General features: G+C 39.0%; 1 protein-coding gene across 6 annotated transcripts; it reads left to right on the top strand.

Moving 5' to 3' along the window:
- The first annotated feature begins 34,298 nt into the window (after positions 1-34,298).
- Positions 34,299-140,580, top strand: gria4a (glutamate receptor, ionotropic, AMPA 4a). 6 transcript variants are annotated; one of them, XM_079353987.1, is made up of 19 exons: positions 34,299-34,718; positions 37,218-37,376; positions 79,822-80,061; positions 84,761-84,813; positions 85,148-85,279; positions 87,691-87,744; positions 88,700-88,858; positions 94,033-94,200; positions 94,637-94,741; positions 95,511-95,621; positions 102,680-102,886; positions 104,795-105,010; positions 105,821-105,981; positions 119,877-120,075; positions 124,339-124,586; positions 128,033-128,239; positions 129,964-130,078; positions 131,512-131,759; positions 136,377-136,468. In XM_079353987.1, the coding sequence occupies exons 1-18, from the start codon at positions 34,625-34,627 to the stop codon at positions 131,755-131,757; spliced, it is 2,874 nt and encodes a 957-aa protein (XP_079210113.1). In that variant the 5' UTR covers positions 34,299-34,624; the 3' UTR covers positions 131,758-131,759; positions 136,377-136,468. The 6 variants fall into 6 exon arrangements, with proteins under 6 accessions (XP_079210113.1, XP_079210109.1, XP_079210108.1 ...); XM_079353983.1 differs by lacking the exon at positions 128,033-128,239 and having other exon boundaries at positions 131,512-131,649; positions 136,377-140,580; XM_079353982.1 differs by lacking the exon at positions 129,964-130,078 and having other exon boundaries at positions 128,033-128,147; positions 131,512-131,649; positions 136,377-140,580.
- Positions 140,581-144,179: the final 3,599 nt, after the last annotated feature.

The raw sequence follows: 144,179 nt of genomic DNA, 5'->3' as shown, positions 1-144,179 counted from the left end.
AGGGACCATGTCTCAAAACCCCTGCGGATGTTTTTTTTTTTTATTCTTTTCCAAATTGGTTCTTTTTTATGTCCATGTCTCCAAGTAACATCTGTCACTCCAAACCATGTATTGCAGGCTGTAGTAATTTATTGTGCATTTCTGTTGCTTGAAGGCTACATGGTAAGGTGACCCAGTGGTTAGCAGACATACACAATAACCCCTCCTCTCAGTGGTCAAGATTGACACATACTGTTCTGTACGTTTATAAGTTTGTTTTTTTGTCTGTATTTTCAATAAACATGCATAATTGGCGTCTAATAGGTACCTCTATGGGTATGTTGTAAGACAGCTGCATGTGGTTTATGGATGAATTAAGGAAAAACAAGACGCCACTGAAGGTGCCTAAGAGGGCTACAGATTCTATGAATGCAGTGGTTATATCTACACTATAGTATGTGTGGGTGAGTTAGCTTGAAAATTGTTCATTTGTTCATATTAAATCTTCCTATTAGCACCATTTATCTTTAACATTATAGCCATGGAGAGATTACTGTTGCAAAACAGTTTTTAAATGTGTAAATGGATTACAAATGTGCAACAAGATCTATTTTATGAGTACATAGATCTACTAATGGCCAAATAGGTCACACATTTGTCAGCATACACATTTTAGGATCTTGCTCGGCAGAAGTGTAACAAAAGTCACTTGTAAATGAACAATTAGTGTGTTTTTTTCAGCTCTTTCAATATACATGTGTACGCATTTGTGGAGGTAAATGCAAATGCATTTACAAACAGTTTTGCAGCAGTAAGTATAGTAGATCTACAATAGAATATGAAAATGTTGTTTAGTTCACAGCAAGAGATGTCTAACCCCATAAGCTTTCAAGGGACTGGTGTTTTACTGGATGACTTTTCCATTTAGCTACAGGTAGATAATTCATTGTGGTTTTGTTTACTGTAGATGGGCAGCTTTTTCATTTGTAAACACAATCAGCAATAAACAACCTTTCTTTGCCTTGCTGTCTGTTCAACATCTCACAATGTGAAGGAGGACTCAGATTACTTGTAAAACAGTCTTGAAGTAACTTCATGGAAAGTAATGGAGAATCACTCAGTTTGAGAGCTACAAAAATAAACCAGTACCAGATGTATTTTCCTCCCTAATACTCAGCAAGAGAGCAAGGAGGAGTTATGGCATTAACTGTTCTGTGGAACACTCCCTGTTTGACACTTGCCTCCAATATGAATAGAGATGAAATGAAATGTTGGACCTGTCTTCAATTTATTACATAGCCACATACCCAGAGAATGACATGAACGTACAGTTTAGCAGGAGTCCCCTTTTTAAGAACTAGCATGCCTGCAAAAGATTGGGGACGGACTTAATGGTATTAATTTGAAACTTATTTTGTAGTGAGCCTTTACAGTTGTAAATCATAGCCTATTTGGCAATGACCATGCTTATTATTTGGAAATTATCTGACATGAGGAAAATAAGGGAGCTGTATCTGGCTCTTGATGTCTTCCAAGAAAGCCCTTGATTCTTTTACAGATGTCAGCAAGGTTACTAGTCTGTGGAAAAGGTGGGCGGGCTCTTTTATGGCCTTTGAGGCTGTGTTCTTTCAGAATGCAGAAAATAACATGGGTCTTCGGGAGCAAGAGCCCAATAATTGATTGCTTACGTCTGTATCCACTAGGGATTTGTGGGCCGTGGTCTTGTTCCCATACCAGACTTGTGAGAGCAGTAGCAATGCTGTGCAGTTAAGTAACCAGGAAGATCATCAGCAACACATGGTGCTTCTGACTTGTCTCACAATGGATTCAATGATAAGATTAGAGTACTGAGTAGAACTAGCCTTCCTGTCTGCACAATGCATCATATGATTACAGCCATATTTGGTAAAACAGTGAGCATTTAATTTAAGTGAACAGCAATGTCTTAGCACATGCACCTGGCACAACATTATGAGTGTGACACGTGTAGATAATCATAATACAAACTGCCTGGGGTCCCTTTTCAAGAAAGTCAGAATTGAGGTACAAATTAAGATGTTCAGGGGCAATTTAGCCAATTACTGCACCTGGACTTAATCATAACTAGCTAAACCAGTTAACAGCATTCTCATACCTACAAAGTTGTTCTAGGTATCCAGGTGTGAATGGGCTTGTGAAAAGCCAAAGGAAATAGCATCGCTCTAGAAATGGAGCTCGACATGCAAACAGAAGGGAAGTTTAAACAGGGTAGGTAATTTTGTCCAAAAACACTTTTTAAGATTTTGCTTGATACTGTCTTTAGGTCCTAACAGGAATTAATAATTCATGTACTCTGAAAAAGGGAGGAAGAAAACCTGTCAGATGTAGCAGTTGTAAGCCTGTAAATACTTCGACCAATGTCTGCACTCTGTTCCATTTTTATGAACAAATCATTCATCCCTGTCTACCTGCTCATTATGGCGCTTGTGCATGTAAGTGTGGGGGGGGGGGACTTTAAAGGGAGCACAGAGGGGAAGGGGTGGGTGCAGAAGGATCACTGAGTGAATTCTACTTTTACAATCACGCTAGTTTTTGAAAATGACCAAGCCTTCCTTTAAGTCAGTAAGGTACAAAATTGGAAGTGACCAATGACCACCTTCTCAGGCACTTCATTAGGATCACTGTATGGAGGATAATACTTTAGTTGCTGGATGCTCTGGTCCCTTTGTCACTCAGATGAAAATGGTGGTTTTAAGATCAAAATGATTTACTCTTGTCTTATAAAAATGTCTGTGAGTACATCTGCCAACTTGTCTGCATACTCTCTGAGCACAGCTCTAGGGATGTTAGGTCTAGAAACCTTGCACTTGGTAAATCCAGCTAAGGTTTGTCTGACATTGGCTGTGGACAGTAGAGTACCTGGTGGCCTTGAGAGTTGCTGTGCATGGAGTAAGGTAGGGAGGCTTCACGTGTATCCAAGTGGAAATCTTTGCTTCTGATGCAGATGGTGGTGTCTATCGGTGGGACGATATAATGTGCACTTACTGTTATAGCCAGTCACAAATTCTGCACGGTATACTCTCCTAGATGGTTACCATTTTAAAGATGGCAGATATTTTAACAGATAGTTTTAGGGCTGAAGTAGCTCCAGCTGACTACACCCTGATCTGCCTTAAAACCGATGCATTTGCAAAGTTGACACACTGAAACAATATGTGAGGAAGAGTTTTGAGATTATGCATTTCATCAGCCAGTCCATCGTCTCTGCTCTTTCCACATGTACATGAGCATTGATTGAACACAAGTTTCCCACTGACTACGCTGTTGTGCTAAAGACTGTGCTCCACAGTTTAATATCAGTGCATTTGATAATGTTTTAGAATAGTTTGTTTTATGTTTATTTAGACAGCGAGCTAAGAGATGTCATCCAACACCAAGCTATCCCCTATGCATGATTCATGCTCCAATTTACATGCTATGAATGCCACCAACAATCTAGCCCACATATAATAATAATAAGGACTGTCCAGTGTTCTTTATGCAGGCAATAGAGGAATTTAGCCAAGTAATCCAACAGAAAAAATTAGTAAATTAATATTTACAGCCTACCCCTCTGTGTTTTGGAGCACAAAGAAACAAGAGAAGTTGAATAAGCTAGACAGAGTTGAATCTTTCTAAGAATAAGACTATAATCAGTCATGTGATGTGCCAGCCTGCAGGTCCACCTGGTTGAATAACAGCTGACACTCTGATGGGTTTGATCATCATACTCCCTTATCACACCTATGTTACTTCACTTAGCTCCTAGATTTAGGACCATTTAGCAATTTGTAGTTGGATACACCCCAAATCACTTTGTGTTATGTGCTTTTGACATCCTGCTTTAAAAAAATATCTCTCTGGTCTTACAATTACTTATAACATAGGCAAAAATCAAAAGCACACTTTCAGGCACTTTCAAACGATGTATGATGTGTTTTGAAATCAAGTCTTTGTCAGCGATCTGGAACAATTTAAGTGTTGAAAAAGTAAGTGTTTCAGGGTTATTTTTGTGTGATTTAATGTCTTTTTTTTTACCCTTATCCCAAAAAGCTATAGCTCTATCCTTTCAGCCAAACAAGTGCAAAGGCAGCAGGGGAATCAGTGTCCTTCGGGAAGAAAAGACTTTAAAGTCTGGGACTCTGGAGAACTATAACACTAAAAGCTTCCCAGAGCATGTAACATGATTACATTCCTGATTGGAGGTTATTTATATATTCTGTATTTTAATTTCATGTTTTTGATTAATGTCATTTCTTTTTTTTCTTTACACATTTTGATATTCAATCTTCTTTGTGATAGTAAATGATTTGTTGGAATGATTTGTAAATGTCTTCTTTTGTCTCCTTTTTCCCCCCTTTTCATGATGCTTTTGATGTATTTGATTAAGCACTTAGAATTGCCATGTTGCTGAAATGTGCTTTATAACTTAACATTCCTTGCCTTATCACATATTGTGGAACTAGGATGTGCTGCTGTGTCCATGTGTACAGCCATTTTCTCTTGAGATGGCATACAGGCTGAGAACTAAGAGAATAGCTCAGACTAAGGGATATTCAGAATAGAGATCTATGATAAATGGATGAAAAGCAGCTTAAATATAGCATGGGAAATGCATTGATAGTACAAAAAAGGGTGCCAAGAAACTACTGCAGGGACGATTCATTTGAGAACCAAACCAGTGAGTGGGACTGGTATAGGAAATTAGATTTGATGTTGAAATAAGAAAAAAAAAACACCAGCAACCAGAGAAATATGTAATTTAGCAATGGCTGAATAGTGAATGCGAATGAATTCACTATGAAAGAGAGAAAGCGTGGGCAGACAGATGTGTGGATGGTCAAGTTGAAGATGGGAAAAATAGGAGTGAAGTGTGATCCACAAAAACGATGGGGAAAGGGTGGGGGTGCGCCGGACGGAGACAAGCTCAGAAAGGGGGCTCATCTTCCGCTCAGCTGTGTATCTTGGCTGACTGTGAAAAGCGGCTCCCTTCCTGTCAGTGCAGGAAGCCCACAGGGCGCCATTGTACCAGACTCAGGGTGAGAGGCAGGGACGGAGAGAGCGACGGACAGAGGTTTAAATAATTTGATGGAATTAGTTATGTATGTCAGTTTTTTCAGGTGATTAGTTAGCTAAAATACAAATTGAGCTGCTTTGTCTTACACTATTTTTTCCTTTGAATTTCCTTGTTTATTATTGGCATCTGCAATAGCAGCCAAGTCTTGCCAAGACTTTTAAAACACTGATTTGAGTTAATTGGATTAATTTACTGTCCACATCAGAATGAGGGCTTCTTACAAGCACAACAGTTGCTCTAGTCATCAAGGCCTTAACCCATAGCCCCTCTCTCTCTTCTCATGTTTAGCAAAGAAAATAATACCAGTGGAATTCTCTTTCACAAGCAGTATATTGTGCTTTTTTTCTGTCACTCTTGGCTCTAATGCTAGTCATTGATTAGTTGCCAAGTGTCTGCAGCGGTGATCTTCTCCATGGAGATGGTTCCTTTAAGACTCTTTCTTTGAGATGAGAAAATCTCTCATTTCATTCCACTTGTTTTATATGTAATCAAACAAGTCTAAGACTCAACAGAGCAGGCTCATACAGGAGAGAACATCTGTGCGCACACTGGAACATAAATGTGAATAATTTATCGTGAGTCATTCAAACATTTGGATTCGTTGATCAAAAATGCACATCTCAAGATTAATTGCAGACAATTGTCTATTTTATTAAATACAGTTTCAGTTGTACTTTTTCTTTACTAATTGCCTCTATGGGCCTGATTTACTAAGATCCCAATTAAAGAGTACTAAATTGCAATGAGTGTACTTAATTAACTTCTTTGCATTTTTTTCCTCACAGTATTTGCACACTGGGGCAGAAACGCCCCATATAGATAGATAGATAGATAGATAGATAGATAGATAGATAGATAGATAGATAGATAGATAGATAGATAGATAGATAGATAGATAGATAGATAGATACTTTATTGATCCCGAGGGAAATTCAGGGCATCCAGTAGCAGTATACAGACAGGCAGGACACAAGACACAAGACACAAGACATTGGTTACAGTACAAAACATCGTTACAATACACACCCGCTGTCCCCCCTCCCCCTCTCTATACTACTATATTACACATTCATTAAGGCAAATGTACTAGATGGACATTAAGTGTTGTTTTGAAAGACACAATCCTAACTGCACGCTGTTTGTAGATCAGATAGCACATTTTTTGTGGGTGGTATCAAGTTTGCACGTTTTAAGAAACAAACCTTTAGTAAATCAGGCCTTATGTGTACAATAATCATCTGATGGGGTCTGTTGGGAGGCTATAGGTCTGGATTACAAATTGTTCACAATAAGTCGATTAGGCTATCTTGTGAAAAGACACAAGTGTCACTTAATTCTCCTTTACATTATTTTCCCTAGAAAACAGTGACCCCATTCAACAAACTGTCACTGCACTCTGTTTACCATAGCTAAACACAAGTGCAGTTGTTTTGTTTATGTGAGAAAAGACATATAGTCAGAGAAGGAGAAATACACAGATAAGACATTTGACCCAAAACAGAAGATAATAGTTTTAAATCTGTTTATTTGTTGATGTGTTTCAGCACGTTTGCAAGTGTGTTTACATGACTGTACTTAGTATCCCATCTACAGCACAATAGCACATCTATCCTGCTCCATTTACTGAATGTAAGTATTGTACTCCATATTTGAGGTAGATTGATAAATTTCACAGCAATGGCATGACTCTATGAATTAAAGTCATTGGTTTTGATGCGCATGTGGGTAAATGGGGAGCAAAGGGAGAACAAAGGTGATGGATGGGGCAAAAAAGGTTCAAGATCAGGAAAAAAAAAAAAAAACAATATAAGAAAATCTTCTCACAATGGAAGAAACACGGACCTCTTGAGCAAGATGTTGGAGACAAAGTTCAACAGTGACTGAATAAAATATGTTTCTACAAAGAACCTTTGTGAGAACGAGACCGACAGGGAGATTTCACTTGCTCTGTCACTTTTTCCCATATCATTTATTTCCACATTTCATTGTGTTATTCCTGTCCATCAAAATGTTTTTGAAATTATAGCATTCACTTTAAAAGCAGAACCACCAGAACCTAATTTAGGAGGTTTCAATATCCACCAATATTAGTGTTTTGTGATGTTGGCTCTTCTTGAAGCGTTTCATGCTTTTAGTAATTGACTATTTTTTTTCCTCCTCCTTTTACCTTGTCCTTTTTATATTCCTCGTGACTGTGACTATCTCCTTGCCAACTCCCTGGTCTCCTTTCCTCTCTAGAATGCTTTGTCCGTCTTCGACTATGTTTGGTTGTCTATGTTCCCTTCTGTTCTCCTTCTTTATTCTCAATCCTTTGCTGACCCTATTAAGGCACTCCTTTCCATTCATCTTATCTTTCCTCATTCCCATTCTCATATCTCATACTTTATCCGCGCTGACCAATTCAGATTTCTTCGGCTGCACTTACTTTAAATGTGTGCTTCTCTATTCCTTCCTGTCTATGGATCAGTTTCTTCTTTTTTGTATTTATTCCAACCATTTTCATTCTCATTCTTGGCTTCTTCTTTTATTTCGTTGCATCTACTCCCCCATCATGGAGCACTACCTACTCCTCCCCCAACAAATGTCAGCATGGATCATATGTATGGTAGCCTTTCTCTGCCCATTCCCCAAATGCATTCTTACTGTGGTAATGCTTTGCCACAGTAACCATAGAGTCTATTTCAACCATGGATGCTAATGTTAGAACAAAACACCCAGGGAAAACTTGAACACTAATTCTAACTCGCTTCTGGCCTCTTGTTCTACCTCTCTCTCTCTCTCTCTTTCTCTGCCTCTCTCAGCATTAAGTTATGTTTTGTGTTGGTATGCTAATAAAGCAATGTTTTGAATTCCATCCGTCCATATACTTCTGCTTATCTGAGGTCGGTTTGGGGTGACAGCAGGCTAAGAAAGTCAACCCAGACTTCCCTTTACCCAGTAACATTTTCCAATTTCTCCTGTGGAATTCCTAGGCTGCTGTGAAATATTCGATTGCTCCCTCCCTCCGGGTATAAAGTGAGTCTTGGCTCTGAGTGAAGGGTTTTAAGTATCTTGGAGTCTTGTTCATGGGTGAGGGTGGACCATGAAATGGAAGGGCAGATTGGTGCAGTAATGCAGGCGTTATACCTGACCATCTTGGTGAAGAAGATGCTGAGCCTGAAGGCAAAGCCTTTGATTTACCGGTTGATCTCCTTTCATACCTTCGCCTAAGGTCATGAGCTTTGGGTAGTAACCAAAAGAATGACACTGGGGAGACAAGCTACCTCCTCCGGAGGTTGGCTGGGCTGAGTCTTTGAGATAGAGTGAGGAGCTCGGACATTTGGGCGGAGCTCTGAGTAGAGCTGCTTCTACTTTGCATCAAAAGGAGCCAGCTTGGGAGTTTTGAGTATCTGATTAGGACTGATTGCTTCCTTGAGGCCTCCTGTTGGAGGTTTTCTGGGCATACCCAACTGGGAGGATTGATGGAGGGATTATATATCCTGAATGGCCTCTTGAACATGGCTGTACTGAAAAACAGTAGCTCAATATCATTAAATACATCAATACAAAATAAACATGAACTAGATTTGGACCATGAATTTAGTTGAGAATTACTAATTGTTAAGTATGAAAGTGATAATATAAAATTTGTGTGAACTGCATAACACCAGAAAGGTAAAGATGCGTTTTGCATTATTTTATATATTTTTAACTATAACTGTCTGCAGACTTTAGCAAAAACCTATTTACTTACTCTTGCATGTCTTCAAAGATCTGAACGGACCTTCAAACCAAATACCCTTTTTTCTATAAATCACAAAGTGACTTTTCATGGTGTTTTCATCTAAAAACAATATTTTGATAGTGATTTATAACAGGTCTGGATGGGACAGAGACATTTGTGACTGTTGGAAGTCATGTTTATTTTCTTTCTTTTAATCATGAATGGGTACGTCTTTACGTTTGTTAATTTTCAGTATAAGCAAAGGAAGTCATGTTGTTGCAAGAAATCTGTAAATAAGTGAGTATGAGGCTGAGAGTTGTTCTTTTATTGTGTAGTGTTGTAAACCAAGACAGGGGACGGTAGTGGAAATTGGAATGCTTTTGTAGAAATAATCCTTCTAACAGTTCATGCTTTGTTAAATGTGAAGCTGGTGAGGAAGGTGAACCTCAAGTGAACTAAAAACAGAGCTCCTTCAGGGAACTTGACTGCTGTTATGTAAACAGCTTGCGGTCTTATTAAGAAAACCTTTTTTTTTTCAGTGTAATGAAAATATCAATTTCACTTTCAATAAATCCGATTGAGGTGTAAAATGCTTAACACAGTCCACATACAGTAGTTTGCTTTAGTTTTCTCCTGCAGAATAATAAAAGATTACACATTAGTGCTCTGCTAGTATTTGCAGCGTAGCACCAAGCGGTGCCAGAAGATGAATTAATAGATGATAAATAATGTTGCTGGTCCCATAAAGCACCAGGATGTATTTTAAAGTCCATGTTTTGCCTCTCTACTTTAACACAACTAATTCACTATGTCACTTGTAAAATCTAAATTCCACATGGGTTAGCGTAGTGTTGATGTTTACACATGCATGTACCCACACATACGATGCCTACTTATCTACACACACCACCCCTTGTCACCCCCCATAATCATCACGATCATTTATTAAATGTGGCTTCCGCCAGAACGAGTGAGACCAAGAGTGAGGGAGCTCAGGGGAAGGAGGGATTGCTTTCTTAATTAAACGAGAGGAAAAAAGAGAAAGAGCACGGCGCCACAGGCTTGGCTCCTTTGAATAAAAAAACATTTATCTCCTTCACTGCATTCCCCTGCTTCTCGTTTCTCCCTCTCTGAGTTGGCTTAGTTACTCTAAGGCTGTGAACAACCCATGCACACAATCACATACACGCACACACTGCAGTGTGCCACAGCTCATTTTCATTGTAAAGGTGCAAAATGAGTATTGTTTCTTTCCAGGTCACAAGAAACCACTCTAAATGATATCACATTAGACTTTGCTGTGCATATGCCAGTTTGGCTACTTGCACCGTTTCTCTCTCCCTCTCTTGTTCTCTCATGCTGATCAGGCAGGAGAAGGCCAGCACTCTGTAAAATTAGCACATACTGTTGCTGTTTTGTTAACTTTACTTTTATCATCTCATCTGCATGCCAACATGCTTACATGAACTCAAAAACCAACCTTTTACAAATGCGCGATCTAAAATATTCTCACTTGAGCATTCTTAGTTTTCTCCTATCTTTTGTGAAACATGTTGCAAAAACACCACAAATGATTTAACAGGACAATTGTGCCTCACATATATAAAAACTGTTTAATCAGTCTGAGGGTGTGAGATCATCAGAACAGAGTTATCCTGTTATACTTTAAACTTGAAGTACAATTTTGTCAGTGTTATACATATTCTCTTCAATATATACATATCAACATTTTCAAGTATGGATGCATACTGCACGCTAAATACCTGCAGATCCCCCTGCTCATGCAGTACTTCATACATAGAGCAACCATATGAATCATTGAACACATACAGTATACTCAATCCATCACTTTTGCCCTGATTTTTGCAATGTATGGTATAACATGCAATTAATTAATTATATGTTTATATTATTTATTTATTAGGCAAGGCAAGTTTATTTATAAAGCCATTCCACAAACAAGGACATTCAAAGTTCTTCCGACAATACATCAAAGCATCATGACAGAGGGAAAGGAAGACGTTTAAAAATGATTCAAACAGGGGGCGCCGATAGCTCAGCGGCAGCGACAGCGCGCGTACCATGTTGCGAGGCCTCGCTCCTCGCGCGGGCGGCCCGGGTTCGCGTCCGGCCTGTGGCCACTTTCCCGCATGTCTCTCCCCACTCTCTCCCCCTTTCCGACTCTATCCACTGTCCTCTATCAATAAAGGCAAAAGGCCAAAAACAAATCTTTAAAAAAAAAAAAAAAAAAAAATGATTCAAACAAACCAATTACAATCACAGAAGATTAAATGTAAAAATATGCTGAAAAATAAGATCCCAAAAAAATATGATATCAAGTCGAAATTAAAATGCAAGCCATATAAATAACTCGCATCAGAAATGAAATGACATCTGCTTTGTGTGCCTTTCAGTGTTACAGTGTTTGCAGGTTTCTAACCTCCAGTCTCACCTTCCTGACGCCTCAGATTTACTTGCTGGTCTTGCCTAATTTAAATGGATTCTGTACAGCAATTCACACTTGAATGTCTTGATAATGTAAGCTTACAGTTTGCTACATCTGTATCTGGCACAGCCCTTAAGGTGCCCTAGAAACCCCACCCAGGGGTGCTGTGATGGTGAAATCCACCCATAGTCATTACTACTTACCTCTGAGCCAATTTGTAAAAAAAACATTTTTTAATAAAAATGAATCATAACTATAAGGAATCAGCCTATGAATCCAGTGTACTTCTCTGAGACTTACTACTTACTCTAAGATCAACATTGCTTTGGACAAAAGCGCTTCAGATGGACACAGGTTCACAGGCTTGTCTCGCCTTGTTGAGATTGGTTTCAGTCCAGCTCTCACCGTTAAAAATTAAGATGCCTAAAAAATAATTTGTTAAAATAAATAAACTCTATAATTAATATTAAAATCAAAATTGATTGAAATTATCCATTAAAATAAGCAAAAAATGGATTGAACATAATAAGACATAAAGCAAAAGTTAAATTGTGATGTGACATTAAGCAAAATAAATAAATATTAACTATTGTTTATTTTTATATACCTTAATAATCCCATAGGGGGAAGTTCTGGCTCACACACAGGCCTGAATCACACACCTGTGGACATGCATTAATACAGAGATGTCAGAGTGATTATTGCCTTGTTCAATGCAGCACTCCTTAATATCACAGTACCTTAAAAGATAGAAAACTACTTCAAGGAAGGTACTACTGTGTTGCAACTTAAACCTCTTCCTTCTAATGTGAGGTTGAAGAACAAGGCCATGATCTTGCACTGAACCTCAGAAAAGGGCTGATGTATAAATCACAGTAACCATGTGACCGCACTTTGGTGTGACAAGATTTCTACCCTGTTCAATTTTCTATTGGACAATAAGACATAGGCACTGTCAAGACATTGTGTGTAGACAGAAAGACAGAGGTCCATTTTTCTAAACAATTGAATTTAACAGAGAAGTTAAATAGTGTTAGACCAGAACATATACGGTACTCAAGAGGTTTCAAAAGACAACATTTCCATCATGCTGTGTTTGGTAGCAGGAATATTTTCATATTATTAAGCCAGTTACGTTAATTTTTTGTCATCTTCCACTGAATTTTGATGGTCTCTTTAGGTGGTTTAATAACCCTTCATCCTGACCGAATCAAGCCAGGAGAGCAGCTGTCTCGACTGAGAGAACCTTCAATCGAATCTACTCCATTTTCTCAAAGAAGACTCCAGAGAGTTTGAATATCCACCGGAAACCCCCACTGTGGGGATTTAAACACAACCATGTGTCCTCTGCCTTGCTCCCTGTAGGAGACACATTAAGATAAAGTAACTCAACCCAGTCCTCATGCCAAACACAGGATGACGAGATAAATTAGATGACAGATACACCTGAGCGTTGAATGGTACAAGCCTCTGTCAGGTAGAGTTTGGAGTTCAACATTGCAAAACCCTTTGAACATTCAGCCAAGATATCATCTTTTTTTATTTAAAACATAAAAAAGTCCTCGTATTGGGATTCTCGGGCAGAAAAGTATTTTAGAACCAGAGCAACCCTAAAGGAACCAAACTGATTTACCCAGTGCCCAAAACACAAGTAGCTATACCGCCCACTGTCATTTGGCCTAATGCTCTTTTCATCTGAGAAAATGCCCCCAGCAATGGGATTGGCTATGGTGGCAACATCATTAGTTGAGTCACTCTTGTCATGCGGTTATGGGCGTTCTCAACGCCGCCTCAACTGCTCCTGCCTCATCCTTAACAACAGAGGAGATATGAGATGTGGCAGGACTAACGCATCCAACAGCTTTCAGAAAATACAGCCAGCCATGAGAATTAATTGTGACATTGGTTCAATGAAAACCACAGGGGTCTTCTGCCATTATGCAAACAGAGCTACCTCCATCTGCATGAGTCAAGTCTTGTGATTTGTGAGTGGCGACAGCAGAGCATTGGTCTTGTGATGGCTTATGACGTCAGTACTGACGGTGGAAACGCCTGTGAGAATGGTTGCTGTCAAGGAGCAAGTGTTCTATTTCCTTACCAACACAGCCATGTAGCAAAGCAATGGCAAGAAATTAAAGAGGACTTGCATCATCTCCCATCAATCATATCCATCTGTTGTTGGGAGATGAAGCAAGTCCTATCAGCATGACATACACAACAAACTGATTAAAGCATGCTGGTTCTGTTTCTGTCACCTTTTTGATGTGTCTTCAAAAATTGACACATAGGTCAAGGAATGAAGGACATTTCTGGTTGAAATAAAGCTGACTCCTTCATGCCAAAGCACAAATACATTGAGTTAGTCATATGAATACACTTATGGTGCACACGTAAACATCTGGAAAATAATAATTCTTTGATGGCCATTAAAATTATATACACGCTGGTCTTCTTTCAAAGTACACTTCTTGACATTTTTTTTCAGTTGACCAATTCTGATTAACTGATCACCTATAGCTATTTTGTGACTGTGTCCGCTCATCTTAAAATCCATCTGTCACATCAAACTTAACCCTGGATGTTGTGACAGAGACAGGTCTCTGTACAGTGTTGGGAAACAATTTTCTAATATTCAGCTTGGCAGCCCAATCCCATTTGGACCATTCAGATTTCATGCAACTGGTCACTCACCAGAAGAAGATTGAATAATGGAGCAGTCAGGTCTACTTGGTTGGCTTAACACTTATTCTTAAATTCTTCCCTCTTTTCCTCAGGAGGTGGGACTGACCGAAGCACTGCTTGGTTCAGCAAGTTTTGGCTTAGTGTCGGAGGATTGTGTAGGGTCTGTTGCCCTCGTTTCATTCCTACTGCTTTTCCACATGCAGGAATGCAAAGGGATACATGCTAATATAGAGGTAGGCAATGTGTGGTAGATTGAGACAGAGTTATTAAAGCTTAAGTAGTTACAATCCGATAAAGGTAACAAATCAAAATGTTCATAGTGAGGGGTTAACAACCTTTTGCCCCCATCTTTGGATTGAGGCTCTGTAGTCCAGCGATACAGATTCTACCCACAAGTTATGGTCTCATTTGCTGTTTTCATAATAGAGAGCATTTGTCTTTCTTGTCAGCCCCAATTCTCCAATACGGGTAATTTTATCGTGTCACCTACTACTTCTGTATTTAAATGTCACTATTTTGTTATTAATACAGTACAGTAAATGACAATGTAGGTAGGTTGGCTCTGCAGTTCTACTTACAATCATATTACAACAAATTACTATCCTGATTGAGTAGCTGTATACGTATATTGTTTTATTTTATTTTTACGACAGAATATTAACAATTTTTATTTATTTATAAGGATAAATACCAACAGAGGGATGGGAAAAGCTCATTGCACTGACGATAAAGGTCATGAAAGGTTAGAGACTCCTCCTACAGCTCACAGCCAGAGCACAGCAAGCGAGAGCGAGAGGAGGAGAGAACTGTCAAGAGATGTCGAAGGAGTGTAAGGGAAAGCTGGAGACAGAAGGATGGAGGTGGAGTTACTATAATGTAAAAAAATCGGTGCTGTGAGGACGTGAGAGAGGAGAAGGTAAATGAATGAGACAGCAGGATAAATTGTATAAAATGAAAAGGGGGAGGGGGAAGAGCTAATAAATGAAGAGCAGGAGAGGGGGAGAGTGAGGAATGTACAGCAAAAGAGAATAATATGAGAAGAGAGAAGAGAATGGATGGTTTTCAGAGAGAGAGAGAGAGAGAGAGAAAAAGAGAGAGAGAGGGTTCCACACAGTAAACCACTGACGGATGGTTGGCATTTAGCTCCCCACTACCTCCGGAAATAACTAATTAAGCATGGTCTGGTGTGTGTCTGTGTGCGTGTGTAGTCGTGTTTGTGCATGAAGACAGAGCAGGGAGCCATGACGGCAGAATAAGGAATTTTTATTTGAAGCGTGAATCAACAAGAAATGTTTCATGTTCGCAATTCTATTAAAACTCATTTTAATGATTTGGCACAAGCACCAATTTCACTGTGCGCTCTGGTCTTAGAGGAGTTTTCACCAATTCAAACAAATTTTGATTTTGATTACTTTTACATGTAATGCCCATAGCTCAAGGTTGTACAATGACTGTCAAAATTATATCACACAAGTAACAGCAGGCAGCTCAAAGGGCCTCATGTCCTATAGTTTTTTCTCCACAGCCTTCAAGCCTTCACTTTAAACCATCCAGACACAATAGACGATTAGCCAAATACTACCAGATCCTGACATGAAAGCTTTTGTTTTGATTTATTTTTCTTTTTTCCTTATTTCTTTGGTTTTGGGCTTTTTCTGCCTTTATTACAGAGATATGACAGCGGACAGAGACAAAAATCAGGGAGAGAGAGAGAAAGTGGGGATTGACATGCAGGAAAGGAGCCACACCACCCGCGTTAACAACTATAGCCTCCATACCTGGCCCCACCAGCGCCCCATTGATTACTTTTTCTGTCTCCTCTACCTACAGTATACCCTCCTGGAATGTTTTCCACGATATTTTACACTCTGTCTACATGCACATCACATATACCTTCTCCAAGGCCACTGATTCTGTTAGTTGCTGGATTGCTTTCATAGAAGTCATCTAACACAGTTATGATGGGCAAGGGGTATATGACCTCCTGGCAAGTTACAAGATGAGTTTGGAAAGCTATTTTCATATTTTCAACCCATCTCCCCTCTAAAATGCAGGCAAGAGTGTTACATTTCTTCACATTTGACAGTAGCTGCAGGGCTCATGGTTCAATAGATACTGTTAGTGCACTGTCACATGTACAAACATTAAAGTCTTGATTTTCTTTCAAATTCAATTTCTACATAGAAAAACAAAATTCAAGATATTTCAAATAAAAAGTGAGGAAAGGCATTTTAAGAAGTTATACTTTTATCATAAGTTTGTTTCTGCCTATCGGCCATAGGAAGAGACATGCAAAGCCACATTAACACTTAAAATTGGCATTGTCCAGTGTGATAAAATGATAACGATCACACATTCATCCCTAAGTAGTTTCAATTATGTATTTTTTTTTCAATTTATCAGTAATTTTCCTGTTCCTAGATACCATACAATCCTTATTTACTTTAAAGGTTGAGAAAACCTTTCTGCCAGTAAATACTTTGACTTAAAAAAAAGTTGAATACATCCATCCTGTTTTTTTTTTTGTTTGTTTTTTTTTACTCATATTCATGTGTTCATTTATGTGCAAGAGCCGAATTAAAACACATTTCAACATTGTTTGCTCAATCAATACAAAAGACCTCTGGCATAGAAGGCATAACCCAACAGCTTATTGTTGCCTATGTTTATGTTGTACATCATGTTTAATGTGATTTAATCACAGGCTTATACTAAGATCATTTTTCCTTCCATCCATCTGGTACTGTTTCTCTGCTGCTTGTTCCTCATGCTTAGTTTATGGACAAGTGCCAAACAACGGAAATCTGTCCTCAAACAGATTTTAAATTCATTGAACTAAGGATTTCTGTGGCAGTTTGGATTTATTAAAAGGAAGAAAAAGGAACGGTGTACGTTCAGTTTAAGCAGTGGTGTTCCAAAATGTTTAAAAACTTTAATCATTTTAAGAAAACATGCAACTTGGTGATTACTATTAGTCAATAATATTGTGTAATCTTTAGTTATATAAAAGTTAAGTGATTTTTCTGGTTGAAGCTCCTATGTGGAACTTTCGGTTTCGGAGCGAGGAGGTAAAAAGGCATTAGGCTCTTACAAATGGTAAATTGACCAAGCAGCCTTTTGAGGAGGACAATAAAAGAGGAAAAAAACAGCCAAACACACCATAGTAACTTGAGGAAGGTTGTAGTTTCCTTTAATGCCTCACAAAGAGACAAAGTGCTCCTGAAGTATCGCTAACTACTCTTTCATTCTTCCTCATGATCGCACACACAACCAAACCCAGCTGTGTACTGAGAACACTACCACACGCCTGAACAGCACTCACGCACGCACGCGCGCACACACACACACACACACACACACACACACACACACACACACACACACACACACACACACACACACACATGCACGCACAGACACACACATGCACGCACAGACACAAACATACATACACGCAACCACACCCTGCTGTGAAAAGAGCACACTCTTATGCACCTCAACTCAATAAAGATAATACACATCATGTTCTCACACTCACTATTTACTTCTGGGGATGGTAGATGGTGGTGTATGCACAGCTCTTGCAAGTGTTGGCTATCACTATCACTGTCTCATCACTTAAGGCCAGTGCATCATAGTGGCCTTGTGATAAAATATAAGAGATATACAACCTTATTACGACAAGACAATGGTAACTCATTAATAAAGCACACATTTGTCTCGGATTAAATCAACTCACTAAAGCTCATCTGCTGATACGCTCATACATCAGCACAGCGTCATAAATCACATACAAATCTGAAATTATATAATTCATGATTATTCTATTTGTGCGATTACTTTCATGCATAAAGTATGGCCAGGCAAGTCTTCGTACAAACACTCGCACAAGCTCTCCTTGTAACTTGCATATACAATACATGTGGATGCTTTTGTGTAAAGCGCAGACATGATTTTCTGCCGTTAACAAGAAAAACAAATGACTATTCAATTATTAATGACAATTAAGGAAACAGCTCTGTTTCTGTGAACCACTAACAAATCAAACCAGAGGATCGGAAGAAAGGGAAAACTGTGGTTAGCTTCACCCCTGTCAGCATATTCATAAATACAAACACACACTAACCACACAAACACATAGGTATATTGTGCAAACTGCTTACTGTACTTTGCAAATACAACAGGTATTTCAGGTTCTACAAGGCTCTGTCTTCTCAAAAGTTGGATTTTGCCATTTGAAGTTCTGCAAAACGCATATCCGTTCCATTTACTTCTGCGACTACGACATTACCCATTTGCTGCGCCATCCTAATTTAAGTGAGCCCTTTAGATTTATTTATTTTTATATCAATGATTTCAATCATTACGTATTCAATTGCATTCCCTTTTCTTTCAAACCAGCTCTTCATTATTCCAAGATTTATTCAATTTGGTGTCATGATCTAAAAAAAACCATATAATTTCAAAATATTGTCATTTGGTGTTGGGAAAACGAAAATAGTAAGTTTAAGAATGTATGAATATATGTATTAGGCCATAGGGGAGATACAGATTGTGTATGCTATATTAATCAACAGAGAAAAAGGGATCTCAAATTAAACTGGTTGAGCGATAACCACTATATGTTGCTGAAATTAGAGAGCCCCACCCGAAGCTGAACAGAGCATTACTGCACCATGTACAGTGATTCCAAATAAGCAATTGCAATTAAGTTATTTAAAACACGAATCACACTTGTTTACAGAACAAATGAAAACAAACTTGACATCTGTGTGTTTCTTGCACAAAAAACAACTTTTTTTTTTATTATAATGTGTTGCCTTGAATCAGGAATGTTCATTAAGGAAAACAAATTCTTACTCACATACACAGCAGCATTTAGACAATAGTATGTTTCGATGCCCACACATGCATGAACTCATGTTTATGAGCTTGAAATGCAGACTGGACCACTTCCTTCTTTTGAAAATGCATGAGCACCTGCTTTCTACCAAAAACTCGTGACAAAACCTTGCCACTGCCATGTACTATATATGTGTGAGGCATTGTACTTGTCTGAGTATGTGGCGGCGAGGGTAGGTTCTGTCTGCTGCAGTAAAATGTTGTTGCATTGAACCTGAAAAGATGGAACAACTGCCAAGATAAATTGTTGTATGACTAATGCAGCAAGAGATGAATTTTTTTTTAATTATATGCATGTTCAACCACTTTTCAGAAAACATGATGTGAAGTTTTATGATAGCTAACAGAAGTTTGAGTTGGACTGGGGCAAAAGTGTTGTGGAGGCTGGAATTATTGCATGCACACCTACTCATGTGCACATTTATATGCAAGTTTAATTAAGCAAAATATGCAAAGTTAAGCACCTTATATTAATGTATTTTTGTCATGTTGCCCACACAAGCTTTTTGATACATTCAAGCAGTATGTGAACAACAGCATTTCCCTTTTCAGATTCCAATGCTGTGAATGTTTCTTGATTTGAAGCAAGGATAAAAAAAGGTTTTCTAAGTGGATACTAGACATTGATAACCTTGCATTTACTCTTATATTATATCATGTAACATGGTTTGAAGTGGTTTGACATATTTATATTAAGATATAGACCACATAAAATAGGCAGCACAGTGGTGCAATGGTTAGTGCTGTTGCGTCAGGTGAGCAGGTTGCTGGTTTGAGTCCCTGTAGGATAGGAGCCTCTCTGTTTGGAGTTTGTGTGATCTCCCATGCAGTGCATGTGTGCTCTCTCCGTGTACTCTGGCTACCTCCTAATGTCCAAAGACATGCATGTTAGGTAAACGATTGGTGATTGCCTGTCGGTGTGAATGGGAGTGTGGCTGCGTGTGTCTCTATATGTCAGCCCTGTGATAGGCAAACAGCCCAGTGTATACCCTGCCTCTTGCCCAGTAACATCTTGGATAGACTTCTTGGAGAGAGCAAGGTTGTGAATTTGTTAGACAGCAACACAAACTAAATGTTTTTGAAAGCAGCTGATGAAAATGAGATTTTTGACATTGTTTTCAAAAGTTAAAAAAAACAAAAGGTCTACAGACTGGAATTACATTTATATGGCTTTAATTGAGGTATTCATTGATGTAATTGTAAAACCCTTAACTGATATTTGTAATTTATCTTTCACAACTGGTGTATTTCCATGAAAAATGAAAACTGCCAAAATCATCACACTACACCAAGCTGGAGATAAAAATCTATTTACTAATTACAGGCCTGTGTCTTTTCTCTCTCAGTTCTCTAAAATGTAAAAGAAAAACTGTATGTCAATAGATTTGATAATTTTATTCAGAAGCACAAATTGTTCATTGAGAGTCACTATGGATTCAGTTCGAACAGATCTACAGTACATCCATAGGATTAATGGAGTTAATTGAAGACATTGCCAGTTCCATAGAGAATAAGACATTTGCAGTGAGTGTATTTATAGATTTGAAGAAAAAAAAAAAATCACGTCTGTCAGGTGCGCTCCTTTTGCAAAGGCATTTTTGTCCGATCACACACAGCGCTGGTGCGCAATGGTCCTATTGGTGCGCCTGAGCGCCGTGCCACAGCTCTTACCTCCTGCACAATGTATAGCAATTCAGTAAAAAAATGAATGGAAGAAAAGAGAGGAACGTTTTAATTCCATGTTTTTCTGATAAGCCAAATGTGATTTTTTTGTTATATTCAGATGTATCTGCTATATCTCGAAAATACTGATCATTCATTTGTCTCTCCCACTAATACCCATTTTGCGCTTGCAGTCATCCTGCAATTTAGTACTCTTTAATTGAGATCTTAGTAAATTATGCCCTTTGTGTAAACCTTTATGTAAACATGAGTTTTTACATTCTCTTCTCTTCCTTTCACTTCAACACCAGAACACTATAAATGACATGATGGCTTCAGGTTTTTTATTGAACACAACTAAGGAGTTAAACCTAGAAATGCACAGTAAACAGCAACCAACCATGTGATGAAGATATGTCATATGTAGGACAAACACATAAATAACAAACACATACACAGGCACACACACACTCAATCCTTATAGGAATCACAATCAGACACAGATCATAAGACACTGTCAGCTGACAGAGCCTTTATGTGTACCCCCACCTTCCTCATCCAATCCAATAATTTCTCTGAGGCCAATTCTCTTAGGGCACGTTCACATCATACAGACGCCCACCCCCTCTCTCTCTTCCACACACACACAGGGCTGTTTGGCATGATTGGGGTTAAGCCTCAGGTTATTATTGAGGAGAGACAGGGGATTGGATGGAACATGGAGATGGAAGCATATATTGTTTGTGCATGTTTATGTGTGGCTGAGTGTTTGTGGGAAAGAGAGGTCGGAAACGTTTGACTTTAAAATATGTCTCGTGAAAAGAAGATCTCTTAAAATCGTTACTAAAAGGTAGCAATTTCAACAAAATGTAATACAACAACAAAAACAAGCAGGGAGGACCTACAGACATGACATTTAAAAAAAACAATTATTGTGCAGAGCAAGTACAACCAATGTCATTACGACAATTTAATTAGTAATTAGGAACAGGTACAACACCTTGCTACGCTAAAAAGAGCAGAAATAACACTCTCAAAGTTTGTTTTCTATCACCAAACAGAGCAGTTGTCTTTCTTTTGTCTTTTACACAAAATTAGACATTTTCCAATGTAAGACGTTGTAAGGAATCTAGGTCCAGTATGGTAAGGATAAGGATAATCTTTATTGATCCCCCAATGGGGGAAATTTGGGTGTCACAACAGCTCCAAAAAAACAGTAAAACAGGGAATATAAACAGCATCAAATGGCAAAAAAAGAAAAAGAACAGCTATGAGCCAGTTTAAGTCAGTGGCGTTTGGGCGCGAGAAAATTATTATTTCAGGAGGCCCTCCAACCACCGTCTGCCAGTTTTCCAATGCTCTTACTCTGTCTTTTTTTTAAATAAATTCTCATGTTTTCCTTTCATGAACTGACAAACTTTGGTTTTCACCGGAGTAATACATGAGATGCTAAGCATGGTAATGAGAGTAATTGCAGGTTAGGGGAGTAAGGGAGGTTTTCTACTGTCATTGCAAAATGTGCACATTTTGAGTTATTGCTGCAGTTTAAATTTTGTCAGACCTTGAGGGCCCCTTACTGGCCTGGGGCCCCAAGTAGTTGCTTGTCTTGCCTGTTGACAAGCAGCACCTCTGAGTATAAGCACTTGTCTCCTCAACAACATCATGTGACTTCTCCCCCCTTGATGTGAGCATTTCATCAATCAGTCTTTCTTTCATAACAAATGTTATCTCGAGACACTTTACAAAAGACAGGTAAAAGGGTTTACTCATTGTTGTGTTACAGTATCCACCATAATGGCAACACTTAGCAACATTTAGCAAAGTTACAGAGGCAAGAAAAACTTCCTGCAAGATGCCGAAATTTTGGGTAAAACCTGACTCATGATGAATCTGCCAAAACTGTGCTGGCTGTTAATTATTTGCATTTCAGTTTTTTTTATTGTTTTATTCACTGCTGGTTATAAAGCAAAACACCCCTCTGGGAAAATGAAGCTTTCCTTTAAACCTTGAAAAGTGAAACTGTACATTTTTAAAGTGTCACTATCCTGACATTTTGAACATCTGTAAATGCATTAATGAGTAATACAGCATTCTGAAACAAACACTATTGTCATATTAAATGTTGATGTGTCTTTTGAATTACCTACAAAGTTGTGTTATTTATTTTTATTTTTTTAGTAACAAATCATTGCAATCTAGCTTTCTGTGAATCTTGGTAGAACAATGCCTGGTGTTCTTACTACATACAGTAAGATAACTCTATAGTAGCTTTACTTATGAGTGATATACAGTATTTGTGTTTTATATTCTGCATTGAATGTTGCTCTAACACAGGATCTTTTTAGTCACATATCACAAAAATTTCCGACCAAAAAGCGAACTCTGCTTTAAGCTAGAAGCGGCAACATTGCTCATGTTGTTGTTGCCATCTGTGCAGACCTATAGTCGTAAAGTTTAGAATACAACAATGAGGATGATTTTCTACACTGTCTCACTTCATTGTTGTGTGTCACAGCTTTAATGTAAATGTCCTTGGCAAACTGCTGCTTTTGTGTGTGTTCTCTAGAACTGCTGAAGTGACTCATTGACTAAAATGGTTGGATTTACTAACATATTCAAATAGTTCACAGACATTTGCATTTAAATGTGATGATTCATAAATACAATGCACAATGCTCAGAAAAATGGTGCTTGATACCTTGAACAACAGTGACAGCAGCACAGAAATATTATTTTTGTAGCGTATGTGACACTGCAAGACCCTGTAAACACTGAATCCTGCTGATGTTTATGATGGTAGTGTTTAAAATATTTGAATGTTCTATTAGTTCAAATGGGCAAAAAAGAGTAGAATATGTGCACAAATTCAAGATCTTCATGAAAGTAGGAGGGCAGAGGGATGGAGGCAGAGGTTTATGACCGCTACATTAGCCTCTGTGCTTGTCTCCCTCCAGCACCATTAGCATATCATTAGAAAACATCTGAACTCACAGATGTTGGACTCTTAGCCTGGCAGGCTTGCTGAGAAGCCAACGCACACTAACACACACGCACTAACAGGCTTGCTGCAAATCCAGTGCGCTCTCGCAGTGAACACACAGTGTGAACTCCCAGATGTTTTCTGTTGGCCCATGGCATGATCAGGGAAGAGGAGATATATGCTGGCATAGATCTGACTAAGTGATGTGACTGAGATAAAGAGAGATATTCTTCATACATGCAATACAATAAGTTACAAACATGTAAAAAAAAAAAGATGGACCACACACCCATAAACACATCCCAAGGTCTATTCCTTGTTTTATTTGTACATGTTTAGATCTCTATTTCAATGCATGCTTGCATGGACATTGATGCACATTTGTGTGTATAGTTACTCATACACTCATATTATTATGGCTGTTTAGCCATCTGCCAGCCAGTGGGGACAGCGCTGTCTAAGAGCTGTCAAACTGTGTGTTTAGTATGTCCTGCCAGAACCCGGGCAGAGCATTTAGACAAGGTGTGTGAAGATCCAGGACCATAGCATGATTGGCTAATCTTTATCTGACTGGCACCCAAGGGTGATGTCTAATGGTTTTAGCAGGTAGTCAGGCGAGAGCATTTGCCTGTCGGCTCCATACTGTACCATCTCCATTAGCATGCATTTAAAAAGAGGCGATGATGAATCAAGACTTTTGCGGAGGAAAGCTAAGTTTAAAAAAATATATATGTTAAAAAGTACATTGATGCAAAAAGAGACTTCAAAATATTTTTTTGTGGAAGATATGAATTCTCTGTATGCAATGTTGAAGATTTAATGCATGTGTTATTCATTTAAAAATGTTGAAATGCCATTTCCTCTCCTTAATTTTGAGTGAGATATTATGATCAAAGCAGAAAATCTACATGCACATATGTGTATACTGTCCTGTGTCATCTTTTGAAAGGCTCGTCTCACACTATATCATTGTTTTAAGCAACGATAAATTGTGACCTGTCCAGAACACTTTGTGCACAACAGTGCTGGTTGCTAAATTACTAGCAACCTTGTGGTTCTATAGCTGCCTGTAATTTAACCTGACGTTAATTCTTGCCGGTAGTCATATTGATGCAGCACGCTGCCACTCTGTCACTAAATCCAACCATAATAGCATTTATTTACAAGTCACGCTTTATCTACAAAGAGGGCTTTTATTTAATAGGTCCAGGAGAGACTGAGAGGAGTGTGTAATCGTAATGAAGCATGCTTGTTCAGTCTATCATCATTGTATTCCCGCAAAGAGCTTCAAATCTCTTCAAAGGTTTGCTGATATATATATATAAAGAGTCTTTGATAATGAGATGGATATGAATACTTTACGACACTAATTGTGTCGAGAACATGGAGTCCGATGGTAGTGGTAGTGGTGGTTTTGGGCACGACACAGTCAGATGTTGGTGGTTGGGCATTAGTCTGTTGTTACTCGCCTCTCTTTGTCTCATGAGAGACAGGGGAGGATTCATTGATAGTTCAGCAGTTAAAGCCTACAGTAGTCTGTGGCTGGCGGATTTTTTTAAAACCCTAAAACTATACAAACAGTACAGTCTCACAGTAATCTCAGAACGTTTAGTTCTTATTTCCTCCACTAAAAGAAACTCAGTCAAAGCTGTGTTTAAGCAGTTTTTTTAAGTATGCTTAAGTAGTTAATTAGAAGGAGAGAGGCAAATGATAGGAGAAGCTACTGTAAGCAGGCAATAGCAGATGAAAGCCTGGTGTGGCAGCTGGTTATACCTAAAGGCTATAGACTCGTAGACTATATTATATTATTTACAGTCTATAAAAAGACTGTAAATTATATCATATAAATTGTACCTTGATTTGAATCCATTTAAGATGTAAAGACATCATATGTTTCTTTGAATTTCGACTAAAAGAGTTCATAAAACTTAAGCGTAAAATAAAAACAATGAGAGATAGACTAAATATTATTGAAAAAACCAGAATGAACATTACTTCTTTTAATCATATGTTCCTTTGTAATTTCACAAAGTTGTTTCTTATCCATTATAATAATTGATGCGAAAAGCTTTGAAAACCACACCCACTTTCGATTTTATATCCAAATACAGACAGAGAAAATCTTTTGCAAATATCTGCTTGGTTCTTAAAAGAGTTAAGGCGTGATCATTTCTTCTTCCTGAGTCTACTGACCAACGAGAGTCTCTGTCAAGCTTGGATGTAACTTCATTGTTACAGAATTTTTGCTTTGTGGTGGAAATTATTTTGCCTGTTGTAGTAAAATAACAAAAAAAAAACCAGCAAGTATTTAACCCTTTTCCAGAAAAGCTGTAAAGAAAATGCTTCTGAACAAGGAGGAGCATGGATTTGCATGACAATGACTTTAACAACAGCCTGGCTGTTGGCTATTGTTCATTACTCCTTGAAAATTCCACCCTTCCTTTGAATGAAGAAATCAGCTGTGAGTCACAGAGGCTTAACAATTGCTGCTGCATGTTATAAATGGACTGTTCAGTGGCTGCCATTGACTCGCATTGATCCACACTTTACTTAGAGTAATGCGAGGAGTCCCCAGCTGCAACATCACAGTGTAACACCATCAATTGATTTGTATCTGCTAATGGTCTTTTTGTCTGTTTCCAATAAGATACAAGACTTAGCTTCTGGGTGCAAAGGGAGGAATGAGTGAGAAAGAGTGTGACAAAAAGAGATATTCCTCAGCAGAAATAAGGAGAAAAGAAGCAATTTTGCTTGGCGCAGTTGGAGGAAAGAAAGGCTTTTGGCAAAATGGAGATGAAATGATACAGGTTAAGGGAAGGATATGTGAGGACTGGTGGATACTGATATTACCCAAATGGTGTGCTGAAGGAAATGCAGAAGGTAGAGCGGATGGATGGAAAGTTGGAGTAATTCAGTTAAGGAGATGAGTCATAGGGCACATGGCTAAGGTGGTGGCTATAGCTGAGGAGCATCAGAAAGAGGAGGGTGTGGAAGGGGGAGAAGAAATACATTTAGATTGATGGGTCATCATAAGGAGAGGATGTAGCAAGGATGGATGGATGAATGGGTGAAAAACCAAAGATGAAGGAAGGGGGAGTTATTCTTGTAACCTTTCAAGCTGGAGTGGTGACACATTGGCACATTGTCACAAATGACCTGTGACAATGGATGGATGGATTGCGGCACCATTTTTTGTTAACAAGTAAATAACTTTAGATAAGCTTCTGGCATAACATTTTTCAGTATGTTAAGTGCATGAAATGGAAGGTCCTTCCATACTGACTCTTTGCTCTGAATGATAACAGCAAGAATAGATGAGGTTAGGTCAAGGGAAAATGAGGGAGGGGAAGTAAATACACATAAACACAAAGGTTTTTTTTTTTTTTACTGCCTTTAATTAATTTCTCAAACAAAACTAAGAAATCTGAAATCCAAAGTCAAATCTTGTACTAACTGATAAAGGGGTTTGTTTGTGCTTCTGCCATTTAAAACATGCACCCATAGTGAATCTTCATCTTCACTCCAAGGTCTTAAGCTATTGTCTACAAGGACCACAAGGTCAAATGCAATGGAAAGATAAAGGTGACACATACAGACAGGCAATATTATTGATGTTTGAGGAATGTTTGAATAAGAAAGAAAGAAAACAAATCAATCCAAACTCCTAATAAACTATTTTTGGGGCAGTAGCAAAAAAGTAAGGATAAGGATACGATCAAAGAATCTATTCAATTTAATTTAATCCAGTCTAATGTCTTCACAGCAAGGGTATTAGAATTTGATTCCGGTAAAGTGTGTTACAGCAGAGTCCCATCATCATAATTGCAAAGAAAACATTTGAGCCAAAATCACATCAGATATCACATAACAGCTACAAACCATTTGATGAGAAGTTAATAGGGGAGCCAGGAAGCTGCAGAGCCATATTGCAGTGAGAGGATTCTTTTTTTTTTTTTTTTTTTTTTTTTTTTCATCTGTTTGTCCTTGGCGATGATTTGTAGCACCTCCTAGAAGGTAATGGCTGAAGGGAGAGAGCCTAGAATCAGTCAGATTGTTAAAACATAAACAATAAGAACCTACAGCTACACCAGCAGCTCTTTCAACTGTACTCAGCACATTGCTTTAAGGGAAAATTGCAATGTCAGCATTTTAGCATTCTCATAGAGACAATGAAAACATGTAGATGTTTAGCAGAGTTCATGTTTGTCATATTCAGCCTTAGAGTTTAACATGTTAACATGCTAAGTGCTAATTAGTATTGGCAGCTGTGGCTCAGCAGGCATCATTGTCCACTTATCACAAGGTTGGCGAGGTTGATGTCCTTGGCCAGGAAACGAAATTGCTTTTGAGGATTGGGCCAGGACCTAGTGTGGTAGTTCTCTGCGTGCTTTCCAGCATGTAAGCGTGTTTGCATGATTTAGAGAGAAGGCTTTAAATGAATGTGAACCCAAAAGCAATTCAACTAAAACATGAATCAGAGATTACCACTTAGGGTTTTTAAACATCATGCATGTTGCAGAAATGTTAAGTTTTTGACTGGTAAAATTTGAGTTGTATTCCTTAAATATAAAACTTAAGGGCTCACCAAAGCTGTTCATCATAAAGGAACCATCATTGTTTCATTGTAACAAGGTAAAAGGTTTGTCTTTCCAAGTCAATAGGTTTCATGCAGACCATTGATATTTGTATGCATTTCACTGGCAGTCAAACCAACATGCTGAAATATAATAGACGGTACCAGAGTGCTATATGTGTAGTCCGATACAAATGGCTCACATGTCAAATAATCTAACCAAGTTTGCTATTTCGGTTTGCATAATAAAGACTCAATAATTGTTGACTGATTGACATTAGGTTCAATAAGTATAAATATTTTTTTAATATCTTTCAATTACTTTTGAAACATGGCTATACTAGCCGTGATCCATCCGGGTTTGGAAGCTGACATGGCTGAGACATTGATATTTATCTAAATAGGCCATGTTATGTTTGTACCATAGTCTGTAGAAACTTTGAATTAGACGTGTTAATTGTTCCTGCACAATATGACAATAATATTTTCACTTTAGTATTAGTGTAATTAAACACATATGGCATAACAAAAGTGGAGAAGGAGTATATCCAATTGAGTTGATTTTGTGAAATGTTAAAAAGTATCCAAACCAGAGGTAAAGATTTGTTTTTGAACATTTCTATTAAAGTTCAATCAAAGTTTCAATCAATATGGTGAAAAGTACAAAGCTAACAGCAAAGTGTCAATAACCATACGTCGATCAACTCTCTGTTGATTAGTCCTTATTACCAATGTGGGATACTGAGTTATTGACTTTGGCCAATCCAAAGATATATGGCCAATATGGATATATAAATGAATGGATTTGATATATTGATTAGGCGTACTTTAGGATATGAAAGACCACTAAGTATTTTCTTAAGTCCTTCATAGTGACTGCAAATATTAGAATAGAAAGAGTTTAACTTTTTTTAAAAACTTGTAATTCTATGTATGCAGTTTGACAGTGCAGGTTATGCATTAGGAGAAGTATGTTCTGTTTTCACCAAACCTGTATTCATTGAATTACAAGAGAGCTTGTTTTAACCTAAATTTCCGTTGTTAACCAAGAATGCAGATGGTTTGACTGCCAAGAAGCAGCTTGTACAATAAATGTTAAAATAATAGCACATTTCTTCATTAATTTGTCCCAGGATCAGAATCAATTGTGCACATTTTTGAAAAGGTTAAAAATACCATCAGCACATATTATAGTAGAGATAGACTTTCTCCAGGAATAAATAAAATGCTTTTCTCTTTTTTTTTTTCAAGCGCATACATAGTATTGGGCATTGGAGTCTCTCACTTGAATCCGAACAATCTCAGTCTTTGACGAATAAAAATACTCTTAACGACAAAAACGTAATATGTCAACTGTTTCAGCAATCTGAGCCTGACCAACTCAGCCTACAAGCACCCATTAATACTGTCTCACTTACTTCCCTCTCCCCTCTGACTGAGGACAAAGTCTCTTTCGGCCCTTCACCTGTCCTCTGGACAGAATGCCATCTAACCTCTTCCAGACTATTATATACACCTCATGCTACAGTTATACACATCATCAACTCTTTGCATTTAAGCAACCACGGACCATCTCACTACTAAAAAAAAACACCAGTAACCTAATAGTTTTTGCAGTTGCTCCATGTATGGCGGCTAAAGAGCTTCAAGCCAGCAACCTGAGTTTCAGTCCGACCTTAAAGGTCCCATATTATGCTTTTTCTGTTTGATATACTCTTCAATGTATTTTCCAGTAGTCTTGTGCATGTTAAGGCACATCTATGTGCAAAAATTCAAAGTCCGCAGAAATGTGGCTTCTCCTCCATCTTCCTGTTAGCAGTAGCTGCATTAAACACTTAGTCCCTAGCCCCCCTTGTTTAAAATTTAAATGTAATATCACACTGCAATTATATCACCAATCCAAGCCCATTGGCTCATTGTAGCAAGCACAAGCTCATGCTGCTCTGCTCAGAGCAACAGTCTGCCTTCCCAATATGGTAAAAGGGGCATTACATGTCTGAGAACCATGCTGACTGACTGACCAATTACAACAGATCAGATCGGCCAACCAATCAGATCAGACTTGGCACATGTGGGGACCCTGAGCATGGGGGATTCTGATGCTTTGAAATACAGGCAGATGAGGCTGCATGGAAAGGCAGTCCATGAAAACGGACACTTTTTTTGAACATTAACAATTGTGAACATACATTAGTAGGCACATAAAGCAGATATTTGAACCCCAACAAGGGCATAATATGGGACCTTAAAGCTCCTTTTCTACACGTCATTTCCCACCATTGTTGACTTTTTCCACTGTCGTATCGCTAAATAAAAAGACCAAAAATAAACCTTTAAAAAAACTTTAGTCACAAAAAAAAACAACCTAAACCCAGCTCATGCAGGTTGAAAACAACAAACTGATTTCACTTCTGCCATTTCTGTTATGGTCTCTGATCTGAATCAGTCTGGCAATGAGCAAGAACAATATACTGAGGCTCGTTTCATTTTTGCTAGATGACAGCTTCGGCAAGAATTTCATCAGGCCATATTTTTAAATGGATGAATGAACGACACATTCAACTCAACCTATCAACGACTGAGCTCATTGTCATCCCAGTCTGTCCCTCAAAGCAAACACAGATCAATATCCAGCTTTGAAAAACCAAACTCATGCCCACAGACTCTGTCTGGAATCTGGGTGTCATAATTGATGACCAGTTAACATTTAAGATTCACTTGGCCTCAATTGTCCGGTCATGTTGATTTTCGATGTACAACATCGGGAAAATCAGGTCTTACTTGTCAGAGTATGCTGTGCAGCTCATGGTACAGGTTATTGTGATATGACACCTTGACTATTGCAACTCCTTACTGGCGGGTCCTCCTGAATACACAGTCAAACTTCTGAAGGAAATCCAAAATCCATCAGTGCTAATGGTCTTCAAAGAATCCGTCGGTTTTTTACTGACCTACTGGATATGTCTTAAGAATCTGGAAACTTCAGAAACTTGAAAAGCTTCCTGCACTTCCTGGTGAAGGAAATCTACAAAGGACCAGAGTTTCATTTCTAAATCATGTCCCCCTTCTGATAAGAAATACTTTCGTTCAAATGTTGCCTTTTAAAAATATTATTTCCTCAAATTCGGTCTCAAAGACTAGGCTGAAAACACTTCACCATTCAGGACTGTTGCTGCAGTGAAAGCATTAGAAAGCTAGAACATTGATTCATTCCTCATTCAAGTGTCTGATTGTGTCCTGTTGCTTTTCTTCAATTTGTTTTTGTAAAACAAAAAACTGTTCTTTATTATATCATTTTCATTTAATTACTGTTATGGATTACCAATGAAGAAAAATGCTGAATGACCACAATAAATGTGTTTTCCAATAGCACATAATGTCAGAGGTTGACCATTAATAGTGTCATGTGGAGTTCAGCAAGACATTTCCATTTAAAGATGCCTTTAAACAGCCACCAAGTCACCAGCCGATAATGTTCCCCAGAGGGGAGGCCTTACAAAGTGTCTCGGTGTGTGTAATATACTACTGCCATGATGCAAGCAAAAGTAAAAATTCATTATTCATGTTTTTATAACTGTGTAACTGTGTCAAACCTTCAGCAGCATTTACATACTTTATTTAGCCCACTCACAGTAAAACCTGAGGTCCCCAGTCAGTCTGAAGGAGCATGAAAACACACTGCTAAGAGACAGCAAGAGAAGTCATTATCACATTCAGTGAGTATTCATAAATAAGTAAGAGAGCCGAGAGTCAATGAAGTCCCTTCAAGAGACATTCTGTTCGGGATTTAACATCTGCGTTGATTGCAAGCTAAAAATAAACAGCAATGAATAACCTCCACCATGAAGCACAGTAATTAAAGTTAAGATGGCTTAACCTTTGTCTATCAAGAAAAGTTTGGGAAAATGACTTTGCACAAGTATCCCTTCACTGCATATTGTACACTGTAAGCTGTAAATTGTCTTTTTTATGAAAGCCAACACAAAGTTCAGTAGATCTATCATTGCTGCAGACTATCTAATTGTCCTGCAATGCCAAAAAGACTGTTAAAGTTATTATAGCCAAGTAAAAGTGCCCCTTTGTTGCTTGTTTCTACCTGGATCTTAAGTGGACTTATCAGACCAATACATCATTGGTTGCTTCAAAAATAATGCCATGATTAAGATTTTGAAGAAACTGAGGGGGGTTTGGTTGGTAATCTTCATCTACAAAATCAGATAGATAGATAGATAGATAGATACTTTATTGATCCCGAGGGAAATTCAAGGCATCCAGTAGCAGTATACAGACAGTATACAGACTTTTATAGTTTTTATAGTACACTTACAGTGTATATCTTTGTATATCCTATGGATATATAAATCAGGTAAAATCCGAAGGGATTAAACAGTCCAGGAGCCCTGGCCTAATTGTATTTATCAGAATAAATGCATGGCAATGACACTGCATTTTTTAGGTTTTTGGATTTTTTTCCCCACTTTTAATTTGATACAAACAGTTGAACGAAGTGGAGCAACTGCCTGTCTTTAGGTGGCTGTCGAGTACCACTGCAACAGTGTGAGCCCATTTGAAACGAAAATGTATATTGTACGTCAGAATGAGAGGTCAAAGACCAAAGTATCAGCATTGACAATGAGAATCAGCCCTAACTTTCAAAGCTGTTTCCGTTGTCAAATGTTGGCATCAATAATTAAATGTCAGTAGATTTTTCCACATGTCCGTAAATGTGACACGGTGGGCAGGTAAAAGCGTCCCAGCCTGCAACACTGTAGGTGAATTGCCTAATTAGCTCACCAGGCGCATCTCATCAATGTCAACTCCTCGTGAGCTGTTTGTTTTTAGATGCATTTATACTCTCAGAGGCACATGGTGTGAAAGCAGCGACGAGTCTGAATGCTGTTTGCGTGCGGCGCTGTTTGGTTTCAGCACCATGGACAGAGTCCGTCAGTCTGACCGGAGCCTTTCAAAATGACTATGGCAATACCGAATTTAACATCTATTTGAGCACATCAGTCACTTACAATGTTGTACATGCTTTACACACGTTTCTTAGCTGAGACAGATCTTTAAGAGAGATTCACAAGATTTGTTCCCGATTATTTCAGCTTAAAACCAACTTCAAATTCGAGTTGGAGGCCACCCCTTGCTGGCGGGGTCCAAGTCTCATTAAAGTGAAGCAGCATGCCAAATCGCGTAATGTTCAATATAAGATATGGGTTTTTTTGTTTGTTTCCAGGCTATTTCATTATACTTTTATGTTCCGCAACCGTGCGGGAAACCCCCTCAGAGATGGACAGAGCTCATCTTACACTGGGACGGCCCATAAACCGTTCGTTTCGTTTTACCTTCTGGAAAAATAAAACCGTGCTCTCCACCGTGCAGCTACGGGATCCCACACCGTCTGTCAGTTTTACCGACCTGCTACCGGTTAATGCTGATAAAACTGCTCTGGTTGGGAATGGGATACTGCTATAGCATGATGTACTTTTAAAGATTTGATCCCGGTTTAATTCTTCCTCAGCGTTTTATCTTCTTAATTTAAGCTACACTACTCTTTTTTTTAAATCATTCTATATGGCCATGTTGTCGCGCTCCACTGTGGTTTAGTCTTTTTTTTCTGCAGCCAGATGTTTGTGCTCACGAGATCGTGACGTTTAACATTCTCACAAAGATGATTTTAGCGGGTCCCGAGGGCGCCATCAGGGTCCTGCAGCTGCAGGCGGCCTGAGGTTTCCCTCTGTTAGCTGTCGTTAATGTTTCTGCATTGGTGGGGAGCACAGTGTGTGTTTTGGCCGCGGAGTTAACCAATGCGTCAGGATGGATTGTAATGAATTTAGTTTTGAGCCAAGCCGAACCCCTCTCTTAAGATTGCCTTTTTCCCATTGGACCTCTTGTCCCTTCTTTCTGGCGCGCGATCAGACGCTTTTTGTGTTCATGATCTTGGGAAGTGCTGACAGATAAAAATATAAGCCTTGTCAGGTTAAATGCTGTCAAGCTTACACAGAGGGGACCACCGAGTGGTGCGCGCAAACACGCACGCAAGCACACTAACGCGGATCATTCATTATTTTCCTTTTTTCTTTCGTTTTGCTTTTACCTGCATTAACCTAGACTAAACCTTATCAAAAGCCAACCGCAAGCGACTTCAGTGAATAAAAACGGCAAACAAGGAAGGTGAAAGTGAGAGGTGGAAAGGAGGAGAGGGGCAGAGAGAGAAACAACGAGGGTGTGTGGGTAATGGTGAGAGAGAGGTAAAGACGGGGTGCGCATGTCCAGTCCATCCATGCAGGCTGCTCTCTCAGCTCGCCAATCATTCTAGCGAGTTTCCCCACTCTTTTTTCTTCTCCCTCTCTCTTCGCGTCTTTCCATGTGCACCAAGCGCACGGCTCTCTCCTGATCGGACACTGCAGGGGGAAGAAACGGACGATCTCACCATGGAGTAGGAATACTGCTGGACAAAACTGGGGAAAAACCTCATATCTTTCTTCTTTTCCCCCTTTCTGACGCCTTTCCCCCTCTTTCTCTATCTCTCTTGCATCTCCCCACTTTCTCTCTTTCCCGATGTCTCTCAACAGTTTCTGAAAGGATTAAAGCAAAGAAAAATGAGGATTATTATTTTTTCCTGGCACTTTCTCGGGCTGTATTCCGCCCTGTGGGAACTGGCGACAGGGGCTTTCCCCAGCTCGGTGCAGATAGGTGAGTTGGAGGATTCTTACGCACGGACCATCATATCAGACACACCACATTGGATATCATGCGTTTTGGCGGACAGCAGTTTTGGTTTGGGGGGGTGCACGTTGAGCTTCGAAAACACTAATTACAGTGTAACTATGTAATGCAGTAATGATGAAAGAAGAGAAAACACGTTATGGTGCATCTTGTTTATATAAAAAAAATGGTGACTCGTTTTTTTTTTTTTTTTATGAAAGCAATAACTTTGCACTCCTGCTATTCTTTCCCTGTGTTTGTATGTATTTTGATCTGGACTCATGAATGTTTCAGTAAGCTTTGTTCCCTTGGAGTCTTCTTCAATGTTTAGACACTGCAGCATTTGCTCTCTCTCTCTCTCTCTCTCTCTCTCTCTCTCTCTCTCTCTTTCTCTCTCTCTCTCTCTCTCTCTCTCTCTCTCTCTGCCCTTTTCCAGTTACCAGTTAAAGATCAGAGACAAAGTTAACTAAATCGGGATTAACATCGGTAAACCTGAGCATACTGACCACACACAAGCTGGAACTTTCTCTCTCTCTTTATCTCTCTCGGTCCTACACACACGTACACACACATTTGTAAAGGCATGTGTGTGGTAATGAATGCACTGCATCACCCGATGTGGGGGGCATCTGGGAGGTCCTATAATGAGATTCGGCTCCTTGACTCTGTCTCCCTACAACTGCCAATAAACTTAATATGCTAAATATTTCTGCTTGGCACACACACACACACACACACACACACACACACGTGCACACATGCACACATGCAGGCACAGATATTTGCTCAGGTTTTCAAGCATACATAGTCCACATGGAGTCATACGAACTCATGTATTGTCGGCTGTGTGCACATTCTACACCATGCAGAGCTAAACTTCACTCTTACACTGGACTGCATACATGTGTACATACATAAACCATGCATTTGTATGTGGTCACTGCATGTACTTAAGCATAATGTGATCCTTCAGAAGCACACACATTGTTTCCCAATGTCCTCCTTAAACACTCAAATATACATACAGGATTACTTGCTAGGCTCTCCAGCAGTTCACTTCAGTACTCATTTGCATATCTCTGCATTGCACACAAGTGTAATGTCAGAGGAAGCACAGGCTTTTTCTCTCTGCATGTATCACACGCATGTGTGTCTGTGTGCATGTGCACGTGTGTGTGCATGTCTGTCTGTGCAACAGAGGCAGAGAAAGTCACAGATGAGAAGGTTTTTGGAATTTCTTAAAGAGACTGGTGCAATAACGTGTCATGACTGTAACATACTGTATCAAGACACCTCACCTATAGTTGAAATGTGTGTGTGTGCATTCTAATTTGGAAATGTGTCTGTGGAAACACAACTGTTGGACATTTAACCCATTGTTATACAAAAGATAAAATAAAGTTTATTGAAAACCATCAAATTATTGTGGTAATGCAAAATCTGTTTACACATTACTAACACATGCCCAATGGGTGTAATCTTTGTGTAGGGCTTTGGTTGTTAATCACATAAGTTGCAAAAACCAAAATGTTCTGGAGAAAAAAAAAACTAAGACACAAAAAAGGAAAGATCATTTAAAGTTCGCCTTTGCATGACACACAGTTGTACATATAAGTGGCTCTATGTAGTGAGACCGTTTTGCTCAATGTGCTCTGCCTCCACACTCCCTCCTTGTCATCTTTCCTCACTCCCTGTTGTTTCTCTCCTGATGTGAAGTCAAGCCATTACAGTCATTTTGATTTTGACTTTCATTATGATCCAAATCAGTTGAGTTGAGTTTGATTCAGCCAAACTTTAGTCACATCTGTTTATTTCAGTGAAGTTACAATTATTGTTTGAAGAAATACATAGAAAATGTATACAATTGGCACTACAAACACATTTATTGACTGTGATATTTACAGATATAGAACCAACCAACATCTTCCATTAAAAATGGGCATATGATGAAGTGTATCTGCCGTTTGCGTCTCTTTTTCCAAATCCTTTTAGTTTTGATATACGCAATAATAATCTCACTGATCCTTTTTTATCTTTAATTTATTTCAGTTAGCTAGACCTCATCTTCAAAGGCCAACAAACACTTACTTCACTCACCCTTTCTTTTTGTATCATCCTCTGTTGTCTTTTATGTCCTCTCTGACTCATTATCCCCTTGACTGCCTTGAATTCCTGTCAGCTTTGTTGTCTTCCTTCTCTTCTCCTCTGCCTTCTGTCATCCTCTTATCCGTCAATGAAATCCACAGTGTGGGTATCCTAAAGTGTGTTTGTACTCATGCTTGTACACGAGAATGTGCTGGAAGACAAATTACCTTTTTGTAACAACGCTAATGAAGATCTTGGCTTTCTTCTCCATCTCCCCTCTTCTGTTCTCTCTGCTCTCCCTCTCAATTTATTTATCGTCTCTCCCAATACTTCTCTCTTTCTCCCTGTCTCTTGTCCCTGTTTCCACCCAACAATAACCCCACCCTGTGTCCCTCTCTCTAGGTGGGCTGTTCATTAGGAATACTGATCAGGAGTATACAGCTTTTCGGCTAGCTATCTTCCTTCACAACACCAGTCCTAACGCTACAGAAGCGCCCTTTAACCTGGTCCCGCACGTCGACAATATAGAAACGGCCAACAGCTTCGCCGTCACCAATGCATGTAAGTACTAAAAATGCTGAAACAGATATGTATTAAAAAAAAAATTGTATGGCATCCAGCTTGTTTGTTTTATAGCCTCCATGTCCTCTATTCTTCCCATACGGTTGGAAGATGCATGGTCTAATTAGGAACTTAAGTTAATTAAAGGATCATACTGCAACTTCAATCATCAACTTTATAATGTTCACGCCAAAAACAGGGGCTGCGTTACTGTATTTTTCATTCATGTTGTGTAAAACTGGCTTTTCTGGAAAAGTGCCTCATGAAATGTCCATTTTGGAAGCTGGTTTTAGAATGTGTTGCTTACATTTTCGCTGTAAGCTATGCATTTTGAAGGTTGTGTGGGTTATTTTTGCCAACAGTTCTTGAAAAAATATTGATAAAATCATATTTTCCCCCTTGAAAATGTGTTCATCTATTACCCTTCTTCTTTAGAAAGGCACCAATAACAACCTGAACTCATTTTAAATACATTTAACTATGTATTCAATTAACTTCAGTTGCAGACACTGATGAAAACGGGCCCTTCATGTCCAGAACCGAGTGAAACTGTTGATTCTTGTGTCCACTCTGATCTTTTTGAGGGATGACATTCAATCTTTAACCACCCCTCTCTTTTCTCTGGGAGTTGAGATCTAATCCTTCACTCTCTCGCTCAGCCTAGGAAGACTGTGAGAGAGAGTTAGTGATGTTTGTACTGGCAAGGCAGTGTTAACAAGGCTATGTGGGAAGCCAACAGTTGCCAGCAGTGCAGTGATGTGTTCAGTGTGCTACAGGTGTCTGCGTTTGTCTTTCTTAGACAAAGAATGTACTGGCCCTGAAACAATACATGCAATTCGTCAATTACAATGATAATTCATGTCCTAAATCAAAACTTGTATAAAATAGCAAACAGGACTCTTTGACTCTGCTATTATTTTGCAAAGACAACCATCATATATTATGTAAGTTAACTTCTGCTTCATTAGGTGTGTTTTATATATCTCAATGTGCTTAATATTTGATTTGATTCAAGGAAATATCAAGAAGACATTATGAATATGATTTAAAGGTGTCATGTCATGGCACTAGCAGCAGCTCTGGACCTGGAATTGTATCCTCGATTGTTGTTGAAAGCCTATATCAGCTCATATCAGAAGTCGCACTACCTCTTGATTTGGAAGAGGTCGCTAAGGGAGATGTGACTTTGTTGAGCGTGGCGCTTTTCTAAAACTTGAACGTCTTTAAACTTAGAGTGCTCTGAGCACCATGACATAAAATGACTTAGGGTGAGGGAGTTTTAGCAATCAGGACGCTGAGTGCTGAAGAAGCTGCTGCATTGGTAAAAGGCTCTATCTTACAACTGTATTCTTTAATGTATTTGGTTATTTGCTTTCTGACATCTGCTGGGTGACACTGGTTTATTCCCGCCACTCATGCTGTTAGAACATCTCTCTGTTTGATTGTGACTTGTGACTGTTTGGTGCCTATGAGATAGGACCAAATAACTCAAGGATTCAGGATGAGGGGGTACACCAGACTCCCTTCTTTAAAATGTTTTTGTGTGTGTGTGTGTGTGTGTGTGTGTGTGTGTGTGTGTGTGCGTGTGCGTGTGCGTGTGTGCTGATCTTATCCCTCTGCCATGGAAAATGTAACCAAAAACTGCTTTAGCTCTGTGATGTTAATTGCCTTGTGTGGAACTGAATTGGATATAACTGAGGCAGAAATTGAAAACAACTGTGTAAAAATAATTAATCTTGTCACTGAGGATTCTATTCTCTTTTTTTATTTTGTTTAGAGGCATCAGCATTCATTTCAGCCTGTCTCATAACCCATTTGCTTTAAATATCTGAATATTTTAGGGTATTATTTTCACTTTGATTCAACACGTTTGAAAAATGATTTTGAGCAATGTGTTACTAATTTTAAAAACATTATTTTAAATAATACGTGTTTCCGTTGTGTTGAAAGGCGTTCAGAAAAAGCTATCAGGTCATATAATATCTTCTGTCTTACAACAGTTGTCTGTTAAATCCATCATATTTTAGGGATATTTTCAAAGCATTGTACTGTAATGTTTCACTTCTTGTTCTCATTAAACTTTAAAAAATGGACCACCAGGGCTGTTAATTACTGTAGGCAGAGCAAACAGGATCAATACGGTATTATACAAAACCTCTCCCTAGGTATTATATACTAGTGTTTAAAAAGTTTCTTTAAATACCTTCAGGTCATAAATCAAATCTGACATGAGTGGCTCCATTGTGAAACATACAGAAAACGACAAAGAAATAGTTCTATTTAGAGTGTGTCAATGTCAGTGAGATCTTAAATATCTTATAACGATTAATCTGTGCTCAGTTACACAGGAGTAAAATAAAGTTTGACATTTTATACCCCTGAAGGGTATTATTTCATAATTTAACTGCAGCCAAATGCAAGTCACATAGAGTAATAAATCAAAACTGTGTAATGCAATTTCCATGTTTTTTTTTTGTCTCCCGTTGCCTGTATTGTAGCTCCACATGAATGACTAGACAAGTTAACACAACCTACAGTGATTGGAAAATAAATAGTCCATCCACTACCTCCCACCCACAAATATCATTACATGCTGCGTCTGTTTCTGTTCACCATGAGTGGGGAGCTACACATTGCATACACATCAGGTGTTTTTCTTCTAATGAAAGGGGAGGAGGAGTAGAGATTTGATTGGTGATGTGTAAAGGGGGTGTGTCAAGGGAAAACCAGATAGGGCTGGACAGTATTGAATACAGAAATCAAGACATATAACAATGGGTGTTTTGCTCTCTCTTCGTACTCGCACTTCCTTTTTCTGCTCCACTAAACACTAGTGACCTGCCAACGGTTCAGTTGGAACAAATCCATATTGTGAAGGCGAATATCATTAAATATAAGAACTTAATTAAAATCCTAAAGATTTTATACAATTTAAATCTTGGTAGATATATAATTTGTTAGGCTACATTTTGTGGAATTGTTCATACAATTATGACAGTGTAGTATTTTTCTGTATGAACAGTTGCCACCATAGATCTATTAAATGGAAAATAATATGTGCATTTTTTCATTATTAATTAATTACATAGGATAAGGCCAGCCAATATATGTGTTATTGTAAAGGACGTTGAATTAAAAGGCAAAAGCCAACAATGAATGAATCCTATAAAGCACTTCTATATGTTGCAAAAGTATTAGGAAGGCTAACAAGATTTATTTTGGTCTCAAATCCCCAAAGTTAATTAAGCAATATGGAAGACCATGACTCAGTTGTAGGGGTTCTGCTATAATCTATAAGCAATTATAAAAATAGCATGTTGACAGGTCCTTTGGTGGCCTGTGTGATTCTAAGATACCAGCTTCATTAATTTAAAGTATATCTGCTGGAACTTCATTAACTGGCATCAGAACTCCTGAGGCAGAGTGATACTGAGAGTGCAAAATCCCAGTGATTTTGTGTTCTCTCTGAAATGTGTGAGAATTGCTCTAAACAAATAGTTTCTCATTTATATTAAGAGTGACATGAATGTATTTATCATATATAGAGATTATCCATCGAGAAATGTTAATGAGCATTCAACTCTCTGAATATAAATAGAGAAAGTTCATTTTAACCTTTAATATATTTCTAGCATTGTTTCTCGACCTAAACTCAAACAAATCATCCTGCAACACACATCAACAAGTTAGAGTAAATGTGTATTCATCCATGACTGAAAAAAAGTCCCTAACATATGCACAATTTTTTCTGGTTTGAATAAGGTTGGCTTAGAGCTAGAGCGCCCAGCTGTTTGTTGAAATTAAGCAGCCTATTTAGAAATTAAGCGTACATTTATTACCCAATTTCAAAGAGTTATGGCTTCAGTAGTAACAAATGAGCTAATGTCTCAGAGACAACAGTTGTACAGGTCTGAGGGATGGAGTAATGTATTGGTTTGGTTCTGCTCCTTAACAAAAATGGGTCTTTCAACAGAAAGTTGTTTTTATGCAGCTGCTAATTGTCAGAGCGGGTTAAGATTTTTCAAGAACATGATGGTAAGATGTTGCGTGGATGAAAAATTCCAAATAATTCTTGAGCAGTTTGGGGTCTGATAAGCACTGTTGTTTAAGGTCTGTGGTCTTCGAGTGCCTCTCTATTTGACAATAAGAAAAGTATAGACTAGTACAACACAGACTTTGAAAATATATATCTTTGATTGCTTCACTCTTCTGTGTTCTACTTCAGGATTACTTTATTTACTTTTCCAGCTCAGCAAACTCTTTCCCTTCCAGAGGTTGTCTCTGCCTACATATCATCTGTCTGTCTTTCTTTTAGAGGTGCACACACAGACATACTCATCCTCACATACACGCACACTCATCTGGGCAATGGGCCATGAGAGGAGGAGTGTTTGGAGAATGAAGCTCTTCTATGTGAGCCGTCTGCTGTCTCTCCGCAGGCTACACATAACATGCGTAACCACTTCTCCCTGTCTCTGTCTGTCCCCCTTTCTGTCTGCTTCTTGCCCACTTGCTGTCTCCCTCCTTCCATCCTCTCTTTCTCCTCTCCATCACTCTCCCCGTCTCCTTCTCAGAGTCTGTCTCTCTTTCTCTTCTCCTCAATTCTTCATCATGTTTTTCCGTCTCTCCTTTACGCACAGGCATGGTGAATTGATCTCTAAATTAATACCTGACTCTTGCTCCGGGTGTTGAGCAACGCCTGGCATTAGAATAGGGAGCTCTGCCTCTGACCTTGGCTCGGTCCTTTCTATTCTAGTATTCAGGAAGCGTGAATGGATCATAAAAATCCTTGGTCCTCATCGCTTCCCCCACTCACCAAGGAATACAACCCATTTTCCTGTCCCAGGGTCACACATCCATACAGCCTCTGCTGCTGTCAGTCTTTCCTTGTTGTTTTCTGCACCAACATACATTTTATCAGTCTCTGCCTCCGTTAAGATTCATATTTATATCAGAATTTCTCTTAGCTGTTTTTTTTTTTCTGTGTATATGTCCTTTGATGTGCCTCAGCCAGAACAGCAACACAATTCCACTGGGCTCACCACTCTTTTTGCACTAGCTTATAGCAAATAGTACACAACATGACCAGAAGCTGCAGTGGATCTGTGTAAGTGTGGTGACATTTCTCTCCATACTAAGCTAATGGGCGCTAACGTGTGACAATGAGGTGCACAGACATGGAAGTGTGTGTGTGTGTGTGTGTGTGTGTGTGTGTGGGTGTGTGTGTGTGTGTGTGTGTTTGGGGTTATGATGTGTGGTGTGGTGTGGTGTGTGCATGGGCCTTGAAAAGAACCCACTGAGACAGAGTGTGATGAAGATAGACAGAAAGTGATAAGGTGAATTAGGGACGGAGGAGAGAGAAATGAAGAGGAAAGGATTTTCGAACAAAGAGGTGTTCATGGCTGGTTTGTGGTGCCAGGGCCAAGAGACATGGTGACGTGTTGTCATGACTCGCAAGTTGAGTCTTTATGTAAGGGATAATTCTTCTCCTTCTATCTTCCATCTATTTCAAGTCAAAACCGGTGACAATGGATGAACTCAGAATGAGCACAGGCTGTATATGTATTCTGTTCCATTGGTTTCTTGTCTTTATGTTATATAATATTCTAATTCTTTTCTATTGAAATTCTGTTCTTGTCTCTTTTTATCTGTTCTTGTATCTGTTCTGTACTGAATACACCTTGGCTAAGTAACTTGGTTTTTTTTGCCTATCAACTTTTACGTTGTTGCACCTTAGAAGCTTCCAATGTAGGGATAATCATACATCATATAATCAGCCTTTACAAGGCCTTATTCTGGCTGTTTGCCGTCTGCATTCTCTGTGATTGATTTCATGTAATGATTTGACACATTTGTTTTCCGTGGAGGTAGAAGAGGTAACTTTTATTGAGCTTATGTTGTAACCTCTTGACATTAATGATACTCTTTTACAATAGCTGTATGGATGTATGCTTTAGTTATCAAGCATAAGACCGTTTCCACCAAGCGCTCCAGTTCAGTTTTGTTCGGTAACCGTTTATTGACGTTTCCACAGTGAAAAGGTTGGAAAAGTACCTCAATTAGAAATATGCTTTCTGTCTTACACCGACAAATCAATAGTTTTTAAAAGTTGTTACATTATCAAATACTTTTACATTCTTCTCTGTCTTTTAATGATCTTTTTTTTTGCACTCTTTTCTTAATTTCTGTTTCTGTTTCACTCTTTCTTTACGCTTCGTTTGAATGTATTTCTGTTTTTTTGTTATATAAATAAACTTGCCTTGCCTAAATAAGGGATCCATATCGTCCTACTTTTTTTGGGTACCTTCTATTGGAGGTGCCAAGGGTTCCGAACCCTTTTCTTTGCTGAGTCCCGTTCTTCTTTATTGTTGTTTAATAGCCGGCTACACTGTGTTGGGTTGTCTGGCTTACACACTGCTTACAAATACGGTTGGATGTGAAAACGCAAGCAAGATCAGAGTCTACAGTGTCAAATTCAACCACACCAGACCACTTAGTGGAAACAGGGCACTATTGTCACATTTTACATAAAATTGTATTTCTTTTGTCGAACGGCAATTCACAAAGGTTACTTTCGGCCGTCTGGTTCGAGAAAACATATGCACGAGAGGCCACACTGTAACAAATACTGCAATAATAAAAAAAAAATCCTTTTACTTGTTGGTCACAGGAAGTTAGAACATAATTTCTGAGACAATACATTATATTCTCTCGTTAAGATGAACCCTACATCTACGTCAAGTGGCCAATATAATAGACACAAATGATTTAGATTCAGTGTAGAGTTTATGCAACCCTCGAACTGAATTTACATAGCGAGAGCTGCAGGCCATCGTCCTGCTCTTTGGTAATATCTCATATATCTGTTCCTTTTTATTCTATTTCATTCTTTCATATTCTGTAAGGTTTCTGATTTATAGTAGTAGTCTGTTATTTATTTTTCTTCATTTTATTCTTTTCTTCAGATTATCTTCTCTTATGTTCTTATTCTTGTTGTAATATAATTATTATTGTTACTATTGAGTTATCACTATTGGAAATATTGTCACATGCATGACAATAAAGCTGTCAGATTAAAGATAATGTTTCTATTCTTGCTTTTTTCTATTCGATCACGTTCTTCGATTCTCATCTGTTCTATCATTCTGTTTCATCCTGTCTACTACTTTTTCTCATTGTGTACCTACTGTACAGAAGTTATGATAATGATGATGACATTAAGTGTGTGCTTTGGTTGGTTGATTATTGCACTGATGCATAACCTCATCTATCATCTAGAGTTAATGATTGGGCCTATAGTGAATCATTCACAAATCCATACTGTTTATGTACTATTGACTGCCACAGATTGCATTTACATCCTGGCTGCACCTGATTATCTCTGCCCGATAGAGTGAAAACGTGGGAGTCAGAAGCTCCTTGAGGTGTCACTCTTGTTTTGTTGTGAGGGGTTAAGGACAGAATGATTTAATTCAATTCAGCATGGTGAAAGCGATTAGTCATCCAAATTCAATAGGAACAGTCATGACAAGCAGAAGTATCCCACCCTTCAATCCTCACACCTTGAATTCATGTATACAGAGCGACACTGTAGACCCCCCCAACCTCCAAAACCTTCTTTGTGGCTAATCCCTCCTGAATATGAAGAAACATAACTAATTATATATACTATACTACTACTTAAACTACCTGGATGTAACTTGGTGTTGTTCAAATCCAGAGAAAGTGACACTTTAAAGTACATTAAAATGAAATTATTGCTAAACCTTGTGCCTTCCCATTCTAAGAGGTTCATACTAATTAGCACAGTTAAATAAATATACAGTAGACTAATAGTTACTTTACTGTACATCAGTTAGAGTTCTTGTCATTCTAAAAGCTCCTCCGACAGTGATCAGTCATAATCATAGTCATAACATCACTGTTTTCAACACCTCTCGCTGACATTTTAATCCACAAAGTTATTTCAAGAGTTTCTTCGCACCTTTATGTTACTTAGAGGGGCCAAATGAAATGCAACATGACAAGTCCTGCTCCAATGTTGACAAGAAAATGACAGCTTCCGTGGGGATTTAGCTGTAAATTAAAAAGTTGTTAATACAGCGATGACCATGGGGAAACACATTTACACACACGCACACGCAAACACGCACACAAGAGTTCTTCAGTGTTTCACATTCATGTCCAGCCTCGAAGCTTTGATTAAGTGTATTCTGGAACTCTCTCCCTCAACACCCACACACAAACACACTCTCGCTATTTGACACACATTGATTTACCAACTTGTCCATATATTCCAGCTTCCACACATACGGCACTTCTATGTGCTTCTCTCTCGCTCATTTCTTTCATTAAAAGGCTTAGTCACTTCTACATGATTTGAGACGCTCAATAATAGCACTGTACCATCATCTTTATCGGTGACGTTTTGCATGGTTATATGTCTTCTTAATGGCCACACTGGGGGAAATTGAGAGAAATAATATCTGAAACCCTGGCAAGGCAGGGAGATTTATTTTGCTGCAAACCTTCCTTTATTCCTGTAACCAGCGTACTGAAAGTGCAGGGTAACTCTGGCAGGCCCTAAATGCTTTTCCTAGCATCAAGATACAAATATGGCTCAGTGCTAAAAGCGTGTAAGCAGGGGATAATTGTAGTTTAAACATGTTCTATTTAAAGGGAAAATTTACTACCACTTTATTTTCTTAGTCACCAGATGGTAATACTTTTGAATAGATTAAATGCTTCTTGTGTTCTTATTAAGAGATGAGTTAAAGACTTTTTTGCAACTGGGATGGTAATAATGAAACATTCATAAAAAGAAACAATTCATGCAAAGTTGCAGCTCAGTTGTTTTTTCTATTCTTGATGTACACTTTCCACAATGTCATTATGAAGGTTTTGACTTTACGTTACAAAGTGTTTCTTCAATTTAATCGCCCTTTTTTCATTTAGTCAGAACATTTGACTGACACCAATACAATAAGTACATGTGCATTATCAAGCGGCTTGCAAAAAAGACACTTTTATAAAGTATTCACCACATTGTAATCTCTGACTTGAAGTAATAAGACAGACCGACAGACAGAGCTTTTATTTCTTATGATTTTTACATTATCGGAAATAAAGAGAACATTTGAATAAATACTAACGCAGACAACAATACAACAACAGTACATGCCTGCTTTATCATATCTTACACTAATAACATGAAGGGAATAAACAGGTGTATTGTTACATGAAGGGAATAAACAGGTGTATTATTCCTGTGTGTACATTTGTTTTAAGTCACAACAGAGGGGCAAAATGTAAATATGCCATGCTTGATTCTGCTTGACTCAAAAACAAAATGTACGGTATTTCCAAATGGCCTGAGAAGAAGTTCTAAGAAAAGAAAATGATTTGCTGAAAAGAGGCAGTGGATGCTATAGCAGACTTGATACAGCTCAGTAGGCTAAGAAAGTTTGATTTTAAGTTCTGCCTCTGTCTGTTCTGATAATGAATATAGTTGGCGTATAGAGCTAACCTTAGTTTATGTTGTGTTACCTGTGGTAGTGTATCAGAATTCTGTAGGTGGGATAGGGGCATCTGAGGCCACTATGGAGACTCAGTAAAGTAATGCTCTGATTTGTGAAGGTCAGAGTGCATAAAGACCTTGCATAACAGCAGCAATGCAAGAGCTAAAAGGAATATGCTTCAAGATACTCAGCATACTCACAATGTCAAACTAGACTCTTAGCTTTTATGATTCTGCCAGCAAGAGGGTCATTGGTGTTGTCTTATTGAACAGTATGCTAACTGCATATTTGACATCGTCTGGCATCTTTGTGCTGGTGTCTCTCTATGAAGAGCCTAACTGCTAATAAGTTTTTACGTTTGGATTTTCCCATAACCCCAATGACAACTAAATGCTGAACAGTCCTGTATATCATCAGTTTGGGGATGTGTGGGTCTGTGTTTGTGTGTGTTTAGCTGTGCCTGTTTCTTTGTGTATGGGGCCTCATTCGGAGCGATGTAAGTGCTCCCTGGCTCCCTGAACAATTGCTCTGGTCGTTGCTGCAGTGGCTTAAACGATGCAACAAACGGCAGTGAGATTATCAGAGCATGCAGCACGTCATAATGTATGGCTGCAGGTAATATGATATCATTTATTGTTACAATAAAACCGGCTGTTTCTCAGAGTCTCACTTCTTTCATCAGAAAATCCACGATGCTCTGGCAATGGTGAGCGTGTGACTGTTTTTATTTTATTTTGCATATAGTGCTAAAGGCAGCATGAAGCTCAATATTTGTTATTTTGGTAATTTCCTTCTCTTAATTTCCAATTGTGTAATGCAAACTGGGTCCAAACCCAGACTGGGAGTAGTCTTAGATGATGCCCATTTTACAGCATCACCTTCAGTGTCTTTCCTTAAGGCATCAGTCCTGGTTCATTTGGTGACACTCTTATTTAATAAGGTAGTAGCAAGTGCAGTGAGACAGCCAAATTCCCCCGAGCATCTATCCTGTCGAACATTAAAAAAAACAACTGATGTATCTGTTTATGAGGCTATTGACATGTTATTTGATAGTGTAGATGGCTGCAACGTGACAATTTACTCATACCTGGGTATCAACTACTGGAAGGCAGTTTGAGCAGTTTGCTGCTTTGTAATGAGCAGATATAGTTAATAAATACATTTTTGAATTGATATGATTTCAAAATGCAAAATCACAATCATTTACCTGTATATCCTACAATTGCAACTGCTGGGCAAAAATAAAAATAAAAATGATGATGAAAATGATGTTTCTGCTGTAAATCTGTCACTGGAGATGTGAAGCTCTTCAGAGTAAGGGGTATTTCAAAACAAGGGGTAATATATCTGTGTATGAAGACTGTCCCCTGTGTTTAGTTTTTTAAAGAAACAGGAAATATTGCTTCTATTGTGCGATAATATAACCAACAAAGACAAACACATCTATCTGTGAATGTTTTGAGATTTTAAAGTTAAAACATTTGGTTAAGTCCACAACATTTTGAACTGATATTCACTAACGGCACATCTGACATTCTGCCCCAGACAAAGTATTCTTAGTGTGAAAAGGCCAAATTATACTGCATTATAGAATTTGTTCCATTACATAAGCAGTACTGAAACTTGTTTAAATGAAATTCATTCTGTACCTCTGTAGTTCCTTGCGGCAGGTTGAAGCAGAGTGATTTTGTCTTATTGCAGGTTTTTCAGACTACTAAGCCTGAAGCATGTTGGGTAAAATCCGCCCACGACATTCTGCAGTGCTTTGTCTGGTTCAGCCAAATGATATGAAGGTGACTATCAGATCAGGTCGGTAACAAAAATAAAAGAGAATGAGTTTTTTTGTTGTTGTTGTTGTCAATATGAATTCCAAGTCAGCAGTGTATTCTCTCGCCTTTTTGTTCAAGTCTCTGTAGTAATAAACAATAAATAAAAGTCAGCAAGCCATGCTGCGTGCCTCAATGAATAGTCACATACCCTTCAGGTAATCTGACTTCAGTAGCATTAACCCACTCTTTAACCCACATGTTGACCCACACCTACATAATATTACACACACCAGCACACACACCAGCACACACACACACACACACACACACACACACACACACACACACACACACACACACACACACACACACACACACACACACACACACACACACACACACACACACACACCTTAAGAGCCTTGACTGCCTCTTTCTGTCTGTTGAATACATTGCATTAAGAGCTCCATTTTCCCACTGGACATGAAAGCAGCGTTGTGCACAGTAAAATGCCAGTTCCCTCTGTTTGTTTTCTTGTTTTCTTACGCTGTGGCGTTTGGAAGATGAAAAGCATGAAAGAAGATGACAGAGGACTTTAAGTGTGACTCATTGCCTAAGCAAAACTCAGGAGTGTTTAAACTGAACAGAGCCGTGTTCGCAGTAATTGTCTGTGACGTCTTTTTGTTGTTTTTCGATCTCTTGGCTTAGCTGCTGTTGTTTTCATGTGCCGATCAAAGGATTTCCATATGCAGTCTTTCTTCTTCTCAATTTGCTTTTTTTCTGTGCTTATAAGCAAAAGCATGCACTTGTGCATAATCGCAAAAACAAACATGGTGCTTTCTTGTCTATGTTTCCTTTCTTTGTTTCTTGCCTGTATTTTCTTTTTTTCCCTCCTCACTTACTTCTCTTACTATCACCTCTCTGTCTTTCACTTTTCCTGTCTCATTACTTATTAGCCGTTAAGTGGTTTTTAGTTTTGGTCAAAAGCTGTGATATATCTGAGAACATTAGATAAATACAAAATACACACCTTTATCATCGCATCTGATCCTCCCTTACATAGAATAATAGTCCTTATTTTTGTTATGATTTATCTTTCTTCAACTGATACTCATCTCTGCAATATTCTCAATTTCATACATTTATATGTTTTAGTACAGTTCTCTTGATTTTCACATTTCATCTTTTTCATGATTCTTCACAAGAAACCGAAGCACATAAAACAAGGAACCATCCCAAAACCTTTATGTGTGCGTTTGTTTCCATGGATCTATGATGTGGATGAAAGGAAGGGCATTAGTTAATATTGATGAGTGCTGCCACTCAGGTCTTGTCACTGAGGCTCACTTAGAGATGAGAGGCATGACCTTTACACACAAACATGGCAATATGTCCACCGACACACTTCCTTTCATAAATGCATACAGAAATCCCCCCAAAAAACAACCCATAATGCTACTGTACATTTTTTTTATGTGCTATCACAGTTGAACTCTCCTTCTACTCTGCGCTTTAATCTGAGAAATCCCAGAATACCCAATCATGTTGGACTTGAATTGGTTAAATCTTGAGTTCATTGCAATTCTCCCAAATCTCAAAGCCAATGTCGGCCTTGAACCAATTCATCCCTAATGGCCCATTGGTATTCGGCAAGAGGAATAGATTCCAATGTAACCAGCAGGTAATTCATCACACTTACAAATAGGAAGGGACAGAGTAGGAAGCAAAGAAAAAAAAGCTATTAAAGGGATCAGAGTAGAGCTCATATGAAGAGAGAGGGAAGCTCTCATGGAAGTAGAGGAAAAATAATTAATTATGCACTCCGGGGCGATTATCAGGGGGGCCGACACACAGAAAGAGGCACGAAGGGTTCACACATGAGCAGACACACACACACACACACACACACACACACACACACACACACACACACACACACACACACACACACACACTTGCCAGCAATGCAGTAGAAACTATAGTCTTTAACCTTTATGTAAGAAGGAGAGATGGCTGCTGTGTGTGTTTGGACATGTTCTTGTTTGGGTTCTATACTGGCCTGAGAGATCGATTTCCTTCTGACAGCATTGGTATTTATCTCTTTTGGCCTGCTGGTTTACCTGTGTGTGTGTGTGTGTGTGTGTGTGTGTGTGTGTGTGTGTGTGTGTGTGTGTGTGTGTGTGTGTGTGTGTGTGTGTGTGTGTGTGTGTGTGTGTGTGTGTGTGTGTGTGTGTGTGTGTGTGTGTGTGTGTGTGTGTGTGTGTGTGTGTGTGTGTGAGTGAGAGTCGCTGGTGTCTGTATGTTTCAAAAGTCACATCACAGTTTGCCCACTCAGTGAAGTGCATCAAAAAGTAGGCACACATGCACCCGCGCAAATACACACACACACACACACACACACACACACACACACACACACACACACACACACACACACACACACACACACACACACACACACATACACTAACACACCCAAACAAGCATACTCACGCAATCGATCTGGCCCTCCAGACAGTCACAGTGATGGATGGATACTCCCTTGCTTCTATTTTTACCCCTGAGCACTCTCGGTGTCGGTCGTCTTATCTTCACAAGTGAAGGAACATGAAGAGAATCCCTGTACCATGATTAAAAACCAAAATCGAGTCTGTTTCTGTGCTGAGGGAATGTTTACGATTGCATTTTTATGAGTAGTGTGCTTTCACCCTGGTAGCAGCCCTGCAGGGATTTTGTGTTCCTGCTGAGCCACATCTTCTTAATTCAGTCTCCTGCTCTTCTACTTGTGAGGCTGTATAAAACAAAGTGCCGCATAGTAACACTTGCTGCTTCACACAGACACCTCTGAGGAGTTCCTCTTCTTTAATCATACAGAAACATGTCAGAGAAAAACAAAGAGAACACTGATGAAGGACAGGTGTTACTTCAGAAGCAAGTTGCAGACTCTTGGGTTGATTTAATATGCAGACCAAAATATGCTCAAGTATGTATCTCATTGGACTTTTACTTCAAGTTGAGAGCAACTTGTACTACGAAAGCCGACAAGTGCAATTGTACCCAAACACTTTCCATTACACAATAGAAACGGAGTGCAAATTTAGAAGTTAATACAAAGTCTAAAACACATGCAAAAGTACTATTTAAATAAAACATACTGGAAAAGATGGGAAAGAAAACATCAACATGAACTGCACTGCAAAATTAATGCTTTCCTACACAAAGGAAGAAGCTGCACATTCACTCATCACAACAGACATGATCAAAGTCATAAGCTCCCTTAATGGTCAGAAAGTATTGTAGACCTGTGCCTTGTATTTAGATGTATCTATAGCTGACCAGGTTTAGTCCGGGACTGATAGTTCTGATATTTATTTTTTTTGGTGGCAGGTGTTGAATGTTTACAGGGAGAGCTTTGCTTAGTTACAGCATACAGAGCCTCCATTTAGCATTGCATTCATGTCTTTGAGAACAAATGGGGCTTTCTCATATAAAATTGCGAACTTAGTGCAGGCGATGTCTTGACAAAGGTGTCCTAAACAGCTTTAATCTAGTTACTTTCACTCAGACGTTTAACAACAAATGAGGCTCTTCCATTTATTTCTTATCTGCATTTCTAATGTTTCAAGCCACATTTCTAGAAGAGTAAGTCATAATGTGCATGCTTGATTGTTACATTGGAATAAGTCATTTCACATATGTAAAGCACCTGGATACACCTGCCATAACTGGTCATTTTCTGCTTATTAATTTACCCAAAGCGCATACAGATAATGAAACGTGATTGCAATCTAATTCAAATGAAATTCCTGTAAGTGTAAGTGGCTCTGACTTAATTAAAGAGACCCTTAAACTGTGCCATAGAAATATCCTTGTGAGTCACACAGCCTGCATAATAATCACAACGACAATCATCTGATGACTCCATTTAGAGAGGAATTGGGTTGGGAAATGTAAACTAGCCGAGCATCCAACATTAGCTTTTGGCAGTGTGGAAAAAGTTCATAACAAGGTCAAAGCCTTCCCATCTGGGGCCCTTTTAGTTGGAGGAGTCACCAGAGGGTGCTTACTAAATGGGATCACCAACTGCCTGGAGGGCCCCTCTGCTGTTGTGTTTTGTGTGTGTGTTTTCCTCCCTCTAAATTTCTCAAGTTAAAGGGGACTTTGTCTGTTCCACAATTTGTCTACCTAGTGTCTAGACAGCCTGTTGTGTGTGCTTACATTATTGTGAAATATGCACTACTGTTTAAAGAATTTCTCCCTGTTTTGTGCCAATCCTTCCATCTGTCTGCAGTATATTCTGGATTTTAATTCAAAAGAGCTCAACAGCCTTCATTAGCAGCTATTATTACTGTCTGTCGAGTGAGCAGCTGGAAGGAAACTCTAACTCAGAAACCTTGATTGCAATAGTTGTCAAAGTACAGTTAGTAATTACACTTTTAAAGAACTCCCGAAGGTAAATGGCAGACTGTGTGTGGGAGTGTGTTTTCTGTATCAAGATGGAACCCACTATACTGTTCTGTGTTAAATTGAACTCCACACTCTCTTGATTTATTTCTCTCTGGCTGTAATAATCAGTTGTTGCATCTCTTTGCTCAAATGATCCTGTCACTTTTCATGCAGCACTTTCAACAGGTCAGAGCATTCACATGGGCTGAGTTTAAAAAATATCCTCACTAATGTTAAAGGTCCCATATTATGCCCTTTTGGAGGGTCATATGTCTACTAAAGTACTTATTTTTTTATCAATAGAATCGTTATTGATAATTTCAACATATACAAAATGTTAAAAGGATAAACACACAACAGCAAAATGAACATGAACTGAACAAGTAAATTCAAAACATGAATCAAGACTAGGGGGGATTATACATAAACATAGTACGTTCACAATCTCTAATATTCTAAAAAAGTGTCTGTTTTCATGTACTGCCGCTCCATGCAGGGTCTCTCATCTTCCTGTTGTTGCAATCTCTGCTGGATGGGACTCAAAAGCACAACTAAAACGCCAGTTACAATCATGTGTAATTTAATTAAGGTCAGAGCAATACGTGACAGTGAGGGGGAAGGGGTGATGTGTCCAGGGATCCCAGTGGAGAGGTGTACACCGAGCGTGAAGAGTGTCCCAAAAATCCTGATATGAAGTTCCTCCTGAATTGCAGAAGTGGGCAGTAAGCAGACAGTGAGCAGGCAGGTTGACAGTAACACAGGAGTCCATAAAAACAACGATGATTTAGAGTGGAAGAGCACATAGATGAGTGAATACCAAGCTTAAACAAGCTAAATAAACACACCGGCCACGATCCAATAAACACAACTACCACACTGGTGTGACGGAACGATCTGTCGCCAAGGCAGAGGAAATCCGGAGTTAAATACAACCAGGGTTGATGAGATCAGATGAGGTGTACCTGGTGCAGCCTGCACACAGATAGCCACGCCCACTGCCACACACGTAGGGCCTTTTTCAAACCAACCCCTAGGTTATTTTTCTCTCGTAAATTATATTAGTGTAGACTTATAGCAAAACGATCAGATGGAGCCCACATTCTTTATTGTAATTTATAATTTAATGTTTAGTTCATTTATTGTAATGTCAAAGAACAGGTTGTCTTCAATGAAAGCACAGACAAGGAGACTATAAATGAACATCACAGCTGCAAAACGTTTATTTTTTTGTTGTAGCAGAAATTAGGTTTTACAAAGAAATCAAAAGTAGAACAATGATAACTAACAGTGAGAAGTTGTCTGCAACATAATTCAATATTCAAAGTTTTAGTAACAGTCCCTTTAAATATAAAACACAATCAATAAACACGTCAACAGAAGGAAGAAAAGAATAGTAGGCTTTTATTTGATCCTCCAAACAATAAACACGGGAAGTTGTTAACGTCTGTATGACTGTATGGCGGGCCCTCCGCGTGGACACGCAAACGGAGGGGTAGTGGGTAGGGCTAGGGTGTAGTTGAAAAAGACCCAGAGACTAACAGGGGGAATAAACATGAGGATCACAGACAGGGAGTACAAGCAACACACAACAGGAAAGGAAGGACCTACCATGATAGGGATCATGACACCTGTATTTCTAACGCTCAGAATCCCCCATGAAGAGAAAAAAAAAAAGGTCCCCAAGTGTGTCAAGTCTGATCTAATTGGTTGCCCGCTCTGCTCTCTCATAATTGGTCAGTTGTCTGTCAGTTGTTTTCGAATATGTCCCGCCCCTTTTACCATATTGGGATTGCTACAGTCAGTCAGAGGGGAACTTGTGCTTGCTACAACCAGCCAATGGGCTTGGATCAGTGACATAATGGTTTGTGATCGCGTTTCTGCGAACTTTACATTTTTGCGCATAGATGTGCCTCAACATGCAAAAGAAACCTGGAAAAAACACTAAAGAGCATACAAAACCCGAAAAAGCATAATATGGGACCTTTTAAACTTGGCATTATGCACATGAGTGGAAAGGCCACAGATGTTCCCTCTTTTTAATCACAAACATACACACACTACAAGATTACAGTACGGAGCACCTGATAGCACCGGATGTGATCTTGCATAATCTCATGTGACGTCAGGGTGAAATGGATGCAAACAGCTTTGCTGTGAGAACAATCCCATAAAGAATGATTAACATGGCTAAATGACACACTTGGTTTGGTGAGACATGATCAACATAAGTTGCTTTTCTTTTGCAGAAGCAGGAGGTAAAACTGGCTGTCTCTCAGCAAAAGTATCTTCAGTTGGCCTCAGGAAACACCATCAGGGACTTTATCTTTCATGTGTTAGCTATTGTGGCATTGTCTGAAAGTACTGATGCAATCATCCATCCATCTATTTTCTATAGCCTATTGAACAGGAACATGTATTTTCAATGGGTGGCTGGGGACTAGAGCCTAACCACGCTGTAACCAAGCAAGAGAATAGTACGTCATGGAGAATGTGCCAATCAATCACAAGGCCGACATATGGAGACAAACAGCTCACACTTGTAGAGTCAACAATTTAGCTAATGAGCATGTCTTTGAACTGTGAGCAGAGGTGCTGCTTGTCAACAGGCAAGGCAGGCAACTGCCTGGGGCCCCAGGCCAGTAGGGAGCCCTCCAACGGCTGAACATTTTGCAATGACAGTAGGAAACCGTCCTAATGGGGGCCCATATGAGAGCACTTACCCTGAATGCCCTGATAAGTGTTGCATGCCTGACTGCTTTAACATTAATTATGGATGCTGGTTGGAGGGGACCCCAATGAATGTTTGCCTAGACACTAGAAGCACCCCTGACTGTGAGAGAAAGTTATAGTCCCTGCAGAAAACCCAAACAGACACAAGGAGAACATGCAAACTCCACACGTAAGGGCCCCTTGCTGAATGGGATTTTTACCTTGAAACTGCATTGCTTCTAGGCGACAGTGCTAACCATTGTGGCATCATTTATTTCAAGCAGACATTATACCTGCTAACAAATAGCATAGTATTATTACTGTAAGCACAATGGCATGTTTTTGTAAGCAATTAGCTCAAAGAATCACTGCCAATGTACAGTGCAGTCAACAGTCACATATATATAGTGCTTATATAGTAATTTTCTCTTTCTATTCATCACAAAGGCAGGATTTTTGTGTATGTAACACATTAGGTGAGAGGATAAGGAAGAAGGATTTGGGTCAGGCTTCTTGTCTGGTGTAGGACGACCATTGTGCAATATAAACTGGGTCCTACATTAGCCCTACTAGGGTTGTTGTTTCAAGCTGCGATATTTACCCCCTTGTGACGTTTCGCCTTCAATCGGGATGTTACAGAGGCGTAATTAGGAGACACGGAGTTCCCCCTCTGTACTGTCATTGGAGGTAGTAACAAAGGAGTTACAGAGGCAAGGCAGTTTCAGTGGATCTATCAGGGAAGCACAGCGCTGTGTTTGAGTGCATCTCTGAATTTGTGTCTATGTGGAGCTCCTGCATAACCGAGCTTCCGCACTGCCGAAACTCAATGTGAATTCATAGACTGAGCCTGGGATGTTACACCATTGTGGAATCGATATGGACGTACAAAGACGTGATGATGGCAAAGCTTAGTTAGGGGGTAATTCTTCCCATTCTCATTTTATTATGCCTACTCTACAGCATCACCTCAAGTGTCTACCCTGAAGGTGTCAGTCCTGGTTCATTTGGTGATGCTCTTATTTAATAGGGTAATAGGAAGTGCAGTGTAATACAGCCAAAGTCCCCCGAGCATCTCTATGCTCTTAAAAAAAATGGATGTGTCTGTTTATGATGCCATTCTCGTGTTATTTCATAGTGTAGATGGCTGTACACGCTGAACTGTGTTATAATATGACAATGGTGATTGTGTTCCTGAGGACATGGAAAGACTTTTGAAAACAATCAAAAAGACGCAGAGCATCAGCTATGACAATCTTTTCTACATGTGGATTGTTCCTCTGTGGCTTATCATGGCAGTGTGATACAGACTGTGAACTGTGGGAACCAATGCACATAAACTTACTTGCACCCTCCAACTCTTTATTCAAAGACACACGGACACACGCAGATACACATACACACACACACACACACACACACACGTCCTTCTCTCTCTCCACTCGTTCTCCCACAGGCTCTATTCCTGACACACACACGCAGAAGTGGTCACACGCTTGAGGGGATGATAGGATGATGGTACAGATGGCGTACTAGAGTAATATTCTCCATATGGGAAGGTAATATCGTCAGAGCAGCCGTCTGGGGAGATGGAGTGAAGGAGATTGGTTTTGTAGAAAGGAAGTGAGGGAGCAGGCGGCTGAGTTTCTGTTGTCGATGAGATTGTACACCAATGAATTTGGTCATTTAGTGTCATTGCCATGTATAATACGGTAATGAGGTCGGAGTTTATGGGTCATAAAGGAAAACAGTGATTTATGTGTAAGTTAGGCTATATCCTTATTTTGAATCGGTATTAGATTAGCTATAAATGCTCTCCTTTTGACATGTACATTCATGTTAGCAATTGAACATTATGCTTGATATTTGCTCCCCAACATATACATCTTTAGTTAGGAGAAGCGTGAGTGACACTGTTAAGCTAAAAATTTGGACCCAAAAGCAGAAACTTAGTATGTCTTCAAGTAATCAATGAAGGCAATTTATAGCTAAAAGGCTTGCAATATTATTAAAAGTACTAATGTTTCTTTTGTGGCCTTAGTTCTTGTGGTGATTGGTTTTATAATAACTGGCACTGGTAGTTCTGGGCCATATAAAACAATACCATGTCAACTTGTCAAGAACTACTACCAACGTTTCTTAACCATTAATGTTATTCCATTATCAATAAAGGGTTGCTGGGGGCTTGAGGCGCTGATATTTGGCAAGAGGCAGGACACACACTGGACAGATGACACGTCAATCAAAGTGCTTACACTTTGACAAAACCAAACCCATTTACACGGGCAACCAAGAGTGACCAGTTAACCTATAACCATGTACCTGGGGTGTGTAAGAAAGACAGAGTTACATAAGAGAAACCAAGCATGGGTAGGTCAACATGCTAAATCCACAATGAAAGGCACCGTAACCTAATAGGTTTGAACCAACCTTCCTGCTGTGAGGAGTCACTGTTAAACCAAACCGCTATGCAATCCACACATATAGTTGTGAAATAACAAAAAAAGGCCTCAATGGAGAGTCATTTCCAACGGATACAGCACTCAGAAGACACACAAGAGCTAACTACATGTTGCTCATATGCTAAATGTTTAAAAAGCAAAAATTACTCAAACTAATGAGCTTAAGATACGCATTGTTTTATTTAATGACTTCATGTTGAGAATATTCATGTACTTGTCATAATAATTAATTGTGTCAACTATCTGCTGTTTTGTAGAGATTATCATCTTTACACAATTGATGTTATGATCAATGTAAGCTAACCTTTATTAGATGTGCTTCTGTTTCCTCCTATATTATCCTTCAATCTATACCTTGACATTTTGGAACCATAAATTCTTTATCATGTCTTACTCAAAGTAGTTTTCATTTCATTCATCTGATGAATACATATTTGCTGTGTTATGATTTATAAATAAGCATCAATAACTAAATAAAAATCTTGGTTTTAATGGGGTGTGTGTTAAAATAAGTTATCGTCAAGCCCTCGAACAGCCCTGATCAAGAGCTTGTTCACTATTTTAGGTTATTACATTATACTGAAACATTTTCTTTTGTTAAGATTGCTCATTTGATGTTTTGATGTAATGTTGTTTCACAACCTGTTCATAATGCTGAGCAATATGTTTGCAATGATCTGACAACATAGTGGAGCCAGTTTACAATGAACACTCCATCCAATACTGCATACTAGATGGTTATTTGTTTCTGCAGTTTGTCAACATGTCAACATGCGTCATCGGTTAAAGATGATAAAAAGGGCCACAATGTGACATGCCCTGTGATTTTCCTCTTAAAGGCGCTATAAGGATAACCAACATTAAAAAGTATTCTCACAATAGGTCCTTTTCACTTTGTGCTTGCTGGGTCCTCCTTCAGATCACATCCAGTTTTGTAGAAACAACTTGAAAGGACTGGAGGATATAGATTGTAGCTTCTTTTTATAGAGCAAATCTTTTTTTTATGAGGGGACTTCAGCATTTTTAGATCCGCTGGACTGTTTGCTGGTTATAGAGGCTGTACACAAAGCCGCCAGCTAATAGAACAAGAGGGATCGGAGAAAGAGAAATGAAATAGACAGATATGACACTAACTGTACATAAAGCTTGGGAAATGTCTACTTCGCTCTTAATTAGAGCAAGCAGGAATATTTTCTTTCAGGCAGATAAGAGAGAAGCAAACTACAGTACTCAATGAGCTTGTGTGTATGTGCTGCTGCGTTTGTGCTCATCCAACCATCCATCTCAGCTGTTGTTCATATCCTGCACGTCTTTGAACATTCGTCTTCATATTTCATTTCATGTGCCCAATTATCTGCCTTTGTTTGTTTATGGTTTTACGCATGCAAACAGCTTAGCCTGAAGAACGAGAGGGTGAGTCATTATCACACAGAGCCTCTTAAAAACTCAATGTGCAGATAAGGCTTTGAATGTTTTTCTGCACATGTAATGATATACGTATAGTGTGTAACAGCCCAAGGGGGTGGATGTAAACCACATGTTTTTGTTTGCAGCAAGCACCCTTGGCCTTAGCTCGCTTTAAATGTTTGCGGTATAACACTGAAACTCTTTCAATGTGGTAGAAATAAAAAAACAATTAATCCATCCCTAAAATTCTGATTATAAAGACATGCATGTGTGCCACAGTGCAGACTTAAAGCTGTTTATGCTGGTTTAGATGTAATTTATAATTGACTGATTAGGAGTTATTCCTTGCTGCTTAATCCAGGCTAGCAATGAAGAAGCACTTGGTCATCAGACTTTGTCGATAAAGTACAAAATCCTGATACTCAGCATTTGTCCACTAGTCCTTTGAAATGATTCAGCCCAAGTCCCCCAGCCAATTACTTGTGAATCGATGATGTTTCCTGGCCTCATAGGGTTCTGTGTCTCATTTGGACTTGAATGCAATCGTTTGACATGTTTTTGCAGTGGCTGTACAAATAACAAAAAAAAAAAAAAAATCTCTACTGCTGCACTTTCTAAACTAATAGAGTTTCTTCTCACATTTTCTATGTCAAGGAGAAATCTCTTTCAGAAGACTTTCTAGGACATTCGGGTGCTGTGATCCTCTGATAAAATGTTTTAATTGTAGAAACTGGAGACAACTTTAACCAGAACATAAATCACTGGAAAGGCTGAATGAAGAACATAAAAGATAGAAAGCCTTGACCCGCTATGTTGTCATGTTGTAAACTGTTTGTTTCCCAATTCCACAGCCCTTGTATGTGCATGTGCATTTGATTACTTGATAGTATGTTGGGTTTCATGACTTTTGTCAAACCTTATTTTATTTTTTGTATCTGTCAAAAATTGACAGATTCTGCAATAAAAAAGAACAGTGATTATTTTCATTGACTTCACTCTGGTTTTAGTCGTGGGATCAACTTCTTCTTCAGTAATATGATAAGATATGGGTGCTTAAGTTATGATAAGAGCTTCAGTGATTATTATATGTAATCTCTGTAACCCCCCACCCGCAAACGAACACAAACTTGCCACGTGCATAAAGGGCACATAGCTTTCCTGTAACTTACTGTACATCAGTGTTCCCAAAGTGGTGCCTAGGATATCTAGGTGAGAGGTATTCCAGGTTAATATAAAGCTGAAAGTGAATCCTCACCAGCGACACAAATGTGAATGTTTTATGTTACAGATTCACTCATTGCTTCCTCTTGAAAAGTTTTTTTTTGTTGTTGTTGTTGTTGTCATGGACTGGCTTTTTGAGGCCAACGTTAGACATAACTTCTAAAAATATATACGTTTGCAGAGAACATGACTGGCAGTAGGTTTAGCGTGTGGCATTTATGTTTGTGTATGGTGAGGGGTGGGGTGTCAGGGGGCTTGAAATGATGTTAATCTGCCAGGAAAATGTTGTATCCCCTGCTGTAACTGCAGATATTTTCCTAAGTACATGTGCACAAATCTTTCCTCTAATTATCTTCACTGGCAAAGTTAACAAGCTGCGACCTTTTCATATTATGTGGCACCACTTATTTTTCAGCAAAGCCCCCCCCCACCCCCCCACCCTTTTTTCACTGGGCAATGAACAGCTGCACTGCAGCAATAAACATTGAGTGCCTTGTTCAAGGGCACCTCAGCAACAGTTGAAGAGAGAACTTAGGGCAGTACTCGCTGCTCTCCCCTCACTTAACTTGAACCAGCAAACCTCCGGGTGCAGTCCTGTTTCTCTAAAATCTCTTACAACCCCCGGTGTGTTTACTTTGTTATTTAAACATGTTTTGCATGGTCACTTCACTACAGCTTTCCAGGCATTTTGACAGATTATTCCATTCCATTTTTTGGTTTCTTTTCACTGTTGTGCTTGACCATCCCATTGAAACTCCTTCAGATCGCTCATTGTAATTCTTCAGATGAGTGCCAGAGCAAAAGGCTAGAATGTAAATTGGTATATTTTGTAACAAAAAGGGGGCTGAAGAGCATGCAGCAACCTTTAGAAGTGTAAGACTTTTGGAACCAATTCATTATCCCCTCACTGTGAAAGGGCAGCATAAAACTGCTTTCTTCAAAAAAGGATAATGTGAAAACTAGATTTGGTTCACTGCTATGTTTTAGAGGTCAGTTTAAATGCTTTTGATGGCAGACTGAACATTTTACCAGGAAAAAAAAAATGTTCACAAGGCTTTTTTGGTCTAGTTGGATTAAGAACTTGAGTAACTGTTTTAAGCATGGCCTTTTGCCATCAGGCTTCAAGACAAAGTGTGTGTTCACGCTTAATTTATGTGTCTTTGCTAAGTATATATCATCGATGCTGTAAAGTGTTAGTAAGTTCGTCTAAGGTTACAGAGGACTGTCCTTAGGAAAGAGAGAAATTTATGAGCATACAGGGATGGTGAATCAGGCAGTGTGTATGGATTTTTGTGTGTGTGTCTGTGTGTGTCTGTGTGTGTTTGTTTGTTTAGTTTTCATCAGCAGAGGTTGACTTTTTGCTTGAGGACAAGTTGACTATGCTGCTTTCCTGCAGTGTGTCTGTGTGTGGAGATTCCCAGGGGGACTGAAAGTGTGGTTATATTCAGGACTGTGGACACTCAGTAACACAAGGGTTAGATTCTGTCCTACATATACCCTTTCGTTCTCTTTATTCTTTTATTTTAGTGTTTGTTATTATTTTACTTTGCTTAGCCTAAATTCTTTGTTAATTCCAGGAAATAACATTAGACATAACACATCGGCAGCTTTTTTTTATCTGACAATTGGAATTGAGGGTGAGGGTGATAAGGAGTCTGCAATATGTTCTGCAAACCTATAAAAAGGAATAAAAACAATTGGAAGTTGTTGTATGGCTGCTAATGAGAGCCGGAATGTATTCTGGAAAATGGCACCATGAAAGCTCTATTTCCCTTAAATACATCCGTTTATTTCTTTCCCCTTGCCTTAAGTATTACACATTCTTCATCCCACTTTTTGGGAAGCTGACAATGAAGCTACTGCGCACTTGTTACTGTTATTTAATTCAAGGAACCAAATTTGTATCCCTTCAACAATTTCACTGAACTTTTTATTTTTGTATTCTATAGAGTGGAAGTTACACTTTTCCACTGACTAAAATTGCCATCAACAAAATGTAGAGAAGAAATCAGCTTCAAACATTATCACAAGCAGGCTATTTATAATACATCAACAAGCCACACCTATTTTTCAGAAGATTATGAAAGATTATTCAGTTTTCACTTGCTAATTAGCTTCATCTGTCCTGCTTCCTCGTGTTTGATATACCAACTAACCCACTTTAGTCCCCTGTATCTGTGTCATTACCAGACAAGTTTGTTCACAACTTTCCTTTAATGATTAATGTGTTGGTTTTAGATTCCCAAACCTTCTGTCTTAGACAGTCTGTGTTTACCCACGCTGGGAGCTCAGCAGCACAAACAGTGGCCACAGACTGGCAATGGATTTGCACGAACGCGATTTTGCTTTTCTAATTATTGACATTTTTCCATACCTGTCAGAGTCACATTATAAAATGGTATGTCAAAGTAATCATGCAAATCTGCATCACCACTTGTCACAACGTTGTCCTCACAATTACTGAAATTGCTCTTGTGCTGATTGCATATGTTTCTTATTTCGCCTTTTGATTACAATACGTATATAATTTTATGGAACCTCATTCCCAAAGTTTCTATTAAAAGGGAGGTATGATAATCTGCGAAGCTCATTCTGCAATTAACAAGCAAGTCTCAAGAATAATTGTCTGGGAATCCATTTGCATAACAATAGGTGCTACTTTCTGTTCTTTTTTTATTGAGTAAATGGAGAAACAAAATTACCCCTGAATTTGGTTTTAGAGTTTATATTTTTTACCATGATCCTTTATTCCCCCAGCTCGATATCCACTTTTTTATGGCACATTAAGGAGCTCCTACAGTATTTCTAAGGTGTTTTTAGCATTTTATTTCTTTGGCCGAATGTCCAGTGTACATCTATGTCCATTGATATTCTGAAAACATCTGAACATTGTTTATCTTTAAACCAATCCAACTTTCTTTGTGGTTTTCTATTTGAAATTTAAGGAAAACCCTTACCATTGGAAGACATTGATGATGTTCAGTGTCTGCAGGGTCGGGAGTCACATCACCATGGATTGGAATAAATAAAAACAAATACGATTTGGCACTACTGATCACATAGCTGTCTTGGCTCATTTTCAGAGAAATATGACACACTTAAGGCTTGTGTAACCCAAGCACCTATTTTTTTCAGCAAACGACAACACTTTGCAGATGCTTGAGAAAAGTGCTAGTTGTGGTTCATACTGTTGCTATGAGACAATATGATACTGCTGGAAGCACAAAGCTCTTGTGGTGAAATTGCTTTTTAACTTTAATCAAACTAGTGTACTGAGTAAAAATTGTTTAGTACTTTTTACATTGTTAGAAGCAGACATTTATTTCATTGCAAACAAGGAGGTAAAAAGGCTATAGAAGGTGGCTCAGCAGACACAATTGAATTGTTTACATGCAGACAATTGAAGATGAAGTGCCAACACAACAGAGCAACAACTGAACTCAACAACAGATCTGCAAAATAGGATATACTTTAAGGAATTGTATTTCTCCCCAGTCTCTTTTAGAATGATCTTCAAAACCACAAGCTATTGACTGAAACAACCGAGGCAACAGCCAATATCTGAAGTCTTCCAATTTAGGCAGCAAATATGTGACACCCGGTGCCAGGGCTTTTTCTTCCATCCACTGGGTTTTTTTTAACAATCCTACTGACAACTTGTGTTATCAGAGGGTTGTTTGGTTTGAGAGACCGCGTCTTAAAAGCAGAATGTCATCTGCTCTAATAAATATTGAGTATAAAGTCCTTAATGTTATTGCTCTTGCTTTTTGTTTAGCCATATTATCCACTTAAGTATCTAACATAAAACTAGCACATCCATTTAGAAAGGTAGCTTTGTATTCTCTTTGACTTATTCTGTAGTTAATGCAGTCTGTACCAACTCAGGACTGCCATCCATGGTTTTTAAACAATTTGTAGCTTATTGTACAGCTTTTATCTAAGTGAGACAGAACTCACAATGACGCACTAAGGGAAATACTCTTAGTTTTATGTGAAGTATCTTTTTTGATGGAAACGTTAAACAAACTATAATGTACCATTGATTATCCTTGAAGACCTTTTGTCTTTAAGATTTATTTTTGGCCTTTTTCATAGAGAGGAAAGTGGATAGTGGTGGAAATCAGGGAGAGAGCGGGGAGAGACATGCGGGAAAGGAGCCACAGGCCGGACGCGAACCCGGGCCGCCCGCGTGAGGAGCATAGCCTCGCTGCATGGGACGCGCACACTGCCACTGCGCCACCAGCTCCCCAGACCTTTTGTCTTTTAATCTTTTTTTTTCCAAACAATGAGCGGAAGAGAAAAACCTCTGTTTAAAACAATACCCGTTTACGTTTGGACTAGGCCTAATTCACACTCCAATGACACACTAAGATACTCAACCAACAGACAACTTTCCAGGGTTAACATCAGCCTGAATCTACCAGCTTTTGGCAGGGATCATGTGCAGTTGTCCAGCAGATCTCAACAGCAAAAAAATTTGGCAGGAGAGATGCTCCTGCCAATGTTTGACACCTGCTCCTTGGATATCAGAGAGAGATGTCTGCTTGTACAATGTGTCCCCCTATTGAGCGACAAGGTTTCAAATAAAAGATTAAACTTCTTATGCTGTTGTTTCAATAGTTACATGTATGTCATTCTTTGTCTGAACTCTTCGCTTTGAATAATTACGCTGCGCTATACAAGAGAAAGAGATGGATGGACTAAATGAGGAATGAGGAATAATGAGGTGAGGAGTGAGACAGCAGGAGAAATGGGTGCTGAGTGTCATTTCCTCTTTGTCTTGTGAGCCCACTCAGTCACTACTCAGCTGGAAGGACATACGCAAACAAACACCAGCATACATAGTTTAGTATGATGCAGTTTTTTGGCTAGGAACATTTTTTTGGATCGTTTTTCATCCCTAAGGGAAATACATTTGCTCTTCTTATTTTGTGCTTTTGAATCACCATACATTTTATTGTCAAAGCAGAGCAGACAAGGTCAATTATAACATAAAAGTGTGAGAGGCAGTGAGACATTTTGCTATTTAACAGCAAAAGAAGAGAAGGTTACGCGTATCTCTGACAGCATCTCACTGTCACACTGTCGATGCATCAGTTAATTTCAGCTTTAATTACAGGAAAAAAAAAAGAAACATATTGGGACTCAGATGGATATAAAACTACTACATTCAAATCCATGAATTAAAACAGGAACCTTGCTGTGTACGATTACTAAACTGGTGTACCTAAGAATGCACACCAGATGCAGCACTACCTTTGACATTAGACACTAATCCAAAGCTGAAGTGATGCATTCAATGTTAAAATTGCTGGCACTTAAGCACAATTTTCAGCTGAAGTTTCAGGACTGTGTACTTAAGAATAAGTGCATTGCCTAGTGGTATTATAACTCATTTCAATCAGATGCAAAGAATGTCTGTAATCGTTTTAATAGACCCACAGATGGTGAGCATTGTGAGAGTGAATGTTTCCTTTAGACCCAAAATACAGAACAGACTCAGATGAATCAATATGAAAGGATTAAAATGCAAAAAAGACTTCAGTGCGGTCATGTAAATATATACAGTGGGCTGTGTGAAGAGACTGGTGGCTGAGGCAACCTAGCAGGCCTCAGACTGAACTGACAAAAATCTGTGGCCAAGACCTGGGTAATAAGACAGGGGAGCATGAACTCAAAAAAAAAATCATATTTTAACCAAAATGATCATAATCCTATAAATCCTGTTTTGTGGTAACTTAGTATGGTAATTACTTTCTTTAGTTCAAACAAAACTTTGTAAAAATGAACTCACCTTTACCACAATTGCAAAATATAACATGAACACATTAGAGGTGAGGTGGCTAAAGAATTGTGTATACATTGCATAACATGTATTCCTTTTTTATAGCAAAGACTCATTGTTGAGCTACCACAACCTTTCTTCTTGTCTGAACCTTTTTTTAAATTGTTATTTGCACACTTTTTTAAAGAGAAGTAAAGTATGTTCTTTGTTTGAGTTTCAGGTTTAGACTGCTCCACAAATCAACCACAGGTTGATATACAGTCACTCTAAAGTGTGAGAACACAGAGTTTCCTAAGGTTGCGGTTCCCATCAGATAATAATGTAGAAGAAATTACTTTTTCATTGATTTTTGTTTTTTAATCCACGTCCTTTGAAACATGGTTTTAAAAACAGCAAATGCGTGTTTTGTGGTATCCTTCAGTGTTGTCTTTGTTTATTATAGGGATGATTTACATTGTCGAATCTGATTGGTCAGATTTTTGCTCATCCAAGATTTTTTACTGTTTCTTTTCTTTTTTTTCTGTACTTATTGATTCATATTCTCATTTGCAGCATCAGAGATAAACCACAAAATTGACAATCTACCTTCTAGACTTGGGATGACTATTTCTTCTAGGACTTGATGGATCATTTTTTTCTAACTCATTAAGTTTGTATGACGGTGACCTTAACAATGTTACACACACTCACTTACAATGCAGAAGGTTCATGAGCTCAAACTAGAAAACTAGAAGATGGAAGAACTTCAACTTTATTACTTTATTGCACACACAAACATCTAGATAATCAAATGATGAAGAGTGACAGAGGACAGAAACTAAAACATTTTAATAGACAACCAGATGCCACTAAAATGGGATAGTCCATCTTAACAAATAAAAAATCCTCACAGATAGTAACTGGATCAACGTGCATCTGTCAGACCAACAACATACGTATACACAACTATTTTGACTAACAATTTGGATATTTTATGTACTGTCCTGATCATATTATTCCAACAAAACTGGTCCTGTCACATTGGCAAGAGTGCTGGCGATCTAAATCCAATTTCATCCAAAAACTAAACGTTCATAGGGTCCAAGTTCCATAGATAGTTTCAAAGATAGCTTTTTCAATTTCAATTTCCCACCGTATAAGTGTGTGAAAGCATTTTTTTTTAAAAATGACCTTTATTGACCTTATTTAACCAATTATGACCTTCAATTCATTGGTTCCAGCCTATAATGGAGGTCTCGGAGGTGCCTTTCCCTGTTCTGATGGTTATATACCCAGCCAATTGCACGCAACTGTGCAGATAGCTGACATTTCTTGTAGCCAATGAAATTCTGAACACGTCGATATGCTGTTAGAAATGATAACTCGTGCCGATTAAATTAATGCACCTGCAGAGTGATTAAAAGTACAATTTCAGTATTGCATTTATAAAATGAAGACGTTTATTTATAATATGTATACCAAGAAAGGACATGAGTCATGATTTATCTATAAACACATCCAGCACCCCCACATAGCTGGAATGGAATGATCCTTGATTCATAAGAATTCAACTGAGGGACCACTCGCTTTTGTGAATGAGACTCTTTTTTGGACTATGTTTGAGGTCACACATAGCTTATTGTACATTAGATTTATTTTTCCAAAACGTCCTGTGTTCATAGTGGTTTAACGGCCAAGACAAATGCAGTCCTTCACTACAGTTCCATTTGTCTTTCCAAAGGGCATTTGCCAACACAGGATTTTGACATTTAATTCGGGGAAGTTGTTGTCTCATTTTTTCAACGTGATTCTATCTCATGTTTTTGTCTTTATTCATCAGTTTAAAATGTGTCCTGGACGGAAGAACTGGCTTTTGTAAAACGACATGAAGAACAAACAGAACATTTGCTGTTAACTAATATCCCAGCAGTCCCTGATGCATGCGCACTTCTGTAAAATTGAATCTACTTATGTCCTAGTTAGTTCTCTGCGGGGCTGCCGTTCAGATCACTCATCATGTTTGGGCACTAAAACAGAGACATGTCTCAAAAGAGGCTCTACTTGAAGAAGAAGAAAAAAAATGCCTATAGATGAAATGTCTCTGTGCACATGGGGTCTCCTGGCTCATGTTTGTGTGAAGATACAAACAGTTAAAGGTGTATACATAGGATACAGAAGAGCAAGCAAAATAAGCAAAGAATATCATAGGAGAGCAGTGCTTTCCAGGAGTGTCATACCACAGGAAATGTGTGTTTTTTTGCAGGTTTTCTCTGTTATCACTGCTTCACAAAGAGATGAAAGCACAGCATACATACAGTATTAGTCCTGCATAGTGAGCGTGTTTCTTCTCCCCTCCTCACGTTCTTCTCTTCCCCTCCTTCTCCCCTTGTCTGTTGTGATGAATGGTTTTGATATCAGCCTTCTGTGTGTGTGTGTGTGTGTGTGTGTGTGTGTGTGTGTGTGTGTGTGTGTGTGCGCGTGCGTGCGTGTGTTTGTGTGTGCGTGTGCATGTGTGTGTATCTGGCTGTGTGTGCGTGTGATGAATGACTGTGTTTGCACCGGACAGGCCCGCAGGGCTTTAGCTACTGTTAGTAGTGCTTAAAGATGACTGGAGTAAAAAGGCTCTCTGTCACATCTCTCTCTCTCTCTCTTTCTCTTTCGCTCTCTCTCTCTTACTCTTTGTATCTTTCTCTTAATCATACACACACACGCATCAACACACACACACACACACACACACACACACAAACACACAAAGATTAGCCCTATTTAAGGGATTATGTCCTACGAGTACACAGCAAAGCGCCATGGCAGGTGTTTTTTTTTCTTCTTCTCTTGTTCTCTGACTTTCTTTCTCCTTTCCTCAATCTTTTATCTCTGTGGCTGCAGACCTCATTGTGAGGCAAAGCTTCTGCAGAGCGTCTCTACTGTATATTCCGCAAATATGTGTGTATTCAGGTATGTGTGCATTTGTTCATGCTAGTGGTGTTTAATTCTGTCAGAAGACTTGCTCTACAGCCACCGCTTTGGCAACAGTCTTTTTTTTTTCCCAGGTCCAAGTATTACAAGACTTATAACACCACAGTGAACACAGAACCTAAGGACATAGTTTACAAAGTTGACAGGTTAACAAGCAATTCATGAAAAGGTGAGAGAACTTTTTTTTCCTTTATTACATCATAAAGAGCAGTAGGAGCATGGTGTTTGGTCTGTGCTCTGAGTCTGCCTTCCTACCTTAAACAATAGGACATGGATTGAGAATACCCTCAGCCCCCCGAGTCCTTCCAGAGGGTTGTAGTCAGACTGCTTATTTGCATTTAAATCTACAGACACAGAAACAGCCTGTTCTGAGCTGTAGGGAGGTTTGGAGGCATGATAAAATACAGCATAAAAGTAGATTTTTAAAAAGAAACTTTACAGACATGTTTATGGGACCTCTGAGGCTCATTTAAACTCGATGAACAGGAGAATTATGTGACCTTTAAAAGTCAAAAGAGAATCCTGTTGTTGTTTGGTTGAGGCGAGGTGTTCTAGAGCAACATGCTGCATAGAACTTGAAGGTATTGTTCTCATTCTCCACCCAATATTTTCTGCTTGGTTGAATTTTAGTAAGATAAATCTGATTGGTTTGAAAGCTCATTTAGTCAAATTGTTAATTTTTGAAGGCAGTTTCTGTATATCTTTAAGCCAATGTTGCCATGATGTCTGATGTTCCAATATCATGTATTTGACCAAGAATTATCTGCTCATGTCTCACATCTGAAACTGTCTTTTAATGTTGTGACAGATGTACAGTATGTGCACAAGATTTAGGAGAAACTCCAATCTTCACTTGCCACTTAAGCCAATTGCCTGCTCTTTTTGTTTGTTTGGCCAGCATGGGTTATGACGGGCTACAATTCCAGTAAAAATCCACAATACTTAACCCAAGCCGATTTGTTTGTAATGCCTCTTTATCTTTTAGACAGAAAAGCAACAACCAGGCCAAACTCTGTTACTCGTTTGTGCCAGACGAGCCTGATGTTCCGAGTAATTTGCTAAGCTAAGAGATATGAACTCCAGACACTAATGGGATGTTACAAGAATGTGTTTTATTTCCTCATGACTGTACTGGAAAGAAAACAGAAGTGCTGATTGGTCAGATCCATGGCTCATTGGAGTGAAATAGTAGCAGCACCCAACATTAGTGTTCAATTATTTTTTACATGTAATTCCCTCAGACATCTTTTCCCACTGAAAAAGAGATGAGCCACAAACTTATAATTAAGACATGGCTTCATTTTTGGAGGATCTTTATTTTAATTATAGGCCTCATATTACCTTAATTTGATACAACAAGAATTTCATCATGTATGAAACTCAAACAGTTGATACAAGCAGAAAATGTAGACACTGAATTAAATGTAGACACTGAATTAAATAGAGGTGAATTAGAGGTGTTTTTAGTTGTATGCAAAATGCACTTTACCATTTTTTTAAACCTAATTTAGAGCCTGTCAACAAACCTCCCAACTCCAACAAAAGTCCATCCTCATCGTCTTTTATCTACTCCACTTTTCAGAAAATCTGAGCTCAAACAGGCTGTTTTGAGATCTTACCTTCATGACATTACAAAGGGCAGAAAGCATGTGACACTCCCACAGCTAGCTGTTTGTTCTGCCCTCTGAGTCTACCTTCTAACTGTAAACAATAGGACATGGAGCAAGAAAGCCCCCCTTTCCAGAGTGGCAGGTGGCCAAACACAGCTCACTCAAGCTTACTTTAGAATACATACTTGTTGTACCATGTTTTGCTTTACAAAATGATATGCTGGTGTAAAGTAGTGGTCATAGAATAGCTGTTAGAAGCCAAATAGTAAATGTGTATTTCATGCAGCATCTGAATGTTTTCTCATACAGTTGTTAGAATAAAAAAGAAAGAAATCAAATTGAAAATAATTGAATGCAACAACAAAACTATTTGTAACCCAGTTGGAAACTTCAGCATGAAATTAAGCTGGCATCACCCCATTTGAAATTTAGGAACAATCATTTTTGAGCAACTGAATTAGAAGCCATTACAAGTCAAAAACATTCCTTTTTTCTTTTTCTTTTTTTCTTTTTTTTCCCATATCACTGCCAACAAGTGCTCACTTTTTGAATCCTCCTCAGGTGAAAACCGAGCCCTCACACATCTGGCAGCAGGATCGAAATGATTATTTTATTTTTTTTAAGACGACGCAAGGGAGGAATGCATGTGTCAGAAACTATTAGCATATTTGCCAACTGTGCCAACACCAAAGGCCACAGAGGTAGCTGTCCTCCTCATGGGCACTGGCCCTCATTTTCCCAAATCAGTGCTCTTATTCTTAGAAGCTTTATTCATGCAGCCTGAGGGACAGAGCCTGGAGAAGTCTGGGGAGGAGGAAGAACAGGTGCAGAGAGGTGTAAAGATGTAATCAAAGAGAATAAAGAAGTGACAGTGTGGCAGTTTTACCCAAGAGTCCATCCCCTTTGACCTCATCAGTTCAGACATGGATCCCAAAAAATGTCATGGACTTATTTTGAGGTAGCTGCGTGCATGTGTGAGGTCGAATCATGGGAGCATTTACGGACTAATATTCAGTCTTTTCTTCCCCGTGGCCAGCAGGACAGCATTTTTCTGCTTTCTCTTTCAGTTTTTGTGTACTTTCAGTAACTAATTTCTTCTTGTTTTTTCCCTACCTTTTCTATCTCTCTCACTCTCTCCCTATCTGCAGTGTCTCTTGGCACAATCGCACTCTCTCGTCACTGTCAGAGCCCCTTGTTGGTTTTTGGAACCGCTCTCTTCCTCTCCCTCTCTCCCTATCTCTCTCTGTTTCTTCTTCTCCCCTTCCCTCACTGTGAATACAACTGAAGTCCCCTTTTTCCTCTCAGCTTGAGGCGTTATTTTGTGAAAGAGAGACGATAGACAGACAGAACAGGAAAAGGAGGCAGCAAGAGGGGGGGATGAATGGCATCTTTCACAAGCACGGAGAAGCAGGCCCACACAGATTCAGTGCGGTGCACAATACACTATCACTCTCAATAATCACCCGCCTGTTTATGAAGCTTTAGCGTGGCTCAGTTATCTTGTAAACTATGTTCCAGTGCAGAGGATCAGATATGAAATCCATAAGGTGGCACAAGTCCCCTGCCTGACTATTGATTGCAGAGCTTTATCTTTTCTCCTCTCTTTATAAAGCTGCAGATGAGCGCCTTAAGGCCTGCTGTCAGTTATAACTTCTTTTTACATGGCTTGCTGTCATATTTTAGAAATGAACTTATTTAACCAAAATGGTTTGCTTTTCTACAAATTTTAATTAAGTCACTGAGAAATAATACTGAGTAATCTCCTTATCTTTAAGTCATAAATAGCTCTTGATGGGGCTTTAGAACAGTTGGTCACCCCTTTTAAAGCTTTTTATTTCAGCCCATGTCTTAAAAAAAAGAGCATTCATTCTAGCAGAATATTAATCCTTTGGCTTTTAATTTGTCATGTTAAAAGAATTATACTCATAAATGCATTACATTTTTGTCCTGGTAAAATAAAGGGTTAGGGCTAGGGTTATATTACACTTTTTCAATTTAAATAAAAATAAGTTTTTTTATGGATAAGACTTATGAAGATATAATCTCACCTTTTTTTAAATGAGCATTTCTTAAAACATCATTTGAATGGGTGTTTTACCTCTAAATACATAGAGATACAGTATATTCCATTTCATGAAGATTTTTTTTTGTTTTCCCAAACCTCATCAGGTGCCCCAGTGTCCCCCTGAGAAGTTGCCCCATTGTTCGGTAATCTGTTTTGTAGTGAGGTGGAACAAATATGAAATCCATACAGTGACTGTGCTCTCTGCCAGATACTATTGATCACCAGACTTTTTCTGCTGTCTTAATAATAACCCCCAATATTTGGTCTATGCAATGCTTTTGTCAATGTAAAAATATTTATTCAGTGTATTCACATTTGCATTTCTACTTGGATGCAGCCATAGTTTGACATCACTTATGATGTTCTGCTGGGTCCCTCACAGTATCCAGTCATCTCTGTTCAAAACCATTTTTAAGTGTGCATTGATAAGAATCAACCTCGAACACCATACATACGTTGTATATCATGTTTGATCAAAATGTTGTAATCTTTGTGAGTCATGTTTTTATTGTATTGTACAATATTGAACAGCATTGTATATTGTACATAAATGACTATTGTAACAGGTCTACTTTACTGGTGAACTTTAGAAAAAAGACAGTGTTACCAAGAACGTAAGCACCATCCACCCTGTGAGTATGCCATTAAGACACAAAGATCTCCACAAATCTCAGGAGCATTATGTAAGATTAGATCATAAAATGACCTACTATATCATTAGATATCAATGAAACGTCCTATGTTGAAGTACTGGCTTCTCTGTGAACAATGCAACATCTAGTATGTCCTCTTTCTAAGTTTTGTTTCTGGTCTGTAACAGTCTATATTTATTTTTACCTGAGAAGGAAGGTTTTTAAGGCACCCCCACAAGGCTGTTTAAGGCAGTTATCACTGCTAAAAGACAGGTGTTGCAGTGATGGAAGTGGGCAATCGAACGTGTTCAGATATCACTGACCCAACCTAAAAGGCCTCTGCATTTTTCTAATGAGCTTTGCAACCAGAAACTTGGTGAAACTGGGATCATTATTGGAGACGTTTTTGAAAAGAACTATGGAGAGGGGTTAGAATGCAGAAAGGTTCCAGGACAGATGCAGAGCTGGCTAAACACTGACACTGAAGCTTCAGTGTCCGTAAAATGGCTGTCCGTGGGTCAGAGTTACAGATTGCTCCTTTAAGTGACTTTATGAAAAGATAGTGATACAGAGGAAGATGGATCTCCTGCACACTGCAATATAAATGTGGGGAGCTGCCAATTTTGACAAACCCTGTCAACAGATACAGTGCATTTGATATTTTTGCTGCTATAGGCTGGCTTAAGTATTGCTCACTGTGAAACCTTTCCTGGAAATACCAAATGAAAACACTTCCCGTGGTAGCTTTCACAGCCAAACAATGAGAACTGTATGGAAATAACCCCTCCTTTATCTGGTCAGTTTCACAACATGTTAAAAACTACTCGCAGCTGGTTTAATTAGGGATAATTTCAGTATTTCAGGGTCTTAACCCAGATCAGCTAAAGCTTTCTGGTCTGAATCCATCCTCTAAAACAGCTTTAAATACTTTGAATTCACTGCGCCCGCTACCTCTGGACAACAACATCGTCAGATTGACCAGTTAACATATTTCATTGTATTTTTGTTGGCTAAGGCTAAACACTGCCAAAACAAAACAAAATGGTTGTTGTTTTGCTGCACATAAAGTGTCAAATTGAGCTAAAGTTAACTATAGTGCAGCTGGAAACTATTAATGAGGCCTCTATTTTGATAAATAGTTTTTCTTAAAATTCAGGGTTTTGCTTGAAGAAAACGGCTTAAAGAAACTCATTGTAAGGACAGAATGAGAGTGTTAAGCAACTATTCTCAAGATATCATATACAGTGAAAATGTCTGAGAAATGTGCATGAAGTGTATACAATATTGATGATGTTGGTGCTGGCTGTTACAATACAATACAAACCTTGTGCCAACCCTGAATCGAATGAAGTGAAGCTTGTACCATCAATGCTTGGGACCGTAAAAGTGTTACATTTGACATTAAATCCTTACTTGTGGTTACTGATTCAACAATTTATCATATATTTCTTTAGTTAGAAACATGATAGTACAATTCGGCATTGAAATGCCTCCTTTGTTGGAGATTTTTTCAGCTGATTGTACTAGTTTGGAAAGCTCATAACTATAATCCTTTCTGTCCCGCTTTAGTCTTTTAAAACCACATTTACAGCAACAGAAAACCCATCCTTTTCCATACTGCATACTTACCCTTTTTTCAGTATTTATAACTGACAAGAAGTGTTAATTTAATTCACACTTTGAACTAGTTGTGTCGGACTGTGTTAGCCTACAGTTTCAGTCACTGAAGAAACACCATTCTTCTTGTTGCAGGATGCTTCAGACCTTTGCTTTTCCCTGAAAACCTCATGTGGTTCTGTAACAGAATGAAAACCAAAGTTCACTCCTCTTGAGCATACTGGCACACATTTCTTGAATGTCAGTGTAAAGCTTTGGGTGGTTGATTCTTCTTGTAATTATATAGCTAATGAAGACTACGATTGGCATTTACCTTCCTTCACCCTCCAGGTTTCTGTGTGCCACACTGTAGGTAACCAGGGGCAATGCCAGGAGGACAAAAAATGTATGGCTTTTGTAGCTCATAAAGCTAATTTATTCAGGTATTTCCATTATATTTGGCCTTTGGCTGCAGATTATATGAGCTCAGGGTGTCTTTGCAGTTTGTACAATGTCTCTGCAGCGGTAGATGGTTGTTATTCAGACTAATGGGTGAGAAGCACACACAGATTTGGGGCAGGAGTTTGTAAGGCTGAATGTATGTGTTTGAGGATATCGCTCTTGCTTTTATGCGTTTAAAAAATGGGTGACCGTGTCTATGCAAGTGTGTGTTGCTTTTTATTTTTGTGCTGTGCACCACAGGACAAAAAATAAAAAGCAACACACACTTGCATAGGTGACAGGGAAATCAGCAGCAGGTTTATCTGTGAGCATCTGTTCTTGCTGTCATATGAAACACAAACAAGCAGCCTGCCCAGAGACATAAGCACTGTGCTGAGAGGTGTAAAATAAAATAAGAAAAAATATGAGAGGGGGGACAGATACGAGAGAGGGTAGAGACATAGAAAACAACTAAAGATGCAAAGAGAGCTCACATGTTAGTGAAGTATTGTGCTGCTTAAGCAATACATTCTCTCCCGTGTTATGCAAATGAGTACATTTGAATTTGAGCAACAAGAATTAAAGTGATGTTCAGAGGATTCACATGATGGAAAGGCACAGAGAGAAATGAATCAGACAGAGGCAGGGGAAGCTGGAGAGGAAGATGCACACATGCTAGGGCTACAGTATGGAGAAATGTAGATAAGAGAAACAAGTTTTAAAAGAGGTTTATGTAGAAGTCTGCACTGGGGATGAGAAAAGGTTTGACAGACAGAGTGAGCAATTAGGAACCTGAAAAAGACAGGGTTGTATACACACAAAAAATCGAACATATGGAGATGAGGGGGAGACATCGGAGGTGCAGGCAGATGATGTCCCAGGAGACCTATCGTGTTGGATGCTTATACTGTGGTGATGATGCACAGTGCTGCTGGTCCCTTCCTCTCATTAAAGCTTTATGGAGCAAACTTAGCACACATTTTATTACAATAATGCCACTGTCTGGCACATTCCAACCCTGCGGCGAGGTGGGGGTAGTGGAGGTGGAGCTGATGTTGGACGGGGTTGCAAAGAAACAAGCCTATCTGAAAATACATGAAAATACATACATCGAGAACTAGGAGGCAAAGGATCAGACGGCTAAGATAGAAAACAAGGCCATAAGGAAGGGAAGAGTTGAAAGATAGGAGAGAAAATAATGTGGATGAATGAAGCATGAGACTGAGAATAAGATATTTTTTTGTTATATGCTCTGGGCCTGTCTGACTATGGCTGCAGATAACTTGGTATTGTTAAAAATAGAATGTTTTGGGATTAAGGCTATCAATATTTCTTTGAGTTTTGATGGAGACCCAGGAGCTGGGTGTCAAATAAAACTTTCATATAGTAATGTCACAGACTGCATCTAGGCCAGTACTCATGTCAAGTTTCTAAAAAGATGCATCAGTTGGCTTGGGAGCAGCACTCAACTCTGTTACCCAGTACGTCAGTTCACATGTGTAACATTTTCTTTATCTATCTGCCGCTTTGCTCTCTTCCCAAAAACCGCTGATCCCAGAAAACGCCCCCTTGTTTTTGCAACAGTAATAGAATTTGCAATGCCTCTGCTGTCAAAGAAATCCAATTGTATTTTTTTTTCTAGTTTGTCCTTACACAGTGTGAGCACATTATTTTTCTCCAAAATGAGCCATTTTGCAATTGAATACACAACGAGCATGACTAAACAGAGAGAAAGCATTTCACTTCATGTTTCTATCAATACAACATATTTTAGCAAACCATCTCTGTTTGCATTTTGTTTCAATCCTTGTCATTTTGATACTATTTTATCTTTAGATGGACATCTACTCTTGTCTCCTGAGTGCTTTATTGTGATGTCTGCTTAAAGGATTCTGCACCAACATTGTTAGCATCCCAGGTTTTAGACTGATCCTGGTTAAAACACAGCACGTGTCATTCAAAAGTTAAACACCCACATCCTTCTTGCAATGTGCTCCAAGTCATCAAATAAAACCTGGAAATCCTTGGAAAATATTATTTTTTGAAGACACCAAGTTTGCTGACTTTGAGGACAACATGACTCAGCGTCTTCTGAATGACGCATGCTAAGTATGTAGTATGCTAGTTCTTTGAATTGAAGACATTTAAGCGCTGTCATAATCAGAGGCTAAATCCCTGCCTTATCACCTCTCGGGTGCAGAGGCCTCGGCTTTGTTTAATTGCCACAAGCCGAAGAACCAAAGCTGCATCTCCCTCAGTGTTTACCCCTACTGAGGCTTATAGCTGATAATGGAATTACTCTGAATCCCAGGAGGAGAGAGGGAGGGAGGAACAGAAAGAGGAGGCTGTCGAAAAGGATGAGATGAAGGAGAGTGGAAGAAAAAGGATGGATGCAGTGTCTGTTCTGCAAACAGAAGAGAGGGAGAAGGTTTGAAGTGATGCAAAAGGAGATGAAGGGAGGGAAAAGAAGGGAAAAGGTTAAAAGGTGATGGTCGGTTGTTGCCAAAAGCAAAGTCTGCAGTCCCCGCTCCCCTGTTTACTCCAGTGTGACGTATATTACAGGCTGGAGAGTGAATAATGACGCAGGATGGAGATCCACCTTAAAACACCCTGCCTAGAAGAATCGAGCTGAAAGGATGAATGGGGCTAAATGGGAAGAAGAAAAATAGAAATAAGAGAATGACAGAGGAGAAAGGGTAGACAAAGAGAAACAGCTGAAAATGGTTGACACACACTTTTGGTTTCCTCACTCATGGAATCCTTGGAAGGGTTTGTGTGCACTTTTCGGTTGATTTGTCAAAGTCTGCTGCACTTTCCGTTTCACACACCCAAGAGATTTTTTGTGTGTTCAAAATCTGTTTTGGTCAAGCGGCGCGGATGAACGACGAACTGAGGCGGAGGAGAGATTTTTATGGAAGCGAGATAGCGAAGGACGTCTGTGGCTTTCACTCTGCTCTCTGTCATGGTTGAAAGCTTTGGGTTGTTTGAAGACTGAGGTGCAGTGTTGTAGTGGAAAATGACTTCACATTTGAAGTGAGCTCGCGGCTCGGTCAAGGGTTTGGTATCATTTTCTGTGTGTGAGAGTAAGTGAGGATAGATGGATCTTAAGAATGTTAAGCTTAAAGCAGGTGGGAATATGTGGATGAAATTTCCTTAACAAGTGTAAAAGCAGCCGTGCTAGTTTTTGCCTCTTGGGAATGATTTAGTGCCTGTCTGAAAATCTGAAAAATGCTTGCCAGAGGCCGACAGTGCAGTGTGATTTCCACCCATTCATATGTAAATGTGTGGGCTTTCATTTTGAAATAACATCTGCTTGAAGTGACGGAGAAGGGCTTTTCTTTTCACTCAACTTGTTTTTTTTTTGTATATAGGGAATCACAACAAAAAGTTCTCTAATTACACATAGCATTTACAGAGACCCACAGTATAAGCATCCAACACGATAGGTCTCCTGGGACATGATACTTTTTGTCAGAGGACTCTTTTGAAGACTTCTGTTAAACTGATTAGTCGTGCAGTTTCAAGATGTATGGATGCTGACATACCACTCAAGGCACTGATTCGGGTCTAATTTGGAGTGAAAAGGTATCCTTGACACAAGCTGATGCTATTGCTCATTAAAATAGTTGACATATTTAGCCAGATTCCAATGTGTCAATTAATTAGGTAATTTGTCAAATCAATGCTAAGCTTTCAAAAACAGTGTCACTTAATGTATTTTGTTTTATGTTTTCTACATTTTTCACTATATTTACATTTGTCCCCCCCCCCCCCCCCCCCCCCCCCCTTCTTCCACCTGGATCCTCCTTCCCTCCCTCTGTGCCATCAGTCTGTTCCCAGTATTCCAGGGGCGTCTTTGCCATCTTCGGCCTTTACGACAAGCGCTCTGTGAACACGCTGACGTCATTCTGTGGGGCCCTGCACATCAGCCTTGTGACGCCCAGCTTCCCCACAGAAGGAGAAGGCCAGTTCACCCTGCAGCTGCGGCCGTCCATCAGAGGGGCTCTACTCTCGCTGCTGGACCACTATGACTGGAACCGATTTGTCTTCCTCTATGACACAGACAGAGGTAATTACACTGTGACACATGGGTTAACAAGGTGTGTGAAGAGCTGGGGTTTTGGATTGAAATACATATTGTGTGTAGCTTAACCCACAAATGATTATATAGGGGTTTGAAAAAGGATTTCCTTATAACCAAGAAGTCTTTATAACCCAACAGTACTTAAAAAGAAGTCATAAAAACTCCACGGTGCAAGAGAGGAAACTGTGCGACTGGAGTGTTTTCATTTCAACTTTTTTAGTGACAGCAATAACCCTCGTAAGTACCTAGTTTTACCAAAAGACTGTAGCTTGAGCAGAATTCTGTCCTTGAATAGCCGAAAATTAACTAACTGTACGGTGATAACAACATCTCTCTGCCATCTTTATTACGGCTTAGAATAAAAAACTCTGTTATGGGTGATTAGAAAAAAATTGTGTCTACTTCCAAACAAGTTTTCCCTGAATAATTATCTGTTAATTTGGGTTAAGTTTGTAATGGCATGCTGAGAACAATATTATTATATCAGCAAGTCATAATTATCTTTTTGAAGTTTCTCCTCTGCAGAATATTTGGCTTTAGTGTAACTCCCAGAGCCTTGTTTTTACTGGAGGAAAAGTTGTGCTGCTGCATCGACACTTTCTGGTGAATAGATACAGCTGTTGATACGGGAGCTAATTTGACACTTTTCAATAAGGATTTGGCATCAACTCTGGCAGCATTCACCTGCCTTTAATTGAACTGTCCCTACACGGAGTGCACGAAAGTAAGTGGAGGCACAGCTGATACCTTTAGTCCCATGACCACTATCATGGGAATGCTCGGCACAGTATCTCGCTCTCTCTCTTCTGTGCCTACCAAACACACACACTAATTCCCTGCCACAGGGAGAGACACATTGGCCAAACTATGACACAAAGTCCCCTGCCAATGGTACTTTATACATAAAAAGGAAATCACCAAATTTGGTTATGGCTGTTTGGACTCAGGCATTGTACCAAGATGCAGTCCTATCCCGACTCAGGTCTGCTTCAGTCGCCAGGGAGGTCACAGACCATAGGCTGTAAATGAACATGGATAACCTGAGTGACACCACTCATTGGTCAATGAAGGGGTTTGGCAGTTTCCATATTGGAAATTTTGTCTCAAACCAATTTTCTTTCAACTTAACGACATGCAACAAGCTGAAGTTGGGGCCGGTCTTAAGGCTCCTTAGAGACACCTATGACGTGCCTGAGCTGTCATTAAATAACCATGGATGATGATGTACAGTGTATGCTGTCAAAGACATTAGCTCTTCAGACAAGAATTCCTGTTTCATGTATATACATGTATGTGACTTAGAGGCTTCTACAGCCAGCCTCAAGAGAACACTCATGAACTGCAGGTTTTTGCACTTACTTTATGTATTTGCTTCACTTTTCAACACCAAAGGTTGCTGCTTGTCACAGGCTAATGGATGAAGGGTATGTGCTCTGATAAATGGCTCACAGAGGATTCAGTGGGCAGGCTCACAAGCTCAAAAGCAGAGTGAGTTTGTGAATAGAAGACAGAGAACAAAGAGCTTTTAAACCATGTCAAACATCATTCAGACTCAAGACACACAACATTTGAGCAATCAAACCAACTCACATCTGATCTGAGGACACAGAAAATGAACTTAGGATGTACAGAATGACCAATCCATCAGAACACTGACCAACAACTTTCTTTGGTTTGGGGTCAACACAAAAATCCTTTCACTGATACAAAAATAGCCTGACTCAAATTACGCCTTGACAGGGTAAGCTGAAGCTTATTTCTCTCACTACACGAGAGAAAGTGTGAGAGTGGTACAGAATATAAGAGGGAACGATAAGCAGTTGTTAAAGCTGTTCACTTTTTCATATTTAATTTTAAGATTGTTTATCATTAAATTAAAAATCAAACTTCCCCTTTTTTATTTTTTATTTTTCCAAAATTAAGCCTTTTTATTTTAATACACACAAGAGCTTTTACTTGAAAAGTAAATATTTATTATAATAATTTTTTAAGGGGTATTATTATTTTATTATTATTATTATTTTGTTATCATAGTACCTTCCTGTTCATAATAATGATTGCACTGCACTGACTCTAACTTTCTTCATTTGATTTGACACAAAGGTGTTAATACCTACATACAATAATACAACTACTCGGCTCCTTTAAAATACATGGCACTGAGTCAGATTACAAGTTTGATATTATCATGATCCAGACTTTCACTTGAGGTGATTTTCTTCAGCCAGACCCTGTTGAATTTTCATTGGAGGACCCCTGGTGTAGAAGCATGTTTGGGATTCAGTGAGCAGCACAGTCTAAGTGAATGAGTACGATTTTATGAGTAGCATTACTCTGGTGCAGGTTTTCTGAGTAGCAGAGGGAGAAAGAGGGAGGGAAGAAGGGTTGCTGGAGAGACAGACGAGGTGAGTAGAGCTGGTGGAGCAGCTGAAAAAAGAGCAAAAGAGACGGGATGGATAAAAAGAGAGGAGGAGACAAACAAGGAGATGAGGGCAAAGAATGGAAGGTAAATTGGTAGATTGGAGGTGGTGAAGGGAAGCAAGGGGTGGGGATTATGGAAAAAACAGAGTACAGACATGATCACAAGTCTCTATGGATCTACAGGCATACATAAGAAGCAAGAGGAGATAAAAGGCAAGAGAGAGTAAGGAGAGAAGGTAAAGGAAGGAGGGGCAAATGAAGCGGTGAATAGATGTGAGAGTTTGGGCCGTGTTCACCCTTGACTTGGCCGAGGCAGGGCCCTTCATTACGAGCTCCCATCAGGCCCTGCTGACGGTAATGTGCCGGAAAATGGGCAGTAACGCTGTTATCTGTTTTATGCTCTCTGCTCTGGTCGGCTACACAGACAGCCTGCCGACACGCATACACACACACGCACACACGCACACACACACACTTAAAATGAGGTATGTCCATGGAGAAAAATGCATACTAACACATAATAAGACATGCAAAGAATTACAGTATGTGTATCTGTGCATGCATTACATAAATCTGAGAGGTGCAACAATCCAATCACAAACACACACACACACACACACACACACACACACACACATTGCTTGTCGCTTAAATTATGCATGAAAAATACAATTGTGATTCTAAAAAAGTGAAAAGCACACATAAAAACATACTCCCCTTCTACTGTATGCAAGGTAAATATACACGCACATACAAAATCTAACACACACACACACACACACTGTAATTATCGAAGTCTTCGTTGCAACTCATACAAGAAATGACTGCTTCTGCAAAAGTACAGAAATAAAACACGTGGAAGTTGTCACTGTTGCAGTGAAGCTTGTGTGTTTGCTTGTTATGTTTATGTTTTGCACGTGTGTTTATTAATGTCGCTTTTTTTCCCTGTAGCTTTCCTACTGCTGAGCCCCCTCGTGCCCCCACACAAAAAAAAGTGATACATTGCTTTCAGTATTCAATGTAAATGTGACTAGTTTTTATTGGTAAAATCAGAATATGACCACTTTTGAGAACCCTTAGAGCAAACAGAGACACACCCCCTGAGGTGTGAACCTTATGGGATCCATAAGGGTGTATGATTTGTTTGATTGGTTAATTGTGAAGCTCTTTGTGACTTGAGTGTTATAAAAGTGCTATATAGATAAAGACTTATTTACTTACTTACTTACATTCTTACCCAGACCCTATGTTGTAAACCAATGTGATAGAGATTTAAACAATCCTAATGATAAAATATACTTACTTAAACACCAGTTCTCTGCATTGTTTTCGTAATATCAAGTGATTATTGTAATTTTCCTGATTTGTTGACCAATCTTAAGCTGTTCAATGTAACACACTGTGATATATTCTGTGATTCATTGTAACTAATGTCGCCTCCTGCTATCGCTTCATAATAACTTTGAAACTCATCTAATGTCACGCAGAGAGGCACAATAACCCTGTCCAACACTGTGCTCCATCATGATGTAGAAAAAGAACTGCAGTGTTTTGTTCCATGCTATAAAGTTGATAAGTGGCACTGTGTTTCTCAGGTGACTTACATTTAAATCTGAAGTTCACAGCTGAACAAGGGGCAATGGTAGGTTTAATTTCAGTGAAACTTTCAGTGAAGTCTTTGTCAGCTCTGTGGGTTTGTTTGATAAAGTGGCATTCAAGACATGACTGCCAAGGTGCTGAGTGCTTATTTTTTTCTTTAAATTTAAAAACAATGCATCAGTGTTGCTTTGGTAAAGTGTGTTGGGCTAATGAATCCTGTAAAGTGATGTAGACCCAGAAAACAACTCTCTGTTAAAGGTCACATACCCTCTTTTTCATTATGTTTAGATAAGTCTCAGAGGTCCCAAAACAGGTCTCACAAGTTTAATGCTCGAAATCCACTATGATCCTATATTTCAGCAAGCCCCTCAATTTCAGCCTTGCTCAAAACAGGCTGTTTCTGTGTCGATAGCTTTAAATGCAAATGAGTTGTGTTCGACCATACCGCTCACTGGAAGGCCTGGGTGGCTTGGGCCACTATGCCCATTTGCTAGCAGTGAGAAGGCAGACTCAACAAACACCTTGCCGTGGGAGTGTTAACCACTTGGGGGAGAGGTTAGGGTAAAAATCTGCAGTGCAGGCTATTACGTCTCTGTGTCCAAAGTGCATCTTCTACCTACTACTAAATTAATTCTCTTTCTCTACTTTCCTTTCTTTTGTGTAGGTTATGCAATACTGCAGGCAATTATGGAGAGAGCAGGGCAGAACGGATGGCAGGTCAGATCACACAAACACACACACAAACACACACAAACACACACAAACACAAACACAAACAAACACAAACACACACAAACACACACAAACACACACAAACACAAACACACACAAACACAAACACACACAAACACACACAAACACACACAAACACAAACACACACAAACACAAACACACACACACTTGTTGAATTGAAACAGGCCCAAAAAACATGCGCATACAGAGTTTGCATATAATTACACCAATTTTATTAGACCTCTTGTCCTGCTTGTTGTTTGTATGCATGACCTTATTCCTACTTGCGCTGTGTTTTTTGCATGTATGTTCACTCAGGTGAGCGCCATCTGTGTTGAGAGTTTCAATGAGGCAGCTTACCGACGACTTTTAGAAGACTTGGACAGACGCCAGGAGAGGAAATATGTCATTGACCTGGAGCCTGAGAGACTACAAAACATCCTCGAACAGGTAACATGAGTATAATGCTAACTATGCAGAACACAGTGTTACAACGGTGGGATTGAAATCCACAAAGTAATTAGACGTGTAAAGCCACAATTTTATACCTGAAGAATATCAAGACATTTAATTCATTGTATTCAGCCTGAAAAAAATACATTACTAATTTATGATTAAGTGAAATTAATAATATAAAGTATTATCTTGGTATTTTAGTCTGCAAATAATGACACACTATAGTCTCAAGATAGAGGGCTTTGAAAGGTTAAAATAAAATACCTGACACTAATGTTGAATGCCAAGGACCTTGAAACAGCTAAGATCTTGTTATACTAATTGAGTGGAGCCCACACAAGATTTTTTATGTACAGCACCCTTAAAATCAATTAGATTACTATGGACAGGGCAAAGTTTACATCGCTGACCTGTAAGAGCCCTTAACTATTAATAATGAGGTTCAACAACCCCACCATGGCTTCTTATTGCCCCAATAAACCTGAATCAAAGCTCCTGGGATGAGTTTTTCAATCAATCCAACCCCTCTAAAAAAATGAGATCATCCAAAGATTGATTACTTTCAGGTGGTTATTTTTAATGCCTTTAACAGCTACTGCTGGGGAGGTGTCAGAGGCAATTAACAGCATGCTACCAAAACAGCCTTTGTTTGCTCAACAGTTTAACAGGTAACAATTCCCATTGAAGTGAAAGTTTGACTGTTAAAAAACAACAGAAGAATGAGATTTTTCTGCAGAATACAAATTTACACATGTGCAGGACAAGATCAGTACTGGAGATTCTGCTCTGTCCACCGGGGGTGCTGAAATAGACGGGGGAAAAACACTTCCTTGCAGAGGAAAACAGTTATTTCTGTAAAGTTATGAGCACAATTATTATTTGAATGAGTATAGATTACTAGATACTGCATATATTACTGTTTTTTATGAATATTTTCTAAAAATATAAGAGATGTCCGTCTGCCTGTGGTCTGATTTGCCTAGCTTGTCAAAACAATTTTCCCTCCTGATTTTTGACATCTGGAAAGTAAACAAGAGTTGAGCTTTTCCCTGGAGTTCATAGAGGGAAGTGAGAAATGTGACTTCCCCAGCAGCTACATCAGTGGATGATCGCAGCAAACGCGCCTCACTGTCCACTTACACAGATTTTGAGCACACACACATATGCAAACAGACACAAACACATACGATATATGAAGGCACACATTCTGACACCTTATGGTTGTCCAAGTTCATTAGATTGTCTGTCTTGCCTCACGGTTGAGCACTGACAGGTAGCGCAGATGTTTGTGTGTGTGTGTGTGTGTGTGTGTGTGTGTGTGTGTGTGTGAGAGAGAGAGAGAGTATGAGAGAGAGAAAGAGATGGAGTGTGAGCGTGTGTGCCCTTTGACTTGGGTTTCAGAGAAACATCCCATTGGTTCTGCCACCTGTCATCACATCTGATCATCTGTCTTCACATCTGACAAACTCAGTGACACGCAACGCTAACAGACCCACACAAAACCCATATAAATACAAACCTCATCTCCCACATAGTGCATAATGCAAGCTCTAAGCGCACAGACATACCTTTATTTGACGACACATTTCATAGAGCTGCACACACAGAGTAAGCATGCACTAAAATCAGTGTACCTGACAGACATGTGGATAGCTTCCTAATTGGCTTCTTTGGTTTGTACACACACACATACACTCTACTCAGATACTGAGACACACACACACACACACACACACACACACACACACACACACACACACAAACTCCCGTCACAGTGAGCTCTGCAGTGCTGGCACTAGCCAGCATATCTGCTCTGAGACACTGGCTGCTCTGTTTGTCTGCCCTCACCAGCTGCGATCTGTGGAGGTTTTGTGTGTGATTTATTAATAAGTGGATGCACCACTTCAACATGAAGACTCCTGTGCATCCAAATCTCACATTATAAAACGTGAATACAAGTATATTAATCCCTCTGTACAGATAAAATATCAAAAAGTTGATAATAGATAACAATATTGACTTTGCTACAATGCCATAACCATCAGCTGTGCAATCTCACAAACATAGCAAACAGATAATCAGTGATAAGTTTTGCACAAAGCTAAGCATAGTGGAAAAGAAGTTGAGGTCATGGCCAAAGTAAAGCTGTAAGCACTATGAGCTGATCTTGAATGGAAAGCTTAAATAATAATAAAATGTACGTACTGATCATTTCCGTATATCTCTAACACAAGTTTTCTGCCTTCGATCAGTTGACATTTTAAAACACCTGACAATTTACTTACTTGTGCAAAATGCTAAAGTTATCCAGAATTCCTGTTAGGCAAAGCCCCCACACCCCCTTTCTCTGCACTCTTACAATATAGTAACACTGCTCTTTGTGTATTTGTGTTCTTTCTTTTCAGGCTGTGAGCGTGGGGAAACATGTAAAAGGTTACCATTACATCATAGCAAATCTGGTAAGATATCTGAATGGAAATGACTTTGGTGGTTATTTTGAGACATATTGAGTAGAGATGGTTATTTTGAGACATATTGAGCAGAGAGTAAGTTTCTTCTTTAGGAAGTCTTACTGTGAATAGTTTATTTTTCATATGCAAGAGAGACCACAGAGAACATTATGATTCAAACGGACACACTCAAACAAATGTCTGGGATAAGGTCTTTAAAAGTCAGCCATGACAATCAATGTCTGCATCTTTTAGGTCAACATAATGAGACATGTACAAAACCTTGCACTGACATTTAACTTGTCCCTAAGTTGTTCTTTTTTGGAAGTTATAAATAGAAACAACAAAATGCTTGCCAGTACCATAATATATATATATATATGTATTTTTTTTAAATGCTACTAAAGTGCCAATTTTCCATTCTTCCTCTAAGAAGAAAGCAATTTTATATCTGGACATATTCAAGAGGTCCATGGTAGCTTCCCAAACTCATATCTGTACATTTCTTATTGTTTTAGTGTTAATTCCCAAATCTGTTCCTATGCAAGTCTCTCTGGGACGGTGAAAGAGAGGCTTGTGAGCTTAGGTCAAGGGAGATAGGCTTTTAGAGCTTCCAGCAATTAGCATCCATCAACCCAGGATAACCCTCACATTGTTGCACGCTCTGCCTCTGTCTCTGGCCTGTTCCCAAATGGATAACACTCCACCAACACTTAACTACAAAGTGTCACTCTGTATGAAGTCACACTCGCAGCTGTGGAAGCCACTCCATATCAAGTATAGTTATAAATAATCAGGTAAACTGTTGAGGAATGTGGAGAGTGATTCGTCAGCGCACAATCCATCAGAAGGCTTTGTTATCAGATTTGACTTTTCCCCGTGACCGGTTTGGAATGTTTTCCAGCACTTGTTGCCTCCTTTGACCTTTTCTTTCTGTCTTCCTACCATTGTCTGCCACTGTCAGGGTTTTAAGGACATATCTCTGGAGAGGTTCATGCACGGCGGAGCCAATGTGACTGGTTTCCAGCTTGTGGACTTCAGCAGAGCTATCGTTATTAAATTGATGCAGCGCTGGAACAAACTGGATCAGAGAGAGTACCCAGGATCTGAAAGCCCACCTAAGGTAATGACAATATTCTGTCCCGTACAGTATCACTCACAACAACTCCAAAACTTTATAAGATTTCAAGACAAATTTCAGACGATTAGGTCCTGACGTTTTTCTTGGCTTTCCGTTTTTTCATTTGTGCATTTTAGGGGGAGAGTGTGCATGTCAGATACATTCTGGTCTGGAAACAGCCCATGTGGTCTACCTGACGGAGGGGTCCCACAACATGTATAAGGACGTATTTATGTTAAGAAAGCTAAATTGAACAAAGGTGTATAGACAACTGAGAAAATCAGTCCAAGGTCAAAAGCAGTAAAACTCAGTTTAGTCGCCTGGGTGACTAAAAATGTTATCACGATAAAAAAAATGTCATATGAGTCGATATCGATTTATCACGATAAATGTTAAATCATTGATTATTTCAATTTTAAAAGCGGATTTTTGCTCCTGAGTAAAAGTTGAATAAACCAGATGCTTAGTTATGGTTTAATTATTCTTTATCATCAGAACATGACAAATGATAATTTAACATCAACATTTCAGCATCATAAGCTCACTGCACGGAGTTGGAAAAGCTGATATGACAGTTAGCTGCTGGCCAGTAACACTACTGGCCCGCTGCCTACGGTCCAAATCATACACTGTTAATATTATATACAATACGGTCCACACTGACAATGGTTTGGGGCGCTTAGGCACTCGTCTTCAGCCCAGCTAACAGAACATGTTACCCGTTTTTGTTGGACTGTGAATATCCAAAATGTCTCCAAACTCCTTAAGTTGGTTGTCCTTTCTTGTTATCTTTCCACCAATGTTTTCTCCTGCCTTAAGCTGGCAAGCTGGCTTAGTGCTTTCTTCTATGCTAATTTTGGCTGTGTTTTCATCGTGCTTGATAATTTTTTTAATTTATTTTAAAGGGGCTATGTGTAACTTTCTTACATATTAATTTTATTGTGTTTTATCACCTATTAGTAAGAGAATGGTTAACTTTTAAATTTTTTGACAAATCTGGGTTCAATTTTCCACAAACGCTGCAGGAGATGATGTTCTATGCGTGTTCTCGTCATCCTTCTCACACAGCTCTACCTACATAGAACAGTTGTGCCGGACTGGATGGAGAATGAATCTAAGATAGAATTTGTTATTACAAATAAACGACTGGTGTCACTAGAAATGCGGTATTTTTGAAAGTTACATATAGCCGCTTTAAGAAAAATTAGATTGTGATAATTATGGTTAACAACAACGTCATCTGAGGCCTTGACAATCTCCTGCTGCATTTAAAAATCTGCTGTGTGCCAGTCATGCAGACTCTTGGGCTGGCAGGAAAAAGAGCACCTAAATTCTGGTTCAGTGGATCAACATGAAAGACATTTTCAGGTGAAGACTCAATGTGTCAAAGGGGCTAAAGTGCTACAATTTCTTAAAAATGTATTTGAAATAACTGAAGTTTTCAGTATTTATTTAAACAACCCTTATTTTACTGTGACTTCTCAATTCAGGAATCCAAAAGGCACAATTTCTTTAATTTTATACTTTATGATGTCTTCACTATAGGAACACCTCATTACACCGATGTGTGTATCCATAAACATGCAAATTATGCAGTGTGCACACACAAACATTGGACATCTGTGTGCAAATTGTGCCTTAATTTAATCGGATTCATGCAGGTAACCACTGTCAAGATGATTAGCTGCATTTGACCTATTCAGAGTGCATTTGGTACAGGTTCTGAGTGTGACCTCAGGGTTTATGAGGATAATTGCCTAATCAAACAATGACTGATACATAAAGTCTTCTCTGACTCTGTTATTATGTGTCAAAGATTTTATAAGAACAATTCTTAGGATGAAATTATTTTTTCCATGGTCTGACCTGCATGATCTTCCATGATGTCTCCCTTTTCCAAACTTAAGTCCTCATGTCTCCTTTAATTCGTGTTCTGCGAACAAATCTGCAATTGCATTCCTTATAAAGGTGTCCCGTTACCCCATTTAATTCTTCTGTCTCCTCACACTCCTGAACATTTTTTCTTCTCTCTGCCAATTTCCCTTTCGGTTAAATATGTTTGTCTCTTTTTATTCTCTACTTCTCCTCCATGTCCCTGTCTGTCTCTATCAGTGTTCTTTTCTCCTCCCTCCTCCTCACACCTCTATTGACCGCATGCCGACCTGCAGCCAATTGTGTTTGATCGGTGCATATATTAACTGGAAATATGTCCACCTACCTATTAAATATACATTATACTGCAGCTTTGTGTCCCCTTGCTCTGCCTTCACACTCACAGACATTGGGAAGTATCTACAGAGAGTGTGTCAGAGGTTTTCAGGGCTGCATTTGTATGTTGAAGGCGATTTCCTTCACTATTGGGGCATCATTTGTCACCCAAGGACCAAATTAATTGGCTCATCATCGTCCTCAGATTGACCGGATGAAATCTCATTAGAGGATTTCAGCTCCATCAATTGACCCCTATCTTTCACAGAAATGTTTATGTGTTAATGGAGAAAAAAGTGCAATGCGTGTGACAGATAAACATGAACATGAGAAAAGTTTAGTTGGAAAAAATTAAGGTAGCAAAACTATTGACATTCGCACTGGAGTTTAACCTCTGCTTTGTCTACCAAGGAAACACAATTTTCATTGTTTAACACAATAACACATAACTAGATATCTCTTGTGGCAACAGATGCCTTCAAATTGCTCTAGGCTAATTGGTGCTGTGTAACAAAAAAAAAAAAAGAAAAGTCAGCTTTGGGCCAGCTTGTAGCCTCAGGCCAAACAGAACTCTAGTCTATTAATGTGTGCGTGAAAAGCACTATTGGGACTTCTGCTCTTGAGACTGAATTTTCAGTTTGCTGCTTTTGGCCATTAATCAGAATTTCTTAAACCAGTGACTCTCAGCTGCTTTGCCTCCAGATTTTCTTGGAATGTAATGAAAATGATCAGCGACCTGGCAAAGTAATATATTAACATCATCCAAATGCTGCCATAATACTTTGGATCACACATATGTTTTCCAGGTAACAGCCTCTTGGATGATTTATGCATGATTTTTTTTACACACTTTTTACTAAGTTCTTGATGGGAGTATGAATGTTGATATGTATAAAATTACTTTGTTAACATATTCCAAAGACAAAGGGGATGCTTTAGTCAATACTCCTCAATTAATGCTTGATGACACTGATGCAGATCTCACTTTATAAATGAAGTATTTTATTCTATACAGATTTAAGGCTGCTTTCTTGTCTTTCTTTTGTTTTCTCTCATCACTTGATAAAAAACAAAACAAGAATTACATCAGTTATCAGTCATTAACCCTGCTTCCTTAAAAAAGATCCTTAAAAGTAGAAAAATATTTTTTTCTTTTGCTCTAAATGTATAAATTACTGCAAATATTGTATATCAACCTATTGAGCTGCATCCATTTATTAGGCCCCTTGGACTGTCCATGTCGATATGACCCTTTTTAACTTCTAGAAACATACTAGCTCTTTCCTTTGTAAGTGTTATACTTGCATTCTCCTCAAATGGCCTCACATTAAGTTTTGCGTACATTTTTTTAGTCATTACATCCTGACAGTTCTGAAGTTTCCCAATTTGGTGAATTTTACCTCAACTTGACCTGAACTAGAGAGATTTGAACTGATCCTTTGAACAGGTTCCGCAGTCTGACATTCATAAAAGCCACTACTGCTTTGTATGTGTCCCCAAGATTGTCTTCCCTCTGACAGAGACAGAAAACTGTAGGCTATGCTTCCATTTCGTTGACTATTTCTCCTTGATTTGGGTTCTATCATCGCCATCATAGCTGCACACCTGAAGGCATGGCTTTAGTTTCGGAGAGAAGAGATAAAAGGAGGATGACATGGTTATTCAGCCTCCCAAAACTCGTCTTTTGCGATTTAAATCACTGGCTGTCATAGTAAAAAAAAAAAACTACCTGCAGTGGCGTGGTGAGTATACGGCAGAGTCTCTCTACTGACTTCCCTCTTTCCTCCTATTTTATCTCTCTGCTTGTCTCCACGGTGATGTGAAGGCAGCCTGCTGTGTGTTTGACTGCCTCAGTCTGCGTAGCGCTGTGTGTGAGCAGGGTGGGTTTGTTGCAGCCGAGTGTGCGGTGCAGTTTCCTGCTGCGCTACCTATAATTAATTTGTCAAACAATCTGTCGAGATTGTCAGGACTTTTAAGAGTTTCCTTAGACAGATAATCTCTTACTCCTTTTCTCACTTGCTGTTGCAAAGTTTTGTACTTTACTCAAGGTCTCAAATAAAGTGTTTGCCCGTTTTAGAAGAAAAAACACATGAAAGTGCTCTAATAAGTCCTTGGAACCTGAAGGAAAACCTAAATCGCTGTTGTTGTCTACAAAATGGTTAACACTGCTTTAATGTTGTTTTAAGGGCTCAATGACTTTACTTAAAAAACTATAAGCCTTTCTCAGACTGGCATATGTACACTGATGTTACATTTACTGTACTGTTGATGGTTATTCACCAGTGTTAATGGTGGAAGTCAAATAAAAACCAGTTCTGTGAGATGCCTCAAGGCACAGTCCAACATGTTGGTATAAGGTTGGCTCATATGAAAATAAGACTGATACAGTATAACAGTTGAATGGGATTGCATTGGTTACTATTTGAGAAATAAGTCTGATTTCTTGTGTAGCTCTGTCACTTTGGCATATTTTTACAGAAGGCAACTATTCAGACACTATTTGTATTTATCATGTCCTGCTTTTAATTGAAGTTTATTGAACACTTCAGAAGAATTTATTGAAGCTTTTGCATTACAACGTCTGTTTCCAATAATTTAAGGACTAAACTGAAATACCTGTGTTCCTTTTTAAAGACTAATCTTACTGATATGTGGTAGCTAATTTAAGTCAGCCAGGTTTAAAGGTTTACACACCTTATCTGTATCTGATCAAACAAAACAAACTGAGAAATAAGCAATGTCCAGGAAAATGAAATCAGGCTTCATTAGATTTTTAGTGGAAACTTTATTTCTTCACATCTTCCTTATTTTAAGGAAATTTATTTTGCCACTGCCTTAGAGTTGCTGGTTAGACAATAAGTTGTTGTTACGGTGTACAAACCAAGAATAATTTATTTTTGTCAAACCCAGTTTTAAAATTTGTTCAAATTACCTAATTGCTTTCTTTCCTTTTTTCTTTCATTCCGCAGTATACCTCAGCTCTAACATATGACGGCGTCCTCGTAATGGCTGAGGCCTTTCGAACACTTCGGCGTCAGAAAATTGATATTAGTCGTCGCGGCAATGCTGGGGACTGCCTGGCCAATCCAGCTGCTCCCTGGAACCAAGGAATCGATATGGAGCGCGCTCTGAAACAGGTTGGCACAAGTTCGATGTTGTTTAGAACAGACAGATTGACAAATGCTCGGACAGATGTTCACACAGATAGATGCACGCACAGACACACAAGCACAAGAAGCGTCATTAAAACATCTAGGATGAAAAAACGAGAACATGTCGCAGAGAAAATCTATGCAGACATTTAAGTGTTGAAAATTATTAGTATTTAGTTTATGAATGAGAGTCATTATACACTTCCCATAAAATGCAACCTAATATTTCCACATTTTGAGGGACAATCAGAGATAAGAGCCTCACATACAAGTATGCTTTTAGTAAAAAAAGGTTGGTATCTTTGTCATCTGATGTTTATAAAGGCTCCAGCAACTAGTAAATAAAACTAGCAATAATAACTTTGAGTAGTGTTTTGTTTTGATTGTTTCCTAAGTACTGTATTTGTTGCTCTAAACTCAGGTGCGCATCCAAGGCCTGACAGGGAACATTCAGTTTGATCACTATGGTCGGCGGGTCAACTACACCATGGACGTGTTTGAACTGAAGAGCAACGGACCACGCAAGGTACGTTTGCATCATTTCGTAGACATAGATAAATCTCATTCTATTTACTTTGCAATTGCTAGGTTGTGTCCTTTTTTAGAGGACATGAACTCTCCGTTATTGTTGAAGGACAATTCTTTTCATTGACTGCTGCTGCATTTTTCTTTTTTTACCCTCTTGATGAATAACTGTCATCAACTTCATTCTTTTACAGCATGATTACCTTCATGCGAGTATTAACCATCAGACTGCAGTAAAAATATCTTTTGACAATAATAAATGAAAAGCTTCTCTCAGTTTACATTTGAAAGAACCTCCCATATAAACTGGGGTACATATAACTGTACAGGAGAAAGATTGAACATAATCCTTCCTTATAATAGCGAAACGAAGGTTGTTAGAAGTCATAATTTCTCTATACTGGAAATAAAAAGAAATATGTTGCAATTTTAACAAAGAAATAACACCATGTTCCTGCTTTTCAAGTGTTCCTCGGACAGCAATGTGTGTTTATTGAAAGTTCTTGGCTCAAACGTAATATCCCTCAATATCTTGTATTGTTCCTTTGGGAAGTCTGCACGAGTTAGCTGGTTCTGTTGAATTTTTCTTATAATTCTTTTCTTTTGTTCTTATTTCACACGTGCATTTGTGTCATGTCTGTCTTGTTTTTATTGTCAGCATTTAATGTTTAATTTTTGCACAAAGTGCGCCATAAAGATCGATTGATTGGATGATACTTTTATTCTTGGATGTTTTTTTTCTAAGCTTCGTCTTCATCTGTTTACTTCAGATTGGCTACTGGAACGACATAGACAAACTTGTGTTGGTCCAGAGTGAAAGTACTCTATCCAATGACAGTTCAGCCATGGAGAATCGGACGGTAGTCGTGACGACCATCATGGTAATGTACCCTCTTTTGTGCAGAGATTGGGGTTATGGGGATATGACGGAGGCTTGACATTTATAGTTACTTCCACAACCCTTTTTTTCACCAAATGCTTGCACTTATCTGATTTTTCTGAGCTCAAATCTGACTTATGTAGCGCTTGTTTTTATATACGTAAAATGGTGTTAAACCAAATGACACATTAGGTGTGAAGAAGGTGAGTAAAATTAGATCTACATAATGAAAAAAGAACATCAGGGGAATGTTTTGGAAACATTCTTGGTCTTGGTTTGAAGTTCATATGGCTTGCCTGGACTGGTTGCAGCTTTAACCAATGTGCAGTAATTTCTGGGAGAGTGAGATAACAGTAAAAAATAAAATATAAATATGAATAAATATATTTCCACTGAGGATTTTGCGCTAACTCTGTTTTTTAACATTTTTATGTATTTGTATGCAAGCCTTCAACCTTGGTTATAAACCATAGAAATCGAATGCCCCATAGCAAACATTTTAACGGCTTCCAAGTCTGCCTTCCAGACAGAACAATTACAGATTACTATACAGATCATAGACAGAGCTAAGGTTTGATGGTATTGTTTTAAATCCCTTAGTGGTCTTGTATGATACATTTAGTGTCAGAAAACTAAGTTGTAAAGTACAGCAAGGGGTTGTTGTGTAGCAGATTTTCAGGTTGGAGTTGTGAGCACACAGAGCACAGCCAGGAGGAAGTGGCACTTGTCCAGCTGGAAGATTACACTAATGTTTCATTAGCAGGAAAATCTAAAGCTGACCTGAGATCACCATTTAGAGGTGACCCCAGTCCTGTCTCTTCTAATGTCTTCCAGATAGACACTGGTCTTCAGTCTGGTTTAATTATTCCTCTTTCTTTGACTAATACGTACGGCTAATTGGTGGATTTGTGCACATCCTCTGCTTACATTTGATTTCACTTCACCCATCTGCAGCCTTTTTATGGTGGCCATCCCCTTCCTGTAAATGCAATCAGTCTAATTCAATTGGGCATGCGAAATGATGCAAGTGAAAGCAACTCAAAGGACTAATTTCAGCCCAGAGATAAAACAAGCCACAGATACTTGAGCTTTGGCAAGTCAGCATCTTACTTCAAGCCTCAGTCTTTCATTCAGAAAACTGCTTAGTATGACCAAAATATCTTTCGCTGTTCTTGAAAGCGTATACAAATACCTATGAATGGACAACTGTGCTCAGATGTTGATTTGACAGTACAGTGAAAGTCTAGAGTGCCTCTAGTGGCCATGAGTGGTACTAAATAGTCTGCACAGAAAAAACAACCTTACATGCTGCAGGAAGGGTTCAGAGAAATGAATTCAGCCAGACTAAATGTCCCCAGTGACAGCTTCTCCTCCAGGCATGCACACTTCCACAGGCAATGTGTTAAACTTTAGTGCAGCATGTTGTGTGGTGCCTACACAGAGGCCCAATGCAAGTACATACAAATAGCAACACAATTTACGTTAAAAAAAAAGAGCGAATTACCCCTGTTTTAAAAAACATGTGTAAGGTGTTAATACAAAGTGTTTGATATGTCTATTTGGCTTGATTCTTCTAATCATATTCATTTTATGTGGTTGTAAAAGAAGATGAGAGTGTGCAGAACAGAGTTTGGCATTACTGCCTCTTTTCCATGTGTGCTGCCCTCCCTATTTCTTCCCACCCATGTCTGTCTGCCCTGTTGTCTGACTTTTTCCAACACGAGTATCCCCTCTCTCTGTTTTGTCTCTGTCACTGTGTCTTTCAATCCTTCCTTTGTACCGCCATGCCCTCCCCCATCCTGCATATTTCTCTGTGGATGGCGACCTCAGCAGGCCTTGGCTAACGTTAGCTCAGCCACCTCCTCCTCTTTGCAGCCTCTGATGATGAGGAAGCCTCTGCTGCGACACTGATGCGGGGTCTGCAGGCAGAGCAACAGACTGAAACAGATTCACCTCAGTCGCATCCCCGTCGGAAGACAGAGGGGACAGACAGACTGATAGACTGAGTGTCTCTAAAACTTTATACGACGACTCTTTAGTCTGTTTCTCTTCTCTGTGTTGTTTGAAAAGGTGTTGATTTTGTAAAAAGATGCTTTCCCCGCATTAACACAATAACAGAGACAAGGAGGGACTGCCCAGATGAAAAGGAGATTAATGAGTGCCATGTTTTGAGCCTGTGTGGGACTGGGGCGCCTTGCTCACCGTGCTCCTGTCTTCCACATGACATAAGCCACAATTGGATACAAGCTCTGCAAGGGATTTCTGTACCCGCTGTCAGATTTTGACATCAGGCCGCACACAATCAGCAGACCATCAGACAAGGCTGTTAATTCAAATTCGTCGCTCTTCTTTCGAAGAAACAACAATCATCTCTTCACCAACTGATAGACGTACACTAAAATAAATGTTATTTTCACAGTTTTTCCCTGTAATTTTTGGGAAAGGTGAATAGAGGGAGGGATACATGGGCAGGTCCTTTACATACAACTTAGTTGGTACTCGTGCTTCATCTTTTTGCTTTGTTGCTCTGTAAATCTACGCAGTCATGCTTACTCGGCCAGCTTTCCTCCACTGCATTTTTAACTCCTCTGAGAGCTGTACACCTGAATGGAAAGGCATTCAACACAAGGGGCATTAGAAGATCCCCACTCCTCACAATATTACTGTTTCAACTCATGCATTATTTTACTTTCATCATTGCAATCGTTATTTTAAGGTTTGAGAAGATGTAGCACAACTGTATTTAAAAATACAGTTTTTATTCACCGTATGGCCTAGCGATTATGTTGTGTCACCCATTGGAAGAGGTCCTCATCGCAGTGGCCATGGGTTCTGAATCCAACCTCGGCCCTCTGCTGCATGTCATCTCCCTCTCTCTCCTCCCAACATTTCCTGTAAATCTTAAGCTCTCCTAATTAATGGCAAAACTGGCACATAAATAAATCTTTTTAAAACAACCCTCTAATTTAAGTTAAATTGGTGTGACACTAATACTTGCTTTGTCATTGATTGACTGAAAAATTTAAATGGATTTATTCAGATTATTGAAGAACTCACTTGGCATCCCTGAAACCCTCCCTACATGAAATATTTCAGCATGCAAACTACAAGAAGTACATATGAACACATTCTGAAATAAATAGCATACACACCATATCAGTGAAGCTAAGTCAGTAAGATTGTTTTCTATTTGCCTTTAAGTACTCTTAGTGTTCTTATGAGCAGCCCCGAAGGATATGACAGATTCTTGATTATGCTTCAGCCTTAGTCAACTACTGCTTACATAATTCCCCATTTGCAATTTGTTTGTTTAATTGGCGGTAACTTAGTATTCAATTATTTCAAACGTTCCGATTTGTAATCAAACTTGAGTGCATTTTGTATGATAGAGGGATAATTCAAACACAGTGCGAGCCAAAAAACTGCAGTAGGCTATAGTCCACATGCTGTTATAGTTCCTCCCTTCGTGTGTCAATAAATGAAAGGTTCATGTTCTTATTCTGCAAAGCTCCTCATCAGAATGCATGACATTCCAACACAGAGCCACAGATAAGAAATTTATATTAATTGGGTACATAATTGATGAAAAGTGATAACAAGTAGGTCAAATTACATAAACAGAAGACAAAATATGCAAGCTTCTGATGATGTCGGCTTCGGAAAAACCACATCTCAAGTTCAGCCTAAACTGTAGGGAATTTTAGGATAATATGTATGTTGGTTTAGAGACCGTTTAACAGGTAAGAACAAGGCTTGTTTTGCCTGGTCAGTAGGCTACCTGACTGTGTAATGCTTTTAAACTGGCAGGTTGTATTGGTAACAGGCCAGCTGGCAGGCCGGGATATCTGACTAACTGAGTTGCTCTCTGGTTGACTGGTCGACTGATGGCTGAACTGCGTTCCCCTCTTTAAGGCTGAATAGCTGTGAGATAATCACGCTGACTCACTGGCCAAATATGAGACTGGATAGAGGATTATTTACTGTAATTGCAGTAATTATTTAATGAATGAACTGATTGGGCCACTGACTTACTGAAACAGGCTGTGACTAACTGACTGCCTGGCTGTCCTCTCAGGACATCTCATGTGCTGATTAAATGTCTCGATGGTTGGCTGACTCTTTTTGTGACAGTTTGGCTTCTCAAAAAGCTGAATTGATTGATTGGCAGCCAATTGAGGGGTCAGACAGTGAGATAACTGTGCAGTCAGGTGCCTGTTTTTTTAACACTGGCTGACTAAATGACTTACATAGAGAGTCTTATGTGCCTCTTTGGCTCCAGTGGGAAGTATTTCATGTCTTATCAGCCTCGACCATTTGCTTCTACAAAGCTGTGCTCCCTCTTTCCCTCCACCTATTTTCTCTCTCCATGTCTGTGTTTCCACCCAGTTTCTGCCTCTTTTACTCCTCATTCTTCACTTTTTACCTTACTTGTATTGGTTCTTCACACTTTCCTTTTTCAACTATATTTATCTTCTATTTTCCCTTATATCTATCCCTGTATTCAGATCTGCACATTCATCTTTCTTCAGTTGTCTCATCTCTCTTCATCGAGATTTCTCTTTAATATTCTCTCCCTTTCTTGTCCTGGTCTTTTTTCCTATTTTCTTCCTATGTTTTCTGTCTTTTCACCTCCCTTTTCCTGCCCTGACCTTATTCATGAATCCACATGCAACATCCAAGATGGCTCTCTCCCAGCAGGAAATACATAGACTAACATCCCAGTGCACACACAAACAGACTCACACACAGCACTGGCACACTACCTTCATACAGAGACAAAGGCATCTGGGGCAAACTGATAACAGTCCTTAAGGAGGATAGTAAAAAAGTACTGGGGGCTGTACTGCACTGCCATCAAGACAGTATCTATGGTGTGTGTGTCTCATAGGCATCTTTGTAAATTATGGAATACTCAGAGAATAGCTGCTGAATTTCCTTGTTCCTATGCAAATGTGTGTCGTTGCAAATACCATCTCATCCACAACATTACTCGCCACAGTGGCGCAGTATTTGAGATGTCACACAAAAATTTTTAGTGATTAGAAAAACAATTTCACCTTCAAATGACTTAAAGGACTGTTTATAAGGTCCATATATATATATATATATATATATGTACGGTTTTTTAGTTAGCCTAACAGTCAAAGCAGGTTGAAAACCTCAAAAACATCAACGAAAACACTAACATAAAAAAACATATTTTTACATCACATTTCAATACAATTTATCCCTGCCACAGAGCAGTGCTCATGACGGCTGGATGTATTAGAGCATTTACTTGAAACTGTTCCGCTTCTCATTAACATCTTGATTCATGTAGAGTCGATGGAATGAGCTCCTCCGGTCTTGCTAATGTCCTTGATAATGACAAGGAATGTTTTTGTATTTTCTGACACAGGAAAATGTTTCTTTTGATAATGATGTCAGTTATTAAAGTTTCAAAACAAAAACAAATCAGCATAAATTATCTGATTTGTTTGGTTGATGTTTGAAATGAATGTATTTTGTTTCAAGAAATGGCCGTGTACTGGTTTATGATGCGCAGGTTCTTTTTCTTTTGTTTGTTTGTTTGAAAATGTCTGTTTTTCTGAAGTGTATTGCACGCTTATATGCTCAAAATGACCATGACAGTATGTTAATGGAAACATAATTCATGTAAAATCATTGGATTACAATGTTACCATTTTATCTTACATTGATTCCATAGTACTCAAGAAATGTGTTGTTGTTTTGTTTTGTTTTTTAATCCCTTTGTTTACTTAGAGAGAAAAGATCAATTGGTAAATCATGTTTGTAAAAAATGGAAAACCTCATTGTCAGATTTGTTTTAATCCCCTCTGCTGATTGTGTTTTATCTACACTTTTTTTCAAAGCAATTTCAAAAGTGCATTTCCTAGATAGAAACAGTTCTGTCGATGCTACTCAATCTGTATCAGAGGGATCTTATTCCTCGTTTGACTCCTTTTTAAACAAGTTAGTTGTCTTAAATTCTCTGTGATTAAACTGTCCTTGTTTTCTATGTGAATCAATATCCTGACTGAAGAATTCAATCCACAACATGTTATCATTTTTTATTGTGTTTTATTATCTTCATAAACCATTTCCTGGCACAGTAGTGTTGGATATCATAGGGGCCTGTTTGATTAATTAGATGAGATTAGTCTTTGATTAAAAAGATTTTGATAGCATTTTAATAGGCTTGGTTTCTGGTGGATTACAGAGTGAGCTGCCTTGGGCATAGTTCCATAACTCACTGCTCTTGATGGATGCACTGCCATTCAGAACTGTGTATGTGTGTTTCCTTTTTCACAGAAATCCTGCATATGCGTATGAGCATGCTTTTCAGTGACCATACATGTGTGTTGGCTTTAAGAAAAATTTACAAAGCAGCAGTTTTCTTCCCTTTTTGCCTCTGTATCCATGTATTTTTCCTCTTCCTGTTTATTTCTCCAAGCATTAGAGCTGTAACAAGTAAGGTGCAGGTCCCAGTGGAGGAATGTAGAGTCGGATGAAAGCATAAAACAAGGTGCTGCATGTCAGAAAAAAACAAGATATAAAACATCTACCTGAGAAATTACCTTTTTAAAAACAGCTCTAATATTATTCCTGTCATATGAACTTTGTAGCTGTTCTTCTCAGGCTGTGGCTGCAGCATTTCCTGAAAACATGGTGTGTTTGTGAGAGGTTTACTTCCTTTGATATGCCAAAAAAATGTTGACGTGTAACAGAGAATCTTCGTGTTTTGATCAAAGTGTTTCTTTCATAGATGCTTATGTCAATCTGTCGCAGATTGGAATTCTGCTACATGGAGTTGGTTCCCTTCGTGTATTTGATAAACTACTATGTTTCTTTTGGACATGTAATTGACCTCATATTTTAACCATGAATAATTTTCCTTTTTATTAACTATTTGCCTTTGTACAGCATGTGTGTTTCCACTTGGTACACGGTTTACAACTACAGACATTCTGTGATCCTCCATTTACCTTCGTTTAATAACTGCTGCTCTCATGTTCCTCCAAACAGCTCTGTATTTCTCCCTTTATTCTGCTTTTGTAGGAGGGTCCCTACGTGATGCTGAAGAAAAACTGGGAACTTTACGAGGGAAATGACCAGTTCGAGGGATACTGTGTAGATTTGGCCTCTGAGATCGCCAAACACATCGGAATCAAATACAAGATATCCATTGTACCGGATGGGAAATACGGAGCTAGAGACCCAGAGACGAAGATATGGAATGGCATGGTGGGAGAACTAGTGTATGGGGTGAGTTTGGAGAGAGCTTTATTCTTTACTAAACCTTCTAGTTTGTGTTATTTTACTCTGATAATTAGTTTATTTCTTCCTCAAACATTTAAGAAATCTACAAGCTTTCAGATCCCTTGATGATTTTTTATTGTTTATTTATTGTTTATTCACTTTGACCAGTTAAACTTCATATTATTCATAGATGACATCACCAAAGGAGTCTCTGACCACCTTTACAAGTTAAAATACGCCACAAACATTTGAATCTTATCCACGAGATGTCACATGAATGAGAAAACAGATTCCCGATTACAGAGAAAACATAGAAGTTACAAAAAGGATAGAGCTATGTAAAGTTATAAAAATAAGTACAACAAGAAAGTAACAGTGTAATTGATTCAAGTCATTTTATTAAGTGATAAAATAATTAAATAGACTATGCACTCCTTTAAGACGGTTTATTTCAGAATGTTGTCTACCCGCTCCAAATAATATAATAATATAAAAAGTACAAAAATCACAGCTCACTGGCTTGGACAGAGTGTGAATATTATTATCTCTATAGCTCATATGTGCTGCAGGAAGTTCAAATTGCATTAAATGTGCTTCTGCTATTGTGATCCCAACACGCCATCAAGAAGTAGCTGACAAAGCTTAAAAATAGCTCTTATGGTGCACTAAAGTTTTCTTCAGCTCCTTAGCTCCCATGTCACCCTCCTGCAGTGAAGCTGTGTCGAGAAGGGTTCACTCAATTCTTACAGAATTCGGCAGCCTGACTAATTATGCCACTCACGCTTATGCACATTTTGGGATTTAACTGCTTGTCTGAATGCAAACTTTATCAACATGCACAAGACAATGTCAGTCGTCACTTTTCAGACGAGCGAAAGTGGAGACGTTTGCTGCAGAACAGCGACAGAATTAATTAGCCTCTGGAACCCGTCTAGTGGAAGGTGACACAGCAGAACCACCACGCTCACTAATCTGGTTTGATTTGTTCCAAACACTCACAGTTATTTCTGATGACTCCTCTGCCACACAGAGAAAACACATTGAGACAATTTCAGCACTTTATAGTTCTCCTCTTTGCTCTGTTTTCACACCTGCATGTCCTTGTGACTCTTCTCCTTATCCTACGTGTCATGTCCTTTCATCTCCCGCACCTTCTGTCTCAAGTATATTTCTTCTCTCTTCCTTGTGGCTTTTTGACATTCCTCTCCCAGCTCCTCCTCCAGTTTTCTCTTCCATATCACTCCTGACTTTCTTGTTTTTCTTTTGCTGTTTATCCTCCTTGCATCCTCACCCATGCACTAGAACAACTGTCGTTTGAAATGCAGTTATTGTAGCCTCTTCCCCAGTTAAGACTGCAGACGTTGTTTAAACACGCACCGCCACTCCGACACAGATACTCAGTGTGCTTAATGAATGATGTTTTTGACTCTGTGTGTGTGTGTGTGTGTGTGTGTGTGTGTCAGTGTGTGTGTGTGTGTGTGTGTTTGCATGCATGCATGCAAATGTGTGAGACCTTGCAGACCAATTTATATTCTAGCAGTGTCACTTTCATGCCCACGTATGAATTACTTTTCTGTCATTCGACTGCTTTTCTGTCTACCCACTCTGTCTCTTTCAACTCTCTCCTCTCCCCTGTTTCTCACCCCCACTGCACCAATTCCCTCTCGGTGCGTTTCTTATATTCCTTATTCTCCTCCTTATGTTGCTCCTGATTCAAACTCCACGCACTCTTTGACTAAACTTGCCTACTTTAAACGACCTCCTCTATTTTAATGTTTATATCTCCTTGCTTTATGGAAGACTTTCCCCTTATGTGGCCTCTAGAGAAGTCCTTTCCACCATCACAATCTTTTTTTTTTTTTTTTTAATGAACTACACTAATCTTATACTTTCTCCCCAAATTAATCTTTGCAGAAGGCAGAAATTGCAGTGGCCCCACTGACCATCACTCTGGTGAGAGAAGAGGTGATCGACTTCTCGAAGCCCTTCATGTCTCTTGGAATCTCCATCATGATCAAAAAGCCCCAAAAATCCAAACCAGGAGTTTTCTCCTTTCTGGACCCACTGGCCTACGAGATCTGGATGTGCATAGTGTTCGCGTACATCGGAGTCAGTGTTGTGCTCTTTTTGGTGAGTTAAATGTCAGCGCTTGAGATGTATTGAGAGCTGAACACTTTTAGTTTTAATGGCTTGATAGAAAAGATCTCTTTTAGTTGATGATCTTTCTATATTGGTGGTTAGTCTGGGGAATAGTCTTGAGGATATATCCTTTAATCCCTCAATTGAAATGTCTTTTATGGTGATGTAGAACATTTCTATAGAGGATTTAATTCAATAAATATAGTATCGGGACAGAGATACTTTTGAACACAATTTTTGTGTGCAAGACTCACAAAGGAACGCATGTGATCTTGTCAGCTTCACTACTATAACACAAGAAGTTCTCATTCCCAAAACTTTCTACTGTGACCCTATAAGCTTCTGCATATGGCGATCTGGACACCACTCCAATTTAGTTTGGTTAGTTAAGGGCTCTACTGACAAGTTTCTAGCAATGCTAGATGCAACATCTGTTTTTGGAACATCATCCATATAAATATTCAAAATCAAGTTCGCTAACAGAAAATATCCTCGTCTTTTGGACATGCAACTATCACTCGACTCGACAAATCATCGACTGACTTTAACCTGACTTTAGGCTACAATGTAATACTTTGACACAATGAATTACCTACCAAGCTGCTCTATTTCATAACGTATTCTTACTTGCTTTAATGTTTGTTATTAAGTTGTTGTGAGCATCATGTCTATGGTAATATATTTCTCCCTCTTCTCATTAGCACCTGTTTCATCCAATGTTCTGATATCTTCTTTTCTTTCTGTCTTGCTTTCTGTCTTCTGACCTCTAAACAATCTGTAAATGTTCCTTGATTGTCTCAGGTGAGTCGCTTCAGTCCGTATGAGTGGCATGCCGAGGAGCCAGAGGAGGGTACGACCGAGCAGGGCCCCACTGACCAGCCTCCCAACGAGTTTGGCATCTTCAACTCCCTCTGGTTCTCCCTGGGAGCCTTTATGCAACAGGGTTGCGACATCTCGCCACGGTAAGAGAGAAATATAATGTGTGAGACAACTGAGTGCATCTGTGAGCCCAGGTGTGTCAGACAGTGGGAATAAGTATTTGAGTCTGTGTGGAGGATGTTTGTGTCGGCAGGGATAGCGTGTGTGTCAGCCTGAATGCCTGTTATGTTAAAGTGCTTTAGTATTTCACAGTGGTGATTCAGACTGTTGACTATGTGAGTCACTTCTTTTTTCTCCTTGCTTTCACAGAACTGGTCTGTTTTTTTCTAAGACAATGTGTGACAGAAGCTTCAGATTTGCTAGAAACACTAACACAGAAACAAACATAATGCACGCACAAAAACACAAGTGAGAGGAAAACACTTGCATCTAGTCCAATGGTTATATACATATGGAGTGTACTACGGTGTTAGTGATTTAGCAGTTTGCTAGATGTGTATAAATCTTTAATGCACCACTGAAGAGGCAGAGTCCAGCAGTATTTTTAGAATATTTATAAGAATATGGCATTTTATTATTGATAACCTGAGAATGCAGTTTAGTGAAATATTCATAGCAGTCATCTTCAAGACCTTAAGGGAGCAAATCTAAGGAGAGAAGAAGCAGCAGATAGAAGAGGGTGATAAAGGATGGGCTGCGAGACGGTGTGAGCGTTTTGAGTAACATGTGCGTTTTGCTCGAGAGAATAATATGAAGTGATGGAAAGTATGTGGATGTTCACTTAACACTTCATCAAAGATGTGGAGCTGTGTGATGTGGTTTGTGTTTTGCAGTCATGGCTAATGTGTTCATGGGTGAGATCTTTTCCTGGACATTTCTGACATTTTTAGGCCCCTGTCACATGCACTTCACTCCTTTAAATTCAGTGTTGGACGGTAACACTACACTAGTAATGTGTTACGTTTACTCGTAACGAGAAGTGTATCTCATTAGTCATGACATTCCAGTGATAATATCGCAGCTCCTCACACAAAAAAATAGCTTGTTACAACATTACTGTGATTGTCATTACCCCACTTCTGATTTATCCCCAGATTAATTGTGTCGCATTCAATGGCAGGTATACTGGTTTGTCTTGTTGTGGAAGCCAGTAACTGAGGGTAAGCTAGTACAGCGGTGATTAAACATAGGTAGGAGAACGTGGCGGTTCAGCAACAAAAACAAATGCAGCAGTTTACAGCATTTAATAAACAGCATGTGACGTTCAGTCAACAATAATCAGTTGTAATAAAATAAAACAAAACTATTCTGTGCCCAGACTATAGCCTCTTACCCGGGATCACTTCCTTGGTCGCTGAAAAAGTTAGGTCGGTCTTCACTCTGTTGAATGTTTAAATCAACAGATTCAGGCAGATTCAGGATTCTGTGACATATGAAGAAAAAGACGGTAGCAGGAGTCAGATTTGAGACAAGGGCATTGCTCTATTGTCTTTCTGGAGGCAGGAGCAGATTTTCCTCGGTGTATTCTACTACAGAGAACAGTGGCTGTCTGTAGCACTCCTGTCCAGTTGCGTTCACTGACGTTAATGAGAATAACAGGAAGGAATCTCTCAGCGCTCGAACCAGATAGTTACTGATTGCACTAAAACTCCTAAAAAAGTAGGCCAGGTTGAGATGTGTGTACCCTCGGAAGCTGGAAGCATGTGAAGAGTTAGAATAATAGGAGACACCTGTTTTTATAAACCCTACACTATACAAACAATATCTTTGTTTTAGGTGTTGCAGAGCATTCTGTGAGGGTTCCTGCAGAGCATGTTGGGAGTAAGAGTCATTTAAAGGTTCAGGTTTCTGTATTGGCTTCATGTCTGACCTTTGTTTCAACACATGGATATCCCAACACATGGTATATGTCTTCAGAATTCTAATTGGTCAGAATTGGAATTTAAATGATGGTTGGTTTAGTCTTTCCACCTTCAGAGGTCCCTTCTCAATTTCATCTTTAATTTAAGCCTAGGCTCTAAATCATGATATCACTGATATACAATGTAATTTTTCTTATTTCATTTATTTTCATCTTTGAGACCCTTTCAGGAAAATAACAAAACTTCAGCATCTGATGCCCAAACTTTACTTTCTACCTCCTTCTCTTTTGCGCCTCTGCCATTTTAAACGTTCATCCATCTCTTTTCCTTCTCTTCTCCGCTGCTGCACACCTGTCGTCTCCCACTCCTTCCCTCTTTACTGCGACTGACATTCCAATTCTAACCCTAACGCACGTAATGGAAAGCACTCACCAGCTGAACACACACACTCACACACACTCAATGTGCACAAAAATGCTTTGACACACAAAGACCACTTACATTCACGTGTAGAAAAAAGCCAGTGGCTTCTCACAACAAACCAGCACACATCTAAACAGTCACTTACAGCCCACTGCATGTGTAAGCTTCAACTATCAAAGTGATAATGTGATACTTATAACATAAAGACAGTTTTGTGATATGTACCTTCAGTACAACACAGCTGCTCTATAGGCCAGGATTCCTTTAGGTCTAGAAGCTGGATCATATGTGTGCATTTTGTTTCTTTTCTTCTCCTTTTAATTTTCAATGTATGCACTGCCTTTTACTTTTACGTGCAAACTTTACTTAAAGATGTGTTTCTTATTCAGCTTATTCAATGAATGAGCTGTGACTTTTAAAAGAACTATGCAACATAAAGGTATATGTTGAAAATAAAGGTGGTATGTAAAATGTTATGACAATGTTACATTCAAAAAAAAAAAATCATAAAAAAGTATTATTTTATAGTTGTAACAAGACATGTCTTGTCACCGCAGCTGTCATCACAGACACACAAGGGAGAAGAGAGAACAACCATGATTAGCCCCTACGTCATCTTTTCTTATTATGCCCCTGGTGGCAGATTTTACATTTTGTGTGTTTAATGTAACAAAGATCAAATATACCTTGTGTAAATATTAGTGGAATAAAGACTTCCTAGAAAGAGAGTGAAGTCAAACTACCTCTGGATTTGCTGTTCTCACCTCCCATGGATGGGTTGGTACTTCCTAGCTAGACTATGTTTTGGCCAGAGGCTCAAGCATGTTTCAATTTGTTTTACTTCTCACTAGTTCATCAGCACCATATAAAGAGCCTTGTTGGGCTCAAAACGTTGTTGTCCTTAATGTACATAGCAAATAAATAATTATATCTTTTGGAGCCATGGTGTTGCGAGTCTTTGTTGTATCGTAACTCATGTTTTTTTCATTGTGGGAAATACAGAATGTCCAGCCAGAAACGCTGTGTCTATAGAGCCATCACCAAATGGTGGACCAGAGTCCAAATCTGGACCCAGGTGTCATTCTATCCTCACCCAGATGTGTACTGATGAGCTTCTATTTTAAACAGTAGTCTATTTGAATGGCGCAGCATTTCTCACATATACAGTAGCTGTTTCATCAGCTAGGAAGGTCACAAATCAAAGCATTTGTCCAAAGTCCTCACACATTTCTCTACTCAGCCAATCAAATCTTCAGACCAGGCATGGGGGATGAGCACGGCAAGTGTGAAAGTGCAGAAACACACAGAGGAGTCAGCAGACATGGGAAGTCAGAAACACAGCTGGAGAGACGGAGTGAGTCAGGGAAAAGATGACATGGTGTGCTTTTATATTAGAAAAAAAGACAGTGCAGAAAAAAAAGAGATTTCAATCAAGAATGGCCAGACTCTTACGAGTTTACTTGTCCCACAGGCAGTATAAAACCAGAATGCCTTGTATGTTTCAATACCCGAACAATCATCATTAAAGTGGTAATGAAAAACGTCAATACGAGATAAAGCACTTTTGAGATATAATACCAGCTCTCATCCAGACCAAAAGAAAATGAACAAAGAGCCAAGTACGATGGATCCACTAGAATCTTGAAACAATTATTTAGTGATGTATATTGTGCCAAAAATACTGTCTTAAAGTTGCTGTGTTTTTCTGAGAACATTAAATCATTTCACTGACTCTGGGGTTGACTGTCATTAAAATGTTGACAGGGCCAGCTGAAGCTAATTTCTCACTCTGAACAAGAGAAAATGTGAGAGTGAAATATGAGTGGGAAAGAAAGAGAGGAACAGATGTGAAAACTATTACATTTTTAATATTTGTTGTTGAGACCGTTTATTATCAAATTTGATTTCAATATTAAATCATTTTCTGCTTTAACATGTTTTTTTTTTTTTAATACAAAACTTTTTTTGTTGTTATTAGAGTACCCTCCAGCTCATTAAACACATTGCTGTCATACTATTACTGAAACTTTCTTTATTTGACGTGACAGTCAGTAGCCTACAGATGTTGATAACACGAGGCTGCTTCAAAATATGAGGCACTAAATCATATCACAAGTTAGACATTAGGATGTTCCGGATCTTCACTTTTGCTTGACGACCTCGTAAAAATGTTGTGTCATTGCAAAAGTGCATCTGAAGGAGAACCAACAGACTTTCCAACAGAGAGGAAAGATTTTCTTTGTCTTGAAATGACAAACAAAAAAAACAATGGAATCAACTTTGATGCAAATCTTTACTGAACTTGATCAAAGAATCGTTTTTTAGATGTTTAAACTCGTCTGCTGCTTTTTCTGCCTCTCACTGCAACCACCATTTTTATTTATCAGCTCTCCTTCCTCTCAGGGAGGAGGAGGTGGTCTGGAGGAGGTGTGTCTGAAGGAAGCATTTGTTTGGTCTAAAAAACTCCTCTGATAGTCATATAGTAACCCATTAAGGATGATGATGTCATGGTTTGATGCAAAACGATATGATATGTCACTATGTGATACTATAGGCGCCATTGCAAAATGATAAGCTACAATGGGATATGATCTCTGTAATTTGATGCAATACAATACCGTACAATGTGAAACCAAACAATAATAAACGACGTAAAACAATATGATGTGAAAGGGCATTGTACCGTATGTAAGGGAATAATGTTTTTTTTTTTTTAAAGGAGATGGTTTAAAACACAAACTAGGCAACCTAGTAAGCACTCATTGTGGCCCATTACTCTGTTAGCCCTGCAGCTTGATCATCAATCATCATCATGCTTAAATAGCAACCTCACCCCCAGCCCAATGTTCACCTGTAGCTTTTGACTGGAGTGACTCAGTCCCTAATCTCTCTGTGTGGGCTTCTTTTGCTAAAGGCCATGAGGTTTGACTGACGTGTGTGGGCGTCATTTACTGTAATTCACATCAAGTACTAACATATATCAGTTGCTGGTGGTGTGCAATTTGCGATTATGCAAGAGTCAAGAAATATGTAAGAAGACAAATTAACTTGTTCATTAGATTCATTAATGAAGAAATGAAAAGAGCCTGCAGACCAGGCTTCCTGCCATAAAACCATGTGATGGATGAGCCACCACAGTGACACCGCTCTGCAGAAACACTACATCACGTCCTTAGGAAAAGGAGATATTACGTGCATATTATATCATCTCTTTGTCCCAACAGTAAATTACATTTAATTTCACTTTCCCTTGTTCACCTTTACAGGCAGACAAATGTCAAGGATAATGCTAACTCCTCTCACAGCAGAAATGTGGCTGCCTGCCTTCTATAATCTGATCAAATATCACAACCAGAAAATTATTTACAGTATTTGATTATGCATTTGGGGAACTTTTCTTTTAGTGTCTTTACTTTACTTGCCAGTAATTTACTCATCGTGTATACAGGTCTCAGTTGTGAACAATTCTTCTGTGTGCTTTATTTTTTGAAGTGAGTCCCTTACTACAAAAAGGTATACCATGTTTGTAAGTTAAATGTGACAAAGTTAAAAGTAAGTCAGTATGTTGGGATGCCATGACTCTTAAAATTATCCACCACAAACCCCCACCCCTCAAAAAGTGCAGAAACCTTTCCCTTCATGCTTGTACTTGTACCTTTACTGACAAAAGACAAGTCCATGAGAGATAAATTTGAGCATAAATCATTGTGAATCATTACTTTTTCAAAACAGCCCCCTGACATTCTTGTTGTACTACATTATAAGCATTAGCATTTAGAGGACTCTGGTCATGTGCAAAGAGAGATGGATAAAAGAAGACAGGCATGTAAGCCATACAATTATTTCTTTTACTCTCGATAAAAAGGATTGCACATTATTGACTTTTTACACTCTTAAAAAAAATCCGATTTTAAATTTTTTGATTTTTTTGATTAAAAGAAGCATTTGATTTACTAATATTTAAGGAAATCTTATAAAATTTTAACAACAAAAGTTTAGAAAATAACGTGCTTGCACTGGCTTTCAGAAACATTTAAAACACAAGTAGAAAAGAAAAATGTTCAGATGGCAAACATTACATCCTTTAAACTCTGTTAGAGGAAGATGAATTTTCTTTCACATAGTCTGTACTTTTTTACCATTTTTCATGTCTGGCCTGACCATAGAATGGCCATTCTTGTTCTCTTTTCATCCTTTATATCTTTCCTGCAAGGTCTCCGGATGGTCAGCGGGGATCATACCATTGAGGCTGACATTTACAGAGGAGATGGGAATAAATAGGAGGCACACTCTGCAGGAAGAGATATTCTTACAGACTAGTTGAATGCTTTTCAGTCTTTTATACTGTGTGTGTGTGTGTGTGTGTGTGTGTGTGTGTGTGTGTGTGTGTGTGTGTGTGTGTGTGTGTGTGTGTGTGTGTGTGTGTGTGTGTGTGTGTGTGTGTGTGTGTGTGTGTGTGTGTGTGTGTGTGTGTGTGTGTAAAAGTACTTGTATTTTATCTTTAAAAACACACATCTGTGTGTCTCTTAACGACCTCTATGAGCATCACTTGGTCAAATGGCCCTTGATTCGCAAAGCTTTTTCTTCTACTTTATACACCGGTGTGTGCATGTGACTATGCATGTGTATTGTGTACTGAGCTGCCATAGTAGGTCCATTGGTATTCAGTGTGGGTGCCTCTCTTCCTGCTGCAGTCATCTCTGCAGTCTGGAGACTCTGAACAACACACAATCTGTAGACTTCCACTTTCTCTCTTTCCTTTTTTCTCTATCCCTCCATCTATCCATTATCTCGTTCTCCTTTCCTTCCGCTCAGCCTTTATCTGCTACTGTTCTGTCTCTAACTTCATTTCAGTTCAGCCTGCTTTAAAAGCTAGAGAAAAGCTAGAATTTAAAAACCTTGCGGCATGCATATTATTTAAAAAAATGTCTCCTACACACATGCTGTACCTTTTTATAAAGATGTCAACGAGCTCCTTCACCTTTCTGATCAAGAAGAAGGTAGTAGCTGGCAGCAGACACAGACGCCTTCACAAACGCTCACACAAATCGTCAGAATGACCTTGAGATGGCATTTGCACCACACACTTGTCATCTCTCAGCCCAGGCTTTGGGGGTTTGTAATGTCGGGAAGAGAGGCTTGGTCACCGCATGAAGGGTGGCAACATAGTGATGGATGGTCACGTGACAGGACTGGAATTCTTAATGAGTGAAAAAGGCAGAAAAGCGCATGTGTACACTGTGGAAAAAGAGCAAACAAGTGCCGGGGAGGGAGAGAGGAAAAAAGAGAAAGAGAGAGGAAGAAGAAGAAGAAGAAAAAGAAGGTAAACTGATAACCAGTGAACGTCTCGGAGGGATTGGATCTGTCTCTGTCAATAAACATCTGAAATTACAGATCTCTGCTGCTGTTTATGTGTGTGGGCGTGCTTGTGTGTCTGCTGCCGGGTGAGGGCATGCAAGCACTGGCCCAACTTTGTGTGTGTGTGTGTGTGTGTGTGTGTGTGTGTGTGTGTGTGTGTGTGTGTGTGTGTGTGTGTGTGTGTGTGTCTGTGTGTGTGTCTGTGTGTCTGTGTGTCTGTGTGTGTCTGTGTGTGTCTGTGTGTCTGTGTGTCTGTGTGTGTGTGTGTGTGTGTGTGTGTGTGTGCGCGTGTGTGCGTGCGTGTGTTTGTGAGTGTCATGTGCAAGTATTGACTCAACGGCTGTTTGTGTGTTGAATAGTTAATGTCAGCTTCAGATCTATATGGTTTTACTTACTAACTACAGCTGAGTGCTAATGCTTACTGACTTATTATTCCTCTCAAGGTCACTGATCAGCCCACACTTCTGAGTTAATAGTTTTTTTTTTTTAATTTTGCAAATAAACTAATCTCCCTCGGCTTATCTCCTATCTTTTATGCTTTACTTTCATGATCCCTGTTATTATTTAAATTCATTATCTTTTTCTTATCTCCCTGCTGCACCTCAACTTGAATCGTTTAATGGGATTTTCTTTTGTCTGTGTCTGTTTGGCTTCACACCCTTTGTCCAGCCTTTTTCTTCTGAAGACTTTAAATCCATCAGTCTGTTCATTTTATTTCACACCTGCAGTCCATGTAAAGCCCCTTTCACACATGAACTCCTGGCATTTTAAGTCATTTCAAAATGTTTGAATTTTCCAGACAAGCCTTTCACAAGTACACCCCACAGCGTGAAATGCTCCGTTGAGACAAGCTCTCACAATTGGAAATACTCGGTCGGTTTTGGCTAAGGGAGGAGTGGGTTGCCTGTGAGCTGGATGAGAAGGAGTCCTTCGTAATAATGACTGTTTCTGGGTTAATATTACTACAATCTCATTGGCTATATGTCTATGGGATTAATGCTGAAACTTTTCTGGGCTTCCAGTCTAGCCATCAGTTAGCAATAAATGACGTTCAGCCAAGAATTCATTTTCCATGTGTTGCCGTTGTCAACAGTTGCCTTTATGCCTTATTGAGCTTGTATCACACTTGGTCTTGATGATTCAAAGCGCTTTTTACACTGCAGGTCACACCTACTCATTCACACCTATTTAAACATTGATATCAAAGGCTGCTATGTAAAGTATCAATTAGTGTTAACCATAGACTGTAAGTAATTGTGGACGAAACCTGAGTGAAGTCAGCCATTGGTTACTGCAGACGGTTGATGGCAGTCTCGTTGCTGGAAATTCTATCTCAACCAAATTTTTAGTCAACCCATCAACAGGCAGGTTTTTTTTTTTTTTTAAATTATATCTTTATTTCGAATGGACAGAAAATGACCACACATCAAACATACATATCAACAAAGGTAATGACAAATGTCCATCCAGTTTTTGTTTTAAAGTACAATAGAAAACAGGCAGGTTTTAAGTACATCACACCCATCAGTCATGGTAAACTATACTGGACTTGTATCCTTCATAAAATCCAAACGGATGAGTTGAGAAAAAAATCATGTGTGAAAGTGGCTTGTGAGAAAGAACTCTTTTTTTACTACTGCACGTAGAATGATATAAAGATATTCTCAATATAGCGTCATATATCAGACTTTGTTGCTTCGCCTGCTACTTCCAGGTCGTTTTTGGTTTTTGGTTTTTTTTACATCATGTCTTACTTCAGGTGCACATGTGAACAGCCATGTCAGGAGAATATTCGAAGCAGGCCTCTTGAAACTATTTCAATATTACGTGTCAGCGCCAATCTACCATATTTGTCCTCATTAAGAATAAAAATAAAACATTACACACATCCTCAAACTGTTGTTTCTACTCTTAGAAGAAAAAATTCTGATGCACTGGATCAAATGAAACTCTATCAATAGGAGTCTGTGTGCGCGTGTTTGTGTGTGTGTGTGTGTGTGTGTGTGTGTGTGTGTGTGTGTGAGAGAGAGAAATAGGAACAGCATGCCATTAATCTTTCACACAGAGGATTGGGGAGGCAATCTGTTGGCTATCATAGATGATACATGACCTGCTATACAATGATTCGCCTGTTGCATACCAACACACAACACAACTACACACTGAGGCGTAACACACTTGCACATCAACACTGATGTGTCACATAAAGAATAAAGGACGTCAATACCAAAGCTCAACCACACACACCAAGTGTGCACTTGCAACAATCGAAAAAAGGAATTCTTATGCACAGATTAAGTAGCACACACACATTCATTCTCTCGAACATGGTCTCATAGGATTCCAGCATGCTCCATCGACCTCCCTCCTATAGGTTAACATGTTCTCAACTTCCCTCCGAGGCCAAACTGCTCCCTCTCGACCTTTTCATCCATACACCCACATGCACAAGAACACACAGAGACATGGTGACAAATCAAGGGCAACACATGTTGAAACAGACATGCTGTTAATCATGTCCTCCTCAAGACTATTTATATCTCTGTGTTGTGCTTGGCTGTCATGCCTCCTGAGAAAGAAAACATTTTACTTGTATCTCTTAAATAACAAACTCTGTCAGACACTAACAATATGGCTTCTACTAATGATGCAATCTGCTAACTCTACTTGCTGTGTTTACTCTTTGATTTATTCCATCTGCATCAGTGTCGCTCTGAAACCTTCTCTTGAACTTAACCCCACAAATGGGAAGTGTCATTTATCTCTCGCTTTATCTTACACTTGTTTTATGGAAATGTTTTCATAGGTAGCTGTATAGGTTTAATCTTATCTTGTAATATCCTTGAAAAATGTTCTGTATGCCTTCACTTGCTGCAGGTAGTTTTATATACCTAACAAATGAATCTGTCAAGAAAATTACTTAGACATGGCAGCACAGTCTGATGAAGCATTTATTCTGTTTGATATGAAAGCACAAGAAAAAAGACAATTCTCCCATTTGATAAACCACATAACAGACTGTGTTTACATGCACTTAAGAATTCTTATTATTTCCAGCTTTAAGCACTAGTGCAAGTTCTCCACGCATTGAGGTTTCAATCTGTTCAACATGTTTACGTTGTGTATGTTTAACCAGTAGTTATGTTATAATGTTTAATTTAGCTGTTTGCAATGATGTAGAGGAGCACATACACACATATGCACAAATCACTTGCAGCTCTGCGTTGCTGAAGTGCCAAATGTGACTTCACTCTGCCAATGCAGAATTAGTTTAATGAAATGAGTACATTTTTATAGCTGAACAGCAGGTGAAATAAGGTTATTGTATTTCTTTGCACACAGCAACCAAAAGACTCATTTCTTCACTTTGCATGCAAAGACAACACAATCAAGTATTTTATATTTTATCATACTCTGTTTGTCCTCTTTAGGCATCAGTCCAAACATTATAAAATAATGTGTGTACATTCTTGCTGTGAGTGTGTGGGCTTATGAGAAGTCTGCACCCAGTATGCATCTGAAATATATCGAAATAGAAGAATCTCTATGAGCAGGATGTTTTAAAGCTGTAGCAAAAAAAACCAAAAAAAAACTCAAACCAAAAGGTAGCTATCAGATTTTATATTTCGATTTATGGCACCTCTATTTTAACAGTTGGTTAATGAGTAGGTAAAATAAACGAAGCGGTCATGTCAACTTCCTCAGCTTTGTTTTGCTTTTATTTCCTTTCCTCAAATGATTCGATGCCACTGCTTCTTTAAAAGCAATTAAATCACACAACCCTGTTGTTTTCTGTCGGTGATCCTGTAGTACCTACTGAGTGTTCCCAAATACACAACATCTGTGTGTCTCTTCCATGAGTTGTCATGGTTGTGTTTGTTGACCTGAGCTTGAGCCTGAGTTTTCTTGGACTATAGTGCTGTAAACATTAAACAACCATCTCCACAGTAGAATCCATAAATATGAACAAACAAATCAAAGAGTCCAGGTGTCAACAGAGAAGCACACTGATACTTACCACACACATACAGGTTGTGGTTTTAAAAGAATGAAAACTAATGACTACAAAACAAAACGCTCTTCATTACCTTGTGAGGGGGAAAGTTTTGCCATTTTTGGAAGTTTAAAACAAAATCTAACAACTGTTTCACAGAAAAATCCATCACAGAACAAACCATCTTTATTAACTCAGGCAAACAGATCAATACCTCTGGACACGTTATCAATTCATATTTGAACGTGTTTGTGTGTGTCTGTGTGTGCGTGTATGAACTGCTTATGAACTTGTGAACTGCAGCAGAATGCAGAGTTGATCTAAAAGTTGACAATTTGTGCTGTGTCATAACTCACCCTAAAAATAACTTACATATTCCTTCTCTGACATCCCAGTGGTGTCACCACACAACCTGTCCAAGCACTGTGGGGCAAGTGTACCAAAATCATTCACATACTGTGAAATGATCAAGATTATTGTTAAACCAGTCGGTGGCTCAAATGACTAAATGCTTTCAAAAAATGCTTTTTCAGTTTGGTGTTATTGCTTTATGATTACGTGGTACTTGCATTTTCCTCCGAATGATAAAGCTTAAAAGGGAGTGACAAACATTAACCAGACGGTAAAAAAACAAAAACAAAAGAGCATTACAGTTTCCATTTTTATAACTTACAAAGGTTGAAGCACATTTCTGTGCTTGTCGCTGTCCCACTGTTAAAGATAAGTGCGTTTAGGCTCTTTAGACTTTTAAATGCCAAGTTACACATTTTCTTTGAGTTTGCATTTCAGCAGACTTTCTTGTGGGACTTACCCAGAGTTCATCGATAACCTGGTGACAATCAGGACAAAATGTCTAGCTTTACACTGAATATAAACACATTTAATGAAGTCGAATTCAAAGCAAGCAATGGCACAAAGGGAAACACAACAATTAAGTCCAAAAGAGAACACATTAATGTAACCTTTAAAGAAGGTTTTCAGAGGGTTTTTTTAAATATTTTTCAGTCAAATATTTGCAAATGATTAACGTTTGTCTTTTTCAACTTTTGATAATTTGCAGGAATACATTTCACTGTAAGATACACAAAGTCATACGGTGATATCAAAGATAGTGATGATGATAGCGTGTCCCATTCCTTATTTATTAACCATCTCAAGCCCTCACACACTTTCACACTACCTACCATCATCTAAGTCTTTGAGGCTTCAGTGTAGGATTTGTCGAGTGTAGCTCCGGATTGGGCCGATGGATTATTGTTATGGTCAAAGATGTTTTCACTGTCCTTGAGTGGCCAAAAATCAGTTAATGCATTTATAATTAAATGTACCAACTCTAATAAACAAACTGAATTAATTGCACTGCTTAATTGAAGCATAACAAAACTTTGAGATGATTGTGACATAAACATATAAACTATTCAATTAATGAAAGCTCTGTACTTGGAGTTGATCTAAACCAGTACTTACCTGAAAAGTAACATTGGTTGTAACTGTTAATGGTGTATTCAAACATTGCTTATTTTCTGAGCACAGAATGGAGCACCTGTAAGGGAAAAGCTTCCGAGCATGTTGCGCTTCACTCTCTGTGAATGTAATGAGCTTATAAAAGCTGTAATTTAAAAGAAAATTGTGGACCTGAAAGTACACGTCTTGTCCAACAGCCTCTTCACTTCCTTTCTCACCATGTTGAAGTGTGGATATTTTGTTGTTTGTGCTCATTACAATCTGAAGGTTTGTTATTGAATGCAGCACTTAAAAGAAACTGAACATTTGATTTTGTTCTTCTATCGGCCTCTCCTTGCTCTAATGTGCTCACTCTTGCTTGCTCTCTTCCCCTTTTACAAGGTGAAAACAAATTCATGTAAACAAAATGAATTGCCTCTTAGTTTGATGCTTGTGCTCACATTTGAAAGATAAAGAGAGTAAACATGGAGCCCAGAGATGAGAATGGGAAGGGAATGAGGAGGAGAGGAATGGAGGAGCGCCCAGATTACAATCTGTTTCATGTAGCCTTTGTTTTTGTTCAAGCTGAATTGGTTCAAGGGTTGGAAGACAATTACATCGGCAGCATTGTCATTTTCACAGTCATGCACACTGGTGTGGAAAAAGCTTTGTGTAACTACAGCGCGTTGTTTTGCATATCTCTGAGGAGCAAACCTTAATTATGTTCCCCTGTTGTTTTTACCCCTCTTCGTCTTTCATTTCTATCCCTTTAACCTTCACACTCATCATTATATTCCACTCATCCTTCTGCTGAATTCTCATCTGCAATTGTTTGCCTATACTCTCCTCTTCACTCCCTTTATACTTTTTTTCTGTCTCCCTTGCCTCTTCTCTACAGGTCCCTGTCTGGACGTATTGTTGGAGGTGTGTGGTGGTTCTTCACCCTCATCATCATCTCCTCCTACACAGCCAACCTGGCTGCTTTCCTCACGGTGGAGAGGATGGTGTCACCCATAGAGAGTGCTGAGGATTTGGCCAAACAGACAGAGATAGCCTACGGAACGCTGGACGCAGGCTCTACGAAGGAGTTCTTCAGGGTATGAACTCAACACACAGCTGCATGTTCTTAGTTCTTTCAGTGGTTTCAGGCTTTTTATTTTGTTGTAGAGCTGAGAATGAGTGAAAATGTTGACGCTTCAGAGAGAGAAAACTTTTTTTCACCCATATTGGCGATGCTGTTGATATTTATACATAATACCCCATTACTGCTCAATCATTTATTTGTTTTAAGTTTATCAGAGTTTTAGGATACCTTAGAATCTATGGCAATGAAAACAAGCATACTAAAAAGTTTCTGACCACTTGAAGTGCAGAGAGTCTGAATAAAGCTTCACTGCAATGAATAATTTGCTATAAATTAACCTCTTTCCATTTCATTTTTATACCTCAAGTTGCTAGTCAAACTGAAAACAATGACCTGAAGGGTTGTGCCTTTTATTGCTGCTGACTTCACAACACTCCCCACACTCCAAACCCCCCCCCCCATATACAGTATATATATATATATATATATATATATATATATATATATATATATATATATATATATATCCCCTACATCCATCTTTTGTTGGCTGTACAGAAAAGGGACAGGGTTAACAAGGACACCATTTTTTTAATGGGATTACAACTTTCAGAAACAATGGTGTTAAAATTTCTTGTGAAGGGAAATGGAAGCACATGATGAAAAATTGTCATGTTTATCGAAGTCAGACAGAAGTAGAGCTGCATAAGTCGACTCTGACTGTAGGTGGGACTAGGACAGGTGAGACATGAGTAGTGTGCATTTGTAAATTGATTCATAGAAATAAAGATTGATTGATCATAGTGAAAACCAATTAACTCGAGCAGATGGGATGATGGGGGGAGAGGAGGGAGTGGCTTACTCAAGAAGCTGTAATCTTGTGACGACTGATGCTATGCTGATATGTCTGGCTTTTACTTTTTTCTGGAAAACGTCTGGATCAAAGTTAGTGTCGTGTTGAAAGTTAGCGCCAAGGATTCAGAGGAAAACACTGATTACTTGAAGCAAAAGGACCTGGATAATTTCTTTTTTTATAACTTTTGTATAAAATGCATACTCATGACCACGATTTCTCACTTACATTACATTTAATCATACACCTGCTTTGACATATAAAGCAATCATTTTAATGATAATTATTAAAATAAATGGTTACTGTGACACAGAACTTGAGTAGGATACACAACAGGTAACTATATCTAAAAATAGAAAGCAAAACAACAATGGCAGAGTAGCCTAGACGAGACCTGTATTGACCTCTTCACCTAACTGGATTGCAATTACACAAATACATTCAAGCATGGACACATGTGCAAAGAATGCTGATGAAGACAGGACATTTTTGCAGACTGGAACAAAAACACCAGTTTTCGAGCACGCACAGAAACAAAGCCGCTCTGTCAGCTAATCAAGCTCTGTAGGAATATCCAGAACTGCTTGTTTGCCCATGCAATGTGTGTGTATCTAAGCATACAAACTTACAGTTGTGTTTTGCAAAGATGTATGCACCAGTGTGCGAGTGTGTGTATGTTTGGGGGAGTGGAGAAGTGGAAGGTGGAGCTTGTAGCAGACAGTTTGTGCTTCTGTGAGCTGCTCAGGCAACATCAACATAACGAGCAACTGAAATCTGTGGAGGGTGAAAAAGCAATTTACTCTCCCACAGCTGAGGGGGATTCGCCACCACCATTAATTATCTGTGTGTGTGTGTGTGTGTGTTTCTTTGTGTGTAGGCATGCACACATGCATATTCAGCCACATATGTAAGCATGTATATGTGCATGTAAGTGTGTGTGTGTGTGTGTGTGTGTGTGTGTGTGTGTGTGTGTGTGTGTGTAAGACTTGTGTGTCAGTGTGTTCTGCAAACAGTGTGTATGCCTGAAGGTGACTTGCATCATTCATTTCCCCCCTCAAAGCCTCTTTTATTGTTTAAGAATCTGGAAAGATTAACACTGCTCTGTCATGTATCCATCCCTCAAAAGCTGGACTCTGACTCACTCTCACTCAACACACACACATTCGAGCAGATATAAATGCATACACACATAAGGTATTGAATCAAAAAATGCAAAAAAATGAACGGTTAAAGGCGTTTTAGTGTCAATTAATGATTGACTTTGGTAGAGATTGAGAATTGAGAGTAAGAGAGGATAGACTATAAAGGAAGGTATCCTACTTGCCCGATTGGAGGTAAGTGACATTATTATGGGATAGGTGTCCGTCATGCACTAGTAACACACTAGCACGCACATCGTCCCCCCCCTCCTGACACGAGTTTCACTTGCTGAGGCCGTGGCTAGTGGCTTGCAGAGCGACTGAATAACACTTTATCCCCAGGAGAGGAGGACACGAAGGGAGCAGGATGCTTGTGGAGGATGACAGTTTGACTCCCCTGCTTGTTATTTTCACTCTTGAGTACACAGAATCCACACACACGCACACACACACACACACACATGAATACACATTATTTCTAACTTATATTCATAGACTGGTGCACAAAACTGCTTGTATACACTCTAATGCATGGCATACATGGGATATAATACTATCCAGGGCTTCATGGCAGATAGATGTCCTCTAAAAAAGATTTTGTATTACAGCAGGTGACCTAATTCATTATGGCACAACCAGATCACTGTGCCACTATTCCGGTCATAAAGTCAGTTAAAGTAAGATTTATGGATGACTTTTCAAAGGAGGCGTAGTGTTACATTTTAAATGTGGTTATAAATGTCCTTTTGAGCCAGACGATCAAAGTGGAAGATGGAAGACGCTGTACTCCATCAGCAGCACCATTTTATTCAGGAACCATAGGAAGCCACTGGAACCAGTGCAATCAGTCTGCTATATAATCATTTAAAAAAAAATGATGAGGGGCTCTGTTAGACTAGTGGTTGTTGTGTGATCCCCACGTACAGAGGCCGTAGAGATCGAGACCAGTGTGCAGTTCCTTCACTGCATGTCTTTCCACACTCTGTCTCTCTCTCCCTGATTTCTGACGCTGTCCACTGTCCTATCTTTCAAATAAATATGTTAAAGCCAAAAACACAACACCTTTAAAGAACAAGATGAAATAAATGTAATGCTTCAAAACAGAAAACCGTCCCAGAACACTTCTTATATTTAAAGACTGAATGTTGATGACGTGCTTTGTTCTTAGAGCATAGGAGAAAAGGAGTTTGTTTATCAATATACAGCACTGAGCGTCATTGTGTCAACATCATGAATAGCATTCTTTGTTTTCACCCCTTCAGCGCTCTTATTTACATTCAAGATCAACCAATTTGTCGCATTAAGCATGGCATGTTGTTTCTAATCTGTAGCTCTGATTGCCTCACAACTAGCTGATGAGCATATAACAATCCCCTTCACTTTGATTTGAATAATAAGATCAGCAAGGTGACGATGGCAAACTAATAAACACAAAGTATGGCTGTGTTATGATGACAGAAAAGATGAGTGTTAAATCGGCCTAAAAGCCAACCATGCGTAGCTTATTTTAATACATTTTAGATAGATTTTTTTAAACAAAACGTAAACATAAATGGCACGCTATTCATATTGGACTCCATTTAAGATGACATAATATATATATATATACACGTACATATATGCATATATATATACATCTATATACATATATATATATACACATATATATATGCATATATACATGCATATATACATACATATATACATGTATACATATACACATACAATTTTTCATGCTGCCTCTAGTTTTGTGGTTGTGAATGTGTCTGACTGGATTAAAGTGGATTTATACACGATCTTGTGTTTCGTACTCGTTTCCACAAATAAAATGAACAGCATCCAGATGTGCAGTCTGTGATTAGTTTTTTAGGGACTGTGATAAACTACTCTAGCAGAAGGTGGCAGCATAATAAAGATGGCTTAAAATCAATGCTCCTGCTAGTGTTTTTAGAGTTAGTATATCCATAATTCAGCTTTTCTTGCAAGGAATGTTGTACTGGTGTCTGACGACCCATCCCGCTTGTTATTTTCTGTACTAAATTGATGCGTCGTCATCCGGTGTACGGCAAGACAAGAAACCTTGCGTACCTGCTCTCTTTTCCCTCAAGCAAAAACATTTGTATTCAGCCTGGCCCACATGATCTCCCTTCCCTTGGCAGTCTTCCCCTCACCGCTCTATGAAAACTGTCATCTGTGAAAAAATCTGGCTTTGCATGTTAGCAAATTGATGACAGTTCCATTCTAATTAACCTCTGCTTTCTCCCTTATCTCCCCTCCATCCCAGAGGTCCAAAATAGCCGTATACGAGAAGATGTGGTCATATATGAAGTCTGCTGAACCAACTGTCTTCACCAAAACCACAGGCGAAGGTGTGGCGAGGGTGCGCAAGTCCAAGGGGAAGTACGCCTTCCTCCTGGAGTCCACCATGAATGAGTACACGGAGCAGCGGAAGCCCTGTGACACCATGAAAGTCGGGGGAAACCTGGACTCCAAAGGATATGGGATTGCTACACCGAAAGGCTCACAGTTAAGGTGGGTGGAATAGTGTAACAATAGCAGACAGTAGCAAAGCTGATGCTGTACTATTGCTGCAATATTCCATCTACCCTGCTGTGCCTTTTTAAACTCAACATACGTTAAAGTGTCACTGCTGACAGGTGAAAATCTTCCGTCCACAACAATGTGAGGTCATGCAGCAAAGTTAACCTTTATCGTCCCAAAAGGGCTATTGGTAATACAAGCAGCGGTTATCACATTAACATGCAAAGAAAAATAAATACAATTGATTACGGTCCATAAAAATCACAGTCATTTGATAATTTGGGGATTTTGGTTGTTTATCGTATAACTATCTCTCAATTTGACCTTAAAAATCGTGACCTGAGAAAAAATAAAGAATCAGTTAAAGGTTTTCACCCAGCAGCAGCACCATATGCAAGTCGATTTAATATGCAGACTATATGTTTCATCTTACTGTCCCTTTCTCCTCTAATGCCTGGAGTTTTATTTTCCTCAGTCTGGTCTCCTCCTTTTTTTGGCTACCCTTTCACTCAGTCCATATTTCAGTTAATTTAGGGCTCCATTACTGTGTCCAGTGTCCTGTGTCATTGTCATTCGTCGGTCTGTACCCTAATGTCCTACATCTTTTCTGTCATTTTATTGATCACTCTTTTTCTCCACAGGGCCACCTCTCAGGTAACTCTGTCCATTTTTCCGTTGTCTCGTCTCTTTGTTCGTTTCATCTTCAGAGATGGTGGTCATGATGGTGATAATGATGATGATGGTTATGATTATTATGGTAGAGATTTTATGAACTGAATATGACCGCGAGGAGGGGCTGAACTTCATACTGCTGCCTCTACATCCTGGGCCACAAGGGGAAATTTATAGACGAACAGAGGAAAGTAAGATGTAGAGGGGCCTGGAAAAAGGGGGAACTAGACATCTAAATCAGATCTGATGACAACAACAATAAAACACATAAGAGAAGAGAAAATAGTCCTTCAATTCTGCTCAAAATAATTTAACAGTTAATATGATAGGCAATCGGCCAACCCCTAATTCATCCAAATCAAGGGGAAATCAGTGATTAACCATTTTGAAGAGAGCGTTAGCTGGAGGAATTGAATGAGAAAGTGAAATCCTAAACTCCTTTGTTTGGTTGTTCCCTCAGGAGACACTTGTTTGTTAACTTTATAAACTCGACAGGTGTTTGTCGAGGGTGTGGCCTGGCCCCTGGAAATGTGATCAATGCCACCTCATAAGTCTAAAATGGTATAGGCAATTTGCCCAGTCAGAGGAGGAACTTATTGGGCAACTTGCAACCGGTAGCTAGAAGCTCTGTTGTGTTATTTCGTAATTGAAAAACTATTTTTAAGACATTGATATGATACTGTGTTTTTTTTTTAGTTGAATAACATTCAATTAATCAGTCTTTATTTGTATAGGGCTTATTCATGACAAATGTGATCTCAAGACACTTCAGAAAAAACAGGTACAAGAACTTACTCCTTGTTATATTATAACCATAATCCATCAGAGAAGACTGCAATGGTGAACATAAGCTATTATGTGTGTGCACAGACACAATCTAGCAGACCTTTAAAAAAAGGTTACATGTAAACCTGTAACTTACAGATACAGTCTTTATGGTCGGCAATTGGGTATGCTAGCAAATGCATTCATCTCCCAGGAGTTTGTGACAGCAGTGGAGACATTTTGTCTCAGCAATCTCTCAAGTGCCTCCTGTGGGAAAATATTTGACTAAAAAGGCAAAAACTGGACCACTTCTTTCTCCTATCTGCCTCCATCACAGTCTCTCAGTCAGCTTTTAATTTAGCCTCATGAAACGCAAAACACAAACAGAATATCAGCCTCACATCCTGTCCTATAACTTTCTCCTGTGTGTTGCAAACAAGTCCCTCAGAAAAAGCCACCTAGTTATCCCTTGTTATTTACACAAAGGTTTTTTTCCGTTTATGAGGGAAAAGTGGCAGACAGCGGGTGGATGGATCCCTTTTAACCACCCACCTCCCTTCCCAAGCCATAAAGCATTTCTAGGACTATCCACGGTTGTCTCTGGCTTCTCCCACTCTGCGGAAACCTAGTCCACCAGTTACACACATGTGGCTACTAGTGTGCACGTCAGGTGATGCCGCCCTTCCTCTCGGCCTTCTAAACATAGCTCTTTTCAAACCTGAGGATGTCATTAAGGAAAATGAATACCCTGATGATTAATATGAATGATAGGAGTGTATGCTTTCTGAAGAATAACTGCTTTTGATATGATCATGTATATGTAACTGTTATAAAAAGATGTTTGATCTGTTTTCTCCTACTTCTGACATTGATGAGATTAGTCATGTCCCATGAAAACACTGTCTCTCTCTAAATCTCTTGACTTAAGTATTTAGAGAGCCATACCTAAAAGCCAATTGAATATGCCCCTTTCAGTCTGGCTCATACTATCACCTGTCCAACCAACACATTCTGAGATCTGGTGGGACAATCAGAAACGCTGATGCACAGATATGAGGGTAGATTAGCAAACATGCAGCAACTGCAGTGACCTTTTTGTAGAGATTAGCCGCATCTCACAAACAACAGGGTGGTCAGCAGAGAGTGGTAACAGAAAAGGACTATAGGACGGTTTTTCACTTTTAAAAGAAAAAGTGCAGCAAGCAAGGAAGAGATACAGAGAAAGTATGAAGAGTCATTTAGCCCCTGCATACAATCGGAGAGCCAAAAATTGTCTGAAAAAGTCGTCTTTAAGATTTAAAGCACACTGATTCTTAATCACAGTGTTGAAAAACCTTAAAAATGTAAAAAAAAAACGGTTGGATATGGTATTGCAGAATGATGACTTTGAATTTTAATAGTAAACTAAAAACTGTGATGAAGCTTTTTTTTTTTCTTAAAAACATCCTAGATATAAATCCTTGCTGAATATATGTGGTCCTGCCACATGAATGCCTGAAAATTGTGTCCCTGAATTTTGTTTAGAGGTCAATCGCTTCATGGGTGTGAGCAGGAGTGTAGGAAACTGGAGCCACACACACACACACACACACACACACAGTATAGTACAAAGGTAAGTGAGCAGCAGGAGGGGACAAGAGCACCATTAGCAGACTGCAGAGAAATGGTTAACAGTTTAAACAGGTAATCTGACTCTGCCTGTACTGCATCCTGTGTAAGTGTAGCTTGGTAAAGTAAAGCGACAGGACGAAAATAAGAAAAAAAGATAAGAAAGAAAGTCAGAGAGAGAGAGTAAGAGGGAGTGTTGTCTGGGGTACATCCCCCACCACTAACCTACGTTTTGTCCCTTCATCTCCTCTGATTTCTCCCCTCATTGCTCCCTCTCCTCCTCCCCCTTTCTTCCTCCCGGCTGTGGTCCTTGTCCATCTTGTCTGTCTGTCCCTCCATCCTCTGCTCTGACCAACTATCTTATCTGTCCCTCCTTTTTTTTTTACTCAAAGAAACGCGGTCAACCTGGCCGTTCTAAAGCTCAACGAGCAGGGCCTGTTGGACAAATTGAAAAACAAGTGGTGGTATGACAAAGGAGAATGTGGCAGCGGGGGAGGGGATTCCAAGGTTAGCCCTCTCTGTCTGCCCAAACCCACCACTGGGGGGGGGGCGGGGGCCGCTCACCTGCTTGGCAGCCTGCGACGGCCCCCGTCCTGGGAGTGTAACCACGCATCTGCCCTGGTAAAAAGTCAAGAAGCAAAGAGGAAGGACAAAAAAGCCCAAAAAATGTCCTTAAACACCCATCAACCTTTAAAGTATGCAAAATGTTGCATCTGTTGTCTGTAGTGTGTGCCTTTATACAATAAAAGGTTCAGACCCAGTGGCAAAGATACAACACTTGAGCTTATTAAGCACTGAATAGAAGAATATTGCATTTCTGATATAAACAATACCTTTTTAAATTTAATCAATTAGTTTTTGTTTTCCTTTTACAGGCCCTGAAGATAATGAAAATGCTTTTAAAATATTAATATTTAATAGGATTTTATGAAGAATCATCTATGAGAATTTTTTCAAAGTGATAAAGAGGAATGTGTCTCTGCGGGTGAGGGCCACGCACTATAAATCAAGCACTCCTCGTGATAATAACCATTTCAAATGTGTTTGGCACTGATCTGGTAATGCCCCTCTGAAAGGACAGAGTGAGGGGTAATAAGAAGCGGGTTCAGTGATGGATAGGTGGGAAAATAAAGAGAGCAATTACTGTCAAGGCAGGAACATTCTCCCTCTAGTGGCAGCTCTGGGGAGAGACGCAAGGAAGGAAGTGAGACGTTAAAAAGAGTAAGAATGGAAGACAGCAGCAGTTAAACCAGATAATCATTCTCCCATGTGCTTTAGTTGGATTTCAATACTTATATTGATTCCAGATTTTGAACCAGTCTTCTGTGTCCACTTTCTTTTAATTATTATTGTTGTCTTCTGTATTTGAAAGCAGTCGTTACCTGCTTCGTTGCCTGATTCATGTAGCCTACTTCTAAAAATCCGGCTTTTCTATATTAAACAATCAAAGAGAAATTTAAGAAACATGTCCCCCCTTTTTTGAAAACTAAACGAATTCCAAGAAGTACCATTAATCAAAGTTCATAATTCATTCTGTAAAGTAGGTATAACTGGATATCCAATGTCATTTAGGTGAGATTTCAGTGGACCATAGATGTCATTACAAAAATTCTGTGCCAAGTCAAGTTCATATTTCTAAGATACTTTATGTTCTTGAATGAACATTTGTTCCTGTTGGCGCTAGATGGAGAGTCAACGAATTGCCAAGTGCCCAGAACAGATCAATATCTGTTCAATTTGTTTGCCAAATTATCCTCAGATTTTGGACATATTTCATCGTGCCCCAATGTTAGCCAACCTTACTGACCTGAAAGTTGCCTTTAAGTAAAATATGTTGTAAAGGTTGTTAATTGTGATGGAAGGGCATCAAGTAAAGTCACAACCTTTAAGAAGGAAGGATTCACTGATGGCCCTGAAGTCAGCTAAGTTTATGAAATACTCAGTTGAAATCAAAACCTTTCTCCTTGTAGCTTCCTCTCCCAGTATTGGTACAGTGCTAGCCCAATGCTAATAGTCCTAGCTTAACAGTACCTGCCTCTTGTTCAGTAGACGGTCAGCTGGGGCAGTATGGGTGTGTTACTTGAAGTGACAAAGGTGGGTCCCACTCATATGTCTGTAGCTCGCCTTAGCTCCATGCGACCCCCCCAGCCCCTACTCATCGAGCATACACACATGTACTCAGTGGGATCCATGCTAGGTCACTTGATTTGAAGAAACGTTATTTTTTTTATGTGACTGAGCTATGCAATGCAAATGTGAAATACTCTAATAACATAAAATAACATGTCCTATGATGTTATTTATGTTATTTTTACACGCGAAGAACCCCAGTAAACCTTGCAGTTTTGAAACTGAGCGAAGCAGGCGTCTTAGACAAACTGAAAAACAAATGGTGGTATGACAAGGGAGAGTGTGGACCCAAGGACTCTGGAAGTAAGGTCAGTCTCACCCTGCTGCGGCCCACAAAACGTTAGCCTAAAACTTACATGCTTAATACCCTTCATATTACTCCAGCTACTGTCCTAGCATTAGAAATATTCTCAATTAGCCTTAAACACATGTCTTTAATGTCCACAGTACACTTTACAATCCACCAAGTGATTTTGAGCAACATATTGACCACATTTGCATTTTCACATCATATGACATTTACTGTATATCCTTTTTAATTTACTGTACCAACCTGCGACAATTACATCTTCAATACAGAAATTTTTTCTGTAGCCTGAAACTTATCCAGACTGCCACTTTTTATCTCAATGTATGAACATAAGCATAAGCTTTAGTGATTGTAGCCAAGTAGCAGAACATAGTTTTCACCCTCAGCTTTAATATTTAATCAGAACAAGGCTATCCATTTGTAACCATAACAAGGGGTACAACATGGTAATGCTTTATTTTACTGGCTGACCCACATATTTTTGGGGTAAAAAATAACTACAGGTCATATGAAGGAAAGTGTAAACTTTCATGAAGCTTCTCAGAAATGTTGTTGAAAGTATTATTAACACTTAAGATAAACTGTTACCATAATATTCATTAGCTTTGTCTTGTAAATAAGACGTTGTTTACTTAGGTAAGACATTTGTAACTATTGACTTTCAAATACTTTTTTTTTAATGTATTAAGCTGACTTAAGTTAACTGGAGCCTTTAAATCCATCTAAAACTATATTTAAAAAAAGTTTCATCACCGCTCAGAATTAAGCCTGCTCATTTTACTACTGTTATTGACTTTAATAAGATTTTCATTCAATGTTAAAGTTGTAGAAATGTAGTCTGTGTGTAGTGACTGTTACGGATGTGTTAGACTGTATGTAGCAGCTGTTGTGATGATGTTAGTATTAATTATAGTTGTAGGTGTAGAATGTAAATGAGTGACTGATAACAATTGTAATTGTCGTAGCTACTATATAATAGCAGTGTTTAAAACGAACCAGAATGTGTCTCTGAATTATATTTTTGTTATAATCTTCATTTCTGTCTCTAACCCACTGTTGCCTACATTCTCTTTCTGCTTTTTCCCACCTCTTTCCCCAACCTCTCACATCTTGTGTTTTCGCTTGTCTTTGCTCACTGCTCCTCCATTACTTCCTTCTCTATCCTACGTTCTGCTTTTATTCTCTCACCTTCTCATAATGACACATCTTTTTTTAAACCTCCATCATCACCCTGCCTGTTCACTCTTCCCATTTGTTTTTGCATTCATCACCTTTTTTTTCCTCAACATCGGGTCTTGATTCATCCTTCCACTCACCCCCCCCCCCCCTCCCCCCCACACACACACACACACACACACACACACACACACACACACGCACGCACACACGCACACACACACGCACACACACATATCTGTTCCTTCTCTGCAGGACAAGTCGTCTCAGGCTCTGAGCCTGTCCAACGTGGCCGGGGTATTCTACATCCTTGTTGGCGGCCTGGGCCTGGCCATGCTGGTGGCCCTGGTCGAGTTCTGCTACAAGTCCAGAGCCGAAGCCAAACGCATGAAGGTGGACCTTAGCCCCCCCCACTGCCCCAGCCCCTCCCCCAGCACCCAGAATCTAGCCACTTATAGGGAGGGGTACAACGTGTACGGCTCCGAGGGGGTCAAGATATAGGGGTAGGACTTAGCGGCTCCCATATAGGTGGGGTAATGGTGGTGTTGATCATGGTGGTGGTGCTGTAGATTTTTGTTTTGTTAATGTAGAGGCTGACTCAGCAGCCCATCGCAACCGTGTTGTACTTCATGTGGTGATGACGATGTGGTCAAGCATTGTGGAACCAATGTAGCTTCTTATATTTCTCCAACCTTTTTTTTTCTTTCAATTTTTGCTTTATTTATTGGGCATTTATTTTCTTAGTTTTGGGGTCCAAATGTTTTTTTTTGTTGTTTTTTTTTGTTTTGGTTATTATTTTTATCCCCTGGATAGACTGGGGTTAGATTTGTTAGACTACAGATTTGGTTCCATCGTCTTTGGCTGCAGATGATGATGATGATGATGATGATGATGATGGTGGTGGTGATGGTGGTGATGATGATGACATTCATGGTGATGCTCATGGCTGATGACTTACTATAGGCACCTGCATTGTAACTTTAGCTGAGACTTAAACATTGACAGAGCAGAGATGCACAACTCCACTTCACAGGCAAAAATAAAATATATACTTTATCTACAACAGAGATGCAACTATCATCTTTAGTATTCAATTTTAATCTGCCAAATGTTCTAAAGTATGGACTGTGCTGTCTAAACACCAGTCAAAAACTCAAAGAATATAAAACCAGGGTTTAGCAAAGTTATGCAAGTTAAGCATTTGAGCAATCTAACAATCATAGTAAAAGTTTTCTAGAAACACAACTGTTTATGTGCAATCAGTTAGTAGCTTCCCAGTAAACCTTAGGTCACTTTTTTAACAACAATCACAAAAAAAGTTGTGACTAGCAACAGACCCTCTTAAATATAACTTGAAATAGTTCAAGTGTTGTTAAAAAAATGAATACTTAAAAAATATTGTCTTGAAATGTTTGAAAAACATCAAAATGTACAATCCTGAGATCAAAAGTTTGGTCCTCATTAAAATATGCTCCGAGCCAATTGTTCATTATATCTAATGTTTGGATCGACATGTTATGTTATGTGATCGACATCTTGGGAATGAAAAAGTTGTTCATATCAGAAGAATCCCAAGATAATTTCCCTAACTAGATGAGCAGTACCATGAATGCAACTGCAGTATCAGACAAACACATGGGTGTTAAAAAAAAAATAATGTTGCAGCCACTGAGCCAATTTTAGCAAATTGAGGCTGAGGCTTCTAACAGCTTGAGAAAAGTCAAAATGTTGCTTAAAATGCTGGGTTTTTTCTAAAGTCACTTAAGGTAACATTTTTAATTAGGGAAGTTTGAGTGGTGAGGGGAACAAATGAAACAGGCGGAGGATTTTTTTTTTTTTTTAACCAGCAGCAGTTTTTAATTGCTTTTAATTTTGATCATAGACATCAGCCAACATGCTCTAAAACTCAAGGATTATTTTATCTTTATGAATCCCTCTACACTGTACAAAACAGTAATAACTTGTCCCTCTTGCTTCATTCTTTGAGGGATACCTTGTATGCACTCATTGGTCTTTACTCATTAGGTGTTTAATTGCAAATGGAGCCACTAGAAAAAAACTGTTAAATGTTTATTCCTGCTAATTTTAACTTTTGCAGCTCTGGTGACTATAAATAACTCTCTCCATATATTGTGTCTTCAATATGCGATCCATTATCTGGAGTTGTGCGTCTCTGTGTAACACAGTCCAAACAAGCTCTCGGACTTATTCCAGCCCCGACTACCAAACAGCCCAGTTACTTTGTGTTAATGCAGAGGAATTATTGATGAAGCGAACACTTCATATAGAACGGCTTCTTTGTGATGTGGTTGTAAAAGCATTTATTGATGTAATAGAGGAATTAAGTGAAGGGAAAAGAAACTATTTGAGAACCTTTCAGAGAGATAATAAGATCATATTTGATAATCACCTTGAGACAATTAGCAGGATCAATAATCAGGATGCTGAGGTAAAGACAGCTTAATGTAGATAATGTTGAAATATTGCCTTTTTATCTGTATAAGGGGAACAATGTCAACATCAAACAAAGTGCAATGCAACTACAAATTGCTCCTTCCCCCAGTAACACTGACACTAACAGCTTTTTGTTTATCATTCTGCAACAAAACTCTCTGGATGTCTGCCATGTTCAAAAAATACTTTCATCCAAAAGAGTTAAAAAAAAAAAAAAAATCAACAAAAGCCACAAAAATATTTTTTTCTTGAAAATGGTCGAGGATGTTCTTTTAGAGAACAGGTTTTCTCTTTCTTGTTTAAATTGTGTGATACATCAGCATGACAGCACTCATTAAAAGAGGAAGAGGGTAAGCTGTTGTCTCTCTGCTAATGTATTACCACACACAGCGGGATGTTTGTTACTGCAGAGTAAACTTTTTTAGATATTTATGCTGTATGAAAGCCATTAGTTCCGAAGAAAAATCTTCCAGTTGCTAAATTTTAGACCTCAAAGGCATAGCAGCAACAATTTCTTTTCTCCAGAATCACTTATTTAAAGGGGTTCTTTACACTGGATTGATGTTGATTGTGGTTGTCTCGATCACAGCCGCAGCAAAACCCATTTAGCCTTTAACACTTTTATCAAAATGTACAAAAAATATCTAACATTCCAAAATTTGAGGTTTTCCCCCTCACAGCAGCAGTAGTGCAAACACTACTCAAACATCACAGAGTAGCCTGCCTGTGTGAAGTGTCCCCCCCTACTCTGAGCAGTATAGTCAGTCACTCCCTCTCTATAAATCTGAACCCTTAAAGGAAAAAGCACTCCTTCATGTTCTCTGTTTGTCTTTCCAAAGTCCTCACCTTACAAATCCTATGCTTTCAAATCCTCACCCAAATTTTTGTCAGATAACTCAAACCCAAAAATGCATGGTCTCCTGAAATGCAGATGTCTACAACCCAAATCCCCTTCGTCCACTATGTTCATGTTTGTTGACTGTTGCCTGCATATATGTTTACTGTTTACCTTTAGTAAATATCAAGTATGTGACCGTACCATTTGCACTGTGTTGTAGCACTTTGAGGAATATTAAAGGTGTAGTTTGGGTTGCATTCACACCATGTCATTTTGAAGAAATGAATGTAACCTGTAAGGCATTAAAAATGAACATGTACACTGAGCTGATGCAAAAATGAAAATCTTAGTTCTTTTTCAAGCAAATTTTGGTGAATGTAGTTCAGCAAACAAACAAAGCAATATTTAAAACCCACAAGCAACAAATTCACTTTCATGTTTTTTGTTCAGTCAGTAAGTACATTACTGTCTCTGTTATTCTACTTTAAAGACACAGGGCCTTATCTACCAGGCACAAAGCATCTTGGCATGCAGCACAAGTGTCTGTCCTTTTTTTCCCATCTGATGCAGTTTTCACCCCCAGAACTCACCTTGTGTAAAAAGTAAGCAAACTTGCACCCAATTAGCGCCGATGGGTGTGTGGGTCTTAGAGGTGAGGTGAAGTGCACAGGTGGCGCACCCTTATCTTGAAGACACAGTCCAATGTCTGTCATGCAGTATGCTCCTGCTATTTAGAGTGCTCGTTAGAAAAATGGGCATACTTAAACAGGTTCATCACAGACTTTAACCCTGTTCGACACACAGGGCTGCACCGCTGTGCTCCCACTGCTTAATAGAATATATATTTTGCATTTGCTGACAACTTCTCAATGCAGAGGGGTGAAACAAGGCAAGCTTTTGTTTTAAACGTCCCCTGTTATTTTTACATTTTATTCAATATGATTTCGGTCTGGTGATGTCAGAATTAGAGGAAACACACACCACTACCTCTTAGATGCCTGCAATATCTCAAGGAGATTCCTGCTCAAGCTTAACAGGGCCAGACACCTCCAGCTGAAACACGGAACCCTCCTTCACAAGTGCTCGCTTCATTAAGCGTTCTGTCTAACAAGCAGAAGCAAACATAAACGTGTCGCCCAGACTGTGTGCCACATAGCTAGCAGAATGACATGAATTCTTTTGTGCCTGGCGCTTTAGACAATGGCCTTCAGACCATTTAAATAAGGCCCACAGCTTTAACAGTAATGCAATGGATTGACATTTCATAATTGAATATCTGTTATGGATGTATGTAATTAATTCACCAGTGCATGTGTAGTGAATAAATGGTTATGAAAAGTTCCTACAGAGGCAATACATTCAGATTTTTCTTAAACCAATAGTATAAATCAAAAGCACAAATATGTTGTGCAAAGAATACTTAGAAGTTCAAAAAACATATCAATCTGACAGCAGCAAATGTTTGTCTTTCTTTGCTTGGGAAATAACTTCATTTGGCCCAATATGTCTTGCGTTATTTGACCATTGTTTCAACACAAGATTATTCATAACGTGACGAACAAATCCAGTTGAAAAGTGAACTCTAAATGGATGTGTGATTGCACCCCCACATACATGTGTAATGTATACTTGAGTGGTGTACAGTATGTGCACAGGCACCAGCATGTAAGAACATTTGTTTGTGCATGTGTTTGTATAGAAACTGCTGTGTCTTTACACACGTGATGGCATTTGTTGGACTGTTTAATATGACATGTTTGTTTTTTGTTTTTTTAAACTAAATCTCCACTCTGCTGTTTCCACCTTCCTCCATCTATTTCATTTTTAGCTGTCTTTTTCTGAAGCCATGCGGAACAAGGCCCGTCTGTCCATCACAGGAAGTGTGGGGGAGAATGGCCGCGTCTTGACGCCAGACTGCCCCAAAGCCGTGCATGCTGGCCACGCCCCTCTCCGACACCCCGGCCTTGCAGTGGTCTCCTCTGGACTGCCCTGAAAACCAAAAACACCTGCCGTGCCTTAACGACACACCAACATACAGACTGGGAAGAGACATACATACACACACACACACACACACACACACACACACACACATAAACAAACAGACACATACTTACATACAATTGCATACATGCCATTATCATGCATAAAAAAACAATTTCAGATACTTAAATGCAAATACTTCTATAAAAAGTGAACACAGACAGTGCACATCATCATTTCACTCTCCTGCTGCCATTGACTTCTTTTACAAGAGGCAAGTGAAATACAACCATGGAGAGAAGAGTGGATAAAAAAAGCATAACAAAGGACCTCTCTGACTCTCATACTTGCCTGCAGCAGCCATATAATTATTTCCGGAGAGGAAACCCTCCTGATATCGACATACCTTCAGAAAGCCAGCACAGACTGACGTGAAATGAACTCTGAGCTGTGAACATGACCACATACCTGATCATGATGATGATAGTGATAAAGATGATGATCACAGCTGACAGTATATATAAAGAAAATACAACCAAACAGTTCTGCTCCTGCTCTGTCGTCATTGGACGATGTTGGCCAGAATGCCACACCCCTTGACAACGCCTTACTGAGACTCCAAACATTATTTTCATCATCATCATCATCATGGTCATCTTTACTTGCCTGCAAAGACTGAGTGCCAGGTTTTATCACCCTTAGAAGACCAGAAAACTGTAACCTTGAACGTTCAGACTGTGCAAACCCACTCCTTTTTTTTTTTTGCCATGGACTGTTTGAATTGAATGAAATGGCTTTCTTCTTACACATATAGAAAGATTTCTTGCCCCATTCTGGTGAGATAATCACACAGGTATAGGACAGAAGTAACTTCTTAACACAGACCTACAGCTGAACTCGGCTGCAGAATTCACAGGGGTTTGTAAAAGAAAAGAAAAAACGCTGTAGTAATTCAAGAAGTCCATCAACAGCATCTTCATGGCAGTAGATATGCTAAATAGCATAGAGGTAAAGGCAAGGTTTAAACTGTATATTCAGTTGGGAAATGAAAAATACCACATGAGCAGATCTCATATGACTACCTAACAAAGTGCATATCAATCTCACACCGGGACCTTATAAAAGACTGCAAAGTAAATGATTCGAGAGAGAAATAAGCGATAGCAAGCCTGTCATAAAGGACTCAGACTCTGTGTCTATGTCTGCTTGAATAAAGATGCACATTTACAGACACTGAAAAAAGCAAAACAGTTTGAGTTAAAACTATTTATGTCAAGGGTGATACAGAGGTTGAGAACCACCAGTCTATGTTTTGTGCACTTCCACTCTACTTGAAGACCTTTAGAGGCAGTTTTCCTTCTTACGGGCAGTTTGGTCGTCATGTGAGATCCTCATTCTTTTATCCAGTGTTTGGAGAAAGGTCCCATATCAGAAAGCTTGCTTTTTAAAACTGTTGTAAATAACTGCGTAGCAAAACAGAAGTCACCAGTTTTTTTTTTAATCATCTTAGATAACAATTCATTGCAATAATGAATATAAAAGAAACATGCCACAACTTGTAATTAAGATCAGATCTTTTTTTATAAATCTACATATTATATATAATACAAATGAATATATATCTATACGTCTATAGAGAGCTATAGAAGACATTGATCACAGATTGTCAGAGGCCATGGCGTACATTCTGTTATATGGCTGTTTTGGTTTTTTGTTTTTTTGTTTTCATTTTGATAACTTGAGAATATTAATATGCCACTGTCTTTGTGCGTCCAGCTCAACACTGAATGTCCATCTCGTACTCACACGGACACACGTACGATGGAAAGGCACGCACACACATTGTTGCATACACAGGGTCAGCTCCGAGTGATTGCTTCAGCACCATGCGACGTTTGGGCGATTTTTATTTTTAGTCTGTTTGTCTGATTTTTGGAAGTAGTTCTTCACCGTTTGTCATTGTCCAACTGTTGTTTTTACTCCTGTAATCTTCTGTCTCTGGGCTCTATATGACCCTGAAACAGCATGCAGATTACAGTCTTCAACACTGGAGACCATAACACTTTTAGGGTGGCCTCAGGCCATTGTGGTTTCAGTGCAGTAGGTAAACAGAGCTGTATGACATTTGGAGAGTGTAGCATTTCTGTTAAATTTGCTATCGCCTCTGTGCTCTTTGTTATTTGTCATCTCACCAGATGCGGGGCTGTCACAGTAAAATCCAACATGATCCAAAGTCACAGATTGAAGATAGAAGGTAAAGATTGGAATCATAATTGAGCCGGGTATGCTCTTTTTTTCTTGTGGACATTATTGGATCCATTCAATTCTAAAAAGTAGAATTAGTAACATACCATATGGCTGCCTGTTTTGGCAAATCCTTTTGCTGCCAGCCTTTAGGAGACAAAGCTGTTCTTGCATTAATATCTGAGAGAAACAATTAGCGAAAGAAAAAAGGTTTTCTATGGAAATTAGTGCAATTTTACTCCTTTTGTTGCAAAGACAATTAAGCATGCACAGAGATTGTGCCATACAACATGTGAGGATTAATTCTCCCTTATTGTCTTTTTTTAATTATTATTCAGTTTTCATTGTGACCTACCTCCTGTCTCTAAAATCTTTGTTGCTCTTTTTCTTGTTTTGTATTCCCCTTTCCTTTCTTATGGCTTCTGTCTCCTATAAGACAAAACTCTGTACAAAGTGCATCTCAGCAATGACAAGTTACTTTCTGCCCTATTATACTGCAAAAATAATAGGATAGCTTTGAATTCTAGATCTGGGACACCATCTGACAATCTGAGCTTCATCCGGTTCTCTTTTCTGAACATTGCAAAGCATTTTACTTTGTAACCTTAAACGTTTTGCAAACAAAGAATCACACACAGAAGAACTTCAACTTCTTTGATAAAGTCTCTCACACACACACACACACACACACACCTCCAATGCACCCGTTTTGCATCAAATATGTTCAGGTTAAACTCCATATGAATTGTATTATCTTAAAACAACAGGTATCTTATGGAATAAGGAAGACTGTTTCCAATCACCTCTCCTTAGCTCTTGGGATCAGTACAGCAGTACTGCAGTAATCCAGCTTCAAACAAATAGTGCAAATAGTGGATTTAGAGCAAAATTACTTTTATCAAGACAGATATCACTGATTTAACAATCAGGACACCGGCACACCTGGCAGTTAAACTTTAAAAGAAACTGTTGCGGTGTTGTTTCTCACCAACTCCAGAACATTAGATTTCATGCATCAACGGTGAAAAGCTGACTGCTGAGCTGTCAACACTCTGGCTTTAACACACTGTTACTTTATGTCTTTATTTCTGTCTTTCCATTTGGTTTCTTTTTCTAGTAAAACATCAATGCTAAACATGGTCTCTCTGTGTGGTTATTCATGAACCGTTTCTTTCCTTTTTTGTTAACCTTAACCAGTCCTTTCCTACAGCCATGTCATATAATTGATTTTGAATTTGATTTGGTGCCACATCACATTGATGATGTTTTGTGTTATAGCTTAAAACAATGCAGTTTAATGATAATAATCAAATATCATGTGAAATATGAAAGACATGTATGGCATATTGCAGACTCTTTTTACAGGATGATTTTGTGATTTCTTTTTTTGGTTGTTTGTTTTATTTTAGAGCGAATACACTGCATCTCAAACTAACTGCATAACCTTGAGAGAAATCAATTTATATAACTGCTCATGAAACAATCACCATAAGAATGTTAACACCAAGATAGAGCAACTCTTGGTACCCCTGATCATGTGAAGGGAGTCCCGGGTCTAACAGTCCGTACGAGGTGTTGGTGAAAACTTGACCTCTTTTTTTTTTGCCACACTTCCATCACAACAGACTGTGAATCCAGTGCAAATATAATATGAAACGTAATAGGCTTAATACATCACATGTATGGGCATAACACTGTGTATAACTTGTACAGAACACTAAAATGCAGTAAAATGCCTGAATTCCATTTTCAAAATGGATTTTAAGGTGATTTAAAAATCCAATTGTGAGTGTGTTTAGATCAGACTGTTGATTCTAGTAGTTTTCTTACTTTCATTGGAGGATCGTTGCCTTACAGAGCTTTAGCTTCTTGCACTGTGTAAAAAAAGTGTTTTTTTGTTCTGTTTTTTTTTTTTTTTTTAAAAAGCTAGCCTTTTTTCGGTGACATTTTTTGTATTTAGCTCTAGGTCCAGTTCATAGCAGTACAGGCTTACTGCAGCCATCCTCTCCAAACAGGGGCCATGCTGAGCAGCATATCTGTGTATAATTACCTCAAATAACTCAGTTTAAATTAAATAAACTGTTGTTCAAAATTCAATAAAAATGTGTATGTTCATAATGCTAGGATGTGATTGGCCACAATGATTTACTTCTATTGAGTAGCATGTTAATATGCTGACATCTAATAAGGCTACAAAACTTATTTTCAGTTTTCAAAGTATTTGGTCTCCAAATTCAATTTAAAAACACAATGGATCTGATGTTTGTGTAGTTGGAAAGTCACAGCGTTACCAAAGTCATATCTTTCAAAGGGGATAGTGAATAACTGTAAATTATTTTCTTACATGACCAAAAATGTTTAACCAAAAAAGTCTAACCGGTTTTAGGGTCACAAAAAAGAGTATTGTCAAAATCAATAGGTTTATTCATCTGGAAACCATGACTGTCTATACTTAATTTTATAAGGTTTTACATATATATATATATATATATATATACACTCAACAAAAATATAAACGCAACACTTTTGTTTTTGCTCCCATTTGTCATGAGATGGACTCAAAGATCTAAAATTCATTCCAGATACACAATATTACCATTTCTCTCAAACATTGTTCATAAATCTGTCTAAATGTGTGATAGTGAGCACTTTTGCTTTGCTGAGACAATCCATCCCACCTCACAGGTGTGCCACATCAAGATGCTCATCAGACACCATGATTAGTGCATAGGTGTACCTTAGACTGTCCACAATAAAAGGCCACCCTGAAATGTGCAGTTTTTGCTTTATTGAGGGTCTGGGGACTCAGAACCAGTCAGTATCTGGTGTGACCACCATTTGCCTCATGCAGTGCAACACATCTTCTTCGCATAGAGTTTATCAGATTGTCAATTGTGGCCTGTGGAATGTTGGTCCACTCCTCTTCAATGGCTGTGCGAAGTTGCTGGATATTAGTGGGAACTGGTACGCGCTGTCGTATACGCCGGTCAAGCACATCCCAAACATGCTCAATGGGTGACATGTCCGGTGAGTATGCTGGCCATGCAAGAACTGGGACATTTTCAGCTTCCAAGAATTGTGTACAGATCCTTGCAACATGGGGCTGTGCATTATCTTGCTGAAACATGAGGTGATGTTCATGGATGTATGGCACAACAATGGGCCTCAGGATCTCATCACGGTATCTCTGTGCATTCAAAATGTCATCAATAAAATGCACCTGTGTTCTTCGTCCATAACAGATGCCTGCCCATACCATAACCCCACCACCACCATGGGCCACTCGATCCACAACATTGACATCAGCAAAGCGCTCACCCACACGACGCCACACACGCTGTCTGCCATCTGCCCTGAACAATGTAAACCGAGATTCATCCGTGAAGAGAACACCTCTCCAACGTGCCAGACGCCATCGAATGTGAGCATTTGCCCACTCAAGTCTGTTACGGCGACGATCTGGAGTCAGGTTAAGACCCCGATGAGGACGACGAGCATGCAGTTGAGCTTCCCTGAGACGGTTTCTGACAGTTTGTGCAGAAATTCTTTGGTTATGCAAACCAATTGTTTCAGCAGCTGTCTGAGTAGCTGGTCTCAGACGATCTTGGAGGTGAACCTGCTGGATGTGGAGGTCCTGGGCTGGTGTGGTTACACGTGGTCTGCGGTTGTGAGGCCGGTTGGATGTACTGCCATATTCTCTGAAACGCCTTTGGAGACGGCTTATGGTGGAGAAATGAACATTCAATGCCCGAGCAACAGATCTGGTTGACATTCCTGCTGTCAGCATGCCAATTGCACGCTCCCTCAATGCTTGCGCCATCTGTGGCATTTTGCTGTGAGACAAAACTGCACATTTCAGAGTGGCCTTTTATTGTGGGCAGTATAAGGTACACCTGTGCACTAATCATGGTGTCTGATGAGCATCTTGATGTGGCACACCTGTGAGGTGGGATGGATTATCTCAGCAAAGCAAAAGTGCTCACTATCACACATTTAGACAGATTTATGAACAATGTTTGAGAGAAATGGTAATATTGTGTATCTGGAATGAATTTTAGATCTTTGAGTCCATCTCATGACAAATGGGAGCAAAAACAAAAGTGTTGCGTTTATATTTTTGTTGAGTGTATATATATATATATATATATATATATATATATATATATATATATACACACATATATATATACACATATATATATACACACATATATATATATATACACACATATATATATATATATCTATATATAGATATATATATATATAGATATATATATATATATGTGTGTGTATATATATATATATATTCCCCCTGGACCAAGGTGGTGGACTGACTGACTTACAATTAAGTCCAAAACTATCTTTTGCAATGAACAACTTATGTTAAAAAAGTACAACTACTAATTAGCTCAGTGGTTTGTTTATTAGCTGTGCCCATTAAGGACATTAAAATACAAAGAAGACAGGCTTTAACAAATCAAAGCCAGATTACAACTCACTTACTCAGCAGTGTTCGAGATGTTTTAAAGAACATCTCTAAGCCAGATGCTGCATGGTTTCTAGTAATTTAGACCAGCAGTTACTGGGTTTAACATCCCTTTGTGACAGTGACATAGCCACGGGTGTGCCAGTGTCACCCAGAGTAGAAGCTGGCACACCCAAGAAAATTCAGATGTACAATAATTTTTATTTTTAAATTTATTATTTATTTATTTTTTTTAAAGCCCTGTAGTATGTTGGCCCTGAAGGTCAACTGTCTAAATATTTTACTTGCTGCAAAATACATTTGACCTGTTGTGCAATATGTTGGACCTGCTGCAAAATATATTTCACCGGCTGCTAATTACATTTCACAAACCAGAAAGGGTAGGCATATACTACTTGTTTGTTATTGGACAAAATCCAAGGCCTCAGCAACGTCATTTATGTCATTTCTTGTTTATTAGGCAACTGTAGTGTTCACTTTCCTTGCTGAGAGAACTACGACCAAAAGACGGAAGAGGAATTTGAGCTATTAAGAGAATATTTTAACAAGGGCCAAGTCACATGTATTTCGCAGCAGGTCAAATGTCAGTGTGACGTCTGCAGAGGCACTGCTTGTCAACAGGCAAGGTAGACAACTGCTTGGGGCCCCAGAAAAGGTGCCTGTTGTCAACCTATTTGTAGAGGTGTATATCAACCTGACAATAAATTTGGCACATGCAGTTTTTCTGATGCACACCCAAAGTCTCTTTTCTAGCTACTTCTTTTGGGATTGTGTTATTTGGGCTCCTTTTTTTTCAGTCCAGGGAGACCTAACACTCCTAATGCAGAGCCATCACTGACAAGCATTTCCCATTATATCCCCTCACACTCTCACACACAGAGACGAACAAGCACACACTCACCTCCCACGCTGGGT

The sequence above is a fragment of the Symphodus melops genome, assembly GCF_947650265.1.
Source record: "Symphodus melops genome assembly, chromosome: 10".
Classification (NCBI taxonomy): Eukaryota; Metazoa; Chordata; class Actinopteri; order Labriformes; family Labridae; genus Symphodus; species Symphodus melops.
The sequence above is the reverse complement of the archived record's forward strand: the minus strand, read 5'-3'. Positions and strand labels throughout refer to the sequence as shown.

Bases quoted from the DNA above. Each gene is read 5' to 3' on its own strand.
- gria4a (XM_079353987.1), top strand. From the start codon at position 34,625: ATGAGGATTATTATTTTTTCCTGGCACTTTCTCGGGCTGTATTCCGCC. The intron at 34,719-37,217 runs GTGAGTTGGAGG...CCCTCTCTCTAG, and splicing joins CCCCAGCTCGGTGCAGATAG to GTGGGCTGTTCATTAGGAAT. The intron at 94,201-94,636 runs GTTGGCACAAGT...CTCTAAACTCAG, and splicing joins TGGAGCGCGCTCTGAAACAG to GTGCGCATCCAAGGCCTGAC.